Source organism: Bos grunniens, chromosome 9 (genome assembly GCF_055505025.1).
Source record: "Bos grunniens cultivar Pamir isolate PY7600 chromosome 9, Bosgru_T2T1.0, whole genome shotgun sequence".
In the NCBI taxonomy this organism is placed as follows: domain Eukaryota; kingdom Metazoa; phylum Chordata; class Mammalia; order Artiodactyla; family Bovidae; genus Bos; species Bos grunniens.
In genome coordinates this window covers 51333685-51477863 of record NC_141173.1, presented here as the reverse complement: position 1 = coordinate 51477863, position 144179 = coordinate 51333685, and the positions used below count along the sequence as shown (strand labels likewise).

At 42.0% G+C, this 144179-nt stretch overlaps 2 protein-coding genes across 12 annotated transcripts; both read right to left on the bottom strand.

Annotated features, from left to right (window-relative positions):
• Positions 1 to 31362: 31362 nt before the first annotated feature.
• FAXC (failed axon connections homolog, metaxin like GST domain containing) lies at positions 31363 to 101552 on the bottom strand. Of its 9 annotated transcripts, none has more exons than XM_086317610.1 (7): positions 101464 to 101527; positions 100333 to 100454; positions 94785 to 94920; positions 84365 to 84561; positions 74399 to 74622; positions 51144 to 51260; positions 31363 to 32166 (listed from the first exon to the last, which is right to left on the bottom strand). In XM_086317610.1, the coding sequence occupies exons 2-7, from the start codon at positions 100437 to 100439 to the stop codon at positions 31877 to 31879; spliced, it is 1071 nt and encodes a 356-aa protein (XP_086173736.1). In that variant the 5' UTR covers positions 100440 to 100454; positions 101464 to 101527; the 3' UTR covers positions 31363 to 31876. The 9 variants fall into 9 exon arrangements, 8 of the variants coding, with proteins under 8 accessions (XP_086173736.1, XP_086173733.1, XP_086173738.1 ...); XM_086317607.1 differs by having other exon boundaries at positions 101221 to 101482; XR_015133080.1 differs by lacking the exon at positions 74399 to 74622 and adding an exon at positions 80447 to 80569 and having other exon boundaries at positions 31638 to 32166; positions 101221 to 101482.
• Positions 101553 to 119758: 18206 nt separating this feature from the next.
• On the bottom strand, positions 119759 to 143721 carry COQ3 (coenzyme Q3, methyltransferase). 3 transcript variants are annotated; one of them, XM_086317591.1, is made up of 7 exons: positions 143596 to 143721; positions 133760 to 133886; positions 132083 to 132235; positions 129679 to 129778; positions 124732 to 124974; positions 121392 to 121551; positions 119759 to 120112 (listed from the first exon to the last, which is right to left on the bottom strand). In XM_086317591.1, exons 1-7 carry the CDS (start codon positions 143702 to 143704, stop codon positions 119892 to 119894), a joined length of 1113 nt encoding a protein of 370 aa, XP_086173717.1. In that variant the 5' UTR covers positions 143705 to 143721; the 3' UTR covers positions 119759 to 119891. The 3 variants fall into 3 exon arrangements, with proteins under 3 accessions (XP_086173717.1, XP_086173718.1, XP_086173719.1); XM_086317592.1 differs by lacking the exon at positions 133760 to 133886; XM_086317593.1 differs by lacking the exons at positions 129679 to 129778; positions 132083 to 132235; positions 133760 to 133886; positions 143596 to 143721 and adding an exon at positions 125641 to 125862.
• Positions 143722 to 144179: the final 458 nt, after the last annotated feature.

Genomic DNA, 144179 nt, shown 5'->3' with positions numbered 1-144179 from the left:
TCATTCAGAACACACTGGCTGGAAGTGTAAATGAAAATGTCCAGGACTCCAGTGGGCTCTGCTTGTCTTTAAATATCTCCACCCAACCCTGAAGCCTCTGACCTTCCTGAGAATGTCACTCAGATTCCAACAGTCTTCCTCCAAAAGGACCAATCTCCTCTCCCTGGGATATTTCTGTATTCTACCCACTCACTGAGTTTAGCGCTTAATTTGCATTTAGCACCTGCTTTTGGACTCACTTGTGATCTATGCCACTAACTTTTAAGCTAAAAAGTATTTTCCTGCACGATATTTTCAAACTATTAAATGTTTTTCATATTCCCTTAAACCTAATAATTTTATAATGTCCTCTTAATTTTTTGACTCATTTCTACCACTTTACTGTTTTGCAGAACAAATCTGTCACTTCAAAGGAAACAGCTTTGAACAATTCATTTGCAAAGCTGACTGCATTGAGGAATCTGAAAAAAGCATGGGATGGCTTTCTCCCTAGCCTTTTCCCTCTCTGAGGTTGCCTGAGTTGTACAAGATATCTATTCTTTTTCACCTTGTTTTTTTCTGTGTTTTCCATTAGTGTATTAAAAATGAGAGATTTTAACAAAATGATACAAAATTTCTCAAAAGGACACATCAAAATTTATCCTGATAAAAGTAGGAGTGGAATTAATATGAACAAATTGTACAACTTACAAAGAAGGTGAGCATATCTAAACCACTAGAATTATATTTACTCTGACCAGACCCTGAGTCTTAATAAAGTTCAAGGAATACTATGGAGTTAATAGTAACTGGATTAAAAATGTGAAACTATGTATTTTTTTCATAACAGTGATCAGAATCATAAAAGACAGAATAAAAACTGATTTGAAATCTCTGTCATATGAGGGCAAATGAGAATTTCAGTAAAGTACAACTGGACAGAGTAGCTGGAAGGGACTGATAACAAGGAAGATGACCACACCTGGACCCACTCAGTGGAGTCAAATGAGAGATCTAGTTATAAGCACTGGCAGGAAACACAGCCTGACAGGTGCAGCATCATCTCTAAAAGGTACAGTCAGAGAACACATGGCTGACACACAGCAGGTACACCTGGATGGACAGATGGATAGATGGATGGATGGGTGGGTGGCTGAATGGGTAGATGGGTTGGTGAGTGAATAGATGAGTTCATGAAAGGGTGGACAGGAGGGTGGATGGGTGGATGAATGGGCATTCAGACTCAGAGTCCAAAAAGAGATAGCATGCTACCTAAAAAGACAGTTCATCAGGGAATATAAGGGACCCAGGAGAACCCCAGCAGCCTGGACAGGCAGGCAGCATCAGAGAGATCCTTCTACAGATAGAAGGTATTCAGGGAGAGAGAATGGAGAGGAATCTAATAAGGGCAGAATCTCCATCCTGGAGAAAGCAAAATATATGGAAGACCATTGAAACAATCATTTATAATAGGCAAATAATACAAAAACTGAACTCTCCAGTGGAAGCAAGAACAATTAGGTCCTGAGAGCTAGACAGAGCTCAGTTCTCAGATGTAAGGCACAGGGTGAGATGATGTCTCAGAACTGGCCCATAACTTCAGTTATTAGAATCAGGGAATGAGATGAAGGCTGTACCAGCACCAAAAGCCACTTGATGTTCAAATCTGAAACTCCTTAAATCCCTCTTGCCTGCAAATGAATTCCCAGGGCTGAGCCTAAAAATGTGTTTAGGAAGATCCAGCCTTGGGGAGAGGAGACAGTGGCTGGAAATCAGACAGCCTAGGAAGCAAACAGAACCCTACCAAACAAAAAAAGGAAAGAACTGAGATGGAGATCCAGAAAAAAATACAAACATCAAATCCCAGGGCCTTTCCAACAGTCATCTGAAAGCACATCCACCCTACAGACAAACAGCACTGTGGCTAAGAGCTTGAAAGCTCATGCAGTCCTACTTCTACATGCCCCTGTTACACTCTGCCAAGTCGCTTCAGTTGTGTCCAACTCTGTGTGACCCCATAGACGGCAGCCCACCAGGCTCCCCGTCCCTGGGATTCTCCAGGCAAGAACACTGGAGCCGGTTGCCGTTTCCTTCTCCAATGCATGAAAGTGAAAAGTGAAAGTGAAGTCGCTCAGTCGTGTCCGACTCTTCGAGACCTCGTGGACTGAAGCCCACCAAGCTCCTCCATCCATGGGATTTTCCAGGCAAGAGTACTGGAGTGGGTTGCCATTGCCTGTTACACTAGTAACCTGGTAATACCAGCAGCACCAGCCACCAACATTCCCTGACTTCCTTTCTGTGCAAATAGCCCTGTCCCAGGTTCCCATCAGAAAATGGAATTCCTTCTATTTAGAATAAACTGATGACAGGAATGGTAAGACTGAGCAGTGATGATGTGAAAAATAGCCAAGGATTTTCTCTTCCAAAATCAAAAAGAAGACCATTCATTCAAGTAGCAGGGACTTCTGCCACTTAATAAAATGGATGGGAAATGGTACATTTGGACTCATAGGAATGCCACTTGCTGCAATCAAAGAGCCAAAGTGTGCAGAAGGCACTTCACGTTCCAGCCCAGGTTCAGTCCTGTGATGCCCTCATCCAGGTCGGCCTCAGTGGCTGAGCCTCTATCCAGCCAGAAGGACAAAGCAGAGGAGCTGAGCTCATGGACCCAGTGCCCTAGGATACAGCCGTTTGTTCATGTGGAGAGAAGCCCCTTCTCCCACTCCCTCCGCCTACGGTTCCGAGGTGCCTTCTCCACATCTGTATTCTGAAGGCGTCCTCTGATGAAGTGGCATTGAGATTGAACAGTTGTTTGGGTCTGAGTCCATTCCATATACTTAGCCCCCAGCATTGCCTCCAGCCATGCGCACTTGCTTAAGAGGATCATTTGCTACTGATGTTTGCTGGGAGCATCAGCAAGATGTGATTGTGCTGCCTTTGCTTAGCAAATAACCCCAGTTTCAAAGAAGAGAGACAAGCTGCCCTGTAAACCAGAGCCGCAATGGAGGATTCCACTTCGGCGACTCGACTTTCGAGAACCAGGGTCTGGGGGACCTCATCCCACAGCTCTGTGAAGCGCCATGTGGCAGCATCCTCACCCCTGGGGGCCGTGTGGCTCTAACAGAGGAAAGGAAGTACTTTTACAAAAGTCTGGCTCCCTGTGCTAAGAGAAGTGGAAAAAAAAATCTGAAATCTGAATGTTAATAAGACAGCCACCAGGCTGATTTTAAAGAACAGGGGAGCACCCCTCACACTGATGAAAGACTCCTGGATCTTCACACCGCAGCTTCCTTGGTGCCAGCGATGATGCGAGGAGGTCCCACCCCAAAGACCCTCTGCTCCATGCAGACCCTCCATGATATTTCCAAGAATTTGACTGGACTGCTCTGGTCTTCTTCCCATGGCGGGAAAAATGCTCATGTGTGTTAGAGCCTAGAGACTCAAAACAGAGCAGCTTTATTCCATTCCCCTCCACTTCCCTTTGAGAGCTTGTCCTAGCTTGAACCACTAATACGGTCCTCCTTTTCTTGCCCTTCCTGAATTCCCTAAAGGGTAAAGCAGGGTTGGGGAGGCAGGACTCTTCCGTGTCATCTTGGCAGAAAGTTGAAAATCTCTCTTCCCCAAACTGTGGTTACCTCTACAGGGAAAAGGGGATGACAATACCTACCTCACATAGCTGCTGAGAGAGTTAGACGATACAACGAATGCACAGAGCCCAGCATTCAGCAGGCATACAATACATGTCGGCAGGTGTCACACTTTTTTCTCCCCTGACAAGCCAGGCACACCAGCAACCTGCACACCATTGCTTTGTTCTCTCCCCTGACAAGCCAGGCACACCAGCAACCTGCACACCATTGCTTTGTTTTCTCCCCTGACAAGCCATGCACACTAGCGACCTGCACACCATTGCTTTGTTCTCTCCCCTGACAAGCCAGGCACACCAGCAACCTGCACACCATTGCTACCTCCTCTGTCACCGTTTACCACAAGCGCCACACACAGCTCAACCTCACCAGACAAGGCAGTTGCAGCATCGCTCCGATCTGGCTGCCATCAGCTTGCACCCCTGGAGAGCAGGCAAACCGTTCTCATCAAGGTGAGGTGAGCCCCAGAGGACAAGCTTTGCCATTGGAGAGGACTGAACTTGAAGCTAAACTGGAAATAAAACAGAAGTTCTCTTCAGAGTGCAAAACATCTGGTTACCTCTCTTTTCCCATTCATAACACTGCCCATTACTGCAGTTACAGGCTGGCTTCGGACAGCCACGCTGTAGTCCTCAGGGCGGACTGCATCCATTTTTGATCCACCTGAAACCACATAAGTGTCCGAGAAAATCCCAAGCCCTGTTAAGATTTACAGACCAATTTTCTAAACTGAAATGGTTTGCATAGGCTTTGGATAAGAATCTGAAACACATTTCCTTCTCTAAACTGGACCACTTGAAAAGAAGAAAATACAATAGTAGCTTTCTAGGGAGTGGTTTGCAGCAACACAAGACCAAAGAAAACAATTATCTGGAAAATGAGTGTTACAAATCAACCGTTCTTCTACAGGAAAGACATGAGCCTGCATGTCACAGAGCTTGGGAGTATACACCTGAAATCACTACTCTGACGCAAAAAATCACCAACTGAACTCCAGTGTTACCATTTACCTGGGCCCTGACCGCTATCTCCCAAGTTATGATAGAAGGGATGTCATACGACAGAAGGGATAAGAGGAGATACTGTCTGTCCAAATAGTCACTGGGAGGTGGCTGGGAATCATAAATCTGCAGCGGAGTCCACTTCTCATCACAGTTTATAACAGCTCTCACCATGGCAGGAATGGGGGTTCTGGAGTTGTCTGTCTCTGAGGGAATAGGGACACTGAACTCCATGAAGCTACGGGGGAAGTCAGTGCTTTCCTGGGTACAATCTCCCCTTTAATCAGTCAGTATGGAGTTCTCTTAGGATGAACAGGACTTTATTGGGAGCCTAGAAGCATATTCTTAAAAGTAAAAGTAACCCCACATGACTTAAAATGTTTACCATATTGAACTGGCAAAATGAAAGTCTTAGTGGGTAAGAAAAATGAAAATAAATAATATCCTTAAATGGCAAATGGTCTTTAGATATGTTTTTCAACTATTTCTCATCTTTGTTGACCATCTGAGGTCTTCAAACATCATTTTCATCTTCAAATGAATTTGGGGCTCTCATGGCATCTGTCCACAATATCAAAGCGGTTTCAAAATTAGCAAATTCCCTATTTCCCCAAGAAGGAATCTCTGAAACCATCTTACAGGAAATGCTAGAAAAATGGAATCCCAGTACACCTGAGGGGGTGGTGGGCAGTGTGAAGCGAGAAATGTTTAAGAAAATATCTGAACTCAACTTGCTGAAATTGCACAAAATAAATAGACAAAAACCCGAGACAGTTGCCTCCATTCCTTCCCACACACCTGCCTTCTGGAAGGTCACTGTCTTTATTAGTCCTGCCAGAGAAATATTCCTGGGGTAAGAGCTGTCCAGAGAAGAGGACTCCTTTAGCAATGCCCTTCGGCATCACCTCCAAGCTTTACCTACTTTTCTTCATCCTGAAAACTTTTCTCATTTTTCTCCTTTCCACTTGATCTTCCTTAGACAGACAACATCAGCAATACCTGGGCTGTTGTCAAGAACACAGACTCTCAGAGTCCATCCAGACTACTAATTAAGAATTTGCCTCTTATCAAGACTTCCCTCCACGTGATTTCCTCACACATAAACGTCTGAAAATCCTGTTCTGCATTACATTCTTTCTATTCCTCCACCCACTTGGACCTTCTGAATCCTCCCTGTTTTGACTGACATTCCTAATGCTTTTCTCCTGATTTCAGTCTCAAGTCTCTCCCTTATTGTTCTCTGCCCCACCCCACCCCCACCAAATACGAGGCTGCGTGTAGGAAGACAGTACTTTTACTTTGTCTCCTGTGCTTCCGTTATCTGACCTGGCCTAGGTGAGCCCCGTCTCCTTTATTATATCTGTAGCTCAACTGAAACAAGTCTACTGTTTGTGTACCCCGTGCCAGGCACTAAAGCTACAAACGGAGCCAAGACACTGGCCTGTCCTCCAGGAGATACAGTCCACACGGGAAGAGCTCAACTCTGTCTTGTCATTCAGCCCCACAGCAGCTCCACCGTGAGCTCTTCGAAGGCACGAAGGACTGACAGAGAGACGAGCAAACATGAAAACAAACTTTCCTTCAGAGTCCAGAGAGGAGGACCAATCAGAAGCCAGCAGATGAAACCAGCCAATCCGTGACCCAATGGGCTGAAAACCAGAAAGTTCTACAGGAGGCCTGCAATGTCCCAGCATCTATCTCACACAAGTGGGGACAATTTAGCTGAATTATTATTATATGTAAAATAGTACCCAAAGCGGGGTTGACCAAGCCCTGGGAAAAGACATATAAAAACTTACATTGAGATACGATCAACTAAAATTAGAGGTATAATTAAAGTAATTAGGGTTTATGTATATGAAACTCACTGTCACCATTAAAAATTATGTCTAGGAAGAGACAGCCCTTGCAGTCCAGTGGTCGGGACTCTGAGCTTCCACTACTGCGGGCTCCAGTTCGATCCCCAGTCAGGGAGCTAGGATCCCACTTGCTATGCAGTGTGGCCAAAATGAGAGAAATTATGTCTAGGAAGAATACTGATGACATGGTAAATGCTTACAGCGCTTCCTACCCGAGAAACCTTGGACACCTTACTGAAGATTTCTGTGCCTCTGTTTCTTCAACTATAAGTGAAAATACACTTAAAAAAAACACAATCCATTAATTTTAAGATGCATGTTTTCTCACATTTTAACATCTCTGAAAGAAACAATCATCATTTATGGTGACTTAAAATGAATTGGTGGTGTTTTTCTTTATTTCTTAGTGCACGTACGATGATGATGCAGTCTTGGAACCCTCTTAGACCTGATGAAAAGGTAGGACTTCCTGAATAGGCTTTCGTGAGAATGTAAAGAATTAATAAAGGTAAAAATTTAAAAACTGCCTCAAAAGGAACAAGTACTCAAAGCAATGTTAGTTATTATAACTGTAACTAGCCAGGAGCTCCTTTTAGACACAGGTACCCATCTTTGCAGGAACACAGACAGGCAATCTCAACAAAAACAAATATACTCTGTTCTTCATTTTGGTCCCTGGCCTTTATATCACCCATCATTTCCCCTCCACAAAAGGAGGGCTTCTCAAATCAGGCTGCACAGGGAAATCACCTGGGGGAGATTTTTTAAATGCTGGCACTACACCCTCTCCCAGACACACACACATAAACACACACACACACACACACACACACACGCACGCACACATGCACAGAGCTTTAACTGGCCTGGGATAAGACCCTGGCATTGGGATTTTTAAAAGCTCCCTGGGTGATTTCTGATGTAGACCCAAGTCTATAAACCCACTGCAGTAAATTATAAGGTCTTTGAGTGTGCAGGTCTTTCTAAGAAGAAAACCAAGATAGCAGTGTACTTAGGGTCCTGGAGTCAGCCAAGCCTGGGTTCAACTTTCTGTTCTTCCCCTTGACCAGCTAAGTGACAAACTGCTTGACTTCTCCAAGCCTCAATTTCTTTATCTGCAAACTGGGAATAATACTTGCCTCCTAGTGTTGTTTAGGACATTCATGAAGTGAGCTGAGCATACATACTTAATAAATACGTTGTTATTATTAGTGCCATTTGATAGCCATTTCAGCATCTACTCAGTGACTCAGCACCAGAGGTGCTTAATAAATATTTGTTGATTTGAATTTGGAGAGTATAAAAAGCTCCTCCCATGAGAGAAGGACATAGAGAAGGAGGTAATCAAATGATGCCAGGTTAGGGCCACTCTCACGAGTCAGCCTAGGCCTGGTCTGCACCTCACAGACACAGAGGTGGGAACACAAGAATGATCACACCTCATGACCAACAAAGCAGCAATCCTCTCCATGAAGCAAAGATTTCTGCCCTCCAGACATCGCCTCTGCCTTCAGTCTCCTGTGTAGGTAAATTGGCAACTGAGCAGCATCTAATAACTTGGTCCAAAAATTATCCAGATCTGAGGGATCTTTTAGAAGAAGGGAAGTTGAAACAAGACAATGTATAAATACTCTACTAAAGGCAGGGCTGTGATGTTCCTTTCCTTGGGGATAAACCCTGACCTCGAGAGCTGAGCGGAGAGAAGGCCCCACCCCACAGGCCTCACATTCTGCATGCCTGGGCCGGGGGACCGCCAGCCAGAACTTGCCACACTCCAGCGATAAGCTGCACTAACAAGGATACCCGGGAAAATGTGCAAAAGCTGCGAAGGGAAATGAGCCCCAGGTCCCATTCCTCTCATCAACATCAAATTTTTATTTCTTGACTAAATAGCAGCTCTGTGGAAAAGAAACAAAGCTAGAACAGAAATCATTTGCTGCCCTCTTGTGGCCAACTTGGTATCCTGTCCCGCTGGTTTTCAAGATAAGACCCAAGCAAAAGCAGGAACATAGAGTTGGTGTCCAAAAGCTCTGCTCCCTTCTGCAAAGGACCTGGAAACACTGCACCTCTGCTTGTTCCTGACCATCCCATGTATGTCTGGAAATCGGTCTAGTTCTGGCCAAGGTTCAGTGTACTTAAGGGAAGTCTGAGTGTGCCTTTAGCCTTGGAGGAAAAGGGCAAGGAGGACAAAGAATAAAAGGTCTGGCTTATAGTTTTTATCATTTTCCTGTGCTACAGTCTGGATCAGGGCTCTTGGCCTAACCCTGGCCAGCAGGGTGATGGGAGATGGGGAAGAACCAAGAAGGCGAGTGATTCCAGGACCGGTCCTGATGGTTGCATCTTCTCAACAACTGAGGTCAGCAGTTGAGGCCCATTACAAAATCCTGGACTAAATCAACAGTGAAACCAAACCCGGCTCCAGGGAGCTGGAAGCGAGGTCAATCCCACCAAAGGCAGCCTGGTTGGGGAGCAAGTGCTGTACCCACCACAGCCCCCTAGTCCCAGCCCCACTGGGCCAAAGGAGGCCTTAGCCCATCACAAGCCTAAAAAATTGTTTGTGTTTTTAGAATTGTTGAAAGATATCCTCCCTAATTTGGAATACATCTAAAATGTGTGTTGAAGTTGTTGTCTCTCTGGAGAGTACCCTGTGCTAACAAAAGACTGATGTCCCTGTTAGCCAACTCATCATCTGTAACTTAACTAGCGACAGATAAATGAACCAGAATGGATTTTTTTTTAATTATTGCATTCTTAATATATACATGAAATTTTAGAAACCTTATAGAAATGCAGCAGCACTGTCTAATAATCTAAGGAAAGAGGAGAGACTTAATAAAACAGTATTTTATTTGCTATTATCTCTTTATTGGTGTCTCACGATACAAAGGCTACTGATAGCACTCCTGGAGTTGTGGTTTTAAAGCAGCATGCATTCGGATCCCAGGAGAATTCATGTTAGAAAAGCCTGTTTCATGAGCATTCTCCATCCCAGGATAGCTGTTGTTTTCATTCTGAGGCTGGTCTGTGCAAAAATTGATCCATGAATTTATTTTTTCCTATTTGATTGACTGTCGTAGCATTACATAGATTTAGCTTCATAGTCATGATTCTTCAAATGGAGGAATCACTAGACATATGTTTGACTGCACTACTCACTTACCTGGCATCTCTGAAGCCCCCACATATTATAAAGTTGAACTGCCCAATATGGTAGCCACTGACCACCTGTGTCTATTTAAATTTACATTTTAATGCATTAAAATTAAAGTACCTCCAGTGTATCAACCACATTTCAAGTGTTCAATAGAAATTGGACAATAGAAATGTCAAACATTTCCAAGACCACAAAAGGGGCCCTTGAACAGTACTTTTCTATAGGATATTGTTGAAAATCTTTGGCAAAGCAAATAAGGCCCTTTACAACCTGGTCCCGTCCACCTTCTTACCATTTTCTCTGGCCTCTCCTCCAAACATCCCATTATTTGGCCCTCTAACCCACCACTTCTGCTGATCTCCCTGGAATGTCTTGTACTTTCCACCCCCACTACCTGTGAATTGCTGCTAATTCTTCAAATCCAGGTTAAATATCACCTCCTCCCTGCAGTTCTCCAAGATATACTTTCCTCCATCCCACAACTAGGAGGTTCATTGGCCTCTTATAAGTAATTCCATAGCTGTTTATTTCTTTATTAAATATGTGTGATATTAATTATGCTTAATAATATATTTTACTAAGATGTAATATTTTATTATTTAGTAATAGTCATTATTATTATAGAATAGTCATTGTATCTTTGGAAATTTTATGAAATAATTATTTTAAAAAATAAATGTGAGCTCTGATCCCACCCTAGTTTGAAATACAGTTCTTCAAAAAAAAAAAAAAAACAGCTCCTCTATCTTCAGGGTTAGGATGTTCTGGAGAAAAAGAATTGAAGTGGAAAACAGGAAACTCAGAGTCAAATCCTTGGTTCCATCCTCACTAGCTGTGTGATCTTAGGCAAGGGTCTAAAACTCTGCTTTCTCATTTATCAAATGGAGCTTTGGGTCTGGTTATTCCTAAGAACTGTCTAAGTTTGTCCAGGGCCTACATCTAAGCAAGTAGCCAATGGGAAAATGGTAGAAATACAGGCTGGTGAAACTGGGGGATCAGAATGCCCCCTTCTTCATTACGAAGCTTCTGGAAACTAAATCTAAACCTCTCCTTATTTTCCCCTCATTCACACCAAGCTGGATAACTCCAAGGACTATTACCTCAGGAGTCAAGTCACCAGATTCTTATAGACAAGTCAGGGGTCAGTCTACGTAGGGCTGGGCTCTTGGTCTTGTGTTTGTAATTAACTTTCAAATACTAGAATTATTCAGGATAGCTAAAAGTGCTAAAAAAAAAAAAAAAAAAAAAAAAAACAACTCAAAATAACACAAAGCAAGTCAGATATCTCTAGCTCTCCCAAATTAACATACACAGTCTCCTGAGATGTTCAGGGCTCAGCCCAAGCATCAGCTGAGAAAGCCTTTCCCTGACTGTGCACCTGGCCCACTCCTGACATTCTCCTTCACGCTACTCCCTTCTGTGTTCTTTATAACACTTATCATTGTCTGAAGTTATCTTTCTTGTTTATTTGTTTCCTTATTGATTGTGTGCCCAAATACTCACTAAAATATAAGCCCCATCAGGGGAAGACTATCCAGCTTATTTATTGTGGTTTTAAGCCCCTATGATGATGGCTTGCATGTGGTAAGCACCTAATAAGTATTTGAGGACTATCTGATGAGCAAATGAGGTCAGCAAAACTATGGCAGAATCACTCCTACAGGATAGCTACATTTTGCAGTGTCTTTAAACCTCTCACTGTCTCTGTGGTTGCTCTTCAGGATTGTGCAGCTATTTAAGAAGATCTCTTTACTGCCTTGACCTTGCTATCTTATACAGTAAAAAGGCTACATTCTCCTGTCCCAGTAAGCACACTCTCTTCCTTTGGCACTGTCTTTATACTTTGCTATGCCTCTAGCAGGCATCATTGGGAGAATAACTTATAATATTTCCACTTCAGTAGGAAGTTAGGACATAGGAGTTGGCTCGTGTTGGCTCTGAATATATGTAACAAAATTTTGTACCTCTGGCTACGTGACACAGAGCAGAATGAGACAATGGGGCCGGGGGAGGGGGTTAGAAACCAAGACTGCTCCAGGGAACTCAGTGGCACCCCAGTTGGAGTAATCAGATTTTTTTCACCATGAATTTTGAAAGGTAGTATGGAAACACCCAGAAACTGAGAGTCACCACTTCTGGAAAACATCCTGAACACTTACAGTAGAATTGCCTATTCTGAGGTTTAGCTGTCCCATTCTTCCTTTAGCTTTGTGAGATACAAGGGTTCTTCCAATCGATTTCTATTGCTTGTAATCAAATGAACTTTAACCGATACAAGCCAAGGTGTCCTCCATTCCATTCTGTAACAGAACTCTGTCACTTAATGCTCTATCTGGCAGGTATCCCTATAACCTACGGACACTTTATTCAGTTATAGTTAAAGTGAATTTACACATTGATCAAAGTTGTTCACCAGTTGGAAGCTGTCAGCGCACTGTAGGTGCAAGAATACGACTGAAAGCTACCAACCTAGAAAGAGTCTGTACTAGGAAAGGGTACAAAACCAACATGATCGAATTTTATAGGAGTAGAAATTAAGGCCTAAAGTAACATTATACTCATCTACATAATCAGAAAAGAGGAGCTGGAAAGCTCTGATTTCTCAGCAGTGTAAATGGAAGAGACCTGAGGGTTTCAGCTGAATCTAATCTCAGACTTACCTAAGACTATATGAGCCCAACATGATGAGCACTAATAAAGTTCCCAGATCATGATAATAATGATTATTATTACTACATGTAACAATGACTCTGTAGTCTGAGACATGGATTAAATACTAGCTGAAGTATTGTGTCAATCTGTCGTCATCCTATCAGGATGGTCAAGGAGAGGGCTCTAAAATGACGAGAAATGTGTACGCCATGTGACACCAGGAACCATTAACAGAATTGGGGATGTTTGGTTTGGGGAAGGACAGGATTAAGAAAGTCCAATTGCTTCATCATATATTTGAAGAGCAAACACATGAAAGAAAGCCTCTGTTGTAATTCTAGTAGACAGAAGTAGGAATAGGGAAAGAAAATTAAAGAGAGGCAGAATTTAATCTAAAACAATGGCTTTCTATCAGAATTTCTCAACAATATAATAAGGTACCTAACAAGAAGTAAGCTACTCTTCCTGGAAATGTTCACAAACAGGCTAAATATGTCCACACATTCAGCAGATGCTTCTCCTCTGGCTAGAAGGGCGACATGGATGACACTCCAGTCCCTTTCAACACTCAGATGTGGGGTCTCTTGTGCAGACCCTATCACTCGCTATCCGGGTGACAAGTAACTTAACTTCCCTTGAGCTCTTCAGCCTCACCTGTAAGAAGAGAAAACTAAATTAGACGGTCTCAGGGCCCCTCTCATTGCAAACCTCTATCATTTACAACAGAGGGGCAACAGGTCATCTGAGGTGGAGGGAGGGTGGACTCCCAGACAGAAGGAAAGAAGTGGGAGCGGGGAAAGGACGCTGCAGTTAGGGAAAAGAGGAGAAGCTGATGAAAGAGGAAGAGAAATAAACGCTTTCAGGAGGGGAGGGAAAGCAGGGAGAGTCATGTAACAGGAGAGAAAAGAAGAAATCAAAAAGCAGAAAAGAGAAAGACGAAATGACAATGGAGAGGTTCTGCCTTACCCAGCCCCTCCCAGCTCTATTTAATAGTCCCATCTCCACCTTCTTTATTGTTCAGCTATCTTGATAAATTTCAGCTTGCATTAACATAAACCATGTGGTTAATACCATAGTTTTAACACCCAATTCAATTTTATTACTAAAGGCGTCTTTTTTTCCCAAACAAGTATCTCTCTGAGACCCAATGCATTTTCCTTTTATATTCATCACATATTAAAGGTTTCCAGGAGCCCCTAAATTTCCAATTTATGCTGAGACTCCCATTTGGTATGCTGAAGGTACTTCATCACCATTCGTTATGAATGAGCTACAACAGTATTGCAACAGTGCTCAGCAAACAGCTCCTGACTTTCAGGTGTCGTTACATGCAAGTTAAACTAAATGGATGAATTTTTAGCAGGAATAATGTAGTTCATGTTGACATTATTCAGAGCTTTCCCAAGAAGACAGGTATTAATCAGACAACACTCCTGTAGGTCTCCGTATATAAATATTTGGGCGTCTGGCTAAACAGTGCCCTAACCTTTAAAAGGCATATAGACCCTTATGCTTTAAATAGGATCATCAGTATAAAGGGCAATTTAGGACAAATAAAAGGAAGAATTTCTTTGCACAGGAGTATGGATTTATATGGAACCTATGATAATAGGTTCCAAGAGTTTGAACAGCACACAAATAAAAATAAGTCCCCATGAAAGATTTAGATAAGTCAGTAATCACAAAATTCTGTGAATTCTTCTTTCAAAATCATTCATGTTTCTGTCTCTTCCTCTCTATTTCCACTATCCCCATATTGGACAACATACATTTACTGAAGCCTCAGAGGAATTTTTACAAAACACAAGAACTCAGGTGTCATTTCTGAAAGTTTATAATCTAGAAAGGGGGATATGGTATACAGCAAGAGGTGTCTAGGAGAGCATGTAAGCACACGCTAGGTGATCAGTGAACAGATGAACAAGGATTGCTTCAGAAATTAAGAAGAAAGGGCCATTTCTGAAGGCAGGAAGACTTGCAGAGAAAGATGAATGTGATGTGGGCATCATGCATGGAATCATGGCATGGATAAGCAAACGATGAAAATCCCAAGAGTCAAAGCATGGAAGTGGCCAAGGGTTTGACACAATTTTGAATGAATCATCTGTCTGGGTAAAGGATGGAGTTCATGGGAGGAACTTCACATAGAAGAGGAAAATGAAGCTGTTAGGAACAAAATACAGGTATCCCCCACTTTTTGAAAGTTTGCTTTGTGTGATTTCACTTTTAAGAAAGACCTACATTAGTACCTGTTTCCACTAACCAAAAGAAATCCAAAAAGGGTTTTCACTTTTACAAAAAAAAAAAGGGAGAAAAGAAAAGTGGTTGTTTTTCAGTAAGCTGTTACAGAGGCAGGGAGAGCGGTTCCCCCAGGTTCCTCTCTGGGAACTACCCTCAGCATCACAGCCTCAAGCCACCACCACTTTGAACTGTCTGTGAGTATCTGGGTTTATCTCAGTTTACTTTGTGCATTCATTATCAAGATGTGTCCTAGGGTGATGGCTTCTTCACTTTACATCATTTCAGCTCATGAGAGTTTTCATACTTTCTGATAGCCGGGGACATCTGTGTTGGAAGTGCTTGGCAAGCAGGCTGAAAGTTGAGACTCTTCTGTAAAAGGGGAGAGTCACCAGAGATGTTTGAGCAAGAGCAAAAAAGACTTCAGTTGAGAACAACAATGTGAACAGAAAGGAAAGAAAACACGTACAGGATGTCCTGCTCCTCCCTTCTAATGCCCGCTGCTGCTGGATCCATCTTCCTGTATCATCTTATGAGCCTTCCATTCAGAAGTCCTCGCTGCATCCCACTCAAAGTCCAAGGTCCACTTCTTGGCACCTGCCGTATGTTATGGAGTTTCACAGATCTATCATTTGCCGCTTACTGCAAACAGGCCCTTTCCACTTTTAACCGGTCTGCTTACTATTTCCAACATACACACTGTTCATTATTAGCAAACATTAGCAAACATTTATAGTTGCACACGGAGAAGGCGATGGCACCCCACTCCAGTACTCTTGCCTGGAAAATCCCATGGACGGAGGAGCCTGGTAGGCTGCAGTCCATGGGGTCACTAAGAGTCAGACACAACTGAGCGACTTCACTTTCACTTTTCACTTTCATGCATTGGAGAAGGAAATGGCAACCCACTCCAGTGTTCTTGCCTGGAGAATCCCAGGGATGGGGGAGCCTGGTGGGCTGCCGTCTGTGGGGTCGCACAGAGTCGGACACGACTGAAGTGACTTAGCAGCATGGTTACACATGATGTGCCCGGTTCTGTGCTAGATGTGAGAGTGAAAGGATCATAAAATAGAGCACTGCTTGGGAAGACCCACAGTCTAATGGAACACCCCTCCCACTGTTTTGTGCCTCACTCCTACCTATTCATCCAGAAGAAGCTCAAGTCCACATTTTCCTCACAGCCATCAATGATCACTCTTGCCCAGGCTGGCTTCACTTACTAGGAATTCATATATGCTTATAATATTTTCCATTCATTCTATTATTGTAATTCATCATTTATAATTTTAACATGTCAAAAAGTTTTCACTTAAAAAAAAAAATCAGCACTTAAGATGGGTTTTTATTCTTGGTTACTTACTGCCCCTGCAACTTGCACATGCTGACACCAGGGGGCAATAGTGTGCTGAGGGGACAACAGCACCTAACACCTGGACTTGAAAAGCATGGATTTCTATTTTTCATACGTCTTAGATTAACCCTAAATCTTATACATAGGCATAATAAAAACAAAAATCATTATAACTTCCCTGAATCATTATTTGGGAATAATCCCCTATATAACCAATTTACCCTTCAGTTTTGGCTTTAGACAAGAAACTTTATTAACTAATCTTTCCCACCAAAGTCCACTTGCTTTCCATAAGGCCAAGGCTCTCATGAGTCCGTCTCCAGGCCCCTTGATAGTCCTCTTACCCACTTGCCAGATGACTTTTCACAGTCATATAGTTTTATATTCCCATATTTAAAATCAGTCTTATTTAGTCCCTCCAAATCACCAGCAGAAAAAGAGCACAGACGAGCAATGAATGTAGATTAACTATATGATTGATTTTTCATATGTGTGTGTCAGCTTCATTCTAGGTTACTAAAAACGGTGTGTGTGGGAAGTGGGGAGTACATTTGGAAATAACCCTACATACTAAGGGGACAACTTCAGAGTTTCTCAGAATCTCACTTCAGAGACAAAATAGAGGGGGAGATAGCCAGTTTAGTAGAACTAAGGGAGCATTTTTCATTCTCTTATTTTGCAATGATAAAGGAAAAAGCAGTAGCCCAGGAGAAGGAACAGAAAAGCTGAGGATGCTTGGAGCAAAGTCCTTGTGATAAGAGCCTCCCATAACCAGCCTGAGAAGAGATGCCAGAATACTGCCCACTTAAGAACAGTGAAGGACATTCACAGACTCAGGACCATCAAACTCACCTTAAAATATCCTTTGGTTCCCAAGCACGGGTATATGCTACATTTTATAGGATTGCTTCCTCACCTTCCGCTGAGGCCCCGAGACAGTCGGCATCAACTAATCCCACTCTGTAGCGGGGTCTTAGACACAAAAGGAGAAGTGAGAAGTAAGGGAAATTTCCAGTTGCCTCAGGCTTAGTGAGCCAGCGGGGCTTGGTGGAGAGCTGGACATTTTGCTGGAGAGGCCGACATTTTAGCACAAAGAGAGACACAGATAACGTACCATCTTAAAGAGACTTTGCTGGGTCTTCCCTGGGAGACCCAAGTTTGATCCCTGAACAGGGAACTAGATCCCCCATGCTGTAACTAGAGTTCACTTGCTGCAACTAAAGATCCCCAAGTGCTACAACCAAGACTCAGCACAGCCAAATAAATATTTTTTAAAATAAATAAATAAGAGACTTTGCTTACGAGGACTTTTGGAAAAGTGCTAGAAGTCCAACCAGAGGACAACAACAGAATCATAAGTGATCAGCCAGAGAAGCATTCACCTGTATCCTGGGAACTTCCAGGTAGAAGATTTCCTGGTACTAGGGAGTTCTCCAAATGGCCCGGGAAAGTGTGCATGAGAATCATCTTCAAACATCTGCAAATACCGGCAACCATTTTGGCAGCAGCTAAGTTAGACACGTCCCCCTAAACTCCTCCGCCTTTCTCTGATTCATCCCTAGTGGCCTCAGAAGCTGAGGCTAGCCAATACCTGTGGAGTGGGAAAGAAGGAGGCAGGGAGAGGAAGCTGACAGAATAAAGATAATGAAACTTGCCCTTCTTCTGATGGCAACAAATGCAAAGCAGAGGAGCAGCTTCAGTGTTGAGTGCAATTCAGAATTTGTATTATTGCCCTTAACTCTACATATTAATATCAGAACCATAATTGGACAGAAAACTGGACAAACAGGACAGAAGAGCCTGGCATGCTGCAGTCCACGGGGTTTCAGAGTCGGACACAACTGAGCAACTGACAAACAACTGGTTTTTGTTTGTTTGTGGTTTTTCATTTTTATTTTTTACTTCCTGTTTTATATTGGAGTAAAGATGACCATGTATGGATGTGAGAGTTGGACTGTGAAGAAAGCTGAGCGCCGAAGAATTGATGCTTTTGAACTGTGGTGCTAGAGAAGACTCTTGAGAGTCCCTTGGACTGCAAGGAGATCCAACCAGTCTATTCTAAAGGAGATCCAGCCCTGGGATTTCTTTGGAAGGAATCATGCTAAAGCTGAAACTCCAGTACTTTGGCCACCTCATTGGAAAAGACTCTGATGCTGGGAGGGATTGGGGGCAGGAGGAGAAGAGGACAACAGAGGATGAGATGGCTGGATGGCATCATCGACTCAATGGACCTGAGTCTGAATGAACTCCGGGAGTTGGTGATGGACAGGGAGGCCTGGCGTGCTGCGATTCATGGGGTCGCAAAGAGTCGGACACGACTGAGCAACTGAACTAAACTGAACTGAAAGATGACCAACAAAGTTGTGTTAGTTTCAGATGTACAGCAAAGTGATTCTGTTATACATATACATGTATCTATTCTTTTTAAAATTCTTTACCCAATTAGGTTGTTACAAAATGTTGAGCAGAGTTCCCTGTGCTATATAGTAGGTCCTTTGTCGGTCATCCATTTTAAATATAGCAGTGTGTACCTGTCAATCCCAAACTCCCTAACTATCCCTCCCCCAACCCTTCCCCCTGGTAACCATAAGTTCAGCACTGCAACTGTTTTGAGGGACTTAAGGGATCCCTATCTTTCAGTCATCTAAGAGTGTGGAGATAAATGATGAGACTTGCCTAAAATTTCATCCAACTTTAGGGAGAAAACTAGCCCTACAGAGCAGCTTTGCAGGGAAAGTTATAATAATAAAAAAAAAAAAAAGGTAATTTATGACTGTACCTGACATGTCTACTTTTAAGCTACTAGTTGCATACTCACAAGATGATACAGGAAATAGGGCTAAGAGCAATACCGTATTACTATGAATTCAAATTCCTAATACAGAGAAAGACTTAGAGCATGAGGAGAAAAAAAAGAGGAAGACATCTCCTCCCTACTAGGAATTTCTCCCTCTATCTTTAGGCACAGGTTCAGGCTGAATCCAAAGAAAGCATCTCTAACTGTGCTCTAGTTCCTATAGGATGCAAAACCAGAGCTAAAAGGAATAAACTTCCAAAACCCCTAAATAAAGCCATACACAGAGTTTTAATGTATGCAGTCTCCTTAATAAGTTAATTATCCTATAATACATAGCAACACTACAGGACAAAGAGTAGGCGAATGTGCCTAACACCGGAGGCTCTAACAAGAGTGCAAGGGTGGAGATGAAGACAGTGCCAACCACGGGCAGGATTTGGGATTCAGATGTGTGGTGTGTGTGTGTCAAGGAAATGCGAGCTGTTTGAATTATGGGGCTATAATTCCATCAAGGGATCCTGAGGACTGCATAAGCCACTTGAGCCTCCAGAAATTACTACCCCGTATTTCAGTCACCTGCGGTTTGTTCTATGAGTAATTTATGGGCTGCCTTGGCACAGTCTGTCTTGTCAAATCTTAAACTTTGGATATTTCTTTGCACTTTGATTTGTCTTTTACCTGAGAATCTGTCCATTCCTGTAACTAACCTTTATTGATCATTTACTATGTGCACCGTACCATGCGGAGAGCTGCCCTGTGCCTCTTCCGTGGGGACCTCCAGTTGCTGCAGGCTTTAAACCCTTAAAGTTATCCAACGCCAGAAATCAGACATCCCATGGCTGAGACCCCTGCCTGGGGAGTCAACAGCAATGAAAAAGTAACACAAGTGTTTAAGGAAAATACAACCACAAGCTTTTGGGGGCGGGGTTCCCTGAGAACTCCATCCTTGGGGCTCTGTCTAAGCAGTTTCTCAGGCCCTGCTTACAGGGAAAAGCTCCTTTTAGGGAAAAGGGGGTTTATTTCCCTGATGCTAAGACATAGGTACAAACACCCAATCAGCCCCCACCATCTGGCTCCAAGCAGCTGGCACGATGCCTCTGAGCAACACAGATACATTTGTTCCATTTTAGCCTGTCTATAATACCTCTGCCTCCTTTATCTCTTCAGCGGTATTAAGGTAGCGGTAGACAGTAGTGTAAAAGCTGAACTCTCAGACTCACTGCGTTTAAACTGCAGCTCTGCTGATCATCTGACAGAGATTGAAGTAAGTTACTTGACTTCTCTCTCATTTTCCTCATCTGTAAACCAATGATGCTGATGGCAAGGTGTGGTGATGAGGGTGATTATGAGGAATGATAAAACCTCACAGGGCTATGGTGAGGATTAAATGATAAACAGAAGGAGGTTGCTAAGAACACAGTGCTTGGCACAGAGTAATATGGTGTGTATGTTCTCAGTCATGTCTGACTCTTTGCAGCCCCATGGACTGTAGCCTGCCAGGCTCCTCCGTCCATGGAATTTTCCAGGCAAGAATACTGGAGTGGGTTGCCATTTCCTTCTCCAGGGGATCTTCCCGACCCAGGGATTGAACCCATGTCTCTTGTGTCTCCTGCATTGCAGGTGGACTGTTTACCACTAGTGTGCCACCTGGGAAGTCCAATTAATAAGGTACCAATAATTAATTAGCTATCAGTAATATTAAAATATATATAACACAATAATTGTGTATAATGCTTCATTATTATATCACTATAGTTAATATTAATTAATTAGCTATTACTAGTTGATTTGGTCAATTAACTCCTCCTTTCAGCACTGTAAGAACCAGCAGAGCAGGAGGTGGAGTCGGTGTTGCCAGAGGAGTGGCTTTCAGCCTCAGGGAAGGATAAAAGGAAGTTTGAGCCAGAAGCTATCTTAAAGATCAACCTGTAAGAAGCCTCATTTTGTAAATGAAGACACTAAGTGATGTGGTCTCAGTGTTACTGACTCTAACAGTACCTTAAAGATGTACATTATGCAAATACAAGATGCCAATAATTTTTTATTATCTCTCCAGCCCATTTGCTTCAGCAATCCCTTCAGGGAGGTGGCTTCACTTCTACCCCTTCACAAGCTCCAGTCCAGTAGAGACTGGTTCCTCAAATTCAGGGCGGCTAAAACCAAGTACTGTTCTTGCCCCATATCAGTCCCCGCCTCTTCCCCTTTCTCTGCACTGGCAGCAGCAGGCCACAGTCTCCAGCATTACCTTGCCGCCTTCACCATCTCCCCCCACCCCACCGCCACCCGCTCCCAGGCTCACCACTGCCAGGAGTCTCGGGTTCTCCTTGTGCACGGTGGCTGCTCTCCCTTCTCCCCATGTCCCATCCCTGTCCTCATGTCCCACCTCTGACTTCACTCCAAGCCACTGAGATCAGGTCTGGCTGCTCTCTGACCAGTGCTGCATGCAGGCTGTCATCAGTGAATCTCATTCCTTAATTCCTAAATACTCATTCCTTACATTAGTCCACAGCTCAGAAACTTTCCTCACCTGCAAAGGGATGACTTTCCAAACAGTTAGCCCCCGGGTCCTTTCTCCCCACTTACCCTCCTTCCCATTTTTGTGCCACTATCGAATCAAGACTATTGACATGCCGGAGTAGTCTTTAGAATTTCTGCTATTTTCCTTGAAATGCACCAGCTAAGGCTGGAGGAGGCTTGTGAGAATGGAAGAGCAGCACCAGGCTGCCCCACAATAAACCCTTGGCACAGTAGGGTTGGGAAGAGGCCTGGGGCTGCTCCCTCCCACACTCAGCCCTTTTCTCAAGTCCCCTCCCTTCCAAGGCTGCCTGGGATGCTGTTTTAATCAGGGTTTTCCATTCTGTTTGAAGCACAAGTGACCCAGTGAGCTCTCCCCAGACCAAACAGCCCAGGGAGGGGAACTCCAATGCTGCCCATCCCTCACCTGGAGATGACCCCCAAGTCTTCACCATAAGAACACCGTCAGGGAAATAGACCAGGTACCACTAGGCACACGGGGCAGCAACGCAGACGTTACCATGATGAAGGAGGTGGGTTCTCTTTCCTCTTTGTTTTCCAAAGTTCCCTTTCATCCAAAGGACAAGCTACTTTAACCTTGCCTGTGCCTATGCGTGCTCAGTCATTCAGTCGTGTCCAACACATTGCGACCCCATGGACAGTAGCCCGCCAGGCTCCTCTGTCCATGGAATTTCCCAGGCAAGAACACTGGAGCCGGTTGCCATGCTCTCCTCCTGGGTATCTTTCTGAATCGGGGATTGATCGACCACGCGTCTCCTGCATTTCCTGCATCGGCAGAAGAATTCTTTACCACTAAAAGGAAATTCTGTGGCCAGTGAGCACCAACCCGGCTGGGCAGTGTTTAAAAGGTGCCGACAGTGGCACCATCTGCAAACCACACAGGCAGCCCCTGAGAGAACACAGAGACCGACTGTGCCATCTCCCCCGTGAATGAAAAAGACGAAAATGTGAAAAACGGCATCATGGAATACTCGGTACAACTGATTGCAAAATATTCCTCTTAACACTTCTGGGAGCAAAGTGTTTTGGAAAGGCAAATCACCCCCTTCATTCTAAAAGCAAGGAGCACAAAGCTTCCCTGAAGGGACAGACACCAAGCCTGAGTCCAGGACCCCTACACAGGTTCTAGAAAAGTTTGAACCCACTTAAGTTGAAAGAGTTGTAGATTTGCCCCAGAGCATTTCCAGTTGAGGTCTATGTTACTAATAACACAGACAATAAATAATAAAGGCTGAATAGTCAGGCTTTACAGGTTACCAGAGAAAGGTGATCTAAATGATAAAAAGCAAATTATTATCTCTGAATGTGGAAAGGGAGGTTCTTTCATTATTTACCTAATAGATAGTCCCATGCTTTAAAGAGTTTGGGATTTTGTGGGGTTTGGGTTTTTTCCTGTTTTGTTTTGTTTAGGGGTGGGGGGTGATTTTAGCCATGCTGCGTGACTTTGGGGATCTCAGTTCCCTGACCAGTGTTGAACTGGGGCCACAGCAATGAAAGCCCAAAATCCTAAACACTTGACCACCAGGGAACTCCCAAGTTTGAGATATTGAATGCTACCTTGTTGTAATTTGCTCTAACAGGTAAAAAGCTAACATTTGAATAATAGTTGCTCAAATTCGTAGAACAGATTTTAAACATTCTGAATGCCTCCACCCATTCTGAAATGCCCACAGGCCCACCTCTCCTTCGCAGTTCCTTGCCAGGCATGTGTGTGAAACACTTAGTAAGATTTGTGTTTCCAAAACCTTACTGTGAATCTCTGACCCCAATATTTGACTTGAGCATCTCTTAGCCACATTACCCTAATCTACCACTTCAAGCCTCTTTTCTTATCTATAGGAATCAGAATTACTTCCCTGAACAGCTGGGAAAACTAACTGAGGCATGTTTACTTATCCAGAGGGGACTTGGTCTACCCACCAGGCTCAGCAGCCACAGTGACGGTCTTCACACGTGTTCCCCTCTGCATCTCCTTCTCTCCTCTCTGCCAGTGGGCATCAGTCCTGACAGAGCTCTGACGGGCACACTGGGCATGAAACAGGGGCAAGGGAGGAAGGACCGCATAATCCAGAGACCTGTTTTTCTACTTAAAAAACATTCATTTAAAATTCTATCAGAAAGTCATACGCCTAAAAAATTCATTACCTCCTTTCTCATTATACATGAGCCTTAAAATTAAATATTCTCCCAATCATCTAAGAGACCACCACTTAACAGTATATTAGATGCAAAAAATATCTCAGATTTTGCCCATGGGTATAAAGTTTAAACATTCAAATTTGCAAAAGAGAAGCAAACTGGAATAAAGACATTCACAGCCAGCTATTTCATATCCATTAGTTATCATTTACACATCAAATACATACAGCAATGAGACCAAATATACAGAATCTCCACATTTATATACAGTAATCAACATAGTGCACAATTCAAATCTATCTTACAATCAAGTGTACAAGTTTAAATATGGCTTTATAAACTACTAACAATAACTGTGCTAAAGGAACTCATAGGTCCAGAAGTAAACACTGGAATGCCGCCTCCATATCGAGGCCCTCGTTCAGCAAGATGCTATCCACTGTGTTTGCAAAACAGAGGGTGCGAGTCATTGTTTCCGGGCAGTGTCCACCCATCAGCCCCCAAGCAGCTGAAATGTAGGTTCAATTATATCAACATTGGCCCCTCCTATCTCAGGTATCTGAAAATAAATCTGTACATCTTCCACACATTTGGAGACACGGGGTAATAAACAAATAGAAGAAAAACAAATAATCAGTGAGGTGATGATTACCAGGAATTATCAAAACGTGCTTTTCAGATTCAGAAATTCTCAGGCATGAGAGTCAGCATTTGCATTATTGAGGTTTTTCCCTCCCTCCTTTCTTTGCTTGTTTTGCTTAAATCAGCGTACTGAGAAAATTTTCAGGAATTTAAGAGATGTACTATATCAAGTGGTCCCCAAAACAGAATTTAAAAGAGTTCTTATAAAGGTAACATCTAATTATTCACTCTTTTCTTCTAGCCAAAAATGGCTCTTAAGAATGAATGAATGAATAACCTTGATCTAAAATCATGCTTCCATGCCTATTTTACATCTACTTGCCCACCAACAATATAGACACACTCTCTAACCAACTGCTGCCTTCTACGTGCTATCTTTAAGTCCTTCTTGCCCCATACTCTAAACTCTATCGAGTAGACTATTCCCTGTAAATTTCTATGTTTGCTATGTTTTTAATGTACATAACAAATCATTGGAGCAGTGTGTGTGAGTTTAAATAAATACCTTGCGGGGCATGCTTAGAAAGTCTTACTGATGAGGTCAATGAGCGCAGAGGTTTGGAGACCACTGCCTACATAGAGATGAGGTGGGTGTCTCCAAACATTTAAGGGTCTTCTATCAAACAAATATACAAATATACTCTGTACATTTTTTATATTAGAAAATGGAAATTCTATGTCACAAACACTTTTGAGAGACAAGAAGGAAGTTCCAGAATCAAAGGAGTGAACACACCAGGGCCACTCCTCCAGTTCCCAGGCTCAGACTCAGGTAGGACGAGAACAAGCCAGAAACTAGGACAAAGATCAAGGTTACTCCAGGGCTTGCTGCACGGGCCACTGGAATAACCACAACAGTCCTTCCCTACAGATTGCATTTATCTTTCATTTAAACCCGTAGTCCTTTGGATTGCTTTAGTAAAATGCCACCACTCAGAACACTCTCAACGTGCCTGACACTTCTCTAACACAGCCACACCGCACAATTGCTTGAAGTCCAGTATCTGTTCATCTTTCCTTTTCTCCTCCCACTCAATGAAATTCAAACACCACCAGAGGAAGGACTTGGATCCTCATCTTTTCAACCACCACCATCGGGGGAACGTCACCCTCATCAAGGGTGGAGTTGTCAGACACTCAGCAGGATACAGATAACTGGGAAAAACACGTTTCTGATAAACATGATCCCATGAGACTGCTTACTTTAGGTGAAGTCATTTTGACAGGAGTCACACAAACATGTTGCTCCTACTGAAGCAGAGATTCCCTCCAAAATTTGAACATTATCTCTAGTCTTATTGCTGAAAAAAAAATTCAGATATAATTTGTTAAAGATAAAAATACAATCATCTGGACATGGTTGATGTTTTAATAAGCCAAACATGATCTCTTATTGGGGGATAGAAACAAGTATGAGAGAAGACTTCCAATTCTGAACAACTATTAAAGGGAACAGTCTATAGATTGTAGTATTTTTTAAGGGAGGGAGGTAGTAAGTACCCAAAGCATTACTCCTTTCTAGCCTCGAATTATATCACATTCCCTCTGCTATCTGTTTAGCCACTGCTGATTAACTTGACAATTTAGGAGCTAACTCCTACTGTTTTCAAACCCATGGGGTAACTTTTTTTTAATACCAAAGAAGGTCTAAATTATACTAATAAATCAAAGTTACTCTATTCTAGAGCTAAAAGTAAAAAATAAAAAAGGGAGGGGAAAGATGCTTGCCAATGGGGGATAGGAGGTGAATTAGTCACTTTTAGTAATACTACTTTTCATAAAATGAAATAGCATCATAAATATATATCACTCTACAGCTAGTGAATTGTTTCAAAATATTTAAAGCTATAATTAGGGACAAGAGCAGCTGAAAAATATTTAAGAAGAACATTATAACAGTAATCAAATTAATTGCTGAAATTATTTGTGTATGGAACACCTAAGTACTGTACCAATGTTTGGTTCTAGATAACTTGTTTCCCCATGGAAATGGTCAAGAGTATTGGTGCTGGCTGGACCATATTCATAAGCTGTTTTATTATTGCAATGGTCCCCTTTATTTGTCTACAAATTTGATAATTAGGGGCAATAATCCACTTGACATTTGAGCATCCAAATGGTCTAGCCAGCAGCAGAAGTTTCAGAGAGCTTTGGTCTGGGGACAAAGTCCCTGTTTGGCCAGAGCCAGAATGGTTAAGGAGGTCATACTGTCAGCCCCAAAACAGTGAGTTGCTTCCTTTTACAGAGAATGTTTTCAGTATTCTCTGTAACCTTCTTTAAGGGGCAAGGCCAATGTGTTGCTGGTTCCAGTTACCTTAAAGATTAAGGGCCTTAATTACCTTTAAGATATTCTTTAAAGTCAGGGACTAAAAACCTAAAAAAATGAAGAAAATCCCACATCCATTTGCATTTACTCCTGGCACTAGCAAGGGTTCTGCCATCCAGAGGAGCCTCCTGCTCACACACCAAGGGGTCCTTTTGAACTTTGCAAATTGCATCCAGACCATCAAAAGTAAATGAATAAAAGTCAAGCATGCCACAGTCACAGGCAATCGATCCTGGACCTGTTAGAAATGGGTTGCCAGAGTTCCGCATTTAGACTCAAGAAATATTTGTCATTGAATGTACTTTCATCAGTCCTTGTTCTTCTTAAATAGCACTGCATAGACAGGAGAACAAAGGATCCTGGGTAATAGCCAAGAGCAATGAAAATAGTCTCACCCGTTAACAAAAAAAAAAAAAAAGAGGAAGAGGAGGAGAGGAAAGAGGGAGAGGATGGGGGAGATGAAGAAGGAGAAGGGAAAGAAAACGAAGAGGAGGAAAAGCCTGAGTTGTTTCCTATCAACAAAAGGCACCATCCTTTTATTGAAAATACACTCAACAATTGTTCAATTAATTAATTAATGCAGAAAAACCTGATTGTGCAGAACTTATTCCTATAAGGAAAAATCCAGCTTCTTCTCTAGTACCTTAAGCCACAGACCAGTCAGCTTATCCATGCAGAAGTGGTGCGTTTCAGGGCTGAAGTGAAGCCCCTGTCCCTGAACTGATTTTGCAAAATCAACATTTTGGGTGGTCAGAAGGTAGATGACAATGATGATGACAACAAAATCCTTTCACTTTCAAAATGCCAAACTTGTCAGAAGAAGGATATTTTCTCAATCAGTGTGAAGCACCTCTTCTTCCTTCCCTGTCACAGAGCACTCTCCATGTGGATAACGATACAGATTACTTGTGCTTGCACCTCCCATTCTAATTTATCTCCTGTCTGGCTGGGATAAAATCAAGCAAGAATGAACACTGAATTTTAAAGGCTGTGAATTTTAAAGGCTGTTTTTCAAACAAGGTTTCTTCAGCTGTGGTCCATGAACCCCCTAAGGAATCCACAGGTAGTTTCAAGACATTTCTACATCTCCTGAACTTACATGCAAAATTTCATATATCTCCATATTTTTCTGGGACTAGGGCATAGGACTTGCATTAGATTATCAATGGAGACACAAAAATTAAAAAACCACTGTGTGTGTGCTCAGTCGTATCCAACTCTGTGCAAACTCATGGACTCTAGCCCACCAGGTTCCTCTGTCCATGTGACTTTCCCAGCAACAATACTGGAGTAGGCTGCCATTTCCTCCTCCAGGGGATTTTCCCAAGCCAGGGATTGAATCCACATCTCCTGGGTCTCCTGCATTGTAGGAAGACTCTTTACTGCTGAGCCACCAAGGAAGCCCAATATCTTTCTAGAGTATGACCCTCTTCCTGGGAATCCCTTCCCCTATGCAACCTTCAGGGAAGGAAGTGATGGGAGCTGTGTTTCTAGAGGAAGTGGGAGTTACAATAAGCTGAGACCTCGTCCTGCAGAATTGACAAGGTTGGGCCATGTGAGGTGTGTGAGCCAAAGGAGAGGAAGGGCAGGCATTTCAGGAGAGGAGCTGCCATGAATGGAGGCACAGAGCAGAGCACGTGAGGCATGTCTAGGCAACAGCAAATGGACCAGCCTGGATGCACTGGATGGCTTACATGGAGGAGCCCTGGCAAACAAGATGAATAAAAATTGTGGACACCAGGCCCAAAGGAATACCTCATCCTAGAGCAATACAGTGCCTTATGGGGGTTTTGAGAAATATTAATCTAAGATGATGGGTAGAATGGATCAGGGAAGTGGCGATGCATGTAAAAGAGATTATCACAGAAGCTTAGGCAAAAGAGAATACCTAAAACCAGGACGCCACATCTGTTCACCACTCTATATCCAGTGTGGATTCCAGGGCCAGGCTTAGGGTAAAGGGCTATCAACACATCAGTGAGTAACTAAATACCTAGTGAGAGATCACATGGGCACGGATTCCTTAAAAGATCTAATCCAAGAACAAGGGTCTTGGTAACTTAAATGTCCATCTTGGTGACATTCACAGAGCACAAGCAGCACTTTGTACAGAGTAGATACCGAACAAAGATCCCTTGAACTGACCAGGATAAAGAGATACAGGGGACAAAACTGAGAGATTTCGAGCACTCTCTGAGAGGCTGGGATGAGCTGGTTCTACAAACATGGAGTGAGTGCTCAGGGAGGTGGTTTTAAAAATAATCCAAGTCAAGGTGACGTAATGGCAACAACTCTGTAAGGCAAGGTGAAAGACCTCAGTTCTGGGCCTGCCCTTCAAATAAATATGGCTTTCCAGAGCAAATCCACCACCCAGCTATCCATGTCTATGAGTCTATACTTTCTCTCGAGTAATCTGGGCAAGACTCCCACAGCTACAATCCTTAACACCTCCTTTCCTTGAACCCTAGTTGTTTCACAAACACATATCCTCATACCTCAGTACACACAAGTAGGGCTCATGTTCTAGTTCAAAGTCTGGTTCTAATTCTAGTTCAAGTCCATTTGTTCTAAGTCTGTGATCAGTCAGTTGGGCAGCCCATCACCTTGGTAGCATTAATATTCACAAATCATGATGTTATAAAAAAATGGGAACCTCTGGCAAGACAGTTTACCTCTGCATAAATTTAAATCATCCTTGTTATCTACTGTGACATATGCAAGGCAAAGTATAATTCGGCTGCTCCTTCATCCAGACAAGTGGAGATGAGGGTGGGGTGGGGCAAAGGGAAGTAGAGAAAAAGACAGAATTTAATTTTTACAATGAAAGGTTAAAAAGAACAGGTAGCCCCCAGGTCTTCTGGCCATCCAAAAGCATCTCTTAGCATTAAAGATCACACTTCCTTAAGTTATCTTCCAATAAAAAAGAAATACAGAACTTGAGCAAGAGAGTCAGATGACCAAAACATCCCCTAATTTCTTGTTATTTTTCTTATAAGTAGCACCTGTTCATCAAATAGGAGAACAGTTCAATCTGGGCAGCCTAAGAATGAAACATATAAAATTAAAGCCCACCTAATCAAGACTGCGTAAGTCACCCACATCACTGTGGGTTTTGTCTTAGTCATTATTTTTCCATAACCCACTTTGGGAAAGTAAAACCTGGGTATATTCTGGGGTTCCTAATCAAGTTATACCTACAAAATGCTGAGTACCCAAACATGAGGGGTCGGGCAGTACTCAGGACTCAGCCCCCGTGGGAGGCACCTGGAGAGAATGAATGAAGGTTTCACATATTTAATATTGGTTCTCCATGGATGTGCCCTCCAAGTAATACACAATAAAAAATATCTGTGACCCCACATACTCATAACTTAAACCTTCTTGTCATGAAGATACAGTATACTTTGTGCTATACAGGAAGAATAAATTATAGACAAAATTTCAAACACAACTCTTTTCCGCTGAAGATGGGGAAAGGGCAACTCAGTCTTAGCAGAGCTAGGTCCAGAGTCTGTCGACTCCATTCACATTTTCAGGCCAGGACTTTCCCTGTCACACAGAACTACCACCAGTTGGTCTTGGAATGCATTTGCGAAAGAGATAAGAGGTGGGTAATCCTGGAAATGATACTGGAAACAAGATAGGCTTATCCATTCATATATCTTCCAACACATTCTCGTTAGGCAGCAAACAGTCCCCTCAAAGATGAAGGGTTTGATAAGATACTAACAACTGAGTTTTATGTGGAATAAAAATCTTTAGCTTAGAGTGTTTCAGCACTTCTTCCCAGTTATACATTGCTTAAACAGTAAATCACCTCAAAAACTCTCTCCCATTACATCTTTGTGAATCCACAGCATTCTAGGACTGTTTTGCCAAAACTATATTCAGTCTTTTTCAAATAAAGTATATGAACTTCTCAGAAGTTGCTGTCTTTTAAGAAGTTCCTTTTTAACCCCATTAGGAATAGCCCTTCCCCAGGCAGTTGTGGTCAGAAGCCCAGATCCACAGCCATCGCCCTAGGATCTTCACCCCATATTTCACTGGAAAATGTTCTAAGTCAACCAAAACCATGTCTTCAGAGATAGAGTGCCTTAGTCAACACTGTAACCCCAAGAGTTCAGGTGCTCTATGGAGAGGGAAAGAGAGGACAGGAAGGGGAGGGGACATCCTTAAGAAACATTAAGATTCTCCTCAGCATTGCCTTCCCCTCACTGGACAAGGGCCGAGAAGACCAGAAAAGCTGCATTAATAAAAACTGCATAGGGTCTACACGGCACAAAGTGCTTTGCTACCATTTACAACGATCCTCTTCCTGCTTCATCTTTTCAGTACATCTTGCAAAGTTTGTTTTCAAAAAAGACATTACAAGTTGGCGAGCTTCTGCTTAAAAAAAAATCAATCAAATCCTTTCTCCTTCACTTCTATTAAATAGATCTTATTCCTGAGCTTTATACCCTCCAGGTAATCCAAACATAGGCAACTTAACACTCCGGAATCAACAAAGGACAGCTTTCCAGTGTGAGTTCAGGCAACAAAAGAGACTTCTCTGCAAATATACAGTAGAGTTGAAGACTGTTTGTAGCTGTTGATGATCTGTAAAAATATTTCCAAGGTTCTTTCAACGAAAGGTTTCAACTCAAGCAAGATCACAAAGAGGATGATGAGCGCGTCCTAACTGTGCCTTGGTGTGTATTCCATCGGCTCGGCTTGGGCGAGTGACCGTGGCTGCTGTTGCCTGAATGTGGAATTCCTCCGCCCGCCGATCTTCACACGCACGAAGCACATTAAAGAATAAAATGTGTTTATGTCACACCTCTTCCTAGAGGTTGAAAGCGCCAAATGTTACCACATGAATCCTCACAACACCCCTGTGAGGTAGGTAGGTGGAGACTATTGTCACCCCCACTTTACAGGTGGGGGAAATGAGGCACACAAGAATTAAGGGACTTGCCCAGAATCACACAGCTAGTCACTGGCAGGGCTTAGGATAAAACCAGTACTGGCTAGCACCTAGCACAGTGCTCTGCACATAGTAGGTGTTCACTGAATATCTATGGGTTTTATTTGACTTATATTTCAACATACAATATACACACAGAAAATACAAGTGGCCACCAAAGAACATTTATCTCCTGCATTCCTTCTGATGACATCACTCATGACTTTGAATCCTACTGGATGAAGGATGTTCAAGGATCCTCTCACACCTAAACCCTCAGGTTGCAGGGGATCAACATATAAGCAGTCTGTGGACAACCCGCACTTGCACTGCTCTACCACACAATGTTAGTTTTCTAATGAAAACAAAAATGGATTTCAGGAACCATGCTGACTTTTTTATTTTTTTGCCTCTTTGTTTTAAATGGAGCCATTGGAATGGTTCTGTGTCTTGTTTGTACAAAAAAGAAATAAGGCTGCTCTACTCCAGTTAGCTTGTGAGAACTGTGCCAAGCACGAAGATCTCCTCCCAGCTCAATGGGATTTCTGCCTGGGAAACTGGACTGACCCCAGGGAGTGGCAGCTCCAACAGAGGAGGGTCAGCGAAGCTGCCCATCACTTGCACTGTTCATGGTCTGTGTAGTCATCCATGTCCACATCAGAGTCAAAGAGCGAGTGTCCAGTGAAATCTGTGTCTGGGGTTCTGGAAAAACTGTTCTCTGCTCCCTCGTCTTCAAAGGTCTCTGTCCTTGAGTAAAAGCTGAAATCCAGCAGGGGCGTGTGTGTTTTGCTCCCGTCACTGCTCTCCTCTGACTCATAGATGGTGTTGTCATCATCATGCTGCCACTCAGGCCAGAATTTTCTCCTTATCCTCTCACAGTACATAGCGAGATTGATCAGCTCACCTGCAGGGTGGTAAGGAAAGCAAGGGTTAGTTCTCAGAAGCAACCATCTACCAGCCACTTGGCTTTCTGGGCAACTCAGAAGAACTGTGTAGGGTAGGCATGAACAATGCTTTTCCACAGAGGCACTGTTCAAATGTTTAGATTTTATACACAGAAGAAAGGTGAGTGGGAAAAAATAAATTCAGTGAGTGGGCTGGATGAAATTCAGGGGTGAGTCCTAGGATGGTGAGGAGTGAGCAGGGTAGCTGATTCAAAATGGCAGCTAAACTACCCATCGTTTGGCTTTGTGAAACATTTTATTATTTTATGTTTGCATGTCAAGAAAACTAGTGCTTCAGCTGGTTCATCTCTAAATTAATTTATAGTCCATGAAAACACACCAACTGTTAGTTGGACTAAGTCAGCCAGAAGTGATCATTCATTCCACAAATATTTGTAGTGTTGTTACAGGCTGCTGTGCCAAGTAGTTGAAAAAAAAAAAAAATAGGTTAGGAAGGAAATTTTGCCCTGAATCATCCATAAAATAGATAACTCAGAACTGTCTTTATGGATGAACATGCCTGCAAGCACATTTAGTAAAACAGAGATTGTTTAATTTTTTAAGTAAAATTCAACACTACACCCATGATTGGGTTCTTGCTTGGTCACCAGGTTACTTCTTTCTACTGTGAATCAAAGGAACACTTTCATTAACTTGCTAAATTTATCCAGGCATTCGTCTGAAACATGACACAGTATTTGGCTTTCATTTCCTAATTTCAAATGCAAACTGCAAAAAGAGAGTGAGTTTTTGCTTTTGAGCCACCAGATGGCAACACTGCTCAATAAGCATATAATTTGTCACTAACTCTTACACGATTTTATTGCCCTAATAGTCTTTGGATGTTTATTTTTTTTTAATTATATAAACACTCACTTACTGTGTAGGTAATCCATGTTTTATTTCAGAAAATTAGAAAATACAGGTAAGCAAAAAATAAAAGAATTACCAATAATCCCATTTGTCATAACATTTTCATTTATGCTGTTCTTGAAATTTAAGTTTATTTATATATACATTTGGGCTTCCCTTGTGGCTTAGCTTGTAAAGAATTTGCCTTCAGTGCAGGAGACCTGGGTTGGGAAGATACCCTGGAGAAGGGAAAAGCTACCCAACTTCAGTATTCTGACCTGGAGAATTCCATGGACTCTATAGTCCATGGGGTCACAAAGAGTCAGACATGAGTGAGTGACTTTCACTTTTTATATATTTACATATATTTACATTTACAATGTAGCATTTACTACATATTGTTTCCTATGCTACTTTTTAAAAAATTTTTATTTATTTATTTTTGGCTGTGCTGGGTCTTCCCTACTGCCCGTGAGCTTTTCCCAGTTTCCCATGCTACTTTTTTCACTTAACAACATATGATGAAAACCTTTTAATTTTACTCTATGACCACCTTGATAATTGTATTCTACTTCATTATATAGATGTACCACAGTTTCATTTTACTTCAGCTCCCTATTATAGCCATTTAGGCTGTATCTATATTAATAGCTTTATCGGTTACAGTAACTACTCTATCTCATTTTCTATCAAAGAAGATAATATATATTCATTTTGGAAAATCCTAAGTCTGTATATAGAAATGGTATAAATATATATAATACACACACACACACACACACATATAAAGAAGAAAACAAAAGCATCAATAATCACACCAATGCAAGGTAATGACAACATTTTGGTGTTTTTCTTTCAGTATTTTTTCAATTTATGTATTGTCATTATTATCATTAGTTGTCACTTCCTGTAACATTGTAAACATTTTCCCACTAAAGTTTTTCAAAACTTTGATTGCTGTTCTGCTTAAATAAACCCATCCCCTACAAAACATAAGGCGAATCCCCCTGCCTCATGGATCCTGTAAACTATTGGATTTGTACATGGTTCACCATGTTCAGTCTTCTCAGATCAAAATAGCTCGACTCACGCTTCTGAGTCCATTCTGATTGCCCCCAACTTGAAGATCTATGAGCTCAGGAGCCAGAAGCCGAGAAGCCCACATCACTGCTCCTTTTGGGAAGACACATGCACATTTTTCACCTATTTTCTCCCTCAGGGAAGCAGTTGTGAAAATGCTTTATCTGGTATTGCTGGCGACCAAAAATTAGATAAAGATGAGGAAGCGGCAGCAAGGGGCCACTGGGGTGGAGGATATCAGAGATGAACTGGGGTCACTTCACAGCTGGGGACCACCTCTTTGCCTCAGTCAAGTCCATTCCCAGAAAGCCAGAACCTAGGTACAAAGTGCACGGAATCCAGATGATAAATGACTGTGCACGCCTTCTGTGGCTATCCTCTCTACAGCCCTTTTCTTTACCTTTCATCCAAGAGAGTTGCCCCCCTTCATGACTATGTTTCATTAGAACCTTTTCAATCAGGAACAATAAAAATTAATAATAATAAAAATAGCAAACATGTATATAGGCCTTACTGTGTACCGGGCAATACTTGAAGTGCTTTATTTACTAATGAATTCATATTAACTCCCATCCCTAGTCCTGGCACCAATCCTATGAGAGAGGAGCTATTACTATGTGCATTTATGATAGGAAAACTGAATCAACAAAGAAATTAATTAACTTGCCTGAAGTCACACAGCTAGACAGTGGCAGAGCCAGGATTCAAACAAAAGCAGTCCCCAGACTCCAAGCCCTCCACCAAGACTTGACCTTGCCTCTCTCCTGATGAGCTGACAGCCTGGCCTGGGAATTCATAGCTTCCAACTACCTATCACAGATTATTTTTCAGTAATTCTTTCTAGAGTCTCAAGAATTATGAGAGGGCAGGTGTTGTCACTCAAAGACAATGGGTTGTCCTGAAGAAGCAATCATTCTATCATGCCTTTAAGAAACGGTCTGCTTCGATAAGCAAAGACTGGGAGCTCACATGCCCATCCTCATATCCTGGCCCTGATAAAAAGAGTGAAGCAAAGAGTGAAAATTTACACTTCAATTCTCCCTTTATCTGGATTTGCCAATCCCTTCTTATGCATAGACCCTCTACCAGCAGATCCACTCAACATGCTACCAGCCAAAAAGAATGAAAAAAGTCAGCAGAGAAACAGGTTATGTGTGTAGTGTGTGTGTGATATGCTCATGTTAACATAAATGCCTATATTGAAGATGTAAACTTTGTGAAATAATTTTTTAGAACAGGAGGTTTTTTTCTCAAAGAGTACTCAACAAACAGATAATGTCACCTATCAGGCTGGTAAGAATTAAAGCTTGATACCATCCAATGTGGAGAGTCAGACATTGTACAACATGGTTGGTGGAAGTATAAATTGTTAAAAGCTTTTCAGGAAAGTAATGTGAGGTTACCTATTGAAATTTTAAATGCACTTGTGTGTTGGCTCAGGACTCTGCTTTTAGTACTCTCTTCTACTCTTGCCTGGAAAATCCCATGGACAGAGGAGCCTGGAAGGTTGCAGGCCATGGGGTCGCAAAGAGTCAGACACGACTGAGCGACTTCACATTTCACTTTCACTTTCTACTAAAATAAAAGCATCAATATGTAAAGACAGATGCACATGGATGTTGAATGTAGTATTATGTCAATGAAGAGAAAGAAAACAAAGATGGAAACAGCCTGAATATCCAATAAGGATTGACTGATATTTGTTATATCAATCCTATAGAATATTGTACAGCTATTAAAACAATAAATATTCTATTTAGCAAAAAAAAAATTATAAAGTAATATGTATAACATAATTCCATTTGGTTTTAAAATAATATAAAAACAGCTATATATATGTATGTAAATTTGTATATGAAAAATAAAAAGTACAGAAGGGTTCACTTCAAATCCCTAATCTTGGTTTTCTATGGGAGTGATTTTGAACATCTGTGCCTTTATTTTTCATACACAAATTTACATACCTGTATATAACTGTCTTTTTTATTTTATTATTTTAAAATTAAACAGTGGAATTGCACTATACACATTATAATCTTTTCACTAAATAGAATACTATATCTTTTTAATAGCTGCACAATATTCTATAGGAAGGTGGTGCTAATGGTTGAGAATCTGCCTGCCAATGCAGGAGACATGAGACATGAGTTCGATCCCTAGGTGGAGAAAATCCCCTGAAGGAGGGCATGGGCTATAGTCCATGGGGTTGCACAGAGTCAGACATGACTGAAGCAATCTTAGCACACACACACAATATAGGTGAGGAGATGATAAATCTTTTAAAACACACCTGCCTAATTCAACTTATTGTGACAATTGTGTATTTTTAACTTAAAAATCCAATAAAATAAATTAGTAAAATGACTAATGAGTGGTTATCAATATTTTCAGAAAACTGGAGAGGTTATTTATCAGAAAACCAAATGGCCCTTCACCCCGAGGACACTCCCAGACAGGATAAAGAACTTTTCTCTTGAAGTTTCGCTAATGGAAATATTCCCCACTCTTTGGAAAAAGTGACTCATTTCATTTTCCTGTATCACTCCAGCTCCTCCCAGCACCGCTGCAGCCCTGGACCCTTAACCAGCTGATACCTAGAAAACGGGGCTGGCGCCCACACACACTCTGTTTTCAAGGTGTTCCCTCAGCACCTCCCTCTCCATGCTTGTGCAGGGTGCCAGCTGTGCCCGTGGTTGCTTCCTTTAACCCCGTGTCACACGAGCAGCAAGGGTGCTGAACATTTCCTCTTTAGAAAAGTTCTTATCAAACTTGAATGTGGCAATGAGGACACCCCGCCCCTTTCCCAGTCTCCCTGAAGCTAATTCACAGATCTAAAAATACAAACACCAGCAAAGGTCACTCAAGCCAACCTTTTCCCAAGACCCAAATTCCCCCACAACCTCTTCCTAAACACCTCCAAATAGGGAACAGTAAGAGTATGGGGTGAGTATGTTTTTCAAGGATTCCAGCATTCTTTCTATCTTATAATCTATCAAAAAATAAGCAAAGAATACATCCAAGTACAATAAATAATTATTGATAGAAAATCTGCTGAACAGGGTTTTTCTTAAAACACAAAGGTCTGTCTAGTCAAAGCTATGATTTTTCCAGTAGTCATGTATGGATGTGAGAGCTGGACAATAAAATAGGCTGAGCACCAAAGAATTGATGCCTTCGAACTGTGGCGTTGGAGAAGATTCTTGAGAGCCCCACCTTGGACAGCAAGGAGATCAAAACAGTCAATTCCTAAAGGAAATCAATCCTGAATATTCACTGGAAGAACAGATGGAGAAGCTGAAGCTCCAACACTTTGACCACCTGATTCAAAGAACTGACTCATTGGAAAAGACCCTGATGCTGGGCAAGATTGAAGGGAGGAGGAGAAGGGAACGACAGAAGATGAGATGGTTGGATGGCATCACCAACTCAATGAACATGAATTTGAGCAAACTCCAGAAGATGGTGAGGGACAGGGAGGCCTGGCGTGCTGCAGCCCATGGGGTCGCAACTGAAAAACAAAAACAATGGAGGGTTGTGTTTCTTACAAATTCAGAAAAATAGTATTAGGTTCTTTGATTTTGATCTGGCTCCCCAGGGCGAGCAGTGGAGTGGCAAAACCCTTTCCCTTTTGCTGTTTTATTTTCCAGGCTCTCCATGCTCCACACCTGTGTTAAAGAGGGCCATCCACATGCAATTCTCTAGTAAGGATATTCTGGTCAAAATATCAAATGTGACTCCACATTAAAAGGGTTGCTGAAAAAGACAAGAAATAACAAGTATAGGTGAGCATGTGGAGAAAAAGGAACCCTCATTCACTGCTGTTGGGAATGTAAATCGGTGCCGCCACTATGAAAAACAACGTGGAGGTTACTCAAAAATTAAAAATAAAACTACCATATGATACAGCAATTCCATTCCATTTGAGGTACTTCCAGACACTGCTGATGAGAATATAAATTGAAACAGTCCTTCTAGAAAGCAATTTAGCTGTGTAGACCAAGAGTTTGCACCCTTTGAGACAGTGATTCCCCAACTAGAAATTTAGCTTAAGTAAACAACCAGAGGTAAGCGTATATATATATGTATACAATAAATACACAATATTCACTATAGAATGTTAGTAAAAATTATTTAAAATCACCAGCAAGAGACTTTCCCAGTAGTCCTGTGGTAAAGAATCCACTTGCCAGTACAGGGGACATGGGTTCAGTCCTGGCCCAGGAAAATTCCACATGCCTTGAGGCACCTAAGTCTGTGTGCCACAGCTACTGAGACTGTGCTCTGGAGCCCTTGAGCCACAACTAATAAAGCCTGCACACTCTCAAGTCCGTGCTCTGCAACAGGAGAAACCACTGCAATGAGAAGCCTGACCACTGAAAGCAGAGAAGCTGGCATGTAGCAACGAAGACTTAGTGCAGCCAAAACTAAAGAAAAAGTAAAACAAACCACCCACAAGTCCAGAAAAAGATTAATTACATAAATTACAGTGTAGCTATAGGATATTTTGCAATGACTAACTACATTGTTTTGAAGAATATTTAATAACAAAGGAAATGGCCATAATACAGTTAATCAAAAACTGCCAACTTCAGGATATAACTATTTCAACATGATCTCAATTTTGAAACATATATGCATACATGTAGTTGATAAAAGATGAAGAAACATACTACAATATTAACAGAAGCTCTCTGTGGGTGTTAGGGTCACAAGTTATTAATAATCTTTTTATTTTTTTATTTTTTTTTCACGATTGGTGAGTTTTATTTATTTATTTATTTATTTTAATTTTATTTTTAAACTTTACATAATTGTATTAGTTTTGCCAAATATCAAAATGAATCCATCACAGGTATACATGTGCTCCCCATCCTGAACCCTCCTCCCTCCTCCCTCCCCATACCATCCCTCTGGGTCGTCCCAGTGCACTAGCCCCAAGCATCCAGTATCGTGCATCGAACCTGGACTGGCATCTCGTTTCATACATGATATTTTACATGTTTCAATGCCATTCTCCCAAATCTTCCCACCCTCTCACTCTCCCACAGATTCCATAAGACTGTTCCATACAATCTTTTTTAAAAAATCTTTATCTTTTCTAAATTTTTCCAGTCAGGAAATATTTCACATCATACACAAACATATTATATATATTTTAAGAATTGTCGAATGTTCAAAGTCTGTCCTCCTACTCACTGAAATTAAGGAAAATTGCCCACTATTCTGGATGTTTCCTGGAGTAGTTTGTGTAACTAGATATTGTAAATAATATCAAATATCAAATGTAAATAATATCAAAAAGCTAATTTTTTAAAACTTTTTGACTGCACCATGAGGTATGCAAAATCTTAATTCCCTGACTAGGGATCCAACCCTTGCCCCCTGAAATGGAGGCATGGACCACTGGACCACCAGGGACCACTTAACCACTGGACCACCAGGGAACTCCCAAGAAGCTAATATTTATACACACACCCTCACACAGGTGGCAAGGACAATGTCGCCCTGGCTGTCCCAAAGCTACAGCAGAAAATTGCCAGATCCAAGCCACTTGCACGCCTGGGTGTGAGCCAGGTCTCCACTATTCAGGCTCCTGGTGGTTTGTTTCTACTTCTCCTTCCTCTTGTTACTTCTTGGCAAAGTCTCCACCACAGAAAAAGCAAAGGCAGAGAAAGAAGCTGAGACCAGATTAGTAGCTTGCCTGCACTAGTAGCTCTGATCAAAGGCTTAGAAGGGGCCTGGAATAATGACTGAAATGACTTTTAAAGAGTCACTGTGGACTTGAATGACTTGTGCTTCTCCAGTCCCCAAGGAGAGCTGGAAGCTACTAACTTGTTCTAAGAATCAAAGTGCCTGCAACTATGTGCCAACAATGCCCTGCAGATGATAGCATCAGATTCTCCCAGTGTGTGCATCTCCAAGTGAGACTCAAAAATCAATTCTCCAAAAACACCAGTCATTTCTTTAAAAAGAATACTAAATGCCTCAAGTCCCTCCAGGAAGTAACAGAGGAAAGTGCCAAGTCATAAATAAATCAGTTAAAGATGCCTCATTTCCTTAAGAAGGGATTCTGTACAATCTAAGAGTTCTACTGATATTGGATACCTAAATCCTTCTAAAATAACAGATGACCTCATACACTTGACCCTTGAACAAAGTGGGGGTTAATTCACATAGAACTTATAGTCAGTCCTCTGTATCCAAGGTTCCTCCACATTCATGGATTCAACCAACCATGGATTGTGTAGCAGTATAGTCATTACTATTGAAAAATATTCACGTATAAGTGACCCGTGCAATTCAAACTTGTGTTGTTCAAGTGCCAAATGTAGTGCCTGTGTGCATAGGGCACGTGATTGTATGTGTACAGGGTATGTGTTTGCACTTGGGTAAAAGTATAAGTGTGTGAATAAGTGAGTATGTACAGAACTATGTGAGTAAATGTGTTTGTATTCACAGGTGTGCAGGGAAATGGAAGGAGAGAGTAGGAAGTAACAGGAAGAGAGAATATATACAAAACACACCCCTAAATGAACTAAAAGTAATCAGTATCTTTTAGACCACCATGGAAAATCTGATTACATTAAAGGGAAACTATTTTAAGTGCTACAAGCATCACCAATCTGATAGTCAATTGATGAATTGAATATTCAATTTAGATAATTCCCAGCACATCACAAGACAAGGAATATCTTCATGCTGATTATCTAGAAAATTAAATATAAGCCCATACTATCCTTACCCCCACTCAGTGGTAGTTTCAGAAGACCTTCAACAAATGTCTGATTCCTTCCAACTAAGCCTGGTAAAATGTTATCTGAAGTCCTATCCCCATCAATCTGGAGCGTACTCCTGCTGCCATTAGCCTGGTCTGAACCTCTGGACATACACATGAGTAGACACACACAGACACAGTTACAGCCTTCACCATCCTCCCTACCCACCCACCTGTGACTACCACACATGACTGCTCACCTGCCTCAGTTTCTTATATGATTTTCCTTGCTTGGTCCCATCCATCCATCCAACATTAATTAAGAGTATTATATATGTTATTCACTGGTGATCTCATGTACACCCCCAGTCTCTCAGCCAGGATATGTAAAGTGAAAAGCCTTAGTTTTTCAGTCATGTCCAACTCTTTGCAGCCCCATGGACTGTTGCCCACCAGGCTCCTTGGCCCATGGATCTGAAAGAGCTAAGCTTAGGCAGGCAGTCCAAGGCCCTATGAGGAGGAGGTGAACATTCTCTGCTCATGCCTTCCTTGAGCCTTATGCAACAATGTATCTTACCCTAGAACTAGCCTTTCTTTAGGTCCCATCTAATAATCACAGCACAATGTCTTACTCATGGAAATGCTTTTCTTAGACTCTATGTTAATGATTATAACAAATCTTGCCTGGAAACCTGTTTCTCAAGACTTGTACCTCTGAGTACACAGCAACAGTGTATCTCGCCCAGAGACACTGCCGGAGCCGTTCTCTCTGGCTAATCTTGTGCCTAAGTTATCGCAGGATGTATGCCTTGGGAAAGGGTCTGGTGGAACTCTTACAACCTTGAGGTATTCTTTTTATTGATTCTCAGCAGCTAGTTGAGAAGTATATAAGACTCTGCTTCAACTAGTGAGGCGGGTACTCTCCTACCCACTCCCAGTGCCTCTTGCTGCAAGCTTTCTCTATCCCCATTACTTTAACAAAATCTACACAAAGCTCTGAGTGACTGAGACTGCCTTTGGTCCCAGACTTAAATCTTCTCCTTCAGAGACCATGAATCTGGCAACACTGTTCACTGTAAGCTATCATCTTGGGGTCTCGTCCGGGATCTTCAAGACAAAGTAAGAACGTTCAGAGCTGGGACTCTTTTGCTCTTTTAATGTAAAGTCTCTACTTTCCTAACTCAGTGTGTCTGTCTGCGTGAATGTGCAAGAAGCAAGAGCTGTGTCCTGCTCCACGGTTCCATGGTGATCCTCATATGGCAGTATGCCTGCCAGGGTTTATACTGACCTGCCAGTGTCAAGAACCAATGTCCTCACGAGGGGAGTGGTCAAAAATGGACGAAGAGTATGGACCAAACTTCTTTTCCCCGGTCAGCCTTTCCTGGTCTCTCTGACTGCTTTCATAACTGCTTGAGGAAGTCAAGGTACTAACCTAGTATGCCGGATTGTAGACTGTCAGGAGACTTACAATCCATGCTGTTATTGAGTTTTTCTAGCCAGACCATCATTCCAACAGGGCACTGCAGGCAGGAACACATTAGGGAGCTAAGTGGAGCTCTAGCTCCAGGGACATCTCTCAGACTGAAAATCACCCTCCTGACCCCAGAGACCCAGAGATGAGTTCTTGTTATGGCCATGCCTCCAGAATATATGGATGGATGTATTACTGGTGAACATGAGATTCCTGAAGACTCAGATCAGGGAACCCCAGATTTGGGCAGATTGGAAATGCAGCGGGCTTCTTCCCTTGGTAATGCAAGCTCTTTGAGGACCAAATAAAGCCCTCCAGTGACCCTTATTTCAACTCTTTAGATATTCTTTTTGTACAATCTGCTGGACAGGAATAGAAAGGTTGACCTTGACACTCCATGAACATGAAAGATTATTCTTTTCCTAGCAGGCCAGCCCTCCATCGCCTCCTTTTTTATCACATAGGCAGATATGGAAGCTCTCAGAAGGGACATCTTGGCTTTTCTGTTCGGCCCTTTATAACTTACTGCTTCTACTGCGGTCAGGAATGTGCTCAGGAATGTGCACAGACACACAGAAGATGGGTGTTTCCCCTAGTGGTCTGAGCTTGGGAGACATTCTGGAAGGCTACTCTGCTCTACCCCAGGTGACCTCAGAGGAGGAGCAGAAATCAGGCAAAGGTTTTAATGGCGAGGAACTGGACATCAATCTGGGATGCCATCAGGTCTACCCCTGGTGCATCTCCACCCCTCCTCGGTGGTAGAACCGGGATGGACGACAGTGGGACACCCGCACTGGTAAGGACAGATTAACTTGGCCAGGGAAGGAAGCTTAGGTAGAAGACCTGTCTCCACTCCCATCTAGAGCAGGGAGGGATGCCTCTGGTAGAAAAAACCCACGGCACTGGGTGCCGCTTTTTTCTCTCTTACAGATGGGAGCTAACAGTTCCAGAACCACCCCTTTGAATTGTATCTTGAAAAACTGGGATAAGTTTGATCCTCAGAGCCTAAAAAGCCCCTTCTAAACAGGATCTCTTTACTTTAAGAAAAGCCCTCACCTTCCCGGAGAGACAATCCCTGCTGGGACAACACCTTATCAATCAGGCTACCCCTGTCATCAAAGCCAATTTGAACACTCTCTGGTTTAAATTTTAGCTATGAAACTATGACTACAAAAAAGAGAGATGACATTTTTGATACTGAATGGCCATGATATTCTTTAGACTCCGGAGAACACTGGTTAAAATGAAATCTTTTTGAAATTGCAAAACTGGTTATTTTTGCTTGTGCAATTAGGAAAAAGCTGGTTTATTAAAATACTTTTTTTTTGGAGCTCCAACCCTGCCTGAGAAACAAAAAACATGCCTGGGAAAAAACTCTGAAGTTACCTCTTATCATGTCCTTGAGATACACAGCCCATTCTGTCTGGGACTCCAGCCATGAGCAAACTGGTAGAACTTCAGGCCAAAGGAAAAAAAGGCAAATAGACATTTTAAGTTTCAGGCAGAAAACTGTGAGGTTTCTGTCTGTCCAGATATGTGTGTCCCAGTGTGTGTCTCCATCCTTGGACAACATTGCTAAAGGCTAATTGGTCAGTGAGCTCTATTTAATTGGCCCAAAGAAAAGTAAGTGCTTACGAATCAAACAATTCTAATTTAAGAAAATTAAACTAAAATGAATTTCAGGCTTGTGTGAACTGGTAAATATTCACTATTGAATTGATACCTGGTATTGATGTTTGTTTATTGATCTAATTAACATAGACATTGTGAAGATACTTTTGCCAATGATATAGCTTTGGGTGATTTATATTTACCATTCTACAAATTGATGATATAAAGTACAGGTCATGGTTGCTGAAGGAAAGTAGGATGTGTGTTTTCAATAAAAAGGCATAAGGAATGGAATAACATTCTATTAAGGGAAAGGAAGTAAATCTGAACTTAAAGGTGGCTGTTCTCTGAATGGGCAAATAAAATAACCACACAGAAGTATAAAAAAGGCTTGTGGCAAGGGGAAGAGAGTTTTGTGTATGATGCAAGCTTCTTAAGACATTAAACTGTCTTTGAAACATTTTATTGTTACTTTGACTAAGTGAATAACTATTGTTTCACAGTGAATAAAAGCTGGTACCAATCTGGAATTTGGTTTTCTCTTCCTATTAAAAGAACAAAGTTTTCTTTGAATGTGGCCTTTGATGACAGACTATGGCACACATAGACAAAGCTCATTCTGCTTCTACAAAAATTAACCCCTCATCAGGGAACTTATGGAGAAGGAAATGGCAACCCACTCCAGTGTTCTTGCCTGGAGAATCCCAGGGACGGGGGAGCCTGGTGGGCTGCCGTCTATGGGGTCGCACAGAATCAGACACGACTGAAGCGACTTAGCAGCAGCAGCAGCAGCGGGAAACTTAAAACAGATAAACAATGGCTAGAAACTAAATGGTTGGGGTTATGGGAAATCCAAGACAGCCACTTGGCTTTTCCTAGCTCCCCGACAAACCTCACTTTTATTTGATAAGATAAAGCCTTTCCTGGCTTCAGGGTTAGTATCTCACAATGGAGAACAAATGTCTAAAATATGTTTTCTACAATCTCCAGTGACTGGGGCACCCACTTTGCTGGACAGGTAGTACAGACATTGGCAAGAAACTTCACAAGCTTCTTGGAGACTATCGTTTTCACTGACATCCTCGGTCGTCGGGCAAGGATGACAGAACAAAGGCTAGGTTACATGAGATTGAATAGACTGCTAAATATGACTCAATTTTTATGACTTTTTCTCTGACATATTACTGGCTTCTAATCTTTGTTTTCAGATATAAAGAAGCTCTCTCCTTAAGTTACTGATGGTTTAAAACAATTTAGTGATTTACACCTGTGGGTAAAATTAAAACATCTTTCTTTTCTCTCTGCCTCGTCCCTCGAGAAACTGGAGACACTTGGGTTCTGAACAGCCTCATCAAGGTAAAAAAGACTGTTTCTGGATATATACAGAAATCTCAAAGTATACTGGGGAGCTCTAAAAGAAAAAATCCACCAAACTGATGTCAGGCCTACAGCATCTATTATGTTTCCCTAAATATTAAGTTCTAGTTTTGTTAATTAAGGTCTGTATTTACTAAAACTCACTTCTGAGATAGTTCCCTGTGGTTATGTTACATTGCTAAGAGGTTTAATTAAGTTATTAAAAAGGACACTCTGAGCTTATCTCTAAAGCTTATCTCAGTAGCCAGTCTTTGAATAAAGATTAAATGCTCCAGGATATGCAACCAGGAGATTAACAACAGGCTGTAGTCATTTAACAAACTAAGTCATCTCCTCCTGGAGATGTCACTGGGCTATACCTAGTGGAAGTTCTTGACTTAAGTTCTTACTTATGATTTTACTATTACTGCTAACTATATTGCTTTCTATATTGCCTGTTTCAAGAAGTATTGTCCCTTACATTATCAAGTGTGTGACTGAGTCACAGTTCCATATGAAACCCATAGTTATAATGGTGTGACTCTGTATATGAGAAGCAACAAGAAGGAATGTTTTCCTGGACCAAATAACAGCACGTTGAGTGGCCCATCGGTGAAATCTTCGACAGATCTGGGAATGAGCCTTCCCAGTACTGTGGGACAAGGTGGTCATGAAATGCCCCCCAAACTATGGTCAAACTCAGGGCCATACAGGGGCCCTGCAACTGGAAACTGGCACTTGCCATGGGCATCTACAAAGATTAAATCATGGACACTACAGCTGTTGACCTTCAACATCTCCTGAATGGAATTCAGGGTGGAAATCAGAAATTAGGCACTTACTCTGTGCTCTGGAAAAATGGACAAAACAGGCCTTCGGAAAGTTAGATATTTTCAGGTAAAGATTTTCTTGAACCCAAATTCTTGTATCTTCTCATACCTAAAAAAATGCTAAAATTGTCAGTGGTGACAACTACTTTGGCTAATATGTTAATACCACAATAAGAGGCTAAAGCCTACTTGGACAAACTTAGACAACTGTCTACCTGGCTATCAGTCAGTTCAGTCACTCAGTCGTGGCTGACTCTCTGCAGCCCCATGAATCACAGCATGCCAGGCCTCCCTGTCCATCACCAACTCCCGGAGTTCACCCAAACTCATGTCCATCGAGTTGGTGATGCCATCCAGCCATCTCATCCTCTGCCGTCCCCTTGTCCTCCCACCCCTAATCCCTCCCAGCATCAGGGTCCTTTTCAATGAGTCAACTCTTCGCATCAGGTGGCCAAAGTATTGCATCAGTCCTTCCAATGAACACCCAGGTCTGATCTCCTTTAGAATGGACTGGTTGGATCTCCTTGACATCCAAGGGACTCTCAAGAGTCTTCTCCAACACCACAGTTCAAAAGCAACAATTCTTCGGCACTCAGCTTTCTTCACAGTCCAACTCTCACATCCATACATGACCACTGGAAAAACCATAGCCTTGACTAGATGGACCTTTGTTGGCAAAGTAATGTCTCTGCTTTTTAATATGCTATCTAGGTTGGTCATAACTTTCCTTCCAAGGAGTAAGTGTCTTAATTTCATGGCTCCAGTCACCACCTGCAGCGATTCTGGAGCCCAAAAAAATAAAGTCTGACACTGTTTCCCCTGTTTCTCCATCTATTTGCCATGAAGTGATGGGACCAGATGCCATGTTCTTAGTTTTCTGAATGTTGAGCTTTAAGCCAACTTTTTCACCCTCTTCTTTCACTTTCATCATTTCTTTCTTCTTCACTTTCTGTCATAAGGGTGGTGTCATCTGCATATTGGAAGTTATTGATATTTCTTCTGGCAATCTTGATTCCAGCTTGTGCTTCTTCCAGCCCTGCATTTCTCATGATGTATTCTGCATATAAGTTAAATAAGCAGGGTGACAATATACAGCCTTGACGTACTCCTTTTCCTATTTGGAACCAGTCTGTTGTTTCATGTCCAGTTCTAACTGTTGCTTCCTGAACTGCATATAGGTTTCTCAAGAGGCAGGTCAGGTGGTCTGGTATTCCCATCTCTTTCAGAATTTTCCACAGTTTATTGTGATCCACATAGTCAAAGGCTTTGGCATAGTCAATAAAGCAGAAATAGATGTTTTTCTAGAACTCTCTTGCTTTTTCAATGATCCAGCAGCTACAAGTCTCCCTAAAATATCTGTCTATGTTGGGGTTCAGACTCATTTTTCTAAAAAGAAATGGTAATATTTATTTTGTCTGTTAAGATTCAGGTTGTCATTCTTTCAACTACTTCTAACTGGGTCTGGGATACCTACATTGAAAATGTATATGAACATGCCAAATGGCTCCATTCTTATTAATAGGACAGCCCAAGTGTTGACTCTATCTAGACCAGGATCAAAGTTACTTCCAAATGTAACCTGATTCTTTGACTCTTGCTTGGGCTGCTGATTACAGTAATTCTTTTACTGATATTTAATCTCTGCCTTTTAATCTACTTGTCTAGTTTGTTCTTTCTAAAGGATACAACGGCTTCCCAAAGTAACAGTGATGCAGAGATTCTGGTCACTCTTCAAAATGGACTCCCCTGATGTTCCACTCTTCTCACAGATACAATCTTGATTTAGAAGCTCTCCTTAGTGGTAAACTATCTTGAAAGTAATAATCGTAATCATTTTATTCTTGCTCTTTGCTCCTTACATATGTAACTGTATAATGAATTTTGTATCTAAGCAGCTTGAGACATTTAAGTTACTAATGATTGTTCATGCTTCTAGTTTTTACTGCCTCCTCTAGCTATTACTCAGGGCTCCTGGATCAGAGACCCTCAATATGAGGGTAAGGAGAGTATGTTGCCTCAACAATTTAGGGTCTGTGCCCCTTACCAGCAGGAAGAAGTTACCAAAAGATTGCTCCACCCCTTTCCCTGGCAACCATATTCTCCTAAAAGAAAAAGGGAGGAATGAAAGAATTAAAGCTTGGGCAGGCAGTCCAAAGCCCTTTAAGGAGAATGTGAACAGTCGCTGCTCATGCTTTCCTTGAGCCTTATGCAACAATGTATCTTACTTAAGAACTGGCCTTTCTTTAGGTCCAGGAACTAATGATCACACAGAACATCTTACTCATGGAAATGCTTTTCTTAAACTCTATGTTAATGATTGTAATTGTAACAGATCTTGGCTGGGAATCTGTTTCTCAAGACTTGTATCCCTAATTAACAGCAACAGTATATCTCATTCAGAGACATTGCTGGAACTGTTCTCCCTGGCTAATCTTGTGCCAAAGTTATCTCAGGATGTATGCCTTGGGAAAGTGTCTGGGGGAACTTACAATCTTGAGGTATCCTTTTTATCTATTCTTAGCAGCTAGTTGAGAAGTATATGCTGCTAGGTCACTTCAGTCATGTTCGACTCTGGCGACCCCAGAGATAGCAGCTCACCAGGCTCCCCCGTCCCTGGGATTCTCCAGGCAAGAACACTGGAGTGGGTTTGCCATTTCCTTCTCCAATGCATGAAAGTGAAAAGTGAAAGTGAAGTCACTCAGTTGTGTCTGACTCTTAGCGACCCCATGGACTGCAGCCTACCAGGCTCCTCTGCCCATGGCATTTTCCAGGCAAGAGTACTGGAGTGGGCTGCCATTGCCTTCTCCGGAGAAGTATATAAGGCCTCACTTAAATCTGTGAGGCAGGTACTCTCCTGACCCCTTCCAGTGCCTCTTGTTGGAAGCTTTCTCTATCCCTGTTACTTTAATAAAGGGAAACAGTGGAAACAGTGTCAGACTTTATTTTTTTGGGCTCCAAAATCACTGCAGATGGTGACTGCAGCCATGAAATTAAAAGACGCTTACTCCTTGGAAGGAAAGTTATGATCAACCTAGAGAGCATATTCAAAAGCAAAGACATTACTTTGCTAACAAGGTTCGTCTAGTCAAGGCTATGGTTTTTCCTGTGGTCATGTATGGATGTGAGAGTTGGACTGTGAAGAAGGCTGAGCGCCGAAGAATTGATGCCTTTGAACTGTGGTGCTGGAGAAGACTCTTGAGAGTCCCTTGGACTGCAAGGAGATCCAATCAGTCCATTCTAAAGGAGATCAGCCCTGGGATTTCTTTGGAAGGAATGATGCTAAAGCTGAAACTCCAGTACTTTGGCCACCTCATGCCATGAGTTGACTCATTGGAAAAGACTCTGATGCTGGGAGGGATTGGGGGCAGGAGGAGAAGGGGATGACAGAGGATGAGATGGCTGGATGGCATCACTGACTCGATGGACGTGAGTCTGGGTGAACTCCAGGAGTTGGTGATGGACAGGGAGGCCTGGTGTGCTGCGATTCATGGGGTCGCAAGGAGTCGGATACGACTGGGCGACTGAACTGAACTGAACTGACACAAAACTTTGAGTAACTGAGGTTGTCTTTGGTCCCAGAGTTAAATCTTCTCCTTCGGAGACCACGAATCTGGCAGTACCATTCACCATAAGCTATCAGAATCTCCAGGCAAGAATACTGAAGTGGGTTACCATTCTCTTCTGCAGGGGATCTTCCCAACCCAGGGACTGAACCCAGGTCTCCTGCATTGCAGGCAGATTCTTTACTGTCTGAACCACCAGGGAAGCCCAAATATTGAAGAGTAACCACCCAACATGGGGCTTGACCGCATGACCCTGGAATTAAGAGTCCCATGCTCTACTGATTAAGCTACCAAAGCCCTGATTAACTCCTCTCATTCCCCTTCCCCAAACCAAAATATAGAACCTTGATCCCCACATTCCTAACACCAGGTACTTGCTTAGGTACTGTTTCAAACCAGAGACGACTCAAAGTGGTTTCCATTCATCCATGCAGAAGAAGCCTCTCTCAGAGGCCCCAGCAGCCATGCATATTCCAATACTCCACTCCAACACACACACACACACACACACATACACACAAACTAACACACATGACGATCTGGTCCCTTAACATCAACCCAGGTTGAGTTGACTTTCCCTGCCCCACTGCCAACAAGAACTTGACCCCTGGCAACCATCCCCATCCCTACCCTCACACATATGTTCATACTCTAGCTCTGGCCCCATTCAGCCCACTTTTATTCCACCAGTTTAGAATTATAATTCTCACAGGCCTACATCAAGATCACACAACAAAGATACAAGATTGTATTTCTTTGGTCAAAACGTACTATAATATCAATAATAATACCTCACATAGCACCAGACTTACAAAGAATCTGTTGACATTTTTTCCTCATTTTCCCACAAAGTTCTTGAATTTTCCAGCTCTACTACTCTCCAGGTATGATCTACAGACACCCAACTGGAATAGAAGGGAGTGTTTTGAACTTATGACACAGAATCCTATGTACCTATATCCACATGTGAACTATCTGAGACCAGTCTGTACTCAAAAGGAGAATGCGAGATAGGCAGTGAGTCCATCGCGACCACCCAACCTCAGGTGCCGCAGTGCTGGATAAACCAGAAACTGGAAAGCCACCACCATCCAAAGGAAATTAAGGCAGACTGACAAAACTAGGACACTAGGGGACTTTAAGTCCTGTTTCGGTGACAAGTATGAAATCCACTAGGTAGGCTGCTGGAAGAAAAGCCCTTGTGTAGAACGTGGCAGGACTTGTGTCAGCTTTGCTAGGAACATGGTTTGTGCAGGATGACAGGCGAGAAGCCCCATCTCTCCTCCTCTGCCTCTACCAATCCTGACACAGAAAACCAACCTTGGCCCCGGACACCACAGCCTGGTGTCTCCACAAAGCACAGCCAAGCTCACAGGCTTGGGCCCAGAATTCTCCACTGTGCTGCCCCCACCCCCGGCCCCCAGCAACTCCCCAAACCTGAGAGCTTCATAGGGCTTGCCTTTAATCAGCCGTTCAGGTCTCGTCCCAGGTAAGGTCCACATTGCCTGGGCCAAGTGTCCAAAGACAGTAGCATCGAGGGTGGAGAGCTTGGGCCCCATGATGTACTTCTTGTCACCTGCAGCAGAGAAAGAGAGAGGTCACTGGCTGGCCCTTGCTGTCCTGCTAAGTCACAATGGCATTCAGCATCTTCCATCATACATCTGCTTAACAGAGCATCAGAAGCTTTGCAAAACCAAATGCATGCACCTTCTTTTACCAAAAACTAGAAACAAAGGTAAAACAAACAATTCTGTGATATATCAACTGATATGATAGCACAGCAGGGAAGTAACTGGGAATATACCAAGGTAAGCGGATGAGGGAGGGGGTTCATGGAGAAAAGGGAGAACTGATCACCCCTAGAACCCCAGAGGCACCTCCTTGTCTCCAACTCCAGTTGTTAAAGCTTGAAATGCTTAAGAACATCTGGACATTTGCTTAAACCATCTCAAGTCAAGCACAGCCAGCCTCGGCACTTACTTTATTAAATTAATACATTTCCTTGGGGAGAACCAGAACCCTAAGCTACTTAGGAAGTCTGGAGGAAGCAAGGCTCTGTATGATGTCTCCATGGTCTTGGCAAGGTTCTCACCACTGAGCACCAACAGGAAACAAACATAAAGAGAAGCTTTAAAACTTCAGGATAAAAAGGCGGCCCAGGAGGAAATGGATCCATCCTCCTTCACATCCTGGTTCCACTGTTATTCACTATGAAAGCCTGCTCATTAATCAACCTCTCCAAGCCTCGGTTCTCCCATCTGGAAAAGGAGATGATATTAAAGGTATTTCCTAGGACCACTGTGGGGATTAAATTTCATAACACATGTAAAGCACTTAGCACCAAATCTGGGTAACTCATCAAATACCAGCACTCATGATAAGAGCCCTTCTGTTTTTCCAGTCTAGTCCATATCTCACCCAAAGCTAAATCTCTAGGACATTCTTTTCATAGTGACACTGCCTTTCACAACTTTTAATGATTTATGAAATGGGCTATGAAATACAGTCCAAACTCAACCTGTAGTCCAAGGCTCATCACATTCTGCTCCCACCCACATTCCGGCTTTGCCCCTCACCCTTCTTTAACCCAGCAGGCCTGGGACAGCCCCATTCACCAGCCCACTTCATGCTTCCCACTGCTACACCTCTGCTCATGCTGCACCCACACATCTCCTTGCCCTCCCAAAACCCATATGTGCCCCCTACTTCTCTCCATCTCATAAACTATATTCATCTTTCCAGCACAAGCCTTCTTTCAAAGCCCTCTCATGGCAATGGAAGCTTTCAGTCAGACAGCTCTCTTTCAAATTTCACTTTTACACATACGACCCAGATTCAAAGGGAAGAAAACAGGTTAAAGGAGAGCTACAATGGCTTCCTGGCTCCCCTGAAATTTCCTTAAACTGCTAAAAGGAAAGAGTCTAAGGGAAATGCTAGAGTACAATGTGAAGTCTGTTGTAGACTCCAAAAATTTGGGGGAGCAAGAGGAAAAAATGTACATGAGTTTTATAAAAACTTAGGAAACCTAAAAATAGAGCACATAAGACCTTGATAAAAAAAAAAGAAATAACCATAAATATAATCATTTGAATCCATACATCAACTAATACATATAGCGTTCAGCCCAAATTTGCTTTTTGGCTCAGAACATTAAAGCTAGAAGGACCCTGAGTTATTAATAACAACAGAAACAGACTAAAAATGCCAGCACCCAGTCTCCTGACTCCCAGCCTGATACTCTCTGCTCTGCACAAGCTGCCACAGAAAGCTTCATCTATGAGATAAAGACCCCAAGGAACAGCAGGAGGGCTAAGCTGTGAATGTTTACAAAAGGATGCTTTTCATCAGGAGGGAATACAGAATATAGAAGGAGAAAGGAAGAAAAGTCTAAGGGTTTTTAAAGGTACTTGCCCCCTCCCTCAAAAAATGAATAGAATTTAGCATTCATGGTAGACACACAATTATACATGTATACACACACACACTACAGTTATAAATTTAAAGATTATAAAAATACTCTGTTATTAAGAAGTCCTCAGAGTACCCAATGGCAGGAAACTTTAAAAAAAAACTTTCCTAATTAATTTTTTAGTTAATTTTAGACTTATAGAAAAGTTACAAAAATAGCAGTTTCTGTATACCCTTCAACTAGCTTCTGCTAATATGAACAGCTTAGGTAACCATCAAAAAAGCAAGAGAGTTCCAGAAAAATATCTGCTTTATTGACTATGCCAAAGCCTTTGACTGTGTGGATCACAATAAACTGTGAAAAATTCTGAAACAGATGAGAATACCAGACCACCTGACCTGCCTCTTGAGAAATCTGTACGCAGGTCAGGAAGCAACAGTTAGAAGTGGACATGGAACAACAGACTGGTGCCAAATACGAAAAGGAGTACGTCAAGGCTGTATGTTGTCACCCTGCTTATTTAACTTATATGTAGAGTACATCATGAGAAACGCTGGGCTGGAGGAAGCACAAGCTGGAATCAAGATTGCCGGGAGAAATAGCAATAACCTCAGATATGCAGATGACACCATCCTTATGGCAGAAGGTGAAGAGGAACTAAAAAGCCTCTTGATGAAAGTGAAAGAGGAGAGTGAAAAAGTTGGCTTAAAGCTCAACATTCAAGAAATTAACATCATGGCACCTGGCCCCATCACTTGATGGCAAATAGATGAGGAAACAGGGGAAACAGTGTCAGACTTTATTTTGGGGGGGCTCCAAAATCACTGCAGATGTTGGCTAAACCATGAAATTTTAAAAGACGCTTACTCCTTGGAAGGAAAGTTATGACCAACCTAGACAGCATATTAAAAAGCAGAGACATTGCTTTGCCAACAAAGGTCCATCTTGTCAAGGCTATGGTTTTTCCAGTGGTCATGTATGGATATGAGAGTTGGACTATAAAGAAAGCTGAGCGCCGAAGAATTGATGCTTTTGAACTGTGGTGTTGGAGAAGACTCTTGAGAGTCCCTGGGACTGCAAGGAGATCCAGCCAGCCCATCCTAAAGGAGATCAGTCCTGAGTGTTCATTGGAAGGACTGATGTTGAAGCTGAAACTCCAATACTTTGGCCACCTGATACAAAGAAGTAACTAATTGGAAAAGACCCTGATGCTGGGGAAGATTGAGGGCAGGAGGAGAAGGGGATGACAGAGGATGAGATGGTTGGATGGCATCACTGACTCAATGGAGATGAGCTTGAGTAAACTCCAGGAGTTGGTGATGGACAGGGAGGCCTGGTGTGCTGTGGTCCATGGGGCCGCAAAGAGTCAACATGACTGAGCGACTGATCTGAATGGAAGCAGGCAACCACAGTACATTTATTGTTGCTGTCGTTGTTTAGTCGCCCAGTCGTGTTGGACCCTTTTGCAATCCCATGGATTGGGATTCTCCAGGCAAGAATACTGGAGTCAGTTGCCATTTCCTTTCTCCAGGGGATCTTCCCAACCCAAGGATCAAATCCATGTCTCCTGCCTGAATCTCCAGCTTTGCTGGCAGATTTTTTACCACTGAGCCACCAGGGAAGTCCCTCAGTACATTTACCAAAACTAAGAAATTAACATCAATATAATTCAATTAACAGTGCTGTACCCTTCGTTAAAATGTTAGTGGTTTTTCAACTAATGTTCTTCTCTGCCTCAGGATCCCACGTTGCATGTAGTTGTCAGGTCGCCCTAGTTCCTCAGTCTCTCCTTGTCACCCCCGCCCCCACCTACCCCACCACACAGCCATGCCCTGCAAGATCTTAGTTCCCTGAGCAGGGATTGAACCCCATATAGTGAGCACAGAGGTTTAACCACTGGACCGTCAGGGAAGTCCCTCCTTGTCTTTCATAACCTTGACATTTTTAAAGAATACTGATCAGCTATTTTGCAAAATGGTCATCAACTTGGGTTTGTCCAAGGTGATTAATCATTAGAGTAGTCATCCATATTTACAAATGCTCCTGTGATGGTTATTTCATATGTCAACCTGACTACAGCATGGGGGGCTAAGTGATGTGGTCAAACATTATTCTGGGATTTAGGCAATGGCACCCCACTCCAGTACTCTTGCCTGGAAAATCCCATGGACGGAGGAGCCTGGTGGGCTGCAGTCCATGGGGTTGCAAAGAGTCGGACACGACTGAGCGACTTCACTTTCACTTTTCACTTCTATGCATTGGAGAAGGAAATGGCAACCCACTCCAGTGTTCTTGCCTGGAGAATCCCAGGGACGGGGGAGCCTGGTGGGCTGCCGTTTATGGGGTCACACAGAGTCAGACACGACTGGAGTGACTTAGCAGCAGCAGCAGCAGGGCAAGATTAACATTTAAGTGACAGTCTGAACAAAGTAGCGCACTCTCCCTCGTGCAGGTGGGCCTCCTCCAGATAGTTGAAGGTCTTCATATGACAAGAGGGCGGACTCTCCCCGGAGGAAGAGAAAATTCCTACTACCTAATTGCCTCTCAACTAGGACAGAGGCCTTTGCTGACTTCAGACTTAAATGGAAACACTGGCTTTTCCAGGGTCTTGAGCCAGTTCTGCCTGGAACTACACCATCAGCCCTCCTTGGTCTCCAGCTTGCCAACCCCCTCTGCAGATCTTGGTATCTGTCAGCCTCCATAATTGTATGAACCCATATAAATTTATTATATGAGAGAAACAGACATGGATAGGTCCAGATATCTAGATCTGTATCTCCTATTGGTTTATTTCTCTGGAGACCCCCAATACCCCTTCTCAGAGCATCATATCAGGAGGTCCATAATGTCCATACGTCTTATCACTGGGGATATTAACCATGACCACGTGGTAAAGGTAGTATCCATAAGGTTTCTTCCCTGTAATGTCACTAGTTTTCCTTTTGCAGTTAATAACCTTGGGGGAGAAACTTTGAGACTCTATCACTATCCTGTTTCTCCTCAAACTTTGGCCCACTAATTTTAGCATCCATCAGTAGACATCAAATGAAACAACTAAATACTGTGGAGTTTGCCTAATCAGGATTTTCTATTGCTCTATTACTTCTACATCTATTGATTCAAATACTACTATTCCCTTCATCCCCCTTTTACTGACATATTCAATTATTTATATAAGCATGCACTTGTCAATATTTCTTTTACTCCAGTAAAGAGTAATCCAGTACTCTCCTTATTCCTTATGTTGCTCAAATTGTTCCAAATTTGGTCTTTTGAGCTTAGCAGGAAGTATTTTTAAGAAAAAGACTGAATTTAGATTAGATTCTGGTTCGAGATGAAAAGGCCAAGTCAAAGTCTCAAGTCTGTAGCATCCCCAGGCTTCCCCAAGTGGGCCCAGTTCTAACTACTGGAGGGTTTCAGCAAAAATAGAACATGAAGGGCCCTTCTGAAGGGCACTGAGGGAGAAGGCTTGGGTGATGAGGCAACTCCAGCTTCATTTTCATGTGTAGAGATGCACAGAAGCAGTTGACAGTACTCCCATCACCACCTCCCATCTCATCCTTCCTCAGATAACCTCCACTGGCCTAACTCAACACTTCCCTAAGGCTCAGATCACAGGCTCCCTCCTCCACTCCAGAAAGGTTACCTGCACCGTCCAGTGCCGAGCACCTCTCCTCTGTCAACCCCCAGAGGCACATCTGCTTAGAGCAGGGCTGCTCAAAGAGCAGTTTGGGACCAGCTGCATCAGCATCACAAATGCTACCTATTGAATCAAAATGACTGAGAGTGAGACTGGGAGAGAATCTGTGTTTTAACAAGCTTTTGGGTCAGTGATTCTTAGAGAGCCAGCAATTCTTGGACCACACTTTGAATAGTGCTGTTCCAGATGATTCTCATGTACAATGAAGTTTGAGAAGTGCTGGTCTAGACTAGAGTACATCAGTGTTCTTAAACTCAAGCATGCATCATAATCCTCTGGAGGGCTTTTTAAAAATACTGATTTATCTCCCACAAATCCCCAGGTTTTGGATTCAGTAGGTATGGGTGGGACTCAAGACTCTGCCTTTCTAACAAGAGCTCAGGTAGTGCTAAGGCTGCTGGTCCAGGAACCACACTTTGGGAAACACTCACCTAAATCAATCATTAGGTAATTCACACATGTCACCTCATAGTCTTATTTATGTGTGTGTCCTATCTCCTCAAGTAGTGTTTAATCTCCTTGAGGGCAGGTAACCCTCTTTTACTTTTCTGTCCATCTGATATCTATCATAGTAGAAATCATCAAATAAGGTGTTGATAGCCTTAAGTATTAACCACCTTTATCCCTAGTGGCTTAGTGCTAAAGAATCCACCTGCCAACACCTGCCAATAGGTTAGATCCCTGGGTCTGGAAGATCTCCATTGGAGGTAGAAATAACAACTCACTTCATCATTCTTGCCTGGGTAATCCCATGAGGACAGAGGAGCCTGGCGGGCTACAGTCTGTGGGATCACAAAAGAGTTGGACACGACTGAATAACTAAACAAGAACAACAGCAACTAGATTTAAGTATGCTTGATCTCTGTCCTTTCTTAGCATAGAGAACTCCTGTAAGGATTTTAAAACGTAAAAATGTGAAAGCATTTTGCAAACTACAAGGTACTATTCTAACATATGCAATTATTTTACACTCATCACCAATAATAGAACAAGTACTATTTGTGGGCAGAACGCTCCAACTTTCCTCCCAGTAAAGAAATCCCTTCACCCACTTTCTGACCAGACAGTTCTCACACCCAAGCCCTCCAGGAACTTATCCATCATTTCCTGGGCAAGGCAGGCAATTTTATGGTTAGTCAGTTCCTTATACTGAGACAAAATATGTCTCCTCGGGACATCTACCATTGATTCCAGATCTTTCCTCTGGAAGCACACAAAGTATTTATGGCCATATTTACTCTACATGGCAGGGCTTCTCTGGTAGCTCAGTGGTAAAGAATCCATCTGCCAATGCTGGAGATGCAAGAGATGCATATTTGATTCCTGAGTTGGGAAGATCCCCTGGAGAAGGAAATGGCAACCCACTCCAGTATTCTTGTCTAGGAAATACCAAGAACAGAAGATTCTGGCAGGCTACAGTCCATGGAGTTGCAAACAGTCAAACACGACTTAGACATTAAACAACAACTCTGCACAGCACTCCTAGGAAAATTAAATCTCCATTAACATGCTTCTAGGTAAAAACTGATGACTTGTTTTCACACGTATCACTGTAGGATAGTGAGCAGAGTGTTTGGGAAGCAGCTACAGAAATGAACACAGAATTACATCTACTTACTGCCTTACTAATTCTGTTCCCAGCTTTTACCGGCCACTATCAGCTCCATTTCTGCCATTTAGCTAAATTTCCAAGTGCTGTAAGTGGCAAAAAAGACTGGCTATGCAGGAAAATATTGCTCTAGAGAGAAATTAAAAATTAATAGTCAAAAGACTTTCAGCACTCATTTTTCTATTAGTCTAAGAATAAATGATAATTATATGTTTCACCTACTTAGTGTTCCCTATACTTGAGCACCAACACGATTTATAAGCAGATAATTCCAGTGAAGTCAATGTCGATATCATTCCTTTTCTAACTGTCCCTCTCTCAATTAACTGAGACTAAGGACTATTGAGAAAGAAAATTTTGAGTACCTACCCCAAGGATGGCACAGATCCCAGTAACCTTCCAACCTTCAAAGAACACACACTTGAAGTTCTTTTTCTGCATGAGACTCTCCCAGAGGGCAAAGCAGCAGGAAATCTACGTTCTAGTCTCTCTTACACTCTTGTCAGACTTCTCTTTGTCAGAAACAATAGGACAGGCCACTTCTTAAAAAGCTCTTGTTCATATTCCCAGCATACTCTAAAATCACTGAATGTGTGATTCTTTCAACTGCAGGGGGTGCTATCTTATATAAGAGATGATTAACAGTCCTTATGGGTAAATATCAGAATTAAAATCATTAACTTTTACAACATTCTGACATTTACTGCTGCTGCTGCTGCTAAGTCGCTTCAGTCATGTCCGACTCTGTGTGACCCCATTGATGGCAATGCACCAATTGGCTTACACTCTGGGAAAAAATTAAGGTGGTTGGGGGTGGGGGTGGGGGGCAGGCACCAGAAGAAGCCCCTAAATTTAATCGCTCCTCAGATTGCATTCTGGAAGGCAACTAGATACTCCTATAATCTTCTACAGAATTCCCTAGAGGAACACACAAGAGAATTTTTTTCAGTGTACATGCATTATCTTGACCCCTTCCCTAATTGCCATCTCACCTCTTCCTCCCGATTTTCTCTTTGTTGATGTCCCTGCTCTTAAAATTTTCTGTGGATCAAACAAGGATGCACATACATTCTCCACTATAAGGACAGGATTGCACTTGCTCTTCTGAACTTCAGTCCTCCTATTAATGTGTCTGAACACCTTCTGAACTCCACACTCAAAGCATTCATGCACATACCTTGTAATTTTAAGGAAGTGGGACAAAGGAATTGCAGCAGTCGTAGAAAAAATTCATATATGGGAGATCTAGAGTAGGAAAACATTTCCCAGGAGGAGGCAAATACCTGATTAGCTTCACTTATTATTATAATTTAATATCACTAAACAGCAGCTTCTGGAAGTTTTCAAGAACCATAGCTGACATCTCTAACAATGACGCAGCGTTACTGACTCACTGATGATCGGCCTTCTTATTTATCTCTCTTCTTGAAGTTGCTGCAATATTGCTGGTTTTGGGTCTGATTAGACATTTAACTGAAATAGTGAGATTTGAGGAGTACAAAAGCTCTATGTATCTCCCCAGTTTCACTTTCCCAACTACACCTTCTAAGGGTAAAGAATATAGAACACCCCAAGTCAAATCACTTCCCAAGAGGCTTTCTCCTTAATTTCATTTCTGTCCTGGCAGTTCTGTATTTGGGCAACAGAGGAGGCAGCTGTACTCTTTATTCAATAAAGACTATCTGGTTGCCCTCAAATATGATTTAGTTAATAAAATAACACATCAGACTGAATTCAATGTCATGTTGAAGTTTAAAATCAAATCCTGTTGTAAGGAACTTATCCTTCTTCTAAGAAAGTTGAACAGAAGCAGATTCTAATGGCAGGTTTTGTGTTTGGCCATCAGGGTCCTGCAAGCAGACTCCACATTCCTGGAGGATTTTTCTTCATGTTATGGACCCCAGGTTTCACCTTAGCTGGAATCCAGGATCTTCAACCATTCTCAAACATTTGTTTAGTTGCTAACCCGTGTCCAACTCTTGCAACTCCATGGACTATAGCCAGCCAGGCTCCTCTATCCAAGGGATTTCCCAGGTAAGAATACTGGAATGCATTGCCATTTCCTTCTCCACTCAAACATCTGAGCAATCACCAAAAATTGGTGAGAATCTTTAACCACCAGAACTGTTTAGCATCCGGCCAGAGTGGTAGACCTGATTCACACAATAGGCACAGGTCCCTTGGGATGAAATCAAACTGCTATCGACCTCATCTTTCTGAGGAATTCCCTGGCAGTCCAATATTAGGACTCAGTGTTTTCACTGCTGGGGTCTGGGTTCGATTCCTGATCTGGGAATGGCAAAAAAAAAAAAAAGGAATCTGATTCCTTCTCAGATGATATACCCATGAGTATGCTGGGTATCACATCAGAATTCTGTGTGCTGTGTCTTTTCAAGCATAGGACTCAGTCTTTAGCTCCTACCCTGTGGGAGACCTATTACTCCCCTACTGAACCCCTTGTCCATGTATCCTGACCATTAGATGGTTAAGAATGTCCCACAGAACTGTCTCCCCAAAGCACACCACTTTCTCAAAGATCACTGAATCCAGAGACAGAAACCTCCTGTGAGTCAAGCTCTATAATCTCGGAAGAAATCCGGGTTTATTTACAGCCAAGACAAGAACACTGCTAAAACCAGAATGAGTGGTAATAAGTGTCTCGGAAGACACTGAAAGATAAGATTCCACTTCCAAAAGATGTAAAATCTTTTATCCACATAACTTAAGGCAACAGAGATTTGGTGCCTATTGCCCATCACAGCAGGATAAGCACCCTTTCCTCTTGCCAACCCAGCTGTACCCTTCATGGTTCAGCAATGCTCAAAGAGGCTCATCCTAGTAGGATTAGGCTCATCCTAGGATTAATGAGATTGGGGCTATGTAGGTGCGTTTTTTATTGATGGCTACATAACAAATTTCCTCAAAAATTTAGCAGCTTAAAAGGCCAAATATTTATTACCTCACAGTTTCTGTGAGTCAAGAATCCAGGCAGCTTTCACTGGGTGCCTCTGGCTCAGGGTCTTTCACAGGCTGCAATGAAGATGTCAGCCAGGGATGCAACTAGAATTATCACACTAGGTGAAGCAAGTCAGAAAGAGAAAGACAAAGACCATACAATATCACTTACATGTGGAATCTAAAATATGTCACAAATGAATTCATCTATAGGGGCTTCCCTGGTGGCTCAGACAGTAAAAAAAAAAAAAAAAAAAATCTGCCTCTAATGTGGGATACCTAGGTTTGATCCTGGGTCAGGAAGATCCCCTGGAGAAATGAATGGCAACCCACTCCAGTATTCTTGCCTAGAGAATTCCATAGACAGAGAAGACTGGCAAGCTACAGTCAACAGGGTCACAAAGAGTCGGACACGACTGAGCAACTAACACACACACACACGAAACAGAAACAGACTCACAGATACAGCAAAGAGACTTGTGGTTGTCAAGGGGGAGGAGAGGTGGGGAAGGGGTGGACTGCGATTTTAGGTTAGTAGATGGAAACTATTACAAATAGAATGCATAAGCAACAAGATCCTACTGTATAGCACAGGCAACTATATTCAATATCCTGGGATACATTATAATGGAAAAGAATATAAAAAGGAATGTGTATATATATATAACTGAGTCACAATGTTATACAGAAGAAATTAACACAATACTGTAAATCAAATGTACTTCAATAAAAAAAATAAATTAAAACAAAAAATCCCAAATATTGGGGAAAAAAAAAAAGATGTCAGCCAGCCTGCAGTTATCTCAAGGCTTGACTGGGGGAAGACGCTTCCCAACTCACTCATAAGGTTGTTAACAGGACTATATAGCACTGCTGGATCCTGGCTATGAGTTCCCGCCACGTGGGCCTCTCCACCACGCTGCTCACGATGGTGTAGACTTCCATCAGAGCAAGTGAAAGATCAAGGGCAGGAGAGACAAGATGTGCAAGACAGAAGCTACCATTTTTTTTAAAACCTAATCTTAGAAGGGACATCCCATTGCTTCTGCCATATTCTGTTTGTCAGAAGCAAAGCAGTAAGTTCAGCCTGTGCTCAAGGGAAGGGGATTACCCGAGAGGATGAATCCTGGGAGGCAAGGATCACTGGGGCATCTTGGAGGCTGACGACCACAGAAGGAAAATATCAGCACAGCATTTAGAAGTGTTTACAGGTTAAATGTCATGATATCTGTAACTTTAAAACATTTCCACATCAAGAAAAAATAGTTGAGGTAGGTATGACAAAACATTATTAAATAGAAGTCATGGTTATAAAGCTATTATTTGGACTATTAAATACTATTCTACTTCTCTGTGTGTTTTACATATCATGCATACATCATATGTATAATATATTATGTTTTATTATGTTGTATATTATATAATTAATGTATATACACATGTGGGGCTTCCCTTGTGGCTCAGTTGGTAAAGAATCCGCCTTCAATGAGAGAGATTCTAGTTCATTCCCTGGGTTGGGAAGATCCCCTGAAGAAGGGAAAGGCTATCCACTCCAGTATTCTGGACTGGAGAATTCCGTGGACTGTATAGTCAGTCCATGGAGTCACAAAGAGTTGTACACCACTGAGAGACTTTTACTTTCTTTCAAATACACATGTATATTATTATAAAAGTACATACATATTACCATATGAGGGTAAGTACTATGTATTGTATTACTATTTGCCTAAGCACACTGGAAATGTGCCATAAATGTCAGCTCTTAATATTATTTTGATTATATGCAAGACACAGCTCTGGGTACTTGGGATTGTGTGACTAACAGAACAGACAAGGTCACTGCTCTCATGGAGTCTACATCCCATGGAGAGATGATAAACAAATCAATCAATAAATAAGAAAGCATCAGCCAGTGATATGTGCAATGCAGAGAATTAAAGTAAGGTGATGTGATAGAGGGTGACTGACAGTTATGTTAGACTGGTGGTCAAGGAAGGCCTCTCTGTGGAGGTGACAGTTACCCAGAGACATGAATGTCAAGAAGGATCTAGTGGTGCACAAATCTGGAGAAGGGAATTCTAGTCAGGGAAAACAGCTAAGAGAAGTATCACAAGGTCAGGGTAAGCATGGTGTGTTTGCGAAGTAGAGAGAAGACAACTATTGTTTTCACAGAGTGGGCAAAGTTTAAGAAATGAAATTGGAGAGTAGACTTATGGACATGGGGAGAGGGGAGGAGAGGGTGAGATGTATGGAAAGAGTAACATGGAAACTTATATTACTGTATGCAAAATAGATAGCCAGGGGGAATTTGCTGTGTGGCTCAGGAAACAGGGGCTCTGTATCAATCTAGAGTGGTGGAATGGGGAAGGATATGGGAGGGAGGTTCAAAAGGGAGGGGATATATGTATACCTATGGCTGTTTCATGTTGAGGTTTGACAGAAAACAACAAAATTCTGTAAAGTGATTATCCTTCAATAAAAATATAAATTAAAAAAAAAAGAAGTGAAATCGGAAAGAAGGCAGGACCCCAGCAGGTGTACAGCAAAGTGTTAAATATATATATATATATATATTTTTTTTTTCCCCTTATAGGCTTATAGGTTATTATAAAATATTCAGTATGGAGTGGGATTTAAAGATCTACTGTCTGCATGGCATTATCTTGTGAATATTTTTCTTTTCTTTTAATCATTCAGGAACTGGAATCTGAAACATTTAAATACATGGGCCTGCCATGCGGCACTAGTGGTAAAGAATCTGCCTGCCAATGCAGGAGATGCAAGAAACACAGGTTCAATCCCTGGGTCAGGAAGATCCCCTGGAATAGGAAATGGCAACCCGCTTCAGTATTCTCGCCTGGAAAATTCCATGGACAGAGGAGCCTGGCAGGCTACAGTCCACGGGGCCGCAGAAAGTTGGATACACACACATACTACATTTAAACATAAAGTGACTTTTCTCAGGGAAGAAACAATTAGAAGACCCCCAGGATGAAGCAAAAACCAGACTGCTTCTGTCAGAATGACATCAACCAATTTGTGCCGCTAAATAAGCCATAAAGATTCTAAGAATTCAACACTGATTAGCATTTCATTTTAATCTGCTAAGTAACTTTTTTATTTCATTAATAATCAACACATTTTTACCAACTGAGATAGCAACGATGAAACTAGAAAAGAAATCAGCCACAACTCAAGGCCACAGCTGTGTAGTCCCCATAAGGGTATAAAGATTTTAACAAGAGCAGGGCCTGGCCCCACCAATCAATCCCGGGCTATTGAAGGTGGCCAGGCCCCCCAGGCCTCCATTGCTCCCTCCTTCTGGAAGCCTGGAATGGATGTGATGCCTGAAGAGAAGAGCTGCTGCTCTCTGAGGATTGGAGCTAATGGCCCTCTCCATTAGAAGCTGCAGCAATTCAGTTACTCAACAATATGTAAAGATCTTTCAGAGTACATGGATCACTTCACTTCAGTCACATCAGATTCCGGTATGAATCTGTACAAAGCTTAAGTTTTCACAGGAACCCCATCAATCCAGATAAAAATAAAATTTATGGTTTCCAAGTCAAATTATTACTATTCTTGCAGGTGACTTTAAAAATAAGCCGCCAATGCACAGACACAGAAGTTGTCCTGAAGCAAAATAAATGCATTTTCATTAGCTAGCTGCACAGCCCGAGACTGGCTCCCTAGCCTCTCCGACTCCCGTTGGGCTTTCTCATCTGAAATAACTAAATCCCACGGGTGCTGTAAGACTACAACATCTTCAGGATGCTGTTAAAAATACTGTCTAAAATTTATTCACACACACACAAAAAACCCTTGAAGTCTGCATAGTAGGTCTGTGACATGGAGAGAAGGAAGGAGTAGGCCAAGGCCCATGCAGACAGACCCAACCAGGGTCACCCTAACCAAGACACAGTTCCCTCATGTGGCCCCTTCCCAGAACACACAGCCGCCCTTCTCTCTGCCCTATAGTAAATGACAAACATATTTGAATCACCTCCTGGATTTTAAAAATACCTTTCCCAGCCCTGATCCTAATAAGCAATGAAGGCTGAGAACCACTGTCCTAGACAGGCCCCTGTAATTTGCAAAGGGCTTAGAATCTACATTAGGAAACACTGCTTTGAGGTTCCAGAACATACCTTATAGTGTCTGTTATATTCTTCTTTATCTGTGGGTTTTCTCTTTCAAGCTAGATTGACAGGCATAATTACTCCTGTCTTTGTTCTCCTCCTCTGCCCTCTGTTCAGTTACTCAACATATGCTAAATATGCTAATATGTACATAGATATAACCTAATGTTTCTCATCTTTTTCTGCTGCCAGTTGTGAAGACTCTGCCCTGCCACTTTCACTGGGAGGCATGGCGTGTGGCTGCTGCGTGCCAGCTAGGCTCCCAGCCTCAGCCTGAACGCCTCATGAGAAGGCAGTGCAGCTTACATGATGCAATTAAACAGGGTAGGATGAGCAGCTATTAAAACAGCCTATTCCCAAGCTCTCTTAAAAAACAAAAAACAATTGTGCTACTGTCCAAAAGCCTTGGAGTAAAAATCACTTCAAAAGAAGTAGAAGGTTAGAAGAGAGGTTTATCGGAAATCAACCTTGTTCAAAAAGTAGATTTAAAAACAAGGGGCACAGAGTAAATGCAGATCATTTAAAGCACCCTGCTTTTGGAAGTCATGAGTGGCAGCCCAAACATAAATCTCAATCCAAGAGATGAACGAGAACATGAGTGAATAACTCTGCCTCGTCTTATAACGTGGAAACCCGCCTCTGCTCTTTTCTCTAGAGAATGAATACAAAATTATCAAACCATCAGAACTGAAAGGATCCCCACTACAATTTCTAGTTAAGCTTCATATTGCCTGTGAAAAGACTCCCCGGCTATCTGGATGGTGGTCCTCACCCTCTTGGAGCACATAAAAAACAGTGGCTCCGACCACATGACAAATGTGTGCGTGCACGCGTGCTAGGTCGCTTCAGTCGTGTCCGACTCTTTGCAACCCTATGGACTGTAGCCCACCAGGCCTCTCTGTCACAAGCCCTTCTAACTGTAGATGGGTCTGTTCTACAGTGCTGTCACACCCTGAGCTGCCATCTGTTGTCATTTCACCTCATACACACCCCTCTGCCCTCCTTTCCTCTGCCCAAACATGCCCATCACCTGCAGTAACACCTAAGGCACCCTCTTAAATAACGGAAAAAAAACTAGTTTATGACCCTTATATCTGCAATTCTCCAGACTATGCCCACTTTCTTCCTCACAGGAAATTATCTTGAGACTAACCACCTTCCTAATCACCCTTCTCTGGATGCACCCAGGTTCAGCCACGTTCTTTTTAAAAGATGGACCTCAGAACTGAGTATTGCATCCTTTGTTCAACAAACACTTGCTAAAAGCCTCATATGTGCCAGGGGCTTGTTCGGGCTCTAGAGACAGAAACTTATCCACCAGGCCTGGCACCCAGTCCAGCTGAGGAGATAGTCAAGCCTACCATTCAGAGATAGTACAGGAAGTGCTCTGGGGGAGAAAGTACCAGGGGCCTGGGAGCAGGGAACAGGCTCTCCTGACACAGTCTGGGAGAAAGTTCCAGAAAGGCTTCCTTGAGGAAACAACTTAATCCAAGACATTATGCTTTGTTTAAACAGGCTACGTTTTTATTAGCTTCTTTGGAAGTCCATCATGCTGGTGACATATTGAGATTGAAGTCAACTAAAATCCTCACATCTTTTTTCATATATCTCTCCCCACCCTGTATTAGTGCAATTCAATTTGAGGTCCTAAGTATAGAATTTGACATTTATCCCTACTGGGTTTCTCCTTGTTATGGTTGACAGTTTTGATTCCTGATTTTTCCATCCAATTTTTAGCTATCGTTCCACTTGGAGTCATTTAAAAACCATTAAAAAAAGTTGTCTTTGAAGTTGTCAATAGATCTCTGAGAAAAGACAAGAGTAGCATCCCTGGAGATTCAGGGGATATCAGTCCCTTAATGGGTACTGTGAGGACACAGATACTCAACCAAGCGCACATCCACCACCAATTAATCCAGGGGGTTTCCAACTTTTTTCTTTGGTAGGGGAAGTTCTCTATCAAACAAAATGAAACAGATTCCCAATACACAGAGAGGTAACAGAGGAGCTGATCTAAGTGAAGAAAGGGTAGAAAGAGTCCAGCCATCAAGGGATCCCTCTCCCCCACAACAAACCACTCAAGAAACCTTGGTGGTACCATAGGCATCCATGAAGCGGCCTTTGAAAATGAGCCATCTTCCACAAGCATATCATGAGAGATGGTCTCCAATTTCTTGAAGAAATCAAGAGATTGTCTATCCAATCAGTTGGCCCAGCAAGTCAAGAAAAATAAACAGCTGATCCTGAACAACATGAATTTTAACTGCTGCAGGTCCACTTGTATGCAGATTTTTTTTCAATAAATACACTGTTCACATATATGATCCGAGGCTGGTTGAATTTGCTGATGTGAAACCCACAGATACAAAGACCCAACAACGGGGCTTGAGCATCCGCGGATTTTGGTATTAACAGCAGGTCCCGGAACCAATTTCCATGGACACAGAGGGACGACTGCAATCACTTTTTGATATGACATTCGCAATGAACCAATAATAGTCCTTCAAGAAAACCAGCCATCTATTCAATAATTCATTCTAGTGTTTTATTTCGTTATGAGAATCTACTTTCTCTCTCCCTCTTTTGGAAACAAGGATGATTTCCTATCTCCATCTTCTGACATTTTTCCTAGCCTCCTCATTTCTGAAAGAGTACAGTCAGAATTCTAAGATCACATGGGGAAATTCTTCACGTCCTAGGATACTGTCAGCCTAGAAACATGAGCTCCAATATACTATAAGCTTCCTGAAAGTGGACACTCTTATACCGTTATTATTCATCTTTGTTTCCCAAGAGCCTAGCATAGCAGCCAGTGCATAATTGATACAAAAATAATGTTCAGGTCGTTCTCCTGTTAGTCTTTAGTTGTTTAAAAATCTTGAAATGCTCTCTTTTGACCTTCTCACTTAATTTAGATTTCAATTCAACTTTTTATGTAGAAGCAAATTATGAGTTGAGTGTTGATTTTATCCTTGCTGTCACTTAAGTTTGCATCCTTGAAAAAAAAACCTTTAAATGTTCTGAGCTCTCTTGCAAACCACAATCCTCAGTCTCCTGACATTACAGCTCTCTGCTCAGCTCTTTAGAGCACCCTTTGCAGTAGTAACAATTTCATTGGGTATGCCTGTGATCAAAGAGAAAGGATGAAATGCATCATTCTTTCTGGAGAAAAATGCAAATTACTTACAAACGATCCATAAGTAGCCACCTAAGGATAAGCCAATTTATACGTGTTCTGTCACGGTTAAACCTTCAGCTGCCCTAAGAGAAGGGAAAGCTGACAATATAAGGGGGCAGATAAGGATGAAGAAAAAGAGAGTGGTGAGTGCCTAGTAACTTAAGCTTCCTGTTACCGTATCAAACAAAAACCAAGCACTCTGGACAAAAAAAATCCATACTATTAATAATCATAATCAATGTTTCAGCATTATAATCCTCTTTATAGATAAAAATTTTCATAATTTTTTTTTTTTTAGGAAAAACCCTGAAAGGCTTAATTATCTAGTAATTACAGTCGTCCCTTAGGATATCAGTTAAAGGATTCCCACATATACCAAAATCCGCAGATGCTCAAGTAAGTCCCTCAGTCATCCCTCCATATCCACAGGTTCCACATCCACAGATTCAGGTAATCACATGTCCTAAACATAGTACTACAGGATCCAGGCTTGGCTGAACTGCAGATGCAGAAATCAGGAGGATCTGGTTTCCCTGGGGGCTCAGCAGTAAAGAATCCGCCTGCCAGTGAAGGAAGATTCCACACACTGAGGAGCAACTGAGCTTCTGCACCACAATTATGGAAAAGCTGTACTCTAGAGCCTGTGCCCCACAAGAGAAGCCACTGCTGTGAGATGCCCGTGCATTGTGATGAAGAGTAGCTCCCACTTGCCACAACTAGAGAAAGCCCATGCATGGCAAGGAAGACCCAGCGCAGTCGAAAATAAATCAATAAATATCCCCAACTCATTCACAGTCCCTTACAAAGAGCTGAAGGCAGCTACGCTCCTACAGTCAGACTCATACAGTCCTGAGTCAAAGGCATTACCCTTCTGTCTGCATTCCAATCATTCCAAGTACAGTCTCCCATGTAAGGTCTCCAGCCGTGGCTCCAATTAAAATAAACTAAATGTATATATACATTTTTAAAAAGAACATTCTTTCATAGGATTTTTCAGTTTCCACCTAGAGAGCCCAGGCTTATTTCTGATCCTGCCTCTTAAAAGCATTCACAGATTTCAAATTTTGCTCAGAAAGTACCCTCAGATGCACAGATCCTGGAGCTCCTCATTGGCTGGCTGCTAAACATCTCCAGACATTCATTCATTCTTCTCCTTCATTCATCCAGCAGGTATCTATTGCCCACCAACAGTGCCCAACTGAGCCTCATAACTGAAATTGTATTCTTATTATTCTATCCCCTATATGATTATGTCTCCCAAACCAACTCTATTTGCCAATTATTCATTTGCTTTTCCCATAAGTGCTGTGTCACTATGCAGGGTCTATAAAGGTGCAATCAAAAGCAAAGAAACACTAGAGTTCAGTCATCTGTGCTGCTTCATTATGATCAGATAAATGCACGGCTCCCTGAAGACCCCTTCATAACTGTATGAATTACTACCTACACCCCCATCCTGCAGACTGTTTGCCCAGCCTGAACTTGAGGGGCAGTCAGAGATATGAGAAGAAACTCGGTCCAGCTTCATCCACCCCCAACGCCCACACACGAGGAGCTACCACTTCACCTTTCCTTAGTTCCGGTCCACCTGACAAAAGCTGCTTTCCAAAAGCTTCATATTGCAATCAGGCGCTTGAGAACCACGAAACAAGGACTATAAAACTGCAGTCTGGCAACAACCTAAGGCACATTCCCCAATGAGGGAAGTTCTTGTACTGCAGCTACAAGATCCTCACCCCAATCTATTTCTTACCCAGCCCAGCTTCCTGCTCTGCAGTCCCAGCACTCTAAGACCAGTTCTCTTATAATAAAGTCCATATGTGACAAACGCATTGCTAACATCATACACAACAGTGAAAAGCTGAAAGCATTTCCCCTAAGATCAGGAAAAAGGCAAGGATGAGCACTCTTACCATTTTTACTCAACAGAGTATTGGAAGTCCTAGCCACAGCAATCAAAGAAGAAAAAGAAATAAAAGGAATCCAAACTGGAAGGGAAGAAGTAAAACTGTCACTGTTTGCAGATGACATGATACTGTATGTGGAAAATCCTAGAGATGCCATCAGAAAACTACTAGAGTTCATCAATAAATTCGGTGAAGTTGCAAGATACAAAATTAATATACTGCATCACCACTTCTGCTCCATAGCAAGCCTTTTCAGTCTGGACAGATGGAACCCCAAAAGTATTTCAGGTTCAAAAAGAGTTAGAGATTTTTCTATTACTAGTCACAAAGCCTATATATTATTAATCTTCTATATATTATTTATGGGCTTCCCTGATAGCTCAGTTGGTAAAGAATTCACTTGCAATGCAGGAGACCCCAGTTCGATTTCTGGGTTGGGAAGATCTGCCAGAGAAGGGATAGGCTACCTACTCCAGTATTCTTGGGCTTCCCTTGTGGCTCAGCTGGTAAAGAATCCACCTGCAATGCAGGAGACCTGGGTTTGATCCCTGGGTTGGGAAGATCCCCTGGAGAAGGGAAAGGCTACCCATTCCAGTATTCTGGCCTGAAGAATTCCACAGACTACATTCCATGGGGTTGCAAAGAGTTGGACGTGACTGAGCAACTTTCACTTTCACGTATTATTTATCTAAGAGCTAAGTGATCAGTTGAATATCCATATATTTGAAAAACAAAGTTATTTACAAATTGAAAAATAAACAAATTTTAAATGATTTTATTTTTTAGTTCAACAGCAAAATACAGTTGTTCTGAAAAACTATACCACATTGTAACTCTACATGCTGATAAGAGTGACATGAAGCATACACATGGCAAGTGACTCATTTTGCTTCCTTTGAAAGAAGAACTACTTTACATCCCATTCAGTTCAGTTCAGTCGCTCAGTCCTGTCCGACTCTTTGCGACCTCATGAATCGCAGCACGCCAGGCCTCCCTGTCCATCACCAACTCCCGGAGTTCACTCAGACTCATGTCCATTGAGTCAGTGATGCCATCCAGCCATCTCATCCTCTGTCGTCCCCTTCTCCTCCTGCCCCTAATCCCTCCCATCGTCAGAGTCTTTTCCAATGAGTCAACTCTTCGCATGAGGTGGCCAAAGTACTGGAGTTTCAGCTTTAGCATCATTCCTTCCAAAGAATTACATCCCATTACTCTTTATTAAATAGCCAAGATTACACACTGATGTTTATTCAAATAACCAATAGATCTGACTTTTTGACATGTGCCAACCCAATGGCAACAAGGACTCTGAAAAATAAAGATGCCCCGAGCCATTTTCATGAATCAATAAAGCCTCGGACCAGGAGGGAAACGTGCATTTCACTTTCACTTTAGCCTAATACAGTTGGCTGGAAACCAGCTTGTTTTTCTCACTTTCATTTACAAATTCTACTTTATTATTTGGCTCTTTCCATTGTTGTTGTTATTGTTTAGTTGCTAAGTCCTGTCTGACTCTTTCACAATACCATGGACTGTAGTCAGCCAGGCTCCTCTGTCCATGGGATTTCCCAGGCAAAAATGACTGGAGTGCCTAGCCATTTCCTTCTCCAGGGGATTTTTCTGAATCAGGGATCAAACTCACATCTTCTGCATTGGCAGGAACATTCTTTACTACTGAGCCAGCAGGGCTCTTTCAATAGCAGCTCCTAAAAAAGAAAAAGACCTTTTCTCCTCAAGTACTCGTACGCTTAAGCTTGGAGTTTTAATACATCTCCTTGTTGGAAGTCAGCCTCCTAAGGACGAGTATGACTTCAACTCACAAAGCCCAGGAAACTGATTTCAATGATGAGACTCCATAGTCCATGCTGCCCTCAGCCTCCAAGAGCAACATCATAAAACAGCTGGATATTATAAGTAAGCTATATCCTGGGTGAAGGGAAAAGTAGATGCTTTCTGCCTCATTTAGTAAGAAAATTATGATGCTCAGCCAGAGAGCCTTTCTTCCCTAGACACAGAAAATGTGCTTCTCTTATGATAGAATTCAAAACCAGACTGCTCCCTGGACCCCCATTCAGAATAGAACTCTAGCAAACTTTAGCTTTTCAAATAACCACTCAGTTTCTCATCCTAGAAACTCATCTGGACTCAGAATGCCATTGTGATACTTGCCAGGGACCCAGGCTAGCAATCAGTGATGCAACTGCCTCCCATCTCACCAGCAGTGGGGAGAAATCAAACATGGAAGAGACACTGGTGTTATCCTATGACTACCACCCTGATTCCAAGTTCCCCAACCAAAAATGCTCTAGAAGGCAGATGATCACCCCACTCTGGTTAAGGAACCAGCGCTGTTAAACCATTAGAGATGAACTATCTTCACTTTGGAAGCTCAACTCCTGGCTTTCTGGGGCTCCCTACAGTGAAAACTGGGGAAGAAGCCAGGAGCAGATGAAGCCACTGCTGAGAAGAAATGGTCCTCTCTCCACTGGCTTCTGTGTGGCCCAGAGTCCAGTACTAAGTTTCCAAAGGAACGAGACAAACTGGAGGCAAATTCCACTCATACCTACATCAGGCAGGCCCACCTGGGCCCACAGAGACAAAGCACCAGCAGGTCCAGACAGCATCAACCTCCAAGCCAGGTGGGGCTTCGGAGTGTCTGTTTAGAGCAGGAACCCAGCACATCAAGGCCCACCCACCCTTGCTGTTGCCCCCACAACAAAGCTGAACAAGAGCTGGGTGTGCTGCTGGGATCTCCTTCTGCAGGTTCCAGGGAGGACTCCAGGTCCAGTAAGCATCTGCAGCAAGGAGCAGGAAGGAGCTAGTCAGAGTGTGTCACTCTGCATAGGTGACAGAACGCCCCCCAGTTCCTGGGTACGAGGTAGGTTTGAACAAAACAAATCCGAAACTCCACTTCCTGGAGGAGGTACTTAATGTGCTCCAGAACAGAAATGAGGGTACCAAGGGAGGCCCAAGGAAAACCACAGTCGCTGGACAAAATCGGCAGCTCTGAAGGACTAGGACCTATGACCTTGGTTCCGTATACACGAACTGTTTCCAGGAGAGGCCATTATTTCACACATCGAAGCCGAATTCAAATGATCCGTTTGTGAACTGTCAGAGCTAAGGCTCCAGCCTCACTCAGGACAATGTCACATCAGCCCAGCCACCAGCCGACCAGGTGAGCAAAGGTGGGTCACTCGACTGAGCATTATCACGCACCCATGGAGAGAGGCCCCTCGGTGCTTCTCTTTGAGAGGCTTCCCAAGCGCAGTTAAACCCACTGGGTGCAATAAATACAAAATCAGAAGAGCTCAAACATGCTAATAAGAAGAGGACTCAGATTACAAAGAGAAATGAAAGACGTGAGAAAATGTCAAATTTTCTCATTCACTCGGGCTGGGTTGGCATTTAGCTGGAGGTCAACAGTACCCAGTCGAATCTTCTGAGCACACATGTCTATAAATAGCCTTTCACCCTGACCCATTTATAAATAGAGGCGCTTCCTTGCTCAAATTCCTCCTTGGCTCACAACACATTCAGAAATACCATCACTTACAGCCAGTTAGTAATGCTAGGCCACGTTCTATGTTCTCTTCACCGGGAGCTTCACCACACTAGAAACACTCACCCTCTAGTGATTCAGAAGAGAGACACATGTTCCTGAAAATTAGGGGACTTGGTTAAAAGGTGGGACTGCAACCTACATGTAGAAGCAAAGAAATCAACCAAAATAAAGCTTTAAAGCAGTAAACCAGCAGTGCTTTACTAATCATGCAAAAAGGATAAAAAATGCAGAATAGAAGGTGTGGTACGTTACCCAGAAGCCCTGCTAAAGACCGCATGTCCTTCTCCATCAGCATGTAAATCTCCTCCTCGGAGAAGCGGCCAATGCCGTGGCCATGCATCTCGCGTTTCACGATTCCTTTCGTTATGTGGCACACGACCCACCTCAGCAGGTTACTGAAGGGACCGCCACCACTAAGAGAGAGCATCTTCCGGGTCTCATTGAGATTGTCCACCCACTGGCAATAAGCTAAGGTCCTGGAATTGCGTGGAAAGAAGTTACTACTGTGTGTTAGATACATAGCAGGTCCACAGAGTCAATTTCCAGTGAGGGGTTGGGAATTCAGCACACGCTAGAGGACTGAATCACGGCAGCTTTTACAAAGAGCAGTCTGCATGGCAGATACTACAATAGACTCAAGTCCATGCCTGGACTTAGGGTCAGATAGCTTGCCATGCTACTATCCAACAAGCCTCCTCTGAACCTGCCCGGAGACCCCCAACCCCCCAAGGCCGTGCTTCTGCTCTCTCTCAGGCAGCCCCACAGAAAACAAGTAGAAACCCACTTTAAAAGGGTTTTAAAAGGACAGTGAGTACCTATGTGGGTGGGTTGCAGGGGGTGGCAATGGGAAGGAGATGGCAGTGACTGGGGTGCTGGTTTCATTCTTTTTTGATCAAAGCGATGGTTATACAAGCCTGTTCTGTGTTTTTAATTTTTATTGAAATATAATTGATTTACAATATTGTGCTAGTTTCAGGTATACAGCAAAGTGATTCAGACACACACGTATATATACACACATATTTATATTCTCTTTTACATTCTCTTCCATTATAGGTAATTATAAGATATTGAATATAATTCCCTGTGCTATACAGTAGGTCCTTGTTGATTATCTATTTTACATATAGTAGTATATATATTTTTATCCCAAACTTCTAATTTGTCCCCCTCCCCGCCTATGGTAATCATAAGTTTGTTTTCTATGTTTGTGAGTCCATTTCTGCTTTGTAAATAAATTCATTTGTGTCATTATTTTAGATTTCATATATAAACAATATCATATGATACTTGTCTTTGTCTGGCTTATTTTACTTAGTATGATAATCTCTAGGTCCATCCATGTTCCTGCAAATGGCATTATTTCATTTTTTTTTATGCTCCATGTTGATTAAGCTGCACATTTTTTGTTTTGTACACTTTATGTATACATTTTATATTTCCTGATATAAAAGGATTTTTTTCCAAAAAGAAATCTTTTTGCCTTTTTGACAGAATCTCTGGTGGCTCAGATGGTAAAGAATCTGCCTGCAATGCAGGAGACCCGGGTTTGATTCTGGGTTGGGAAGATCCCCTGGAGAAGGGAATGGCTCCCCATTTCAGTATTCTTGCCTGGAGAATTCCATGGACAGAGGAGGAGCCTCCTCTGTGGGCTACAGTCCATGGGGTTACAAAAAATCAGACACAACTGAGCGACTAACACATTCACTTTCACAGAATAGTTATAGCTGTCCACGTTTACTATGAACTATATAAATTATAAATAGTATACAAATGATTCACTCTCCAGAAAGGCAGCTCTCTGCTTCAGTTTGTTCTCCAGGACCCTAGAGAGTATAGAAATACCAAAGGAACTTGGTTGGATCACTCTTCCCAACTAGGTGATGGTTGTGGCAGAAAGTCCAGAGGCTCCTATGTGATCTGTGGACACAGCTAAGTGGTTAACAGCTGCCTGTGTGGTGTGCTGGCTGCAATACTCAGGCCTTTGCTGATTTTGTTCTCTGAACCTGGGGTGATCGCCAGACTGTTTTTATGGTTCCTAGTGTTGGTAGATAGAAATTAAAAGGTTTTCCTACTGGAGGCTAAGAAAAACATAGCTGTGGGCGTTAAAAAGTAAAAGAGATATTTTAGCTCTTCCTCACAGTGAGCAACAAAAGCTGTACTGGAGTCATCTCCCACTGCTGGTTGATACAGCAGCAATGGTCACTTGGAAAACATCAGAGGAGTGAAAATACTTTTTACAGAGAGAACACAAGGGGTGATAGCTAATTGTAGCTACTTTCTATCGCAAGAAAAAGAAACAAAAGCAGAAAATAAGATCCTGATATTTTGATCATTTTATACAGCTCTATTCTTTAAAGTATGAAAATAAGGGGGAAAAAACAGATTTTTCTAATTTTTAAAGTCTTCCTGATTTTCACTAAAAAGTCTCACAACCAATGTCAACATACTCTACAACTATAACTCTTTTTTATCAGCTTTTTAAAAGATGCTTACAAATCTCATTAGAAAGATTTGTGCACCTCTTTTAGTAAGGATCTCAAAATAAAGTATTGAGGAGGCAAGAAATTTTGACTGAAAAGAGGAAAAAGTACACTAAAATGGTAACTACTTAGTATGTAGAGAGTCAATAAAACTTCTGATATAAAAGATTTCATTTATTCTCGCATTTTTTTATAAATATGCAAATAAAATGCTTTTCTAGTTGTTCTTTTTATACCTGCAATAATTAGGGTGTCACTTTTCATATTCCACTAATCAGCACTTTGATTCTAGTAATAGACTTAAATTCACAGTACAAAGGCCAATTCCATCCTTGATTATTCTGGAAGTAGTCAGTGATCTGAAAATAAAACTAAAATTACCCTAAGTTAAGCATGACTAGGTAATAATAGCATCCAGGAAGCATCTAAAGTGTAAAAATGAGGACTGGGGTGGCTCTAAACAGATAGATTGGTATAAAAAAGAATTCATTCTTTGTAGGCAGATCACATGGGTTTGATCACAAGCACAACTGATCTAGAAGAATGAGCAGCAGTTCACTAGGTAGACCAGAGGCAGAGGCGTGTGCATGAAGCATCCCAGCTGCTCCATGAACGGCAAGAACTTCAGGATGGGCAGGTGGGGCCTGGGATGCCTGAGGGAGCCTGGAAGGGCTGGAGCCAGAAGGATGGGCAAGAATTGGGTCAAGATGTGCCTGCTAAAAAGGGACTAAGACTTATTTTGAAAGCCAAGTTTAACCACCAAAAAGTTTTAAGCAGATGAGACACATAATCAGATGTGTGGCAAGGTGAGGAAAGGACCGGAAGTAGAGAAATGATAGAGGACGCGATCTCCCAGGCTGATGGTTGGCGTGGATGGTAACCAGTCCCGGCACACACGAAGTGGACAGATTTAGGTGATGAAAGATGAGTTAACCTGTTGCATTTGAAAGTTCCATAAAACCTGCAAGGGAGGATCCCGAAGGTTTAGGTTCTACAGGCAGGGGCATGGCGGGGCAGTTTCAAAGATGCAAGAGGAGCTGAGGTTGCCTAAGAAAGTTTCTAGGATAAGGAGTGGTTTGGGGGGAAGCCTAGTTCAAAGGCAAGTGAGAAGACTAGAGGGCCAGGCTGGAAGGGCCAGCATGGAGAGAAGTAGGGACACCACTCTCTGTGAGAGGGAGAAGGGGCTGCAAGGAGGTCCCAAGCTTCCGCCCCATGAACTCAGTCTCCTCTGAGAGCAGGAAATGAGGGCATGCGCAGAAGATGAGGGTGCAGCAGTGGGAAGAGAGTCTGGGAAGACTAATGAGTTAGAAGAGCCATAGGGACAGAGGAGGCGGCTGTTGTCTGGGCCACACAGCTGAGCAGGGAAGAGAAACACACACCATCCCCAGCCCCAGGCTATGGTGTAAGGCTCTCCACCCGCATTAGTAGGTTAGATGCAGGGCACAGGAGAAACACTGGGTTGATTCAGAATGTGGCAGCTGAAAATAACCTCAGACATTGGCTTTCTTTCCTTCTCTTCCCCACCCTGCTCTCGTTTTCCTTCCTCTCTTTCACTCCCTGTGCCCAAAACTGTAGACCAGTATCAGGGAAGAGAAGCAAATGAGGGCCAGGCAGGCTCTTCTATGGCCAAGTCCTGTGAAGTGGGTATAAAATGCAATGTCAATGAAAATGCGTGCTTCAAGGGTCCCTAAGTCAATTTCTACAGATCAAAGACATCCCTCACACATGCTGCCATTTCCTGACAACCACAAGTCCACACCTTCCCACATGAAAGCTTCCTGAACATCTCCACGTGAAAGGGACTTCCGTACCGACCACTCCACCGAAACCACTCTCGTCCAAGTCAACAATCCCGTCTTATTGCAAAGTTCAAATACATTTTCTTTTCATCTTTATCTTCCTTGAACTCTTTGCAGCATCCAACACTATCAGCCTCTTTCTTAGAATTCTCTCTTGGCTTACGTCTCTTACTTTCCTCTCACCTCTTACATGTTGCCAAGATTTTTATCTTTATCCCTTCTACCTTCTTACACCTCATTCGTGGGGTGTTTCTATGTTTCACATTCATGATTTCAAAGTGAGGACTCCCAACTCCACATCACAGCCCACGAGACCTGTCCTGAGATCCACAGATACAATGAGGGAGCCTCAGGCACTCAAACCAACATTTCCAAAGTTGGATTCATCCTCTTTCTTCCTCGCAAATCTGCCACTCTGCACGGAAACCAGAAGGAATCCCGGGAGATCCTCTTCACCGCTCCCCACCCCTCCCTCCTGATAGCCAGTCACCCTGCGGCTTTGTCACCAATTCGACTGACACTATCATTCAGGCTGCATCACTGCCCAACCCTGAGGACGGTGGCCTCCTCACAGGTCTCCCAACGGCCTCTTAAGGACTTCTAGAAATCCATTTTCCCCTAGTCAGCCACAAAAAGCTTCCTAAAACACAAATCCCATGGTATCACACTGCTTCTCGGAGTCATGCATTTGCTCCCCATAGCTGCTTCACCTGGCACCTCAGCCTCCCCCATCCCAACCCCACCCCCACCCTCCGCCACAGCCTGACCCCAAAATGGCACTGCTTCCCCACAGAATTATACATGCCTCCCCGAATGCCTCCTTCTTGCCTCTAAACTTTTGCAGACTGCTGCCCCCTCCCCCTGACATCCTCATCTTACCCTCTCAGCAGATCCCTTCCCCCACTACTCTGGCCCTAGATCCTGTTTGACATCATCTCCTCCGGAAGCCTGCGTGCCTGCGTCACATCGCTCCAGCAGGTGCTCTTCAGACTCTCCCCCAGCGCTGCCTGGCTATGCAGGCTGGATGGCGCCCTCCCCTGTGAGCCAGCTGAGGACAGGCACCTTGTCTTCCCTGACATCCAGCCCCTAGTGGTCATTCATCCTGGAACTCTGCTGAAAGGATGAACTGTTGACTGAATGGAAAGTTCTGAGCCAGCTGCTGCAAAGTAGTGTTTCTAAAGGCTGACAATATTTACGCAGGAAAATGCAATGAGAGAGGCCTGCAGAGACTGAGGAAGAAAGGGCTGCCCCCTTTCTCCTTCTGGGATCTGTCTCTTCACTCTTTGCTGGGAAGAGGCCACTACTCAGGGAATTGTGAATTATAAACTAGAGAGGATAGGGAGGGCCAATTTGGAAACTGGGCCAGGCTGAGCAATTAAAATAATTTCTCATTCTGAGAGCCTCTGTCAGGAAGTTGATACTCATTTTGTTTTATATATCACAACTGGATATATCTGGTCTTTCCTACAAAATGACGTCAAAGAGGCTTGTTTTTTTCCACCACTATCGATGATCTTAGAACTGAAGAGTAAACCCAGCTGAGACATTTTTAAAGAAGCTAGGAAGGAAAGAAGATCTCTGATGCTTTAATAAGGATATCTCTCATTATAACCTCCCATGAAGCCTGGGCTGTGGCCGAAATGACTATTAGCACATATGGAAGAAAGTGCAAACCTACTGTTTGCTGAATGAATCTTAGCATGTGGCCTTTCCAACCATGAGAACGCCCTTTTCCTGGTCATGCTACTACCTTCTTGCCACCTTTCACTTGTAGTCTAGATGCCCTAGGGTGCAGGAGCATATGATATGCTTCTGCAATCTCACCACCTTTCACAGTATTAGAAATGCCTCTCTGAATGGGGCCCTCACTACATCTAAAACTGGGGGGAGGGATACAAAAAAGAAAGGAGAGGGGACCATTTCAATCGAGTTGTAATCAAGGAGAGAGAGTCTCCTGGCTTTTAGAGAAAAATCTCAGGTAAGTCCTTTTATTAAAGCATCCCATCTCTCCCACTCACCAAAAGCCAAGCTCAAAATTTTAAAAAATGGGACTTCCGTGGCAGTCTAGTGGTTCAGACTTGACCTTCCAATTCAGGGGGTGCAGGTTTGATCACTGGTCAGGGAACAAAGATGCCATATGCCTCAAGGGGGGGAAAAAACAAAACATAAAACAGAAACAATATTGCAAAAAATTCAATAAAGACTTTAAAAAATAGTCCACATCAAAAATATTTTAATTATAGCCAACCTAGAAGTGATTTGAATCCTCTTTTCTAACATCTATATTTTTATGGGTGAAATTGTTATGACTATAGGGAGTTTGACAATTGAGATTAGAAGAGCTTAAGACACTCCTGGTGACTCAGAAAGTAAAGAATCTGCCCGCAATATGGGAGACCCAGGTTCATTGCCTGGGTTGGGAAGATTCCCTGGAGAAGGAAATGGCAACCCACTCCAGTACTCTTGCCTGGAGAATTCCATGAACAGTGGAGCCTGGCGGGCTACAGTCAATGGGGTCACAAAGAGTCGACACAACTGAGCTGCTCACACACACACACACACACACACACACACACAATACTCAGTAGTGTCCACAAGGGGACAGTATGTCACCTAGAAGCCACTATAGCATCTGTTATCAAAACAATTTCATTCCAGTAATCTGACCCCAAGTCTCTCAGACTTTGCTTTATTCTGGCTTCCCTGTATTTAACTTTAGCATCCAGTGAAATAAAGGGGATAAAAAAACTGAGTCCTTCATCTTCAATAATAGTATTTATAACGCAAGTGGGATATAATTGTATGGATTTCAAGTGCAAGAAAAAACCACTTTATAGCTGAGTGTGCTTTTTGTACAGACCTGATTCAGAGCTTCAGAATTATATGATGTTAGATAATGTTTTCATTATATAATATCAGGAGCCTTTGTTTTTCAGAAAACCATATCTGAAGTAGAGTATTTTTAAAGTTTCAGACCAAGACAGACATATCTGAAAACTCCAGATAACTGAATCAATTGAGTCCAATAATTAATTCTCCCTCTTACACTTCTGTAAGTATAAACACAACGTTAGAGCTCATCGATGATCAAAATTCAACAAGCTCTCATGGAAAGCTCATACTTGTAATATTTTCCTACATACTGTGGTCAGTTCCCTATGCTGGCCCCCGGTTTCCACAGGCATGCACTTTCTTACCATGGATTGCGCCGGGTAAAGGGGGTGAGTGTTGGGATTTAGAGCTCTCAAGAAAGACTGTTCAGGATCTCCCCAAAGCAAGAAGTTAGCTAAAGGTTTGGAAAGTTAAAGAAACAGAGAAAGTTTGTTTTTCCTTCTGCTATTGAAGACTAAAAGAAACTGGAGGAACTAGGATTTTTTTTTTTTTTGAAAGGTCACTGGATATTTGTATCTCAATCAAGACTTGACCTCTCACCTTCACTATTCATTTCTCAAATAAACGCTTGAGGAGACACAAATGCGAAACAGTAGCTAACCCCAAAAAGTAAGCTATTTGTATTTTAATTTAAAAATACTAATTAAGAGCCTTCCTGGTGGCTCAGTGGTAAAGAGTCCACCTGCCAGTGCAGGAGACACAGGTTTGATTCTTGATCCAGGAAGATCCCACATGCCACAGAGCAATTAAGCCCATGTGCCACAACTATTGAGCCTGTGCTCTGGAGCCTGGGAACTGCAGCTACTGAGCCCTCATGCTGCAACTACGGAAGCCCTGGCAACCTAGAGCCCATGTGCCGCAACAAGAGACCACCACAACGAGAAGCCCACACACTGCAACTAGAGAGTAGCCCCGCCAGCAACTAGAAAAAAACCCACAGCAACGAAGACCCAGCACAGCCAAAAGAATAAAAAAAATTTTTAAGTACTAATTTAAAATTACTATTTTTTAATTAAAAAGAGAAGAATCTACATATGACCTTTGCAACTTCCCAAGCACTTGGGGGTTTGTGATCTGTAAAATTAAGATTCTCACCCACTGGAGTACCACCTCCCAAGGCTCCCTCCCAGCCCTCCCCACCACACCCTGCCCCCTCATCACATCACTAGGAAAATAAGAGAAGGGAAGAACAGAAGATGAACTTCTCTCAGGAAGTTAATATACATAACACGTCACTAACACCCAGAGCAAGAAGCAGTGACAGGTGATCCTTGAAATCTTGCTGGATTTCTAAGCTGAATATAAATTTTATGCACGCACACACAGCACACACAGAAATCAAAGAGTGTCGCAAAAGTACCAACTTAACTGTAAGGCTTTCAGCTTTTCAGGCAGCTGAAAAGTGCTAGCTCTCCATATTAATGGCCTATCCATCAAATGAAGTAGCACTTGGGGGTGGGGGGTGGCGGCTTAGCAAGAGAAGGCACAGAGAGCCTGGGTGGCCCTATGCTGGTTCTTCATTTTCCTGATTACTGCGGAGCAGGACCTGCAACCCCAGGCGAGCAAGTGAGACGACTCTGTCCCCCAAGGGCTTTTGTGTGAGGCTAAGCGTATGACCTGCACTCATGCATTTTGGTCCACCCTGTAACCCCTGCACTTTTTGAGAGGGAAGGGCAAGCAGTTCTCCATAAGTATTATAAGGAACAGACCACACTGAGCCTGTGATCATTCCCACGCTGATCTGCAGCCCTGCCTCCACTCTGCCTGACTCTCTCCTTCCTCCCACCACCTTCATCTCTGCAGTGAGAAAGAGAAGAAAGTGATGCTTCAGGTCAGTCCTGGAATAAAGTGGGCAAGAATTGAAAGCGGAAAAAGAAAAAAAGCAGAAGGTCACAAAATTCAAGAGGCAAGTTTTCCATTTAGAAAGAGCTGAATGTATGAAATAGGAATGTGAAGCCAAAGAAGTTTCTAGTCAACCCCACATTGACTGTAAGTCTCCGTGGAAGAGGTGAAAGCTACTCAGTGAGCAATGACCTAGTAGTAACAATTAATGCCCCAAAAAAGTGGACTCAGCAATTCTTTATTAAATCTTTAGAACAAGATGAAGTGCAGAAATCAGGGAGAAAATATTTCTTACCTATTGGAATGTATAGAAAGGCTAAAACTCTAGAAGATAAACGGAAAAAAAAAAAAACCCCACATTTCAATGAGATTGTAAAGCAAGAAGAACCAAGTCTGCCTAACTCATGCAATGTCACAGCAGCATACCACCTGCAAAACAGGGGCACCTAACCTACACAGTGTCTGCAATGCTTCAAACTCAGGGAATATGGAAGCTAGGAGTCAGCCAATCAGGACAAAGTACAAGCTAGGAGTCAGCCAATCAAGGCAAAGGTACTCAGAAAACAGTAGTAAGCTTTACTTCTGGATCAGGGAGAAGCTCTTGTCATACAGGGAAAACTGACAATACTCTGCCAAAGCTTGCATAATTTATTTCACCTGAGACTTCTATCTGCCTTAGTCTTCTGTTCCCTCCTTTGAGTATCTGATGCAACATTAATTCAGGAGTTCGTATTTGTAAAAAGCCCAGTCTATCTCCCTCATGGGCTAAGAAGTTTTCATATTTGTAAATGGTTGAGGGGGAAAAGAATCAAAAGAACAGTATTTTATATTAAATGAAATTCAAATGTCAGTGCTTTTGTTGTTTTATTTAAACACAGTGATGCTTATTCATGTGTGTATCATCTATGGCTGCTTTTGCGCTAAAACCGCAGAATTAAGTAGTTGCCACAGACAAATGTAGTTCAAATAGCCTAACATATGTACTAGCTGGGCCTCAACAGAAAACGTCAATTCTGCTCTAGATACCTAGAGACTTAACAGTCATAGTTTTGACCCCTAAGTCGGTCAGAATGTAGAACACTTTGGAAAAGGTGCAGCAGGTGGGGGGCGGGGGGGGCGGGCCTGAAACGTGAAACCATTGGCTTGCTTCACATGATGGGGACGTGCCCTAGACACCCACCCAGGCCCCTGGGGGGACTCACCAGTAGAAATGCTCCTCCACCATCTTAGTCACTGCCCTGGAGATGGCTCTTTCATGAGGACCAAGGTTTTTGTTTAAATTCACTCCAAGTTTCTCTTCCAGAAAGTCAATTATGAATTCTGTCCCGGAAACTTTTTCATGATTATATTCAATCCAAGGCATTTTCCCTTGAGCAGAGAGTTTTCCACCAAAATAATTCTAAGCAGAGTAAATTGTAAAGAGAAAAGCAAAGTTTTATTTAAACTTCACTGTATGGTCAACAGAAACAAACATTCCAACAGTATATTTGATAGTGACTGCACTATTCAAGTGAATGAAATCAGCATAAAAACTCTTAAGGGGATAAACAGTTCATCTGGGGGAAAAAAGGCTTATCTCACATGAAAATATTACTTTACTCCCATACATTTTATCATGGTTCTGGCTTGTGTGCGCTTAGTCGTTCAGTTGTATCTGACTCTTTGCGACCCTGTGGACTGTAGCCTGCCGGGTCCTCTGTCCATGGTGATTCTCCAGGCCAGAATACTGAAGTGGGTTGCCATGCCCTTCTCCAGGGGATCTTCCCAACCCAGGGATCGAGCCCAGGTCTCCCACATTGCAGGCAGATTCTTTACCATCTGAGCCACCAGGGAAGCCCTTACTGTTCTGGCTTACTGGTTTGTTTGTTTGTTTTAAGAGCAGAAAGGAAGATGAGAGCTGAAATCATCTTCATCCTGGTCAGAGTCAGTCTAATTATAATTTATGAACAATCTAAAAACACAGAAATTGAAAATAAAGGAGGCATATACTGATAGGGCTACTGATCAGAAACCTCACTTGTAACAGCACCTTACACTTGAAAATGCTTATCATGATACCACTATATTGCAAACAAGTGGTCCCAGAAATTACAACAGCGGGGTATAACAAAGTGCACCCAACACATTCAAGTCCAGTGCCTATGAAAATGCAGATTCCTAGGCCCACACCCAGATCACTGAGTCAGAATCCAGGGAAAGGTGGTCACGAATCTGTACATTTGACAACCTCCCTTTGATTTATACCCACACTAGAAGTTTTATGGTGTCTCAGGGGAGATTCTAATCCCAAAACGGGGTTGGTGGGAGGTGGGGGTGAAGTCAGAGTTTATAAGCATTGAGAATGACAGGATAACATCTTCTGATCCCTGTATAAAAAGATCTTAACCACACTGCTGGAGCGGATTCTGTGATAATGATCGTATTTATCCAATTGCTTTTCTCAGTAAATTTGGACTGTGTGAACCTCAAAGTTGATTTTTAAATCTGAATCCAGTTTTGGGTGGTCTACACAGCTTAAATTAATCATATTATTACAAACTTCTCCTGGTACTTCATACAAGTCAACAGTTCAGAGACTATGACTGCTGCTGCTGCGTCGCTTCAGTCGTATCCGACTCTGTGCGACCCCATAGATGGCAGCCCACCAGGCTTCCCATCCCTGGGATTCTCCAGGCAAGAATACTGGAGTGGGTTGCCATTTCCTTCTCCAATGCATGAAAGTGAAAAGTGAAAGTGAAGTCGCTCAGTCGTGTCCGACTCTAGTGACCCCATGAACTGCAGCCCACCAGGCTCCTCCGTCCATGGGATTCTCCGGGCAAGAGTACTGGAGTGGGGTGCCATTGCCTTCTCCACAGATACTACGGACTAGTAGTCAAATGTTGGTTCCTGTGGAGGAAACTGAACTCTCAGACATTGCTGATGGGAATGTAAAATGGTACAACCATTTTGAAACCATTTGTTAATTTCTTAAAAGGTTAAGTACACACCTGCCACTCAATCCAATCATTTCCCTCCTAGGTGTTTATCTAAGAGAAAAGAAAGCATATGTCCATGCAAAGACTTGTACATATGCTTTCTTGTGGCGGGTGTGTGTGTGTGTGTGTGTACGCGCGCACGTTCACACGCTCAGTTTGTGTCCGACTCTTTGTGACCACATGGACTGCAGCCCACCAGTCTTCTCTGTCCATGGAATTTTCCAGCAAGAATACTGGATCGGGTTGCCACTTCCTACTCCAGGAAGCAGGAGACAACATTTTAGAGATACTATGAAAATATCTAAAGATTAGATGAATTCAAAAAATATTTTTAAAAAGAGACACAAAAGTAACCAGTAAAACTAAGTGTGAGATGACGGTAATCTTTTTTCCATGAATTTCAATTTTTCTGAATGTTATATTCCTTTTAAAATAAATCTATATAATTTTTAAATAATACTTAATATTTCTTAACTTCCTTAAACATATTAAAGAACTCCTGGTCTAATTTTATTTAGGCAATTGGAGTCTGACTGGCCCACCAACAACAGTTTCTGAAAGTAGTTTTGAGAAGAATGATGAAGAGGTAAATCCTCTTTATCTTTGCCAAGCTGATGTCTCCACCTGCAAGTCTGTCCTAGATGAGATTAATGCATCTACATTTACACTACATTATTAGCACAGCAGTGAAAGCCATAGGCTTTGGGTTTAAAACTCTGGTGCCCTCATTTAGTCACTGTGTGACCTTGAACCTCCCTGGTCTCCCTTAATCCCCCTGGATTCATCTATATATAATTGGGATAATATGCTATGCCACGCTAAGTCGCTTCAGTAGTGTCCGACTCTTTGTGACCCTGTGGACTGTAGTCCACCAGGCTCCTCCGTCCATGTGATTCTCCAGGCAAGAATACTGGAGTGGGTTGCCATGTCCTCCTCCAGGGGATGTTCCCAACCCAGGAATCGAACCCACGTCTCTTATGCCTTCTGCATTAGTAGGCAGGTTCTTTACCACTATTGCCACCTGGGAAGCCCGTTAGGATAATAGCAGTGGCTAAAATTAAATGAGAAAATGCACACAATGTGTTTGACAGAGTGCCTTTATCAGAAGTATTGACATCACCATCCCCATTTCAAAACTTGCAACCTTCAGAGAAATCCCAATCTTGGAACTTTGACGTGCTACACTGGCCACAGTGCCCCAAACTTTTCAGTTAAATTTATATCCATTACATTCACAGCACCTCTGGAACCATCTTGAAAGGTCCCCCACTGGGTAAATTTGAGCTAAATTTTAGCACCTTTTGTGGATTATGCAACACGTTGAAAAAAAATTCATGCATCCATTATTGTGAATAAGAAATAAATGCATTAGTCTCTGCCCTTGGCTCCCAGCACAGAGCTCCTAAAATCCTTATAAATCCCTAAGTGTTCAGAGCATGAGGAAAACCTTTTGTTTTGAGGTGGTGACTCTGAGTGGGCTCCTGGATAAACTGGTCACCAGAAAGACCAAGTCACAATTAGAACCTTAGCATTTTCAACCTCCTCCCCCATCCTCTAGAGAGCAGAGAGGGGTTGGACATGGAGTTATTAACTGGTCATAAATACTTGAGGAGGACTTCCCAGGTACTAGTGATATAGAACCCACCTGCCAATGCAGGAGATGTTAAGAGATGCGGGTTCAATCCTGGGTCAGGAAGATCCCCTGGAGGAGGGCATGGCAACCCACTCCAGTATTCTTGCCTGGAGAATCCCATGGACAGAGGAGCCTGGTGGGCTACAGGCCACAGGGTCATAGGGTCATACGGGCCACAGGGTCACAAAGAGTCAGACATGACTGAAATGACTTAGCACACATGTGCACACTACTTGAGGAAGCCTCCACAAAATCCCCTAAGTATGGGGCTTGAAGAGCCTCCAGGCTGGTGAGCACATCCACACTGGGAGGGTGATACTCCCAAATACGCAAGAACGGACGTTCCTACTCAGGACCCTCCCACATGTCCCTCTTCATGTAGCTGTTCATCTGTATCCTTTATCAAATCCTTCAGTAAGTTGGTAAACATAAGTGTTTCCCTGAGTCCTGTGAGCTGCTCTAGCCTAGTAATCAAACCTAAGGAGGGGTCATTAGAACCTCTGATCTACAGTCAGTTGGTCAGAAGCACAGGTGACAATCTGGGCTTGCGACTAGCATCTAAACCAGGGGGCAGTCTTGTGGGACTTAACCCAGGGAATCTGATGCTGCCTCTGGGTAGCGTCAGGATTGAACTAAAGTGTAGGCTGTCCAGCTGAAGGCAGGGTCGACAGAGGATGAGACAGTTGGATGGCTTCACCAACTCAATGGACATGAGTTTGAGCAAGCTCCAGGACATGGTGATGGACAGGGAAGCCTCGCGTGTTGCAGTCCATGGGGTCGCAAAGTCACAAAGAGTCGGATACGACTGAGCAACTGAATAACAACGTCCAGCTGGTGTCAGAGAGGACTGACTGCTGTGGGCTTCATGTTTGGCCAGAAGTGTCAGAAATGAAGTGTTTCATGTGAGTCGCAAAGGAGACTCATGGGGAGAAACACACAGTAGGGAGGGACTGGTTTCCCCTACACAGAAAGGAAAAATCTGAGTACTTCCCTTTATAACTACACACTATAGTTTTGTAGAAGAATGTCCTTCTGTTTTGAAGATGCACCCTAAAGTATGGAGGGGTGAAGTGTTGAGATTCTTACAGCTTATGTTCAAATGTTGCATTAAAATTTTTTTTCATAAAGGTATACATAAAAAGAAGTAAAGGAAAGAAGGCAACATGTTAACAATTGGTGAGTCTAGGGGAAGGGCATATGGATGTTCACATACTATTCTTTTAACTTGTCTGTAGCTCCGAAAATTTCCAAAACAAAAAGATGGTGGGGTGGTATAGGGCAGGAGTGTGGTGTACAGACAAAAAGAGCAAACAAATAGAACATTAGAAGTTAGGGCTAAGAACCAGAGCAGAGAGTTTCAAAAAGAGCCATTTCCTTCTCTTTTCTTTCTCAGATTTAAAAAGAAGGATTGCGTGAAATACATGCTTCTTATACAATCAGTTATGGCAAATGATGCAGGTATCTTTATGTGAAAGTCACTCAGTCGTGTCCAACTCTTTGCGACGCCATGGACTGTAGCCCACCAGGCTCTTCTGTCCATGGGATTCTCCAGCCAGAATACTGAAGTGGGTAGCAATTCCCTTCTCCAGGGGCTCTTCCCGACCCAGAGATCAAACTCAGGTCTCCCTCATTGCAGGCAGATTCTTACCATCTGAGCCACTAGGGAAGCCCTTTATGTATGTATGTATGTCTAAAAACAAGTATGGAAAGATGCTCAGAAGTATTTGTGATGATAATCTCCAGCTAGTAAGATATCATCAATTTTCATTTTCCACTGACGCTTTGTTGAAATTGTTAAAATTCTTATAAGGACCATGTCATCCAAATGTAATAAAAAAAAACAAATGGTAAAGCTGTTTTCATTTTGAAAAAAAAAAAAATCACCATATCTGCAGGACCTCCTTACATCTTTTTGGTAACTTCCTATGAATCTATAATTATAACAAAATGAAGTTTTAAAAATTCATCTACCAATTCTTATTTTAAAAAGCTAACAACTGCAACTAATACATCAGGCTTTTTAAGAAAACCCTTGTGAGTTCCTACTAATGGTCATCAAATATTTATCCCTGTCTCATTTCGATTAAAAAATAAAAAAGCTTCAAATATAAAGTCATGCTCTTAGGAACATGACATTTTAATCTTTTTTTAAAAGGCACAGGGCAAAGAAGGGGCAGAGGGTAGTGCTCCCTGGGTTGATGACAAAATACCTCTCTACTGATCCTCCAAGCAGAGAGCCCAAATAGTACTTCCCAGGCGCCACCAGAAACAACACAAACCCTCACTGAGGATGCACAAGGTCTCAAAGGATCCCCACCCCCACCCCAAGACAGAATCAGAGCATCCCTTTCTAAATCATAAAACCATCTTCCTGTTACCTACCCCGATGAACACTCACTTCATTTATTTTCCATAGAGACCTCACAGAAGAAACACTCCAATATCACTCCTTTCATAAAAAATATAACTTAACAGGAAATAATAATTTTAGAAGGGGTAAGCAGTCCCCTTCTTGAAGGTTTCTCCAGGCTTCAGAGCTAGGCGTGTGTCCAGCTGCTCCAGCTATACTAATGAAAAGCAGAAGCCTGAAACATGACCAGAGGTGGCTAGGCTGCTGGTAGAGCCCTTAGAGCTCGAGGGCTTGAAGGCAAGCAAGGAAAGGGCAGGACTTCCCTGGTGGTCCACTGGTGAAGAATCTTCCTGCCAATGCAAGAGACACAGATTCGATCCAGGAAGATCCCATATGCCACGGAGCAACGAAGCCCATGCACCAGAGCTACTGAGCCTGCTCCCTAGAGCCCAGGAGCCACAATAAGAGAAAACCCATGTACAGCAGTGAAGATCCAGTGCAGGCAAAAATAAATAATTAAAAAAAAAATGGTATCATCTACCTTCTTTCTTTTAAAAGAAAAGTGTTAGTGTCCAACTCTTTGTGATCCCATAGACTGTAGCCCACCAGGCTTCTCTGTCCATGGGATTCTCCAGGCAAGAATACTGGAGTGGGTTGCCATTCCCTTCCCCAAGAGATCTTCCCGACCCAGGGATCAAACCCAGGTCTTCCACATTGCAGGTGGATTCTTTACTGTCTGAGCCACCAGGGAAGGAAAAGGTAACACAGCGTGGCAGCTGCCACACCATTGCCCACAGGATGACCTCATCAAGGATGGGGGGCACAGGAAATATAGAAAGCCAGGAGAGGCCACAGAGCAGAAAATTCAGGTTTGGGCCCTCATGTCCAAAAGCGGTCATAGTGATGAGGGACCAGTGGCAAGCAGCCGCTGGGGAGCAGTCTCTCCCTCCAATGGGAGTCCCTCAGTGACACACACCTTCAAGCACTGACTGTCCACACCGAGCTAAACAAGGGTCTTTCAAATCCAATTGAACAATGATTCAAGCCTTGTGGGGTCTTTTGCTATTTTCTCCTCCATTGCTGGCTTCCAAAATCCTGAATAATCTCCCTGCCTCTCTTCCAGACTCACCCCCTGCATTCCAGTTCCACTTACAAAGACCCTCTGTGAGTCTAAGACCTGGATCACCTTCAGTTCAGTTGCTCAGTCATGTCCGACTCTGTGACCCCATGGACTGCAGCATGCCAGGCTTCCCTGTCCATCACTGACTCCCAGAGCTTGTTCAAACTCATGACCATCGACTTGGTAATGCCATCCAACCATCTCATCCTCTGTTGTCCCCTTCTCCTCCTGCCTTCAATCTTTTCCAGCACCTTCTGCTCTCCCAGATCTCCCAGACTGAAATCCAGGTTCAGTGTCATATTCCCAGAGGACCAGTGACCAAACTGAGCATTTCATTCAACTCTCCCAGCCCTACCTTAGGAAGATCAGTGCCACACCCCTCTACCCCACATGCCTTCTCTGTAGAGAAACGAGCTCAGAAAGCATAGGCCACTGGGAGGTAGGACTTGGAGGAGTAATATCATTAGCAGGGCAACCAAAAGCTTGGCTAGATGAGGGACTTCTTCTCTAACCTCCCAGCTGCTCTGCTTCCTGCTAAGACCACCCCTCCCAATGCTACTACTTTGTAAGAGCTTAATGTTGAACCTTGATCATCTGAAGGAAATGCAGCAAACTGGAGGAATCTCAGTGGTGTGGGGATGCCTGGGGCTCACCTCCCTACTTTACTTATATTCCTTCAGAGGCACACAGCCTGCATCTTAAGCTTTAGACCTTTCCCAGTGCAAAGTCCTGGGCAGGGAAGCTAACATCCCTGAAAAGAGGAGATCTCAAACCAAATTAACTAGACATCTAAGGGGTACAGTAACTAAGACAAGGGCAGCACACTGAATATATACAACATAAGGCAGAATGATTGGGAAATACCAATTTAATTTAATTTAATTAATGAGCATAAGAAATATCCTCCAAGGGATAAAGGAAGGGATTGTAATACAAACCAAGGGGAAATAGAAGAAAAACGCAAAGTTGAACACAATGGATGAGATAAATAGTAGGATGGTTACAAGAAGAGAATAGAGGGATGCAATGGAAGCTCGGAAAAATGAATTCTCCAAGGAGGAAGAGAAAAAGAATAAAGGATAAAGGATAGGTTCAGAGAAACAGAAAATAAAAGCAGAGATTCCAGGATCCAGATTCCAAGATAATCAGGAACAGGAAAGAAGAAGGGGAAACAAACAAATAAAAAACAAAAAGAAATACGTGAAGAACATAGATAGTTTCTCAGAATTAAAAAGAGATTAAAGACTTCAGATGAAAAGCGTATATAAAGGACCAAAGAAAATACATAAAAATCCACACCAAGCCAGAGAATGATGATAGTTAAGAATGCTGAGATTAAGGATCTCCCTGGTGGTCCAGTGGCTAAGACTCCATGTTCCCAATGCAGGTGGCCGGGGTTCGATCACTGGTCAGGGAACTAGATCCGACATGCCTCAACTAAAAGGTCTCGTCTGCCACAATTAAGACATGGTGCAGCCAAATAAATAGATATTAAAAAAAAAAAAAAAGAGTTGAGCATAAATGCAAGTTCTAAAAACTTCCAAAAAGAAAGAAAGAGAACCAGATGAACATCAGACTTATCAGCAGCAACATCAATGCAAAAAGACAATGGAGTAATATTTTTAAAGCACCAAAGGAAAAGAACTTTGGACACAGATGTATCAAAAGTGCAGCATAATAAAGACGTTCTGGGGCATGCAAATCCACTGAAGGTCTGCCCCATAAAGGCTCACTCAAAATATTCATCAAAGAAGTACTTATAGAAAAACATAAATAAATCTTGTAGGATAAGACATATGGGAAATAAGGCTAGTCAAATAACTTGGTAAGTTTTCTTAGCCAAAAAAAGGACTATAAAAAGAGAAAGGATTTCCAGAATTCCAGAATTAAAACATGAGGTAATAGCAACACACCTGGAATGAGCCCTGAAAAGAAAGAAGCCCAAGACTAACATGAACCTACTAGCAGACTTGTATCATTAGAGGGCAAACACAGATTCTGACATGTATAAGAAGTGAGTACGGATAAATAAACACGAATTTGAATCTTAAGAGCAACTGCCATAAGAACAAAAATAGATTTATTTTAAATGACAAGAAAAAAAATTTTACCTATTAGACAGCAGAAAATGAAAAAAAAAAGTAGAGGGAGGAAAAAAATATTAAAGATGTTAGAAATATGTCCTAATAAAATAATCATTACAAGTAAAAATGGATTAAACTCACCAATTAAGGACTCTCCAATTGGTTATAACTAATACATTGCCTACAAGAGACAAATACAAAAAAAAAAAAAAAATAGAGAAAGAGGATGAAGAAAGATATTCCAGGCAAATAAGCTGGAGACTCAATCTGAATATCTGATAATACATAACTCAAGGTTAAAAAATTCATAAGGGACAGAGATGGGTGCTATATACCAGAAAAAGAAATAAAACAGTAAAAGATGTAATCTTTCATATCATATGGCCCTAAACAATATAACCTTGAATATATACATACTCTTACCTAAAGGCAGAATAGACAGAATGACAAGAAAGAGACAAATCAAAAAATATACTTGAATATTTTAACTCAGTCCTTCCAGAAACTGCTAGAGGAGGCAGACAAAAAATAAACAGATATAACGGTTCTAAATGATACACTAAACATGCTCAAACAAGTATATAAAAAGAGCTCTGCTCTCAGAGAATGTCTCTATTCTCAACGTTTGTAACAAGTAGCCATACACTAAGCTAAAGTGTCAGTTAATTCCAAGGAATTCATATCACAAAGACTACCTGCTGTGACCATAAAATTAAAAAAAAATAACAAAATTGAAGTTTGTTTTTTTCTGATGCCTATGGCTAGAAATTAAGTGAAAAAGAAAATCATAAGGGAATTTTAAAAAATATGACTGAACAACAATGAAAACACAGCCTGTCAAATCTGTGAGACAGTTCCAGCCTTACTCAGAAAAACATGTATATTTTCAATGCATTCATTCCTCCGTTCCCTCTCTAAGGCTGAAATAAGCAAGTGTTTCGCTGACAATCACCCAAAGAGAATGCGAAAAGTTCCAGGGGAAAAACTCACAAAATCTGCAAATATCTCCTTGGTGGCCTGCTGGATCCTCTGCCCCCAAGATTCATGAGAGATAAATACAATTTTTTCAATAAATAGAAACCTAAAGGAAAGAACCATGTCAGGCCCACCTTTATTTACAGCCGCCCAGCAGGCCTATCCACACTATTAACCAAAGAATACTCTTTGTCAGGAGAAAAATAACATGGTCCCTGCCTGAAACCTATGAAAAATCCAGACCCTTCTGGATTTAATGAGATCACTCATTAAACTGGATATAAAAATCAAAAGACTGGAACTAAGTTTCCTGAGCATCTACTAAGAACTGGGCACTGCTGCTTCATATCCACTTCCTCTGGCACCAAGAGCAAACCCTTGCCCCACTGTGAGAGTAAGTACTTCCCCTCCGCCCATCACCCACCACCCTGCCTTGCCAGCCAATACTGCTGCCACGAGGATAAAACATATTTGCACGCAAGTACCTGATAGGGTAAGTCAGCCATCCTTAAATAAGTTTCCATTTTCAAACAGAAAGGAGATAAACTGGGGACACCATTGTTAGGTCTTGCAAACTGATGCAAAATAATAGCATCTTTGGAGTCAATCTCTTGCTGTTTCCTGTCAAAACCAAAACAGAAAAAAAGAACAATCCATGTGTTATACATGTGATTCCCTTAGTTCCTCAGAGGTCCCTGCTAGGCTGCAGCTCCTCAAGGAATAAATACATCTGTTTGTCACAGGGCCTTACCTCACCCAGAAGCACTTTGAGGGGGAAAGCTTGGTCAAAACACAAGAGAACCTCACAAAGTCTGCTGTTACCATGATGGCACAGGCTCACAGCGTGGGCTCAGGGGAGTAACTATATGTCACCCTCTCTCTAGCACCTGTAACCTATGGGAGGTATACTTTCTGGGATAGGTCCACCTCTTCTCCTGGCTACATCTACCTGCCAGGGACAAGCTGGATGGATTAAAAAAAAAAGGTATTCTGTGCTTACTGTGCATCAGGCATTGTTCTAAGGGCTTCACAGGTATTATCTCATTTAATCTTCACAATAACCTTATGAGATCAGTACCACTATTATCTATGTTTTGTAGATGAGGAAACTGAGGCACAGACGATAAACTTACCCAAAGTCCCATTGCTAGGAAATGGCAGACCCTGGATTAAACCGTGTAGTCAGAACCTACGTTCTCGACTATGAGTCTGTACCTTGAAGCAGTCTCTTCACCCACAGGACCTCAGAGGAACAGTGCAGATCTGCTCTGCCATGACTCAAGTCTGCAGGGAACCTGAGACTCGACTCTGCTGATCCCTCTTCCAAACCATTAGTGCCCTCCCCTGGCCTTTCACCCGTGGTGCCCAGGAACCTACCCTCTGGGTGCTCTCTCCTCCTCTCTCCCTTCAAGGCTCCACACTTTCACCACACAGCATATACCCCCGAACCTCCACCTTTTCCCTTTCTTCTTTCTCATCCACACACCTATCTTTTCCTTTGGCTACTTCTCTGGGTGATGAGGACTTTCTTGGTACAGCTTTTCAACAGCCGCCATGTAGTAGAAGGAATGCTGGACTCTACTTCTGGACACGTAGGGTCAAGTGCAATCCCTACTTCCTACTAGCTATGTCACCTGAGACCTCGTCTACACTCTCAGGTGGAAAGTGAGGACCATACCAATTCTGCCTCCTTCATCGTGAGGACTAAATAAGACAGTATCTATAAACCTTTGGTGGCTGCCAAACACTATGTACCAGCCGTGGACTTCATTCTCATTCAAAGAGATATGGTCTTATCCCCTTAAGGAACAAAATCTCATTCCACACACGCCACTCATACACCATATTCGGAAACTTTTGCAACCTCCATCTTTCACTCTACCCAACCATTTCTGAGTCAGATAAACCTCACTCTTCCTCCTTGGCATTCCCTGAGCCTCGGGTTCTCTCACACTGTTCCCAGTTTAATCCCACACATCCTTCTCCCCAAGCAAGTAAGGGCAGGCTCTTCGTATCAGCTTCACAAGGATGCCCATTTCCTGCAGAATCTCCAGAAAAACAAACTGTCTTGGAGAAGTTTAGCATGTGAGTGTCATTCCTGCTTAAAGAGTTAAAAACAACTCATTTTGAAAATACTAGTCAAAAGAATAAAAATATTTGCTGCCTCTTGACAATACTTGCTATAAAACAAACTTTTTCATTTAGATGAGATGTTTGGGAGGTCAGATATTAAAGTTAAGAAGCCATTTAGACTATGTTTCTAGAAAATGCAAACTGTAGATTTGACAATTAACTGATCTTGTCCAGTCAAGTAATTCAAGTCAGAGTAAGTTCATATAAATTCAGCCAGGCAAAAATTAAAGAACTGAAAGAAGAAAAGATAAGCATAAAATTCCCTGCCCATTGGCCAGAACAACCTAATTCTGATGGTTAATTTGGGCCCTATCATAATAAAAATGGATGCGACTAGCATATGCCAATGACTTTGTGTACATTATATATATTATTTCATTCTGACAGTAACACCATAGAGTGAATATCATTATAGCTTAAATTTAGTACTTAGAAAAAATTTATTTTGGCCACACCACACAGCATGTGGGATTTTAGTTCCCTGACCAAGGTCTGAACCCAAGCCCCCTTCATTGGAAGCACAGAGCCCTAACCACTGGACCACCAGGGAAGTCCCTAAATTTAGTATATTATACCATACTTATATTTTATAGTAGACAAGGAAACTGAAGTTCAGAGAGGTTAAGTAATTTGCCCAAGGAGTATCAATTTAAGATCAAATTGTTAATAACTCTAGTTCCCAAACTCACAAGCAGTTCGACTACACCAAAATGGGCAATTTCCCAGTTAATTTTATTAAAGTAGCCAGTTTGACTCAGACCACTCAAGTCTGGAACTTTCTGATGAAAGCCTATAATAACTAATGATGGCCAACTTTTAGCCAATGCTCACTATAAGGCCAGACTCTGTAGATTTGACAGTTAACTGATTCTGCTAATCATGTCACATGTTAACTTATGTAATCACCTCTGTGAGGAAGGCTAGTATTATTATTCCTACTTCACAGATTATTTCCATTTCACACTTGGTAACCAAGTTTACTCTTGGGTCCAAGGTTACATGGTTGGTTTAAGGCAGAATGAATTTGAACCCAGTCTGGCTCCAGAGCCCTCCCTCAACATCAGGAAACTCTCTAACATGGGATCAAAGGAGCAGGTACTCTAGACATAAAGTGGCCTTATGATAAGGACTGTACAAGAGAACACTTGTCGAGCAGCAAGACTAGCCCTACTCCCATGGTGAAGGGTATCACAGATGACCATGCCTCTGTGTACTGTTGATGGGCTGTTAGTTTACAGACATCACATGACCCATGGGCTGCTCTGATTCTCTAAGTTTTCTAGGGCAGGCTGAGCCCCTGTGCCTAGTGCAGACAAGCTGTGTGGGTAACAAGTCATTTCGGTACCATACAGTTTACAAACAACACATTTCCAAACGCTGGACTGAATTCAGGAGAGCTGCAAGTCTCTTTCCACTAGGAGAGAATAAAGTAAAGGACTGGGACTGTATTTCTTTAAAAATACCATGATGGGAAAAATACGAGAAAAATCCAAAGTACCTGCTTTAGTTATTATACAGTACTCATTAAGTAAACATCCTAAATAATTCTCACCTGTCAACTTTACTATCCACTCTGGAGATGTACCCATAGATTATGGTTAAGTCAACACAGCAGGAAATCCAAGTGCAGCGGTGAAGACTATGATTGCCAATAAACTCAGACAGTGTAGCCATTGCAAGATGGGTTTTCCATCCCATGTATTTCAGACTGTTCTGAGTTTTTGCCTAAACTACACTGACAACTGAAACTTGGATTTCCCATCAAGGTACGGTCTCTATCCTGTAACCTCCGAATCTCAGTGCCCCACTTTCCTGGGTCTTCTTTCCCTATCCCTTCTGTGCCCTTAGCAGTTGTCAAAAACTCAGGTCGCTGCCACAGGCTTGTCTTCCCTGGGAACTGCCCCAATTCTCCTTTCTTTCTACCATCAAAACTTACTCCCAAATCAGTGCTTGTTAGGAGAAAGTGGTAACAGTGTGGGCGCTGGAGACACACATTCTCAGATTTCAACCTGGATCCCACTACTCTTACTGCGGGCTCTCCGACAAATCGCTTAACCTCCCTCAGCTGGAATGTCCTCATCTACGAAGTGGAGATCAAGCAGTCAATGGTAGTGGCAGAGGAGGAGGCGAAACACAATCAGGAAGGTAAAGCACTTCTAAGCAGAGCCCGCTACTAAGGGCTCAAAAATGGGCAATTATTTATTATTTGCATTACAACAGGGCTTCCCTACTCAATATAAACTTTTGTCAAGAAACAAAAGTGAATAAACCAAAGACCAAAAATACTTTCTCAAATAAGTATCCAAGTGGGCAGAGGGCTCTTGAGAGTTGCGACCACACCTACCACGGTATGGCCTGCTCCCAGGGTCAACTCTGAGTTCTCCTACCCGCCTCCCCATTTCTGCAAGGTCATTTAAGCAAGTTTTAGACTCAGTCCCCTGAAACTGTGCCTCACTCCATCCTCAGAGTGGAAGACTGGTGAGAGGCCACATGGTTCAGGATCCTCAAAAGGCTTTGGACAGGTATCTAATTTCAGAACAAGTGGGTGACAGTTACTTGCACAGATGTTTTCGTTTTTCATATAGCTTGAAACCTAACTTGAAATTGAGTCCTAAAACTGGCAAATATATAAAATAATCTAGGGAAACGATTCATGTAATTTTTTTAAAATTTGGTTCAACGATATTCAAGACACTGTGCTAAGTCAGAGAATTCAATGATAAGCTTAAAGTAAAACTTCTCAATTATGGCTAAATATGCAAGCCAATACACTTCCCCAGACCTAAATAATTTCCTCTCTCCGAGACTAGAAATTTTCCAAATACCTGTTAGGCTGTCACAATGTCCTCCTGGAATCCCTGCAGGCCCCTTAAAGGTCACCTATCACTGTCTTTGTTTATAAACCTATTGTGTAGGATTCCCCATGGGAAAAAGGCATGCAGACACATTTTCTCACTCTTTAGAAAATACTGGCCAAGAGGGACATTTTGAGATACTGAAAACTGCTCTTCCTGGTCCTCTCCTAGAGACAGGTCTAAAACGCATGGAAATTTTAACCATAAATTGTACCAATTAGCCAAACCACTAGTCCCAGGAGCCTACGGTATTATTCTATTCAAAGATCTGGCGTCCGGCTGAATGTACCAACAGCCGGGGCCTCCATTTTCTGATATTTCCGTGTCAATCCTGTAAACATTCTGCGGCAGGCAGCAGATCCAAGTGTTTCCGGCACTGGGCAACTCCTGTGCACGCCCATGTGCTCGTTCAGTCCTCAGATCCCCTACTGTTCGCACAACAATGGCATTTAAACCTGAAGATGGTGCTTAGCTTTAAATACCAGGTTAGCAGATAACCGGGCTAAGGCTGCATCAAACTCGCACACTCCGCTGTGCATCCCTCACAGGGACCCAGAGCTCTCTGGAGCTTGTGCAATTTCAGCCTTTTGATGATGGTGACACTTGGGGAGGGACAATGAAAAACTAACCTTTAAGGAGTGGTTAATATTCCAGCATGATCATCTATAAACAAACAGGGCGTTTCATAAAAATGTAACTTAGTATTTCTACAGGGCCTACTTCTATTGTCGCAAACACACTGCACTTATGATCTTCATAACATACTAGTATGCTCCATAACAACCCAGAGAATTTTTGCTTTAGCACCAAACGATAGGGATTCAAGTGTTTTCCCCTCCCGGTACCAGTTTAATTCTCCTGTCAACTCGAAACTGCCCCTCATGGCCGGGTGACCACGGACTGTCTTCTGGCGAAACAGAAGGACAGGACTCGGGCATTTGGGCAGCGTGACCAAGGGGCCGGCATGGGTCCCCCCTCACTCCGGCCCGGCCCTAGCCAGGTGCCCCTCTCTGCGCCCCTGCGCGGGGCCCTCTCTCCGGCTCACCTAATGACCAGGAGTTCGTGGAGCAGATACGCAGCTGCGGCCAGCAAAGCTCCCCCGGTCAAGTAAAGGGTTTTCTTCCACCAGGGATCGGAGCCCAGCCCTGCCATGATCCCACCGTAATCCTGCAAAGGGAAAGCGATGATGTCCCCATAAAAGGAGAAGGGCTCCTCGGACCCGGCCCACCAGCCGAAGAAAGAGACGCTCTGGTTCCAGCTCAGATCCACCACGCACGGCCTGGACGAGGCAAAGCCAACCCCCCAGTGCATGCTGCGCGGCTGGCTGCGGGCGCCCCTCCCAGGGCCCGCGCCGCCCGCATGGGAAGGGGCCGGCGCGGCCGGGCGCGGGCTCAGCGGCGCGCTGGGGTCGCGGGCGGCGCGGGCAGCGGTGACCGAGGCGGCGGCGGCGGCAGAGGAGGGAGGGCGCGGGCCGCGGGCGGCGGGCCTGGCCGGCGGGGCCCGGGGGCCCTGGGCGGCAGCGGCGGCCGCCGGCTCCCCCCGCAGCGGCCTCTCCGCGCCGCTCTTTGTGTCGGCGCCGGGAGAAGGCCGCGTGATGTCATTGCTCCCCGGGGCAGGGAAACAGAGGCGGGATAAAGTCACCTACCCCGCGCCCTGCCCCCGCCCCGCATCTCCGCGGTCCGGCGGCCTCCGCCCCGGCCGGAGCTGCAGGGCTGGGCGCGCCGGGCGGGCTCCGCGCCTCCAGGCGGCACGGCCGCGAACGGCTCGGCGCGCGAGGGCAGGGCTGCGGAGGTGGCTGGAAATGCGGCTCCGCTCGGAGGAAGCTGCAGTCGGGCCCGGATCTCCGTCCCCCCGCCCGCACCCCGCGGCCTGTCCTCCGCCTCCGCTCCAGCCCCTCCCGCGAGCGCGAGAGCGGGGCGCGCGCAGAACTCACCTGGGGCCGCGCGGAGCTCCCCCGAGACACCGCCCCGCGCGAGCCGGGGACCAGGGCCCGGGCCAGGTCGCGAATTACATTGTTCTGGCCATCGGGAAAGCGCCGTGTCTTTGCAGAACTTATAAAAACACTCTTATCACAGTACACGGTTACCTGGGTCTTGGCCATGTGCCCCCGGAGAGATGTTTGGTTTAACAACAGCGAAAGTGTACCCTTACAAAAGTGTATCCTAGAGAGACTTACCCTCTGAGAGACACAGCCCAAGTCCTAGTCTTTCCCCTTGGAAATCATTATCAGGGAACTTAGGGATGGAGCAGGGTGGGCCCGGGGAGGGGCAGTGGGCGGGGGAAGTGGTGTTTTTCCTTTTCGGTGCAGAAAATCTGTCAAACGTGTGTGTGTGCGCGTGTGTTGAATTGTTTTTGCCTTTAACTTTATTTTTAAAAGTTCATTCGTGCTAAGAACAGGGTCGCGCTTCATAGAAGTGTAGGATGTACACACAAATTTTAGCAAGAGCATGGACAGTTTAAAATTGTTAAAAGGAACTGAAAAAAATTCAAGTAGTAGGGGTTATCACTCTTAGGATGAATGGATGGATATAGGAATCTAAGCTTTTGTATGAGGGAGGGGAGATTGGAGTGAAGGGGGGACTCCCCCTTTCTGTTGATACTTCCCCTACCACGCCAGCCACTTAGAATAGGCAGTGAGTGCTGCTGCTAAGTCGCTTCAGTCATGTCCGCCGACTCTGTGCGACCCCAGAGACGGCAGCCCACCAGGCTCCCCCGTCCCTGGGATTGTCCAGGCAAGAACACTGGAGTGGGTTGCCATTTCCTTCTCCAATGCATGAAAGTGAAAAGTGAAAGTGAAGTGGCTCAGTCGTGTCCAACTCTTAGCAACCCCATGGACTGCAGCCTACCAGGCTCCTCCGTCCATGGGGTTTTCCACGCAAGAGTACTGGAATGGGTTGCCATTTCCTTCTCCAAGTGAGTGCTGCCATATAGCTAATAAAATCCGGGCGTGTTGTCAGTCCCAACCAGAAAAGGGGAGGGGCTGGCTAGGCTGGGGCCCAAGCACACTTGCACAGGAAGGACTGGAACAGATCACCGAGGTAGCCATTTAGGTGACCTCTCAGAAAGAAGCAGAACGTGTGGTTGGAGGTGGAACCTTTCATGAACAGGTTGCAAGGAGTGGGAGTCAAGGGCCTGCTGGAGAGACAGAAGTTGTCACCAGACCACATTCTAGGAGAGGACCAGGAGGCTGGCTGCCTAGGAAGCAGAATGGGGAGCAGTGGGATCAGGGCAGAAAAGCTCGGGTGCAGAGACGGGACAAGGAGCTCTGGCATCAGGGATTCTCCATTGTTTTTCTGTGTCCTTCTCACGTGGCACTCAGCCTTTGCTCTCTTTACATGTTGGGCCAACATTTAATATCCCCCTAATTATTCGCCTGAGTCTGAGTCCAGCCACAAGGATGGGGGTAAATTACCTTGAAGGGAGGAATATGGAAGGCAAAAGAGAGAATCAGCACTGGCAAACCCTGTACCCGGAAAGCAAGTTAGAAACTAGATGAAATTTAATATTGGGATCCACAGAATGCATTGCACTCTCACAGCTGCTCTTGTCAGCAGACCTACACACCCACTCATGGAGGCCGCTGGCCACTGCTGTGGTCCTGGGAGAACCAGATAATTATGAGCATTATCTGGCCTTTGGTTCAAGTATGGTTTAAATTTTCAGAGCTACTCTGAAGTAAATGTCTTTTTTTGCGGGGGGAGGGGGGGCGGGGGCCTGCTGAGTCACATAGCTTGTGGGATCTTAGTTCTCCAACCAGAGGTTGAACCTGAGCCCTCAGCAGTAGAAGTGTGGATTCCTAAGCCCTGGACCACCAGGGAATTCCCTGACATGAATATCTTTAAAAGCAGGTGTGAAAGTGAAAATTAGTCACTCTTTGTGACCCCATGGAGTGTAGCCCACCAGGCTCCTCTGTCCATGAAATTCTCCAGGCAAGGAGTGGGTTGCCACTTCCTTGTCCAGGGGATCTTCCTGACCCAGGGATCAAACCCAGGTCTCCTACAGCAGACTCTTTACCAACTAAACCACAAGGGAAGCCACTAAAAGCAAGTGTAGGTAAAATAAAATCCTGTAACAGAAGTTAAAATATAATCTTAAATGATCTGATGCAGATTAAAATTAGCTTTTAGATTCATAGCATAGAAAAGAGTATTGGAATTCAGGCTCAAATAAAGGTGAAAGAAGGTAGAGTAGGATCTAAGAAGTCAACAGACCTAAGTTGAGCAAAAGTTTGGCATGAGTATGTAGAACAAAGCTTGAAGAAACAAGAAAACCCGCTAGAGTTAAAGTCTCAGCAGCGATGCAAGCCTTAGCCAGCTCTTTGTGCAAAATCAGACAGGGCTGTAGATGGAAAGGCTGCACCACAAAGGGGTGCAATCCAGTCAAAGAGAGAAGGGAGCCTGTGTCTCAGGGGCAGTGCCTCAGCCCCCAGGGTGGTAGTATAATTAACACCCAGCGGGGGAGTGAACACAACTGGGTTAACTGAGGAGACTGATTCCCAGTCAAGGGCTCCTCAGAGGCCCCTGTGTGAAGCCAGATCCCAGGCTCAAGCCCAAGTGCCTGTGCAGCCTCCCACTCCCCGCACTGCAGGGTGAAGATATAGAGAGTTGATCTGAGCACATCTGTCCTCCAGCTCCCCTTCCAGACCTCCTTCAGGTAATGATACAATATGAAGACCTTGACAGCGAGAGTGGGCACACTCTTTACTCCACACCCCCACCACCAGTACCAATTCTGACAGCCTTGGCATCATAACTATGGACATTAACTCCAAGCTATAGGCATCTTTTTATTTTTACTTTTTCAAAGACCTTATTTTACTAACTACTAAGTTATTACAAGACAAAAAAGAAAAAAAAAAGAGGAAGGGGCTAACATTTATTGAACACCTATTTGTCTAATGATACATTTTTCAGTAACTTGCCAAAACTATGTATTAAAGGAGTACTGGCATTCCTGTTTTACAAATGAGAAAACTGAGGCTCAGAGAGGTAAAGTAACAATTTCAATTCCCAGAGCCCAGTAATGATAGAGACAAACCCAGTATGTCTCACACCAGCTGCCTTTTGTTTGGGCTTTCCACCGCCTACAAAGGCTCTCATCCCAAGGACCAGTGGTCGAGCGCTGTCCATGGTATTTCTTCTTTAAGACATTAGTCTGTGTCTCAGTCGGAGAAGGCGATGGCACCCCACTCCAGTACTCTTGCCTAGAAAATCCCACGGATGGAGGAGCCTGGTAGGCTGCAGTCCAGGGGGTCGCTAAGAGTCGGACACGACTGAGCGACTTCACTTTCACTTTTCACTTTCATGCATTGGAGAAGGAAATGGCAACCCCACTCCAGTGTTCTTGCCTGGAGAATCCCAGGGACGGGGGAGCCTGGTGGGCTGCCGTCTATGGGGTCGCACAGAGTCGGACACGACTGAAGTGACTTAGCAGCAGCTTAGCAGCTGTGTCTCAGTCTTCTGAACCACGTCTAAATCCGATGGCTACAAAGCCTCAAACATGCCTTCCTGTTGCGCTATCACCTTTTGAGAAAGGTAGACTTAGTTCCTTGCACAGCCAGTGCTATGTCCCTATCATGTGACTCTGCAGCCTGGTCATAACAATATGACAAGGGACAACTCAATCAGTGCTTCCCAAACCTTGTGTACGCGTCATCTGGGAATCTGCCACAGTGATCAAAAGGGGCAATTAGGTCAGTGTTTCTCAAACATTACCGTGTATATGAGTCACTGGGGATTTGTTAACATGCAAATTCTGACTCAGGAGTTCTGGGGAGAGGTCTGAGATTCTGCATTTCTAACAAGCTTCCAGGTGAAGCCGGACCATACTGTATCTGGAACACTAGCTTACAAGTAGCATTGAAAACTCTGCCCCAAAGAGACAGAACCCCATATTGAATGGTTCCTAACCAACCCATTAAGTCACCATTCTTGATGAGTTTGGACACCAGACACATAGATAAAAGGGTTGGTGGAGTAGTAGAATCAGAAATGGAAAGAAAATGAATCAAGACTCAAGAAAAGCATTTAGAACAGTGAGAAATGCATATTCCTTCTGAGAAGATAATCTGATGGAAGCCACGTGGAAGGAGAGGTGGGGGTGAGGTGTTAGGAGGAGAAGAGGGAGAAACCAGGGTGTCCTGGAGGGACTAGTGGTATCACGGCACCTTTTTATAGGAACCAACACAAAGAGCATAAACAAATGAGTAAAATATTTTATAAGTTTTTTTTGTCCCTGAAAACATTGTCACAAGATTTTATACTTCACGCTTCAAAATATAGCTTAAGAGATTTAAGATTCTGCTGTTGAGTAGGATGTGATGTTAGCATTATTGCTGGACTTACGTAATGAAATTTAGTATGCTATTTTTTTAACTATCTGTATTATTTAAAAAAAATAAATAGTTTACTCGATAACGTTACCTTGTATTTTATTGTAAAGCTGTTATCAAAAGGTATGCATGGGGGTTCTGGCTACTCGCCCACTCAAAAGCCAGTGAACAGGCCAGGTCGGTGGAAAAGAAAGTTTGCTTTATTTCACATGCTGGCAACTGTGTGGGGGGAGGGTGGCGGACATCCGTCCAAAGGCCGACTCCCCCCTGATAAGCAGGGGATGAGAACATTTATAGGCAGAGTTGGCGGGGGAGGGGTGGGAGAGGGCAACATGCAGAAACAACACAGTCATCTCTAATAGTCATCTTCAAATTGGTCATCAGTGGTCTGACTAGCATCATCTTGGTTGTTTTAGGTACAGTTAATCTTCAGTTGTGGAGAAGGCAATGGCACCCCACTGCAGTACTCTTGCCTGGAAAATCCCATGGACAGAGGAGCCTGGTGGGCTGCAGTCCATGGGGTCGCTAAGAGTCAGACACGACTGAGCAACTTCACTTTTCACTTTAATGCATTGGAGAAGGAAATGGCAACCCACTCCAGTGTTCTTGCCTGGAGAATCCCAGGGACGGGAGAGCCTGGTGGGCTGCCGTCTATGGTGTCGCACAGAGTCGGACACGACTGAAGCGACTTAGCAGCAGCCGCAGCAGCATTCTTCAGTTGCAGGGTGCGCTTGTTCCCATTTCTCTGTTGTCAGTTCTCAGAATTGTGGCAGCTCAAGTCCTGGGTACTAGTCTGGCTATCATGTAGTTAACATCATCTGGTGCTTTGGTATCTATAAGATAGCTCATAGGATATGGTTCAGAATTATCTACAGCCCTTGAGAAAGAACTGAAGGTCCTTGACTATGCTTAATGACTACATTATTATTATCTCACTTCTCAGATTAAACTTATTTTTTGACTAAAGTTTTCCTCAGGCAGCAGACAGGTAGAGGACATGGTGGGGTGGCGGAGGAGGGGGGCAAGGACCATATGGTCCTGCTCCGTTTCAATCCCCCCCTTTTCTTTGATACTCCTCAATCTTGAGGAGGGACAGGTACAGAACAAGAAAGCTTCTGCTTTCTTGGCTCGACCTGTGGAGAAGAGGTCTAATACTCCCCTACCCAGGTATCCAACATTATAGCTGGAAGCCACTTGTCACCACAAGTTGACTTTACCTGTCTACTTTCGGATCCACTGGACTTGGGCATTTTATTACTCAGTATGTAACTCTAAGAAAACATTTCCTACAAGATTGACTTGATACTGAGAAAGGATATGCAAATAACAACCAGGCTCAGATAAGTGAGGGGCAATTGAGAAGATGGGTCGTGAAAGGGTTTGGAAGGTTTTTAGCTTGGGCGGTGCATTAGTGTGCTGGGGGTACTCTAACAAAGCACCACAGACTGAGTGGCTTAAACAATAGAAATTTATTTCCTAACAGTATTTGGAGGCTAGATGTCTGAGATCAAGTTGTTGGGAGGGTTGATTTCTTCTGAGGCCTCTCTCCTTAGCTTATTAATGGCCAGCTTCTCCCTGTGTCTTTACATGGTCTTTCCAAAATCTCCTCTTCTCATCAGGGCATTAGACTGCAACCACTCTAGTGACCTCTTTTTACCCTTTGCAAGCACTGCCTCCAAATACAGTCACGTTTTTGCCCACTAGACATTAGGACTTCAACTCATACGGATTTTAGAGGGACACAATGCAGACTCTAACAGATGGCCTCAATTCAGTTCAGTCGCTCAGTAGTGTCTGACTCTTTGCGACCCCATGGACTGCAGCACGCCAGGCCTCCCTATCCATCACCAACTCCCAGAGTCCACCCAAACCCATGTCCATTGAGTCAGATGGCCTATTGAATGTCTAAGTGGAGATGACCAGTGGTGACTGAATGTGTGAGTTTAGAAAAGAGTTTTGGGCCTGGGATTGAGATGGGTGGGGATCACTAAAGGTGTTGAAAGGGGTAGACATGAGAAGATGAGGGTGAACGCTAAGTGAGAGAAGAGATGGGGCCAAGGACAGAGCCCTGAGAACACCACAGTGAGAGGATGGCCAGAGGAAGAGAGGCCCTTCCAGGAAACTGAGAAGGAAAGAGGAGCCAGAGGGGAGGGCCACAGGAGCCAGGGGAAGAGGGTGTCTCAAGAAAGAATGAGATGGAATCAATTGCATCATCTGCTCCCAACAAGTCAAGTAAATTAGCAGCAGCTCAGAGCACAGACATTAGTGACCTTGGCAGACAAGCACATTCAAGTGTCAGGGGATCAGAAGTGAGGCTTGAAAACTGAAGTCAGGATAGTAGAAAACACCCAAAATGAATTTGGGTATGAAAGAAGGAAGTAAAGTTGATCATTTTATTTATTTATTTATAGTTGAAGAGGGGAATAAATATTTCTTGAATCTTTTTTAAAAAGGGATTACATGTAATATATATATATATCTCACACACATATATGTAATTTTTTTTTTGGCCATGTTGGGAGGCATGTGGGATCTTAGTTCCCAAGCAGGATCAAACTGGCACAGCCTGCACTGGAAGCAGAGTCTTATTACTAGACCGCCAGGGAAGTCCTTTTTTTTTTTTTTCCCTATTTTGGAAGTCTCATTTTCAGTTCAATACACAAACATAGTACAAAGTTCAAAAGTTACAGAGGAGAGTACAATGAAAAGTCAGTCTCTACTCAGTTTCCTCACATCCGGATACACCCTCCTCCCTGCCCCAGAGGCTGACCTGCCTGAAGGACAGCGGTGGCTGTGGGCACCCAAGTTGCCCATGAGGCTTGCTGGTGATGGAGAGGGGAGGACCAGAGGGAGAAAGGAAGGAATGACAAACCCTCAGTATCTTTTCCTGCAGAGTCCGCCCACACTGTGTCTCTCTCTACATGGCTCCCTTTGTGGGTTTCAGAAGCTAAGCTCACATTTCTCCTTCTGCAGGAGGGCTGCTAATGGCTTTCTGCCATTGCTAACCCTAAGGTTCTGCACTTTTGTAAATAGTCGTTTTATTAAATGGTCCTCAAAATATCTGCTTTGCATGTGCCTTCAGTTTCCTGCTGGGATTCTAAAGGATACCGTCTCCTCCAAACTCTGCTCCTAGCCCCCTCCCCAGGGACAAATACAACTGTCAGCTTCTGTGTTTATTCCCAGAGATATTCTATGTATTATAAAAGCATCTTCTATATATACATGGACTTGTATTAATATATATGGGCATATATATTGTTTTATGTTATTTTTATACAAATTGTATTGTTTAACTGCCTGTCCTGCATCTTTCTTCTTTTTTTTGTATGCAGGATCTTATTTCCCCAACCAGGAATCAAACCCTGCAGTGGGAGCAGTCTTAATCACTGGACCACCAAAGAAGTCCCTCTTGTTTTCTATTATTCTTCATGGAATACCGTATGTATACATATATAAATATATATATATTAAAAATATATACATATTTACAGTGGAATTTCTAGGTCAAAAGAGCCATGCATTGTAACTGTGATAGATGTTGCCATATTGCTCTCCATAAGGGGCAATACACACTCTCCATAGTTTTGAAAGTGTCTCTTTCCTCATACTTAGCCTAATCACACATATTCTTAAGTATTTTGATCTTTCCTAATTGTCAGTGAGAAAGCAGGGTCTCGTTGTAGTTTTCTTTCTTTCTTTCTTTCTGGCTGTGCTGGGTCTTCATTGCTGTACTCGGGCTTTCTCTAGTCGTGGTGCGAGGGCTTCTCATTGCTGCAGCTTCTCTTGTTGCAGAGCACAGGCTCTAGGGCACACAGGCTTTAGTAGTTGCAGTGTGAGGGCTCAGGAGTTGTTGCTCTCGGGCTCTAGAGCACAGGCTCAATAGTTGTGGACTGGCTTAGTTGCTCCACGGCATGTGGGATCTCCCCGACCAAGGGATTGAACTTGTGTCTCCTGCATTAATTACATTACCGTCTGAGCCACCAGGGAAGCCCTTATTGATTTATATGAGGTCCTAATTGAGGAAAGTAATTCTTTTTCTGTAAATTAACTTGCAGGTATTTTCCCAGCTTGCTATTTTTCAATGTTTTCTTCTATGGCTCCTTAGTTCTCTACGGTGGTTTCAGAGAGGGCTTCTCTTCTGAGTGGGATGTTCCAGCCTATGGCTTCAGATGTTAGGTGACTCCAAGTGATGACCATAAAGGTAGAGGCCTCTTTAGACAAGGTCCAGCTGCAAATGATGTAGGACACACGCCATCCACATAGACGGTGGAGTTACTTGGGAAGCTGGGAGGATGTAGGGAAGAATAAAGACCCTATGATTGAGGGGAGTGGCCAGAAGCAAGGCTTGGCAATAAAGGGGAAGTAAAAGACAGCAGAGCTGGACTTGAGGCTTGGAGACGCCGAGCTTTTGTTCAAGAGTAATGATGGTGAGTGAAAGGGACCCAAATTTCATCTCCCAACTCTGAGGTTCATAGAAAATGTGAAACTTCCTCTCAAAATGGCTCCAGGTGAAACCATATCCTCAGAGGAAAGCCCGGTTTCAAGTAAGGTAGGAAGCAAAGGAAACTTGGACACAGACTTCAGAAGGAGGGAATTGATAGATAATGAAATGCAACGGAAAAGTGTAGAAGGGAGCAGAGGAAGGTAAAGTCAGGGAAGACCAATTCAAGGAAGAGTCTCATGGAGAGATTGTAGAAAAGAAATGGTATGAGGTGTCTGAATCTTGGGCAACGATTCAGGGTTGTGAGGGTCTTCTCAGGCTACAAGAGTGGCAGAAACATTTGGCCACAGCAGATCCCTGGAGTGCCAGTCACTGAGGCCTAAGCTGATTGATCTCAGAGTTCAGTTCAGTTCAGCCGCTCAGTTGTGTCTGATTCTTTGCAACCCCATGAACTGCAGCATGCCAGACCTCCCTGTCCATCACCAACTCCGAGAGTCTACCCAAAGCCATGTCCATTGAGTTGGTGATGCCATCCAACCATCTCATCCTCTGACATCCCCTTCTCCTCCTGCCCTCAATCTTTCCCAGCATCAGAGTCTTTTCCAATGAGTCAGTTCTTCACATTAAGTGGATAAAGTATTGGAGTTTCAGCTTCAACATCAGTCCCTCCAATGAACACCCAGGACTGATCTCCTTTAGGATGGACTGGTTGGATCTCCTTGCAGTCCAAGGGACTCTCAAGAGTCTTCTCCAACACCACAGTTCAAAAGCAACAATTCTTTAGCGCTCAGCTTTCTTTATAGTCCAACTCTCACATCCATACATGACCACTGGAAAAACCATAGTCTTGACTAGACGGACCTTTGTTGACAAAGTAATGTCTCTGCTTTTCAATATGCTGTCTGCTGCTGCTGCTAAGTCGCTTCAGTCGTGTCCAACTCTGTGCAACCCCATAGATGGCCTCCTACCAGGCTCCTCTGTCCCTGGGATTCTCCAGGCAAGAACACTGGAGTGGGTTGCCATTTCCTTCTCCAATGCATGAAAGTGAAAAGTGAAGTCGCTCAGTCGTGTCCGACTCTTAGCGAACTCATGGACTGCAGCCTACCAGGCTCCTCTGTCCATGGGATTTTCTAGGCAAGAGTACTGGAGTGGGGTGCCATTGCCTTCTACGAATATGCTGTCTAGGTTGGTCATAACTTTCCTTCCAAGGAGTAAGTGTCTTTTAATTTCATGGCTGCAGTCACCATCTGCAGTGATTTTGGAGCCCAAAAATATAAAGTCTGACACTGTTTCCACTGTTTCCCCATCTATTTCCCATGAAGTGATGGGACCAGATGCCATGTTCTTAGTTTTCTGAATGTTGAGCTTTAAGCCAACTTTTTCACTCTCCACTTTCACTTTCATCAAGAGGCTTTTTAGTTCCTCTTCACTTTCTGCCATAAGGATGGTGTCATCTGCATATCTGAGGTTATTGATATTTCTCCTGGCAATCTTGATTCCAGCTTGTGCTTCTTCCAGCCCAGTGTTTCTCATGATGTACTCTGCATATAAGTTAAATAAGCGGGATGACAATATATAGCCTTGACGTACTCCTTTTCCTATTTGGAACCAGTCTGTTGTTCCGTGTCCAGTTCTAACTGTTGCTTCCTGACCTGCACACAGGTTTCTCAAGAGACAGGTCAAGTGGTCTGGTATTCCCATCTCTTTCAGAATTTTCCACAGTTTATTGTGATCCACACAGTCAAAGGCTTTGGCATAGTCAATAAAGCAGAAATAGATGTTTTTCTGGAACTCTCTTGTTTTTTCGATGATCCAGTGGATGTTGGCAATTTGACCTCTGGTTCCTCTGCCTTTTCTAAAACCAGCTTGACCATCTGGAAGTTCACGGTTCATGTATTGCCGAAGCCTGGCTTGGAGAATTTTGAGCATTACTTTACTAGCGTGATTGATCTCAGAGGAAGATGTCATCTCAAGAACACAGAGAGCATCCACTGATTGGTTCTCAGGGAAAAACAGGCACAAAACCGCCAGGTCTGTGGGTGCTCAGGGAAATAAGCAGAGGCCTGAGAGGGCAAAGCCCTGGTTAAGTGTGGTGGGTCTGGGTGCCACATGGTGGTGTGTGTGAGGATGGGGTGAGGGGGAGAGCTGCTGGGATAGCCCACTGTAGTTCCCATAGGCTCTCTAGTAACATTGGGTTGAGTATTTCTCATCCATCCATTTCTGTTCATTCACCTAGCCATCCACTTAGGTGACTAATCCAACTATTTATCTCTATTTAAAAATTAATCTTTTAGGAATACCCTGGCAGTCCAATGGTTAGGACTTTGTGTTTCATTGCTTAGGCCCCAGGTTCAATCCCTGGTTGGGGAACTAAGATCCCACAAGATGCATGGCACGGCCAAAAACAAATAAATAAAATAAATCTTTTTTCTTGTGAGTTGAAATTCTTTAACCACTGGATAAATCTGATTGTTAATTAATCCAGTCTGGTCTTCTACCATCTCATCCTGACAAACTAAGTCTAAAAACAATCTCAGAATGTCTTTTCAATTTAATATCAAAAGAATGACCAGAAAAAGACAACTTAAATCATATTCCAGTTTTCACCTTTCACAACTATTGACAGCCTTCATGTTCATTTTTACAAAATATAAGCAAAAGATAGAATGATCATTTTTTTCTTTTCCTGACATACTTTGTCAAGCAAAGGATGTATTTCCCTACTGCAGTATGTTAGCACAGTCATCTTTAACCTTTTTGGGGGGTCATGAATGCTCTTGATCACTCACCTACAGCCAGACATCCTGGAATGTGAAGTCAAGTGAGCCTTACAAAGCATCACTATGAACAAAGCTAGTGGAGGTGATGGAATTCCAGCTGAGCTATTTCAAATTCTGAAGGATGATGCTGTGAAAGTGCTACACTCAATATGCCAGCAAATTTGGGAAAATCAGCAGTGGCCACAGGACTGGAAAAGGTCAGTTTTCATGCCAATCCCAAAGAAAGGCAATGCCAAAGAATGCTCAAACTACCGCACAATTGCACTCATCTCTTTTTTTTTTTTTTCTTTTTTTTTAAATTTCAGGTATACACGTGCTCCCCATCCTGAACCCTCCTCCCTCCCCCCTCCCCATACCATCCCCCTGGGCCGTCCCAGCGCACCAGCCCCAAGCATCCAGCATCGTGCACTGAACCTGGACTGGCATCTCGTTTCATACATGACATTTCACATGTTTCAATGCCATTCTCCCAAATCTTCCCACCCTCTCCCTCTCCCACAGAGTCCATAAGACTGTTCTATACATCAGTGTCTCTTTTGCTGTCTCGTATACAGGGTTATCGTTACCATCTTTCTAAATTCCATATATATGCGTTAGTATACTGTATTTATGTTTTTCCTTCTGGCTTACTTCACTCTGTATAATAGGCTCCAGTTTCATCCACCTCATTAGAACTGATTCAAATGTATTCTTTTTAATGCCTGAGTAATACTCCATTGTGTATATGTACCACAGCTTTCTTATCCATTCATCTGCTGATGGACATCTAGGTTGCTTCCATGTCCTGGCTATTATAAACAGTGCTGTGATGAACATTGGGGTACACGTGTCTCTTTCCCTTCTGGTTTCCTCAGTGTGTATGCCCAGCAGTGGGATTGCTGGATCATAAGGCAGCTCTATTTCCAGTTTTTTAAGGAATCTCCACACTGTTCTCCATAGTGGCTGTACTAGTTTGCATTCCCACCAACAGTGTAAGAGGGTTCCCTTTTCTCCACACTCTCCAGCATTTATTATTTGTAGACTTTTGGATCGCAGCCATTCTGACTGGTGTGAAATGGTACCTCATAGTGGTTTTGATTTGCATTTCTCTGATAATGAGTGATGTTGAGCATGCACTCATCTCACACACTAGTAAAGTAATGCTCAAAATTCTCCAGGCCAGGCTTCAGCAATACATGAACCGTGAACTTCCAGATGGTCAAGCTGGTTTTAGAAAAGGCAGAGGAACCAGAGGTCAAATTGCCAACATCTGCTGGATCATCTAAAAATCAAGAGAGTTCCAGAAAAACATCTATTTCTGCTTTATTGACTATGCCAAAGCCTTTGACTGTGTGGATCACAATAAACTGTGGAAAATTCTGAAAGATATGGGAATACCAGACTACTTGACCTGCCTCTTGAGAAACCTGTGTGCAGGTCAGGAAGCAACAGTTAGAACTGGACATGGAACAACAGACTGAAAAAAAAAACAAAAAACAAAAAACAACAGACTGGTTCCAAATAGGAAAAGGAGTACGTCAAGAATATATATTGTCATCCCACTTATTTAACTTATATGCAGAGTACATCATGAGAAACACTGGGCTGGAAGAAGCACAAGCTGGAATCCAGATTGCTGGGAGAAATATCAATAACATCAGATATGCAGATGACACCACCATTATGGCAGAAAGTGAAGAGAAACTAAAGAGTCTTTTGATGAAAGTGAAAGTGGAGAGTGAAAAAGTTGGCTTAAAGCTCAACATTCAGAAAACGAAGATCATGGCATCTGGTCCCATCACTTCATGGGAAATAGATGGGGAAACAGTGTCAGACCTTATATTTTTGGGCTCCAAAATCACTGCAGATGGTGATTGCAGCCATGAAATTAAAAGACGCTTACTCCTTGGAAGGAAGGTTATGACCAACCTAGATAGCATATTCAAAAGCAGAGACATTACTTTGCCAACAAAGGTCCGTCTAGTCAAGGCTATAGTTTTTCCAGTAGTCATGTATGGATGTGAGAGTTGGACTGTCAAGAAAGCTGAGCGCCAAAGAATTAATGCTTTTGAAGTGTGGTGTTGGAGAAGACTCTTTAGAGTCCCTTGGACTACAAGGAGATCCAACCAGTCCATTCTGAAGGAGATCAGTCCTGGGTGTTCTTTAGAAGGATTGATGCTAAAACTCCAGTACTTTGGCAACCTCATGTGAAGAGTTGACTCATTGGAAAAGATTCTGATGCTGGGAGGGATTGGGGACAGGAGGAGAGGGGGACGACAGAGGATGAGATGGCTGGATGGCATCACCGACTCGATGGACGTGAGTTTGAGTGAACTCCAGGAGTTGGTGATGGACAGGGAGGCCTGGTGTGCTGCAGTTCATGGTGTTGCAAAGAGTCAGACACGACTGAGTGACTGAACTGAAGTGAATGCTCTTGAGACTCTGATGAAAGCTATGGAACATTCTCAGCAGAAAAATACACACACACTCACAATTTTGTTCCCTATTTCAGGGGGTTCCTGGAACCTCAGAAGCCTATATTAGGACCCCAGATACAGAGCCAGTTTCAGAGTCAGAAAAACAAGTGGAGATCTTACGTGATGTCAGTGACTTTTATGATCCTTACATCCCACCTGTCAATAGGAAACAAAGCTTGAAATCTATCAGAGCGGAAACATTTTGTGTCCATACTTACCTTGTAACTCTCCACCCCAATTCTCAGCTCTGCTCACATCATCTCGAGAACATATTTTAAAATTTGGCTTCAACTGGTGTCTTTTAGCTCCTATACAGTGGTTCATTATATGAACTGCATCCTTTTCGTGCTGAGAGATACAAGAGGTTTATTGATCTCACAATACATTCTCTTGTTTGATTTGCCTACAAACCATCAGTGTCAGGATGGTTTTTTTTTGATACAGAGAAGGCTTGCATGTCATTTGCATCTCTAATAGTCAAGTAAGAATCTCCCTTCTAATAGAGTCACATTGTAAGTTAATAAAAGCAATTATGTTTTGGCTATACTAACACTTTCATTTGGTTTTGTTTCCATCTTTATTATTTCTCCACTGACATTTTCTCAGGATTCTTAGATTTTTGTATTTACATCTGTAAGTCTGTAATGATGCAAATGCATTTTAAGGAATTGCAGGGACTCTTGACAATCCAGATTTTAAAAATATTTCCAGCAAGCATGACTTACCCCTGTGCCTGGTTACTGAGCAGTCTCTCTAAATCTTTACTTGGTACCTTGTAACATTGTGTTTTGGAGAAGGAAATGGCAACCCACTCCAGTATTCTTGCCTGGAGAATTCCAGGGAGCGGGGAGCCTGGTGGGCTGCCGTCTCTGGGGTCGCACAGAGTCAGACAGGACTGAAGCGACTTAGCAGCAGCAGCAACATTGTATTTTCCAGGTCAACAGTAGCATAGAAACCCGTGTGTGTGTCCCTGGCACACATCAAAAAGACATTTCAAATAATGTCAAAATTTTTAACGTTTTTGCTTGACTATTTTTGTTGTGTAGTACTTTAAATCAACACTTTTCTTCAATTTATCATTAATAGTAAAACATGTAACTATATTATACAAAGTAAGGTTATAAATTTATTGTGTCATTAAAGCATTTCATTAAGTTCCCATCAATAGCATGTAGTTGTTTTACTCACAGAAAGGCACTGAAGCTCTAAGAAAATAACCGAGACTCTAGACTTTGTGACACTGTTGATTTACATGTTTCTGAAGGTATTACCTTGCATACAGACAATTCAAATAAGTGATAAAAGTCCAGTCATGTGTGATTAGGCTACGATGACCATACAATGGCACAGGTGTAAGTATCAAAGTGGTGAAGTGCACAGGCTCAGCGATCAGACTGCCTGGACCTGCGTCTTACTACTTGTGTGAGGCTCAGCACACTTGATATCTCTGTGAAATGGAGTGGGGACGATGGTCCCTACCTCACAGGGCTAACTGAGTCATCCTGAATTTCCATCACTTTGCAATGTATATTTTCAATATCTGAAAGTTAGAGTGTTTTTTCCAAAATAAATATATTTTGTTTGGGGGCTGTTTTTTTTCTTCCCCCATAGTCCCTGCCATATGGCCTAAGGGATTTTTAGTTCACTGACCAGGACTTCAATTGTGCCCCTGCATTGGGAGCACAGAGTCTTTAACCACTGGGCAACCAGGGAAGCCTCTGGGGGTGGCTTTTTAATCGATTTTAGCCTTTTAGGTTAATCTTTTTTAAAAACTTTATTGAGGTATAGTTGATCTACTATATTATATATATTAATTATAACAGTATATTAAATCACCTAATTTTCAGGTGTACAACACAGTGATTCAGTTTTTACAGGTTATACTCCATTTATGTACAAGCTGGATTTAGAAAAGGCAGAAGAACCAGAGATCAAGTTGCCAACATTCGTTGGATCATAGAAAAAGTAAGGGAATTCCAGAAAAACATCGATTTCTGCTTTATTGACTATACCAAAGCCTTTGACTGTGTGGATCACAACAAACTGTGGAAAATTCTTAAAGAGATAGGAATATCAGACCACCTTACCTGTGTCCTGAGAAACCTATATTTAGGTCAAGAAGCAACAGTTAGAATCGGAAATGGTTCTTATATTCAATAATTTTATTTTTTAGATTCTACATATGATGTATAGTATTTGCCTTTCTTACTTATTTCACTTAGACCATCCATGGTGTTGCAAATGGCAAATTTTCATTCTTTTTTATGGCTGAGTAGTATTTCTCTGTGTGTGCATATAAAAACATCTTTGTCCACTCATCTGTTGATGGACACTTGGACACTTACAGGCTTCCGTATCTATTGTAAATAATGCTGCTCTGACACTGGGGGGCCTGTACCTTAATGAGTGTTCTCATTTTCTCTGGATATATGCCCAGGCATAAAACTACTGGGTCACATGGTAGTTCTATTTCTAGTTTTTTGAGGACTCTCCATTCCATTTTCCATATTGACTGTACCAATTCACATTCCCACCAACAGTATACTAGGGTTCCCTTTTCTCCACATCCTTGCCAACATTTCTTTGTAGACTTTTTGATGATAGCCATTCTGACTGATGTCAGATGGTATCTCAAGTAGTTTTGATTTCTTTTCCCTGGTAATTAGTGATGTTGAGCATGTTTTCATGTGTCTGTTGGCTATTTACATACCTTCTTTGGAAAAATGTCTGTTCAGGTCATCTGCCTATCTTTTAACCTGGTTGTTTTTTTGATGTTGAGGTGTATGAGTTATTTATATATTTTGGATATTAACCCCTTATCAGTCATATCATTTGCAAATACTTTCTCCTATTCTGTATACTATCTTTTTGTTTTGTTGTTGGTTTGTTTTGTTGCACAAAAGTTTTTAAGTTTAATTGGGTTTCAGTTTTGCTTTCGCTTTCTTTGTTTTAGGAGACCCCCCCCCCCAAAAAAAAAAACACTGCTGTAATTTATGTCAAAGAGTATTCCACCTATGTTTTCTTCCAGGGTTATTGATTTTATATTTAAATTAATCTCTAATACCCATACTTTTTCTCCCCCGACACACAGAATGAGGAGACTTTGTTTAGTAATAAAACTAGTAGAATTCAGAGTAGGAGTCAAACTTTTAAATGAAATCCAATGGGCACTCCTGATTTTTAGTATCCTAATTAGACATTAGAAATTGAAGTTAAAATTCCTTTTAACACTTTAAGTTTCAGTTTCCTCCCTGAAACGCCACTGAGAACAAGCAAATGATAAGCTAAGGTGACTGGGAAGTGTTTGTCTGGTAAGCCCAATACAACAGGCATTGACAAAGAATTACAGAAGACATATGAGCTTAAAAGTGAAAAAGGATAGGGAATTGCCTGGTGGTCCAGCAGTTAGGACTTTGCACTTTCACTCATGGGGCCCAGGTTTAAACCCTATTCAGGGAATTAAGATTCCTGAAAGCTGTGCAGTGCAGCCAATAAATAAATAAAACACATACACCTAAAAAAAAGAACATGAAAAAGGCTAGAAAGTAAAAGCTGACTTCCTACATGAGTAGCATGCATTCGGTCTACGTCATTTTTGGTCAAAGTCCTTATACATTCTGGGCTTTCAGAAAAAGCCAAAGAATCATACTTCAAGGAGCATAAAAATATATTTCAAGTCAGTAACTTTAATTATAAAATGTTAGCTGAAGAAGAAAATCCTATAAATGAACTTTTAAATTGTTTAAAATTCCTTTCTACTTAAAAAGGCACCACGACACATTTATAGAACTGTACAGAGAAATATGCCCAGCATAATCTGAATTTCCTGATTCTAATGTTTGATAAAACTCAGTATATATTTAACAATTTGTTTTTCAAAAAACAAAAATTTATAAGAAAAAATACATTTTATCTTCCCAAATATTAGTGGTATAAAATGATATTTGGTTTTCACCGGTCAGAAGCATAACTGCCTTTAACTAAAACAAAATAAAGAAGAATATAGATGATACAGATTGGTTAAATTAAAACATATTACAGTATATATATATATATATGTGTGTGTGTGTATACATGTGGGAAAAATGTTATATAATCTGTAAGATGAAGTGAAACATGTATACCCTAATTATATGACAAAGCCTTCCCAGGGTTGCTCAGCAGTAAAGAATCTGCTTGCAATGCAGGAGACAGGTTTGAATCCTGGATTAGGAAGATCCCCTGGAAAAGGAAATGGCAACCTACTCCAGTATTCTTGCCTGGGAAATCCCATGGACAAGAGGAGCCTGGAGGGCTACAGCCCATGGAGTCGCAAGAGTCAGACACAACTTAGCAACTAAATAATCATCATGTAACAAAGGGTGAGGAACTTAAACTTCTAGATCACATAACACCTCATCAAAACATTTTTTTATCCACAGAATAATCCCTTGAAGGTAGTTATTAGATGAAACAGCAAAAGCTTTTATCCAAGGTTTTAGCCCTTTTTATTGACTTTTTCTTTATGATCCTGTCTCAAAAAACAAACAGTATATATTCTGTGTATTTGTAAACATCAGACTTTCAAGCCATTATACTATAGTCCTTAGAAACACTTCATTTCTTCAGGTCTTCCTGCACACCTGAGTTGGTGGAGGCTTCAGCTTGGAGCTCTTCTGCTTCCCCCTTTAAAGCAAACTCGGCAGGCGCTGGTTGTTCCTGAAGGCTGGATTTCAGGGCATGAGCTGCATAGTTAAGGCTAGTGTTTTCACTCCAATGCCAGTAACCTGAGAAGGGGTTGTAGAGCATTCCCACCACAGTTTGAACTGACAGACCATCTAAAAAATATATATCAAACAGAGTATATTTAACAAATATTTACCTTCTACATGCCAAGAGTTTCATACAACTCTCCATATTAAAAAAAAAGGGGGGATTTCTAACTCAACAGACACAAATATTTTGTAACCATTACAGCTCATTCTTTACTGCAACAGAACATGATATTTGGAATTGGGTAAGTGCTCGATAAATGTTGGCTGTTATTAGAAAATACTTGCCAACAAGTGACTATTCCAATCAAGCACCTTTAAAATATTTTTTCAGCTCCATTTCCAACAATGTTAACTTGCAGAAATTACTACATTTCATTGAACAGATAATAGTAAAATCAAGTTTATTGATATACTGTTATATGAACAAAAAGCATGAAACACACATGAGTCTAAATACTCCAGAGGAATACTAAATGCCAAATAAATGAACAGACCAATGTTGTTACTTGACAGGAATTCAACAGATAAATCAAGTCCTCAGGAGGTGTACAGTAGGGCTAGGAATTACAGGGAGCACAAAAATGGGTTCACAGTCTTGTCTTCAAGGAGCTTATAGCCAGAAAGATATTACAGATACCAAAATAACCATGCTACAAGGCATGTTGTAACTGGTATGAAACACTACATAAAAAGGGACAAGTTCAAAATATAACTGACATGGCAAAGAGTTGGATGCGACTGAGTGACTGACGCGCGCACGCCTGCACGCACACACAGGAAGGAATCAGGACAGATAATATGTAAGGTAAGCTGATTCAAGAATGACCTCAACAGGACAAACTGAGGATATGGAAATAAAAGACATTTGTACCTAATCCTTAAACAAGAGAGAGCTAAATAGCCAAAAAGGATTCATTGATCATCTATGATTTGCTTGACCCTGGGTTAGGTGCCACAGGTGAGAGAGAAGAGGTATGTAATACCTAATCCTAACTTTAAGGAATTATGATCTAGTTGAGGAGAGATAACCAACATCCAAAGAAGAGTGGCCTAGTTCATTCAGTACTAGGTTCTGTGATTAATAATCATTGGCACATTAAAAGGCTTCCCTGGGAGCTCAGCTGGTAAAGAATCCACCTGCCATGCAGGAGACCTCGATTTGATTCATGGGTCAGAAAGATCCCCTGGAGACGGTAATGGCTATGCACTCCAGTATTCTGGCCTGGAGAATTCCATGGACTGTATAGTCCATGGGGTTACAGAGAGTTGGACACAACTGAGTGACTTTCACTTTCAAAAGTACAGTTAGGCCTTGAAAATTGGAAATATTTTTAATACTTACTTGATTCCAGAATGCTCTCTAGCTTTTCAGGTGAAACAAACTTCTCCCAGGTATGAGTACCTTTTGGTACAATACCTGCAATTTGCTCTGAAAAAACAATTCCCAAGGCATAGGACAGCTGGGTTTTGTTGATTGTAGTAATGAACAAAGAACCATCAGGCTAAAAACAATATGAACAGAAGTAAAATTTTATATGTCAGGAGTATCAGCTATATAAAAGCTTGGCTTCCCTCACCCTCCTCCTCCCTTCCAAATAATTTAAGTGCAGTTAAGATACACAAGTGTAAATAAAATATAATTTACCAAAATAATATTTATTTTCCTCTTGGGAAATTCGTTGTTATAGGCAGTCCTCTATAGATGCACTTACTGAGTTTATGCAACAGTGCTTACAACTAAGTCCTAAAATCATATGTTACTATGACTTATGTTTATATTAAATACACTCTTTTGTACATACCAAGCACTTTATAATAAAAGTACAGAAATGAGATGAGGCTGCTCGTCCTTGTTACATGTCCACACTGATGCTTTAACGTGTCAACACTGCCTTCTCTTGGGGGGAAGCCAAGCGTGCCTGAACTGTTTGGCACAGCACACAGCCCCACAGCTTGCGCAGGCCAGCAAGGCTGGTGAGTGTTCTCTGACAAAAGCATTAATGATTAAGGTATGAAAAGTGTTTGGGCTTCCCAAGTGGCTCAGTGGTAAAGAATCCACCTGCCAAACAGGAGAAGAGTTCAATCTCTGGTCCAGAAGATCCCCTGGAGAAGGAAATGGGAACCATCTCCAGGATTCTTGGCTGGGAAATCCCAGGGACAGAGGAGCCTGGCAGGCTATAGTTCATACTTAGCACGCACACGTGCATATTTACTCCCACAAATGGCAAAAACATTAATGGCTCTTTTAAACATTCTAATTAGCATCTGATGGAGATAAAATGCCCCTCCAAGATAATATTAAGATTATATACATATATATATGAAAATATCTCAAATACCACTCCAAACCAAAAATAAAAATGATGAGAAAAGGCCCTGAAATATTGGGATGTACCCTTAAAACTAAAATATCAGACACTATTTCATGACACATTGTAACACTTCTCTGTAAAACTTTAGTATTCTAAAATATCATTCAAAATCACTTATATGTCAATTATATCTCAATAGAGCTAAGGGAAAAATCAATTATAAATATCTAATCTGTGTTTCTGGAGAAGGAGATGGCACCCCACTCCAGAAATCCCATGGACGGAGGAGCCTGGTGGGCTACAGTCCATGGGGTCGTTGAGTCGGACACAACTGAGCGACTTCACTTTCACTTTTCCCTTTCATGCATTGGAGAAGGAAATGGCAACCCACTCCAGTGTTCTTGCCTGGAGAATCCCAGGGACGGCAATCCCAGGGACAGGTGGGCTGCCGTCTATGGGGTCGCACAGAGTTGGACATGACTGAAGCGACTTAGCAGTAGCAATCTGTGTTTCATAAAATCTTATTCTAAGGAAACAGTGGTGAGTATTGGTTATTTATTTTTTTAAAAAAATAAACTAATTTAAAAATTAGTTTGAAATTCCACATTGCCAGTATTCCTAGTATATGTGAAAGACTCTCCATCCATACATACTGACTGAGACACTACACAAAAAGAAATAATTCAGGAATTTTGCTTGGAAAATAGGACCTATGCCTAATAAGGCTCATTTAAGAGGGAACACCATCAAGAAACAACACACACTGAAGGAGACTATGGATACATGGTAACTAAATGCAACACAGAATCCTGGATTGGACCCTGCAACAGAAAAACGACATTAGTGCAAACATGAATGAAATTGAACAGGGTCTGTAGTGTAGTTAATAGTATAACATCAATATTAATTTTGTAGTTTTGAAAAATATACCATGGGCTATATTCAGGGCTAGGACTGTGGTGAGGCAAGTGAGACGCCTAGAGCACAAAACCCAAGGGGGTGCTCCCTCTCCGGGGTGTCAAATGCAGGATTGGCACTGACTAGTGAGTGCTGCCCCGGACATCATGCCCTGGGTACCACACTTGCTCTTACCAATTCCTACCCTTACTATGTAGGATGCTAACAGTAGGACACATGGGAATAGGAACCCCGTGTACTGTCTTTGCAACATCTATAAATGTAAAATTATTTTAAAAGGAAAAGTATATTTTAAAAGCTCTGTTTAGAGAAGGGGGCAGCAGAGGATGACACAGTAGATAGTATCACCAACTCAATGGACATGAATTTGAACAAAATCATGGATACAGTGGAGGACAGAGAAGCCTGGCGTGCTGCCTTCCATGGGGTCACTACAGTCAGACACAACTTAGAGACTGAACAACAATAGCAACAAATTTAGATAAAGGCTAAGCATTTAATCCTTTGAGCTCTTGAACTTAGGGGGTTACCTCTTGAATATATAAACAACAGAACTGGAACCACCTTCAGAGGACTAAGTCTGTGGCAAGTTACATAAGCAAAATAATGTAATGGAAAGAACCAGACTTGAAATAAAAAGATGTAGCCTTATGTCCCACGTAAGTGCCTAGTGACTTTGACTTAAAGACCATGTGACCTTTGACATCTCTCGAATTCTGATCTTCTCCAGGTCAAAGGAGTTCAGAATGCCTGCCTTACACTCTTCACCTGGTTGTAGGTAAGATCAAATGAGATTATTTGTATCAAGTGCTTCCCTGGTGGCTCAGATGGTAAAGAATCTGCCTGCAATGCAATTGACTGAGGTTCCATCCCTGGGTCAGGAAAATCCCCTGGAGAAATGAGAGGCTACCCACTCTAGTATTCCTGCCTAGAGAATTCCATGGACAGAGGAGCTTGGCAGGGTATAGTCCATGACAGAGAGTCAGAGACAACTGAGCGACTAACACTTTCACTTTTCTTTCCTTCTTTTAAAGCTGGTAACTATTACACATGTCATGTATATAGAGTGACTTAACAAATGCTGGCTAACCAGTTTATGCTAATTATGTTTTTTATTTTAAAGTATTAATCCAAATTAGTTTCTTAGTAATTGTCATTCAATGCCTATTAGGTATTTAATCCAAATTATACCAAGGGAAAAATACCACTGTAAATCTATTGTTTGTATTACAGTGTTCAATACCATGAGTTTTCAGGATCCCTGGACATCAAGATACTGAATCTGGAAAACCCCAGGACTCAGGGCAAGCTGAGAGGCAGAAATAATCTCTAGTAGAGATGTTTTCCCCAAATTCTGTCTTCCTGGCTTCAAGTATTATAAAACATTTATTGCTATGGATACATACATATACTCAAAAGAAAAAACAAACAAGTAAACTCTGCAAGTCTTACCTTTAACACTTGAAAGCAGCACTGTATAAATGTTTCTAGATCAATCACATGTTCTACAACTTCAGAAGCTACGACAGCATCAAACGTTTCTACAGTGTCTTTCACAATCTCCTCCAGGGAACACGTTCTGTATTCTATCCTCTTATCCAGGACTGGGTCGAATGATTTATGGTGCTGTGCTGTTTTAATGTTCTCATCCACAGGATCGATTCCAATGACTGAAGCCCCAAGCCGCCCTAGAGGCTAATGGCATAAAAAACCGTTACCCTCAGGAAGAAAAGAGAACATGTTAGCAATAAAAACCTTCTCAAAAAGGAGACAAGATTAAGCATGAGGGGAATTATTGGAGATCGTTTATGGGTATGTGGAAGTTCAATATACCATTTTCTCTAGTTTATATGTTTGATAATTTCCATAATAAAAAGCTTAAAAGTGAGAACAATAATCTCAACAACAAAAAACTTATTAAGAACTACTTACGAATAGTAGGAAATTTTTGTCTACATTCTCTAGATACATTTATAGGCATATAGTACAACATTAAAATATTTACGAAGTGCAATAAATGAAACATGTCATTGTAAAAAGAGCAAAATTTTGTAGTATTCAAATTCTCTAAGGAACATTTTCTCTCCATAGTTTCTCCTGTGACTGACTAGAAACGACTCTTCACAGCCAATTCTTCTTTCAACCTCTTTCAACCATGGACATTTGATCACGTCCATGACATGCCTAAGTTTTTAAACACAGCCTTAATTTTGACCAAAACACTGCACAGCATTTATTTTATAACTCCTTAGTTAACAAATTAAAAGTGAAAATCAAATTATTTTAACTTGGAGACGTAAGATCTGTAATAATACACTGAAAAAGCCATAGAACACATACAGTAAAAGTGTACTCACTTACCATTTGATACACCTCATATTCTTGATTCTAAGGGATGTATTTTCACGTATTTTACATTTCCTGAAATTTTATAATTGATGTCAAAAGAAACCAGCCCACTGCCATATGAAGAACACATGTTCTATGCATATGGAAACTTAGTTATGCATCAAAGGTCTCTGTTAACCTCACTGTCAACTTGCCTGTTATGACCTTGACAGTAAGACACACCCCTAGATCCTCACTGATATTTGACTCCTACCTACACTGTTACTTAAAATATCTTTCAAAGGTCTGCTTACCATGCAGCATTGAAACAAAAAGTTATTGTGCTAATAGAAGATTACAAAATTTACTCTAAGCTAATCGAAAAAGCAAGAGCGTTCCAGAGAAACATCTATTTCTGTTTTATTGACTATGCCAAAGCCTTTGACTGTGTGGATCACAATAAACTGTGGAAAATTCTGAAAGAGATGGGAATTCCAGACCACCTGACCTGCCTCTTGAGAAATTTGTATGCAGGTCAGGAAGCAACAGTTAGAAGTGGACATGGAACAACAGACTGGTTCCAAACAGGAAAAGGAGTATGTCAAGGCTGTGTATAGTCACCCTGCTTATTTAACTTCTATGCAGAGTACATTATGAGAAACGCCAGGCTGGAAGAAGCACAAGCTGGAATCAAGATTGCCGGGAGAAATATCAATAACCTCAGATATGCAGATGACACCACCATTATGGCAGACAGTGAAGAGGAACTAAAAAGCCTCTTGATGAGGGTGAAAGAGGAGAGTGAAAAAGTTGGCTTGAAACTCAACATTCAGAAAACGAAGATCATGGCATCTGGTCCCATCACTTCATGGGAAATAGATGGGGAAACAGTGTCAGACTTTACTTTTTTGGGCTCCAAAATCACTGCAGATGGTGACTGCAGCCAGGAAATTAAGACACTTACTCCTTGGAAGAAAAGTTATGACCAACCTAGACAGCGTATTGAAAAGCAGAGACATTACTTTGCCAACAAAGGTCCGTCTAGTCAAGGCTATGGTTTTTCCAGTGGTCATGTATGGATGTGAGAGTTGGACTGTGAAGAAAGCTGAGTGCTGAAGAATTGATGCTTTTGAACTGTGGTGTTGGAGAAGACTCTTGAGGGTCCCTTGGACTGCAAGGAGATCCAACCAGTCTATTCTGAAGGAGATCAGCCCTGGGATTTCTTTGGAAGGAATGATGCTAAAGCTGAAATTCCAGTACTTTGGCCACCTCATGTGAAGAGTTGACTTATTGGAAAAGACTCTGACGCTGGGAGGGATTGGGGGCAGGAGGAGAAGGGGACGACAGAGGATGAGATGGCTGGATGGCATCAATGACTCAATGGACATGAGTTTGAGTGAACTCCGGGAGTTGGTGATGGACAGGGAGGCCTGGTGTGCTGCGATTCATGGGGTCGCAAAGAATCAGACACGACTGAGCGACTGAACTGAACTGAACTGAAAGCAAATATTGTTCACAGGGAGAATAAGTATTCTTCCAAGAACTCTAGAGCACCTAAAAAGGGGAGAGCCCCCAAAGCCTGCAAGACTCAAACATTTTGATACTGAAGCAAGTGCAAAAGGACAGCTTATCAGTACATTTAAACCAGTGGCAACTGACTAATATCCTGGGAGGAAAGAGACAACAAAATTTTCAAAACTATTTGAATGACCAGTGCTTTTTTTCTTTCTTTATAAATTGAAGTATAGTTGATTTACAATATTATATTAATTTCAGGTATATAATCATACAGTGATTCAATAGTTTTATAGAGTACACTCCATTTAAGGTTATTATAAAATAGTAGCTATATTTTCCTGTGCTATATAATATATCCTTGTTGTTTATTTGCTTTATATCCACTAGTTTGTACCTCTTAATCCTCTTATACCTATCTCGCCCCTCCCCACCTCCTTTTTCTCACTGGCAACTACTAGTTCTCTATATCTGTGAATCTGTTTCTGTCTTGTTATATGCATTTGTTTATTTTTAAGACTCCACATACAGTATTTGTCTCTGACTTATTTTACTAAGTGTAATAGCCTCTAGGTCCATCCATGTTGTTGTAAATGGCAAAATTTTCATTCTTTTTTATGGCTGAATAATACTACAGTGTGTGTGTGTATGTGTGTTGTGTATCACACCTTCTTTATCCATTCATCTGTTGATGGGTACTTAGGTTGCTTCCGTATCTTGGCTCTTGTAAACAATGTTGCTCTGAACACTGGTCTGTCTGTATCCTTTCTAATTAGTTTTCCATTTCTTCAGATGTATGCCCAGGAGGAGAGCTGCTCAGTCATTTGGCAGTTCTATTTTTAGTGTTTTGAGGAACTTCCCCACTGTTTCCTGTATTGGTCGCATCAATTTACATTCCCACCAGCAGTGTCCTAGGGTTTCCCTTTTTCCATATCCTCACCAACATCTGTTATTTGTAGACTTTTTAATGATAGCCATTCACACTGGTTTGAGGTGATATGTCAATGTGGTCTTGATTTGCATTTCTCTGAAGATTAGGGATGTTGAGCATCTTCTCATGTGCCTGTTGGCCATCTGAATGTCTTCTTTGGGAAAATGTCTATCAGGTCTTCTGCTAGTTTTTCAGTCAAGTTGTTTATTTGTTGATGTTGAGGTGTATGAGCTTTAATGTATTTTGGTTCAGTTCAGTTCAGTCGCTCAGTTGTGTCCAACTCTCTGCGACCCCATGAACTGCAGCATGCCAGGCTCCTTGTCCATCATCAACTCCTGGAGTCCACCCAAACCCATGTCCATTGAGTCGGTGATGCCATGAAACCATCTCATCCTCTGTCATCCCTTTCTCCTCCTGCCCTCAATCTTTCCCAGCATCAGGGTCTTTTCAAATGAGTCAGCTCTTCGCATCAGGTGGCCAAAGTATTGGAGTTTCAGCTTCAACATCAGTCCCTCCAATGAACACCCAGGACTGATCTCCTTTAGGATGGACTGGCTGGATCTCCTTGCAGTCCAAGGGACCCTCAAGAGTCTTCTCCAACACCACAGTTCAAAAGCATCAATTCTTCAGTGCTCAGCTTTCTTTATAGTCCAACTATCACATCCATACATGACCACTGGAAAAACCATAGCCTTGACTAGACAGACCGTTGTTGGCACAGTAATGTCTCTGCTCTTTAATATGCTGTCTAGGTTGGTCATAACTTTCTTTCCAAGGAACAAGCGTCTTTTAATTTCATGGCTGTAATCACCATCTGCAGTGATTTTGGAGCCCAGAAAAAAAAAGTCAGCCACTGTTTCCCCAACTATTTGCCATGAAGTGATGGGACCAGATACTAAACCCATATCAATCATATCATTTGCAAATACTTTCTCCCATTTAGTAGGTTATCTTTTTGCCTTGATGATAGTTTCCCTTGTTGTAAAAAAACTTTTAAGTTTAATTAGGTCCCATTTATTTATTTTCATCAGTGCTTCATTTTTGTGTAAAAAAAAAATTCCTCACTACACTTTTCTGAAATATTTATATACTTTTAAGGAAGTAAAAAGCATGTATTACTTTTATAATCATAAAAATATTAAAAACATTATACTTTTCCATTTTTAAAAAATGAACAGTATTATTTCTTAAAAGGATAAAAGAGGGGCTTTCCTGGTGGCTAAGTGGGAAAGAATCTACCTGCCAATGCAAGAGACATGGGTTCAATCCCTGATCTGGGAAAATCCCACATGGCCTGGAACGACTAAGCCTGAGGGCCGTAACCTGTGCTCTAGAGCCAGGGAGTTGCAGCTACGGAGCCCCCATGCCACAACTACTGAGGCCCGCATGCCCTAGAGCCCGTGCTCTGCAACAAGAGAAGCCACCACAGGGAGAAGCCTGCACAGCACTAGAGAGTAGCCCCTGCTCACCACGACTAGAGAAAAACCCATGCAGCAGTGAAGACCCAGTGCAGCCAAAAATGAATAAATAAAGTAAGTGGGAAAAAAAAAGGATAAAAGAGGCATAAACCCACATCTCAATTTTTTTCCCAGATAAAAATGGCAAGAAAGCCGTAAATCACTTACTTCTGTTAACAATCCACCACCACAACCAACATCAAGAATCTTCATCCCAGACAAAGGTTTTCCTGGCTGGTGAGTAGCAACTGTTCTTAAAAGATTGTCTCTTTAAAAAAATTCAAAATACATAAAAAAAGATTATTAATTTTATCAATAAAGTCTTAAAAGTGTATAATTTTCAAAGAAATATTAAACTGTTTTTAATCTATTTAAGACTATTGATTTGGGGGGTAAAAAATCTTTTATTTTCAGCATAAAATGATATTATGCTTAATTTATAAAACATTTTTAGTAATCAAAAGCAGGAGGTTTAGAGTAAAGCTCTTGAAATAATCTAGTAATAATTATGACTCACTTATTACTTTAGTAATAATCTAAAGAAAACCTTTTAAAACAATCTCATTTAGATTAACCTAATTTTATTCACTTGAGATATCATGTCACCTGAGACATTTATTAGCTACACTGTTAGTATTTGCTAGATTCATTTCATATTAGCAACAAATAGGCTATTTTTACAGGGCTGAGAAGCAGCAGATTGGAGATAGGTATTTTCAGAATTTGTCTATATTCCCTTCTAAATTGAGTCTCCTTTAATCTTCTAAGTTAGTGGTGTTTTTATGATCACATAAACAGGCATCCAAATCAAGTAAACTTAATTCTAAGATAATCATAATAATACTTTCCCATATACACAAATGTAAGCACACACATATATACACCCATACACACACACAGATACATATAGCCAAAATATCATAAACTCAACTTTTAAGTTGGACTACTAATTACACTTGGAATTCTAATTATACTTATAGTTGGAATTCTAATTATACTTGTATTAAAATAAATATTTTATGTAATAAGGACATCTTAGGATATCTTTTATTGCTATTCAAATTAGTTGATTTCTAAGAAAAACCTACATAGTGGTTAAGGAGATAACTCCGGAATGTTAGAAAAGAAAGGACCCGTTTCAAATGAAGTCCAATCTATTCTTCACACATTGGACAAAATGACTTCTTTACATCATAATTCAAATCATACTGCTCCCTTTCAATGGTTTTAATTATGATTAGAACAAAATATACACTTCTAACCATAATTTGGACTGCCCTGGATGGTCTTATTTAGTGTGATGTCTTCACTAAGAGAGTCACAGTGGTTGGAATAGAGTGGTTCTCAAGCTAAGTGTGCATCAGAATCATCTGGAAAGTTTCCTAAAACACAGACTGCTGCTGCTGCTAAGCCACCTCAGTCATGTCCGACTCTGTGCGACCCCACAGACAGCAGCCCACCAGGCTGCCCCGTCCCTAGGATTCTCTAGGCAAGAATACTGGAGTGGGTTGCCATTTCCTTTTCCAATGCATGAAAATGAAAAGTCAAAGTGAAGTCGCTCAGTTGTGTCCTACTCTTAGCGACCCCATGGACTGCAGCCCACCAGGCTCCTCCGTCCATGGGATTTTCCAGGCAAGAGTACTGGAGTGGGGTGCCATTGCCTTCTCCAAAAACACAGACTGCTGACCCCCAAAGCAGTAGGTCCCTCATGAGACCTGAGAATTTTGTATTTCTAACAAAATCACAGGTGATACTGATGTTGCTAGTCCAGGGCTAATCTTGAGAACCACTGATTGAGCTTAACAGAATGACATTTCTGCTTTTCTCTGCCTTAGTGTTCCTGGATCCGCTAATTCAGTGGTAGCAAAAACACGCCAGTAGTTTCCTTCTTGCTGCACTAATATCAACCAGCAAAACCAGTCAGGAAGTTCCTTAAGGGCAGTCTGATCTGATATTCTGGGTCGATCACAGAGCTTTGCCCTATCGGCTACTGAAAAATGTTTAATGAATGAATAAAGACATGGACAGAAGAACGAATAAGCAATTTTGTGATAGGTGGGTTCTGATGAACCCTTGCCCTAGCAAACTCTAAGTTCCTGAAATACATGAACTATGTTTTGAATGATGAATACCTCAGCAGCTCTTATACTCTTACAGAGTCTAGACCCCAAGCTCTGTACAAGGTTAAGTTCTCAAAAAATCTGTTGAATTGAACTTTCTAAGTAGCATTCCTTTTATCAAACTTCCTAAATGTCAAAGATGCTATAAAATGACCTTGATGCCATAGGATCATAATTCCTTTTCATATGGATTTAATTCTAATTAATTTGATAATAACCAAAAATACTTCTAGTTAATTTATGAAAGTAGTCTAGAATTTAAGTGGTGTTATAAAAAAAATTAATAGTTTTGAATAATGGACACTGAAGAGAATCCTCCTAATTTCCAAAGCAAACGTAAAATGCAATGTTCTTTGAACCTAGGCATAAACCAAGAGAAAAATGAACTTGAAAGAAAATGAATTATTGAAAAGAGCTGTATTTTAAAAGGCCTAGAATTTCTGGGTTGTTACCTAATGAACGGCACCCTCAGGTCATTCATAGAATGAAGAGGTGCATATACTCCTTGCTCGTCCCACCACCTGTGAGCCAGGGCCAGGAAGGTCTTCACCTCATTCCTGTCTACAGTGGTCCGTGAAGTACTGTACGGTCTTGTCCAAGGGAGCCTAAGAGGTCATTAAGAAGAGCCAGGCAAAAATTACCATTTAAAAAGATGCAGCATGGGATATATTAAGTAGAAAGATACTCTAATTTATAATTTATTAGATTCTAAACACATATATTGTTCATTTTCTGATATTTCAAAACAAGTTTTCTTATAATTACAGCGCATATATATATATATAAAACAAATTAATTTGCTTTCAAAGTAAGTTACAACAAAAATGAAACTTTATAAAACTTGGACTTTTGGGTCACATAATAGTAGCAGCTGTAGTAGTGGAGTAGTAGTAGTAACTATTTACTGATCACAGTTTCTGAAACATAGTGGGTGCTCAGGAAACATCTGTCAAATAAATAATCTGAAGGGGAAGGGCTAGAAGAATATACAGTTCACCTAAATTTTTTTTAAATCAAATGGGATCAAATAGGGACTAAATAGGGATCACACAGACACTACACCAGGTCCCATATCAAAGCACATGATAGAAAAATCCCCCAGAGGTTCTTGGGTAACAGAATAGGTTGTTAGGTTAGCATTGGTAATGACATTTAAATTTGTACTTTGTTTTTCTTAGCTACACAGAGTACATTCTATACTGATTACTCACTATCCTTTTAAGAATTAAATGTCACTTTTCTTTAACATTATCTTATGAATATTACCCTCTTTTTCATGCTTCATGCAAAGCCTGGGTAGTGAAGGATTAACTTACAATAGAGAATAGCAGGTGGTTGCTCAGTTGATCAAGAATGATTTTACAGACATCCAATCTCAAAGGAACTCATTCATTTATGAGAAGTAGAAGCATGCATTTGGAAAACAGAGCTCATATCTTAACTCTAAGCAATATTTTTCACAAGGTTAGAAACTGGTTTATAATATGTGAATACATGAAGATATTACTTTGATTCAATCTTACTATCTAGAATGTATACTTAACCACTATATATTTATGTTGCACCCAAAACATTTATGATTTAAGCACTGTTATTTGTGTCTTGTCATAAGGATATTACGAGGAAGTAAAAGTAGTTCTCCAAGTAATATAGTCTTAAATTAAAAATGAAAGCTATCACTGAATATGGATGAAAAGTGAGCACTGGATTTATACTATATCCAAATTTTCTGCGGGTTTGAAATTTTTCAAATTTAAAATTTGTTGGAAAAATAAGAATATTTAAATAAACAAAAGCTACCTTAAGGCCTTTCCTGGTGGCTCAGATGGTAAAGAATCCACCTGCAACGCGGGAGACCTGGGTTCGATCCCTGGGTTGGGAAGATCCCTTGGAGAAGGATGTGACAACCCACTCCAGTATTCTTGCCTGGAGAATCCCACGGACGGAGGAGCCTGGTGGGCTAAGTCCATAGGGTTGCAAAGGGTTGGACACCTCTGAGTGACTAAGCATCTTAATCAACCTTAATCAAACCACATGAGCTATACTGATAGTTTATTAAACACAATCAATACAAAACAATTATTATACATAATTGTGTAAATATTTGCCACAGTAATGAATAAACTTACCTATAACTTTTCATCCAATTCAGGCAGGCAAAAGTTATGCTATAGGATTTGAACCACATGATTCTGTTTTCACTGAAAACCCATGGTTTGATTTGTAGAATCCAACTGAGCTGATTCTTTGGATAAACTGAAAAAAGAAAACTATATGTCATTGTACAGTGTGAATCCCTGATATGTGTGTAACTGAAGAAACTATTTTATATGGCAATCTTGTAATACAATTGACAAACAAAAGGGGTTTTTTCTTAATTTTGTATTTTATTCTAAATTATATAAAAAAAAATCTTGCAGTCTGCTATCTAACTCTAATCAGACATTCCTGAAATTATAATTAGCAAAAATAAGTAATGCCTGTGTTAAAGTTTTTCATGCATTTGCTTTTATATCCACATAATGCTGTAAAAAATTATTAAAAATTACATTCAAATTAAAACTACATTACCTTTTAAGCTAGAGTAATATTAATTTTGAGATTATTTATCAAAACTAGTTCAAATTATCTCACTTTCATGTTAGCTACATGAAATTGATTTATACATATGCTCAATACTCTTTACAGAGGAAAAAAATGTGCACATATATATAATGTATACATATGTATATATAGTCGCTCAGTCATGTCCAACTCTTTGCAACCCCGTGGATTGTGGCCCACCAGGCTCCTCAGTCCATGGGATTCTCCAGGCAAGAATACTGCAGTGGTTTGCCATTTCCTTCTCCAGGGGATCTTCCTGACCCAGGGATCGAACCCAGGTCTCCTGCATTGCAGGCAGACTCTTTAACCTCTGAGCCACCAGGGAAGCCCCAATATTAATTTTGAGATTATTTATCAAAACTAATTCAAATTCTCTCACTTTCACATTAGCTACATGAAATTGATTTATACATATGCTCAATACTCTTTACAGAGGAAAAAAATGTGCATATACATATATAATGTATACATATTATATATATAATATATACATAATGTATAATGTATATATATATATCTGAAAATAAATAGTTATCCAGTTTACAAGTTCCAATTTACACAAGAGCCTACTTCATGAATTACTCTGCAGCAAAACATTCAGTTGTTCAATAAACATTTAAACAAAATAGACCTTAGAGCAAAGAAAACTACTAGGACATTACAAATTTAACAAAAAAAGTCAATGGTTTCTACACATTAACAATGAACAACTGGAAAGCACAATTCAAAATGTCCTTTCATTTAAAATCAGTCCAAAAAAGAATACTTCCATTGCTGTATAAATCCAGCAAAACATGTTCAGAGGTCTGTAACCAAAGATAACCTAATAAATGATGAAACATACAATGTTCATGGAGTGGAAGATTCAACATAAATCCTCCCCAAATTCATCTATATGTTCAACACAATTTCTATCATAATTCCAACAGTCTTTTTTTGGTAGTTATAAACAAGCTGATTCTAAAATTTATATAAAAAGGCAAAAGAGACAGAATAACTAAAACAATATTGGAAAAGGTGAATAAAATTGCAAGAATCAAATACCTAATTTTAGGACTTATCATAGAGCTACAGTAACCAAGGAAGTGAGGTACTGGAGGAGACACAGACTCAAATATCAGTGCAAGAAAAGAATGTCCAAAGACAGACCCACCCCCCCAAAAAAGTTTACCCAACTGATTTTTTTACAACAGTGCAAAAGCAGTTTAAAGGAGGAATAATGGTCTTTTCAATAAATGATGTTGAAACAATTAGATGTCCTCAACAAAAAATAAAATTTTGACCTAAATCTCACATCTTACACAAACCTGAACTCAAAATGATATAAATGCAAAATTATAAAACTTTTAAGATCTTCATGACTTAGAGTTACACAGAGTTCTCATATCTCACACCAAAATCACAATCCATAAAAGAAAATATTGATTAAATTGGATTTAAGCAAAATTCAAAACTTATGCTCTGCAAAACACCTTGTTAAGAAAAAGAAAAGTCAAGTCAACAGAATGGGAGAAAATATTTGCAAAACATAAATCTCATAAAGAACTGGTATCTGGAATATATACTCTAAACTCAACAGTAAACAGTAAAATGCAACAAAAACAACAAACAAAAATCTCCCACAGAAAAAACAAAACACAATAAGCAATACAGTTAAAAAATGGGTGTGGGTATTATAAAATGGGTATAAAAAGACATTTCATTAAAGAGGATCAGTCAGTTAGTTCAGTAGCTCAGTCATGTCCAACTCTTTGTGACTCCATGGACTGCAGCACACCAGGCCTCCCTGTACATCACCAACTCCCAGAGTTTACTCAAACTCATGTCCATTGAGTCCGTGATGCCATCCAACCATCTCATCCTGTGTCGTCCCCTTCTCCTCCTGCCCTCAGTCTTTCCCAGCATCAGGGTCTTTTCAAATGAGTCAGCTCTCCGCATCAGGTGGTCAAAGTATTGGAGTTTCAGCTTTAACATCAGTCCCTCCAATGAACACCCAGGACTGATCTCCTTTAGGATGGACTGGCTGGATCTCCTTGCAGTCCAAGGGACTCTCAAGAGTCTTCTCCAACACCACAGTTCAAAAGCATCAATTCTTCTGTGCTTAGAAGAGGATATACAGATGCAAATAAGCACATAAAGAGATATTAAGTATCAATAGCCATTAGAAGAATACAAATGAAAGCCACTACATACCTCTCAAATTGGCTAAAATTTAACCATCCTTGATATGACCAGGTGTGGACAAAGATATGAAAAACTGGATCTCTTATATATTGCTAGTAGGAATGTAAAATGGTACAGACACCATGAAAAGGAGTTTAGCAGTTTTCAATAAACATATTTATCTTGCAGCTTAGCAATTGCATTCCTGCGCATTTATCCCAGAGAAGTAAAAATTTAATCCACACAAAAACCTGTACATCAATTTTCATAGCAACTTAATCCATGCTGCTGCTGCTGCTAAGTCACTTCAGTCGTGTCCGACTCTGTGCGACCCCAGAGATGGCAGCCCACCCGTCCCTGTGATTCTCCAGGCAAGAACACTGGAGTGAGTTGCCATTTCCTTCTCCAATGCATGGAAGTGAAAAGTGAAAGTGAAGTCGAGCAGTCGTGTCCGACTCTTAGCGACCCCATGGACTGCAGCCTACCAGGCTCCTCCGTCCATGAGATTTTCCAGGCAGGAGTACTGGAGTGGGGTGCCATTGCCTTCTCCAAACTTAATCCATAACAGCCCCAAACTGGAAACAATCAAAATATCATATGGTAGGTGAATGGTTAAACAAACTGTGGCATATTCATATCATGAAATACTACTAAGAAATCAAGAGGAGTTAACTATAGATATATGCAGAAAGTTGGATGGATTTCAAGGGTATTTATGCTGAGTACAGAACAATTTTTTCCAAATGCATATATTGTATGATTCCATTCATATAAAACTCTTGAAATGGCTAAATTATAATGGAAATAATATAATGTAACAGAAAACAGATCAAGGTTTAAGGCTGCTGGTAGGATCTGACTATAATGTAGCAGTACCAGGACTTTTGTTGTGATTATGGGACAGTTCCATATCCTGATTGTGGTGATTATTACACAAATCTCTATTCGTAGTGACACAAACACACACAGACCCAAGGAGCACATGTTAAGGTGGTGAAATCCAAATAAGGACTGTAGTTTAGTTAATGGTATCATACCAATGTCAATTTCCTGGCTCTGACAACGTATTGTATTGGCCAAAAAGTTCATTTGGATTTTTCCATACAATGTAGTAGAAGTCCTAACAAACTTTTTTTGCCAGCCCAATAATATGGTTGTGTAAGATGTTATCACTGAGGAAATGGGTGAAGGGCATATGGAAATTCTCTGTATTATTTTTGTAACTTCTTATGAGTCTAATTATTTCAAAATAAAATTTAATTAAAAAGCTACAAAATGACTCTCCTACTCCTGACTATATATCTATCCAATTTTCCTCTCCAGAGGCAACCAATGTTACTAGATTTGCTTGTAAGCATCCAGATATTCTATACATAGTTTATCTTTGTATATCAACTTCTCTCCTTTTATACAAAATACTGTAGCACAGTATACTCATTCTTCTATACCTTGCTCTTTTCAGGTACTGATGTATCTTGAAGATTTTTTATACAATAGCGTATAAGAACTTCCTTTTTTTAGAGTTACACAGTAATCCACTGTATGGCTATATTTCATCATGTATTTAAGCAGTGCTCTACTAATGGATGTTTGTTTAGGCTATTTCTAATTTTGTGCTACTCCAAAAACATAAGATTGAATTACACAGGTAACTTCATACATTTTTGAGACTACCTGCATATAAAACACCAAGAATTGTTGTGTCAACTGGCATGTGTATTTATAAATTTGTAATTTCCTTCACAGATGTTGAACCAATGCAATTGCATGGGTAATATGAGATACTAGGGATGGTTTTCCCACACTGATTATATGTTGATAGCCACCTATGCAATGTATTATCAAACTTTTTTATCTCTGCTAATCCAATAGGTGAAAATGGTATCTCATTTTATCATGAGTGAAGTTAAGTGTCTTTTTTTTAAGTTTAATGGTGCTACAGGCAAAGGGTTAGTCACTTAGTTGTGCTGGCTCTATAGCTTGCCATGTTCCTCTGTCCATAGCATTCTCCAGGTAAGAATACTGGTGTGGGTTGCCATTCCCTTCTCCAGGAGATCTCCCCGACGCAGGGATTGAACCTGGGTCTTCTACATTGCAGGTAGATTCTTTACCATCTGAGCCACCAGGGAAGCCCCCAGTAGTGCTACAGGCTGAATAGCCCCTCCAAATACATATGTTGAAATCCTGACCCCCAAGGTGATGGTATTAGGTGGTGGTCTTTGGGCAGGATTAGGTCTTAAGGATGGAACTTTCATGACTAGATTTAGTGCCCTTATATAAAAAGACTGCAAAGAGTAAAAAGGATCTACCTATGAACCAGGGGTGTGAGCACTCACCAGACACCAAACTTTGGACTCTGCCGTCCCCAGGGCTGTGAAAAATAATATTGTTGTTTATAAGTCGCCTAGTTTGTGGTATTTTGTTGTAGTAGTGGAACTAAGACAAATGGTTATTTATATTTCATGTCTTGCCTTTTCATAGTCTCGAACATTCTTCTCCTGAGATTTTTATGTTTTTCAAATTTTGTCTTATAGGACTTTACAGTCTGGCCCAAATTAACTTCAATGTTCTCAAAAAAAAAGTTTGTGTTTCTAGGCTTTTGCTCATGTTATTCTCTCTTCCATCATTGCTAGCTGTGTTACTTTTTAAGACCCAGGTCAACTATCAACTCCTTTATTTCTTTAGGTAGGTAAATGAGCTATTAGAGAATTAAGTGGAACTTTCCTGATGGTCCAGAGGTTAAGACTTTGCCTTCCAATGTAGGGGGCGTGGGTTCAATCCCTGGTTGGGGAAGGAATGCCAAAAAACCAAAATGTTAAAAAAAAAAAAAAAAGCAGCAGCAACATTGTAACAAATTCAATAAAGACTTTAAAAGTGGTCCACATCACAAAAATATTTTTAAAAAAGAAGAGAATTATGTAAACTGTGATACATAGATAAGAATTTCCAGTTGACCCTTGAACAACTTGGGGGTTATGGGTGCCAAGGCATGCACGCAGTCAAAAACCCAGGTATAACTTTGTTGACAGCCTTCTGTATCTGCCATCCTACATGCCTGAATTTAACCAACCTCAGACAGTGTGGTAACTGGAGTACATATTTATTGGAAAAAAAAATCTGCATTTAAGAAAACTGGTGCAATTCAAACTTGTATTGTTCAAGGGTCAACTGTATAAGGTATTATCATGAAACTGAGCCTCAAAGACTTTAATGTAGTCCTTGCTCTCTAGCCAGTGATGACCCCTATCTCCCTCTCACCCCATCTCATTTCTAGATAATTAGGCCTTCAGTCATCAGTATGGCCAGAATTCTTAACAGCCTTAAAAATCGCTTAGCCATAACTGAGAGAAACTAATCAAGTTTGTATTAACAGATGCTAACAATTCCTTCTTTTAAAAAAAAAGTTATTTGGCTGTGCTGAGTCTTAATCATGGCATGAGTAATCTTTAGTTGCAGCCTGCAGGATCTAGTTCCTTGACCAGGGATCAAACCCAGGCCCCCTGCACTAGGAGCTTGGAGTCTTGGCCATTGGACCACCAGGGAAGTCCCATATCAATTCCTTCTTTATCTTGAAACTGTGACATTCTGGTATTTGAAATTTCAAAGGAATAGGGAAATTTTTATTTTATTTATTCAAAAAGTCATTTATCAGCACTTCTCGGGTACTTAGCTAACAGTGCAGAAGCCCTTTACCTGCCAATGCTGTAGTTCCAGCATTCGTCACTGTCTAGATTACTCTTAGGCCTCCCTGAGCCTCCACTCCACTTTCTACACAGATGCCAAGTGTTATTTCTTAAAAACAAGTCTGATTATGTTATTCCTTTAGTAATTTCCCACTTCTTCAAGATAAAGTCAATCCCAGGAGGTGTGTGTGGTCTTTCATGTACTTGTCATGACCTACAATGTCTCCTGTCTTATCCCTGGCCATTCTCTGCCCTCACTTGTAGCCCTTTATCCACACCATACTTCTCAAGCAACACCTTGCAGTTTCTGAGAAACCTCCTCACAGATAGTCAAGCTGGTCTTCTGGCCACTCCAACTCCTACAACTGGACAACTTTAAGACAGCTTCTTAAATACCTCGTTTAAGAAGTTTCCCTGACCCCAAATATCTATTTCTTTTATGTCCAATCCCCAAAATTGGAAATGTTTACACTGTATGTTTTCTAAATTTCTGATTATAAAAGACATACTTACTGAAAAATTACAAAAAGTATATAAAGAATGATAAAATCATAGATCACCAACTCTACTTCACATAATCACTGCTAAAATTTTAATATATCTCTATTCTTGCTGTATATCTCCAAGTTCATAATACAAGCTGATTTGTAGTTGTTTTTTTTTTTACTGTTTTTAAAATTGACATGTAGTTAATTTACCATATTGTCTTCGTTTCAGGTGTACAGACAGTGACTCAGATGTATGTATATATACACACATATGAACATATACACATTCTTTTACAGATTCTTTTCCATTATAGGTTATTACAAGATACTGAATATAGTTCTCTGTGGTATATAGTAGGTTCCTATTGTTTTTCTATTTTTTATATATATATAAAACATATATTAGTGTGTATATGTTAATTCCAAACTCATTACTGATTCCCTCCTACCCCACTCCTGCTATCCCTTTTGGTAACTGTAAGTTTGTTTTCTATGTCTGTGAGTCTATTTCTGTATTGTAAATAAGTTTCATTTATATAATTTTTCAGATTCCACATATAAATAGTATCATGTGATGTTTGTCTTTCTCTGTCTGACTTACTTCACTGTTTGACAACCTCTAGGTCCATCTATGTTTCTGCAAATGGCATTATTTTTTTAAAGGCTGAATAACACTGCATTGTGTATATATACCACATCTTTTTCTGTTCATCTGTCAAAGGACACTTAGTCTGTTTCCACATCTTAGCTATTGAAACAGTGCTGCTATGAAAAATAGGGTGCATGTTTCTTTTCAGATCAAGTTTTTCTCCATATAAATGCCCAGAAGTGGAATTGCAGGGTCCTTGTTGCTCTTTGAACACAACAGACATGCCTCCACCTCAGGGTCTTTACAACTGCTGCTGTCGCATATCTTTTCCAGGTTATCAACACACCTCACTCCTTCATCTCGTCCACGTTCAAGTACATCATTTCATCCCTGATCATCCTGCTGACACTGAAACCCCTCAACCCATATGCAAGATCATATGGAACAACAGACTGGTTCCAAATAGGAAAAGGAGTACGTCAAGGCTGTATATTGTCACCCTGTTTATTTAACTTATATGCAGAGTACATCATGAGAAACGCTGGGCTGGAATAAGCACAAGCTGGAATCAAGATTGCTGGGAGAAATATTAATAACCTCAGATATGCAGATGACACCACCCTTAGGGCAGAAAGTGAAGAACTAAAGAGCCTCTTGATGAAAGTGAAAGAGGAGAGTGAAAAAGTTGGCTTAAAGCTCAACATTCAGAAAACTAAGATCATGGCATCCAGTCCCATCACTTCATGGCAGATAGATGAGGAAACAGTGGAAACAGTGGCTGATCTTATTTTTTAGGGTCCCAAAATCACTGCAGATAGTGACTGCAGCCATGAAATTAAAAGACGCTTACTCCTTGGAAGGAAAGTTATGACCAACCTAGACAGCATAGTAAAAAGCAGAGACATTACTTTGCCAACAAAGGTCTGTCTAGTCAAGGTTATGGTTTTTCCAGTGGTCATGTATGGATGTGATAGTTGGACTATAAAAAAAGCTGAGCACTGAAGAATTGTTGCTTTTGAACTGTGGTGTTGTTTAGAGTCCCTTGGACTGCAAGATCCAACCAGTCCATCCTAAAGAAAATCAGTCCTGAATATTGATTGGAAGGACTGATGCTGAAGCTGAAACTCCAACACTTTGTCCACCTGATGTGAAGAGCTGATTCACTGGAAAAGACCCTGATGCTGGGAAAGATGGAGGGCAGGAGGAGAAGGGGACGACAGAGGATGAGATGGTTGGATGGCATCACCAACTCAATGGACATGAGTTTGGGTGAACTCCAGGAGTTGGTGATGGACAGGGAGGCGGGGTGTGCTGTGGTTCATGGGGTCGGGAAGAGTCGCACACAACTGAGCGATAGAACTGAACTGAATAATTAGCAATACTGAGCTTTTCATATGGTGGGTCACCCAAATGTCTTCCTCAGAGAAACATCTATTTAGGTCTTCACCTTTTTAACACTACATTTAATCATTTACCACGTGGCTTCACTTTGATTTAAACTATGATTTTTATTGAGGCAGCATTACTTTTCACTGTATTGACAGTAACACCTTTTTTTTTTTTTTTTTAAACTGCTTGGGTCACAGCTTGTGGAATTTCAGTCCTCTACCAGGGATTGAACCCTGTCCACGGCAGTGAAACACTGGGATCCTAATCACTAGGCCACCAGAGAACTCCCACAACTTCTCAATTCTGCTGGAGGCCTTTAAGTTTCCCAGTTTTTGTTCTTTATAACCTGATCTTAGCTCCAACTAACATTTTATTAAAATGACCTTTAGCTATCACTTCTTTAAAATTCAGTGCCTCGCATAGGCTATTTGTTAAATAAGGATGAACTTAACCTTCTGGTTAATACTGGGAGTTAAATAATCAAACTGTCTTCTACAAGCATCAGGTTCAGTGAGTTATTTTTTTAATCTTATTTTCGCAGTTTGTTGAATTAACCTATTCATCAAAAAACAGAATAGCTGCCTTATACTCTGGGAAAAAAGGGGGAGGGGCAAGATATGTGCAAATAAAACACAAATACAAGACGATCAATAACTATAACACAGTTGGCGTCCTTTCCCGCTGAGGCAAAAGAAAAAAAGCAAAAGACCCTGCGACTCCAGCAACACAGTTGTCGCCGGCTACTAGGGAAGGAGCTCAATGAAAATAAGACAAAGGTCACTGAATATACGGCGGCAGACCGCGTGGCCTTCGCTCGCCTCCGCCAGGACCACTAGTCTTCAGCTACTTTTCCCAGCCTCTGGGAAAGGGAGGGTAAGAGCCTAGGCCGGGCGTTCAACACACAAGAAGGACTACCACCGAAGACACAGATTTTTGGCGCAACCCGTGCGGAACCCAGCGGGCCGTCCTCTACCGCGTCTGCGCAGAACAATCTGTCCGCTCCAAGGGCTTCGTGAGCGCGACACACACACAAACATACACACACTCACCCGCCGACGTAGTTAAGCGAGAAGAGTCAACCTGTGTGCTCTGGAATCCCGATCGAAGTCCTCCTAAAAATCGACTCCCGGAGGAGCTTAGCTTGCTTCCTCCCCACATCACGACAGAACGGATCCGCCTCTCTTCCGGTCCCTCCCACAAAAGATCCTCAACAGAAAGGTTCCGAGAGGCATCTTAGTCATGGTCACTGTGGTGGATATTATAGATGTGTGGCTGTAATTAGTGTTCACGTTCAATGTCAAACTAGGCTTTCAGTTAGACTATAGAACGCTTGCATTCTCATGTTTCACTATGCCTAATCCTATATGACCTCTCAAAGCAGCCATCAGACCACCTTCAAGCAGCCACTTAGAGCTGCATGAGCTAGCTTTTATTCCTGTATAGCTCTAATTATTTCATACTTAACAGATGTCTCCCAAGGACATTTATACTCCTATCTAGAAGACACTGACCCTAAGAGAATCACAAAAGGTCCGAAGCATTTCTTTCTTAAAGGGGAATATTGTTCCCCCTTTCAAGGCACTCAAATGTCAGAGGGCCCGAAATCTAAATTGAAAATTTTATTTTCCGTGAG

Excerpts from the sequence above, each read along its gene's own strand:
- FAXC (XM_086317607.1), bottom strand. The coding sequence starts at position 101,388 with ATGGCCAAGACCCAGGTAACCGTGTACTGTGATAAGAGTGTTTTTATA. Across the intron at positions 74,623-84,364 it reads GTGGAGGAGCATTTCTACTG|GACCTTAGCTTATTGCCAGT; the intron begins GTGAGTCCCCCC and ends ACGCAATTCCAG. Across the intron at positions 51,261-74,398 it reads GTCTTTAGCAGGGCTTCTGG|GTGACAAGAAGTACATCATG; the intron begins GTAACGTACCAC and ends TCTCTGCTGCAG.
- COQ3 (XM_086317591.1), bottom strand. The coding sequence starts at position 143,704 with ATGTGGGGAGGAAGCAAGCTAAGCTCCTCCGGGAGTCGATTTTTAGGA. Across the intron at positions 133,887-143,595 it reads TCGCTTAACTACGTCGGCGG|TTTATCCAAAGAATCAGCTC; the intron begins GTGAGTGTGTGT and ends TTCTTTTTTCAG. Across the intron at positions 120,113-121,391 it reads AGAGAGCATTCTGGAATCAA|ATGGTCTGTCAGTTCAAACT; the intron begins GTAAGTATTAAA and ends TATATTTTTTAG.